General features: G+C 40.9%; 4 protein-coding genes across 6 annotated transcripts in view; all 4 read left to right on the forward strand.

The window, feature by feature from the left end:
* Window positions 1–1,152, forward strand: part of LOC126382834 (gamma-crystallin N-A) — a 2,494-nt gene extending 1,342 nt beyond the window's left edge. Inside the window, exon 4 of the mRNA XM_050032927.1 lies at window positions 888–1,152. Coding sequence (XP_049888884.1) covers window positions 888–1,023 — 136 coding nt within the window. The 3' untranslated portion in view covers window positions 1,024–1,152. The remainder of the gene's footprint in view (window positions 1–887) is intronic.
* A 3,784-nt stretch (window positions 1,153–4,936) lies between these two features.
* Window positions 4,937–23,166, forward strand: LOC126382830 (activin receptor type-2B-like). Its single transcript, XM_050032920.1, has 11 exons — window positions 4,937–5,404; window positions 7,438–7,645; window positions 11,513–11,628; window positions 12,134–12,285; window positions 12,550–12,693; window positions 14,463–14,606; window positions 15,384–15,532; window positions 15,744–15,858; window positions 18,052–18,190; window positions 18,431–18,561; window positions 18,853–23,166. The coding sequence occupies exons 1-11, from the start codon at window positions 5,353–5,355 to the stop codon at window positions 19,045–19,047; spliced, it is 1,545 nt and encodes a 514-aa protein (XP_049888877.1). The 5' UTR covers window positions 4,937–5,352; the 3' UTR covers window positions 19,048–23,166.
* Window positions 23,167–24,969: 1,803 nt separating this feature from the next.
* LOC126382827 (rho GTPase-activating protein 29-like) lies at window positions 24,970–60,604 on the forward strand. 3 transcript variants are annotated; one of them, XM_050032913.1, is made up of 22 exons: window positions 24,970–25,134; window positions 25,804–26,177; window positions 40,099–40,242; window positions 45,137–45,233; window positions 45,489–45,561; window positions 45,803–45,863; window positions 46,479–46,637; window positions 48,222–48,286; window positions 48,411–48,521; window positions 49,693–49,773; window positions 50,223–50,390; window positions 50,547–50,684; window positions 52,295–52,482; window positions 53,930–54,099; window positions 54,636–54,770; window positions 55,271–55,369; window positions 56,211–56,374; window positions 56,695–56,883; window positions 57,032–57,169; window positions 57,343–57,575; window positions 58,052–58,370; window positions 58,652–60,604. In XM_050032913.1, the coding sequence occupies exons 2-22, from the start codon at window positions 25,895–25,897 to the stop codon at window positions 59,828–59,830; spliced, it is 4,194 nt and encodes a 1,397-aa protein (XP_049888870.1). In that variant the 5' UTR covers window positions 24,970–25,134; window positions 25,804–25,894; the 3' UTR covers window positions 59,831–60,604. The 3 variants fall into 3 exon arrangements, with proteins under 3 accessions (XP_049888870.1, XP_049888871.1, XP_049888872.1); XM_050032914.1 differs by having other exon boundaries at window positions 58,052–58,352; XM_050032915.1 differs by lacking the exons at window positions 24,970–25,134; window positions 25,804–26,177; window positions 40,099–40,242 and adding an exon at window positions 43,912–44,226.
* Window positions 60,605–62,649: 2,045 nt separating this feature from the next.
* abca4b (ATP-binding cassette, sub-family A (ABC1), member 4b) lies at window positions 62,650–121,650 on the forward strand. Its single transcript, XM_050032929.1, has 50 exons — window positions 62,650–62,771; window positions 65,287–65,399; window positions 65,646–65,739; window positions 65,925–66,066; window positions 66,809–66,948; window positions 67,760–67,887; window positions 68,065–68,262; window positions 72,991–73,080; window positions 76,645–76,882; window positions 77,650–77,789; window positions 78,479–78,595; window positions 79,978–80,175; window positions 82,937–83,142; window positions 84,257–84,433; window positions 86,685–86,907; window positions 87,094–87,315; window positions 87,488–87,692; window positions 87,779–87,877; window positions 90,075–90,278; window positions 90,629–90,806; window positions 92,327–92,458; window positions 92,839–92,978; window positions 93,086–93,223; window positions 93,625–93,806; window positions 93,981–94,086; window positions 96,435–96,640; window positions 99,193–99,247; window positions 99,508–99,567; window positions 100,069–100,238; window positions 100,584–100,708; window positions 100,861–100,959; window positions 102,478–102,759; window positions 102,891–102,923; window positions 103,014–103,119; window positions 103,205–103,279; window positions 103,568–103,737; window positions 105,881–106,058; window positions 106,233–106,348; window positions 106,662–106,809; window positions 109,821–109,944; window positions 110,750–110,879; window positions 111,067–111,187; window positions 112,264–112,326; window positions 112,692–112,798; window positions 114,721–114,862; window positions 115,118–115,252; window positions 115,550–115,653; window positions 115,884–115,976; window positions 117,673–117,922; window positions 120,867–121,650. Exons 2-50 carry the CDS (start codon window positions 65,334–65,336, stop codon window positions 120,981–120,983), a joined length of 6,972 nt encoding a protein of 2,323 aa, XP_049888886.1. The 5' UTR covers window positions 62,650–62,771; window positions 65,287–65,333; the 3' UTR covers window positions 120,984–121,650.
* The last annotated feature ends 2,491 nt before the right edge of the window (window positions 121,651–124,141 follow it).

A 124,141-nucleotide genomic window follows, 5' to 3' on the forward strand; every position in this document is an offset into this window, starting at 1 on the left:
TGATTCTGTCTAATTTTTTAAAGACTCAGTTCACACAAAATTCTTTTTTGTTTTAGATTTATTTTATTAGGAATTTCAGCCTTTATTGTCAGGAGAGAAAAGGGGATGACGTAAAAAAAGAGGCATAATTTCTCACTTGCCTCTTCAACAGCATCTCCTTCTAGAAACAGTGTCCTTGTTACTGTGGCAGCGTCTATAAAGTGAATGTCATTTCTTGGTGCTTTTAGCACCACAAACGAAATTCCATTGACCTGCGTTATGTTTGGGTGACATAAGAAATTTTAGAGGTGGGTGCCCACTGGGGAAAAGATGTTTTTAAGGCATTGACCATGAACCAGGATGTCCCTGGAGCACCTATGACAATTTGTACGTCTTTCTCTCCCCTTATTTCCTGACATCTCTCCAGTCTCAACACTTTATGTCGAATATAAAATACGCCCTCCAAGGGAAAAAAAAAAAAAAAAAATGGAGCTAAAAAAATATATCAAATTTTTTGAAAAATTCGATCTTATTTTTAAAAAAAAAAAATCTTTTTTTTTTTTTTTTTTTTAAATCTTATTTAAAATAAAAATAAAAATGCATAAACTCCTCAAAAAAATCCTCAATAAAAAACAAACAAACAAACTAAAACTTAGAACCTGGGAAAATAAAGCCCAAATTATCTGCATTGCTAGATACCACAAGCGGTAAGAAAATGTGTTTTTTTTATTTTAAACCATAAACATTCATTTTAACAATATATAAGCCAGGTCAAATATTGTCCGAAATATGTCATAATCTTTACCTTCTATCCCCTGACTTCCACTACATATTGCACATTTAACATTTTAAATGTACAATCCTAATTTAAAATGTATTTCAGTGTTATTATTTATTTTCCCAAACAGCTGGGTGCTGTACGAGGAGCCTAACTACCGTGGCCGCATGTACATCGTGGAGAGAGGAAACTACTGCAGCCACACAGAGTGGCAGGCGGAGAACCCCAACATCCAGTCTATTCGCAGGGTGGCAAACTACTTCTAAAGCATCTCATCGTCACTGGCAACGTGACAGCTGCAGGGATGAGGTCATCCACTGAGGAAAAACACACCACTCCGTCAAGTAATTTGACTCTGTGGGGCTGTAACATAATAAAAGATGAAGAAAATGTTTGACATTGCTTGTTGTTTTATTTTTGTACTGAATTATTCAAAGGACGAATAAAGTAGTGATCCTACACTATCTTCAATCTTATTTCCATTTTTTTTTCTCCTTTTATGCCCACTCAGTGTGAAACTCTTAACCACCACATTTCATTGTCGAGATGGCTACAGCCTATGATTCAGGTAATTGCTCTCTCTTATAAGTACGAAACCTTTTCCTCATACTAATGGATCCATTACCAAGTTACATGAGATACTCTGGATACCACTAAACAGATCAATACATAGGCAGAGTTGCATTTGATACATCCAGGAAGAAAATTAAATGGTAAATGGTCACCCTGGATAGGTCACCAGACTATCTCGGGGCTGACACATAGAGACAGACAACTATTCATGCTTACATTCACACCTATGGGCAATTAAGAGTCACCTATTATAACCTAACCTGCATGTCTTTGGACTGTGGGAGGAAGCAGGAGTACTCGGAGAAAACCCACGCTGACACGGGGAGAACATGCAAACTCCACACAAAAGGGCTCCCCCCATCCCAAGGCCTTACCGCACCTGAATGAAAACAACCAATCAGAGCCCAGGAGTCTCTAATGCAGCTGCTCACTGCTCATGAACATGACTTTTTCACATAGTATCTGTCTCATGTTCTTTCAGGATATAGTGCGTTTCAGCAAATATAACACAAAGTTATTTCCATAAAATTTACCAACTGCAGCTTTCATGCTTAAAAAAAAGGATAAAAACAAAACAAAATGCTCATACTAAAACTCACAAAGACACAACAAAGCAGTCGCTGACCTTTTTAACAAAGTCAGTCCCTCATACCAGTGAGTGCTTGGCAGTCTGCAGTAAACAATAGAAACTATGTGTGCCCTCCCCTGCATATACAGTTTATAAATCAAGGGTGAAGAAGAGATATTGCACAGGTTGAAGTGGTATCTGCACCTGCCCCGGGGAGCTCTGCTACCACCTAGTGTCATTTATCTATTTTACTGTGAAGTCGTGACACTCACCTCAGGGTTTTCAAAGTGAACACAATAGGGATTTCAACAGCAGCGACAAAAACACATGGAAAAATCTGGATTTTTTCCCCCCCCTGAATTAAAAAAAGAAGAGGAAAAGAAGAGCAGAAACACTAATTCTGAACAATGTATTAATAAATGCCGTCCATTCCCCATTTATCCGCCTGAATTTAGTTTGTCCAGCAAGCTTATATCCAGCTTTTCATCATTTTGTGCACACAGCATGCATTTATGACACGTACAGTGCAGTATAAGTAACACCAGAGTGGCATAAGTTGAATTTAACAGCCTTTTTTAACAATATTACCTCATAGTTTCATGTTTCTTTATGCACCACTGCATCATTTCCCCCGTGCTCTCATTCTTTTAGGACTGTCACATGGTGGCTGTGGCCGGTGGACCTTTAATGAGCACTCATGTGCTTTCTCTTCCAACTGTCATGACAACAGAACACCTATCTTTACAAGGTTTCGCTCATGGCCTCTATCAAGTTACAGGGTCAATATAGGGTAGCTTAATGAGGAAATGCTTTGTCTTGAGTTACACTCAGCGGCACTAGTTTAAGGGTGATTACATATGGCTAACCTTATTCCTGGGCCATTTGCTGCATGAATTGTCTGGGTGTCACTAACATGCCATTAGTCTGGATGTCAAAGACGAGAGAGAGGGACCGGTGAGCGAGGCTTAATGGCATTTTTAACAATGTCACTGCTGATTCTCTCTCTGGATTTTTTATTTTATATAAAAGTGTGTCTTAAATACTACACAAAGCAAACTGTGTGCCATATTTCATCATTATAGACATTTTGTTTCATTAATAAGCCCTGAATATTTGCTCTAACGGAGGTACGCCTGTCTTCTTAAGTGGGGAGATTACGAAAGAGAAGCGTACCCAATTAGTCGGAGGAAAATGACTTGAACCTTAACCTTTATGAGGGAAATACTTCTAAAACTGATTGTCTGTTGGCTGGGAGACTGGGTGAGTGGGCAGGCTGACCAATCCATTGTCACCTTTTGTTTAAATGTCATGCCAGAGATTATTTAGCACTTATAAACAGAACATAGTGTTTTGAAATTGGGGATTTTTTTTTGTGGTCACACACTTCCTGTTTTGTGATAATAATACAAATAAAAATGCTTGGCAGCTCATTATGAGCAATGCTTTGGCTCTATTTTAGTTTTGCTGTGTGAGATGTATTTTATATTTAACTCTGTCTGGCGGTGAAATGAGTAATTAGAGGGAATACATTTTAAATAGCATTTATTGTATCCTGTTACTCCAAATTAGGTCAGCTATTTTTAGCACTGCTACTTATGCATAAAAGATCATTCAGATAGGAAAGATCACACTGTTTGTGAGATATTGAAACAGACAAAAATACAGCAGTATAATACATGCTATATTTTGTAGGATACATAATGTAGGAGTTGATTTTATATTTTGAATTTGTCAGTACAGGCTACTTGTGTTTGTATATTATACATTAAATATATAGAGAGTGTGTACTTATGCATAACAGATAATCCAGACAGGAATTTAACAGAAGTTATCACTATTTGTGAGATATTGAAACAGACAAAAATACAGCAGTATAATACATGCTATATTTTGTAGGATACATAATGTAGGAGTTGATTTTATATTTTGAATTTGTCAGTACAGGCTACTTGTGTTTGTATATTATACATTAAATATATAGAGAGTGTGTACTTGTGCATGAAAGATCATTCAGACAGGAATTTAACAGAATTTATCACACTATTTGTGAGATATTGAAACAGACAAAAATGGTAATATAATACGTGCTACATTTTGTAGGATAAATAATGTAGGAGTTGATAAATGTATATGTTGAATTTGACAGAAGTGGCTAATTGTTTATATATTGTACATTAAATATATAGAGAGTGTGTACTTATGATTAAAAGATCATTCAGATAGGGAAAAAAACAGAATTTATCACAATATTTGTGAGATAATACATACTATATTTTGTATGATACATAATGTAGGAGTTGATACATTTATATGTTGAATTTGACAGAGCTGGCTCACTGTTTTTGTATATTGTAAATTAAATACATAGAGAGTGTGTACTTATGCATAAAAGGGAAAAAAATGAATTTATCACACTATTTGTGAGATATTGAAACAGACAAAAATACAGCCATATAATACATTTTGTAGGATACATAATGTAGGAGTTGATACATTTATATTTTTGAATTTGTCTGTAACGGCTTATTGTGTTTGTATATTGTAAATTAAATATATATAGAGTGTGTAGCCTGCCTTAGTTTATCTGGAGATGTTGCTTTTCATATGCAGTTGAAATACTGCAACATAAATCACGTTATTTTTTAGAAGGGGGTAAAATTTGACATATATTCGACGCATAATCAGTAAAATCACCGGGTATTACCTTAAATTTTCATTTAAACCCGGTGCTAAATAGTAACAAGCGAAAAGTAGACTATAAAATACCAACTCTGACCACAGAAAGTGCAAGTGTTGTATCAGCTGGAAGCGGGACAAATACCAACGTGGAAAGCACACATCCTCCACCAACGCCTCCTTTTCCTTCCTGTGGGCTTTTTTATGATTAAAAAACGTGATAATTATCAACATGAGGCAAAAATAAAGTCATTTCAGGCGTCTATCTACGGTGTCGTGTTAAGGTCACACGGTGGCTGCCTGAATTCCCCTCTTTGTGTTTACACATCCGGGTTTCCCTGTTTGCAGCCCATTCCCCATTTAGAAGCCATTTTGGACACAGATCAGTAACATGCATGTAAACCCCGACCGACCTCCCGATGCAGCGGTGCTACTATTCAAGTGAATAACCTCAAAAAGAGCGCTGGGCTTTCGTCTCGGATGGTTTAGCGGCTTCCCAGTCGGTTTTTGGATCCACTTCCGACGCGAAATGCTGCACCTATGAGCGGGCTGAGCAGTCTGGCAGTCAGTTAATCGCTCCTATCTTTTCTTGCAACATTGTTGCGGCGTCGCGGCTATTGACACGCGCTGTGGTGGTGGTGGTGGTGGTGGTTAGGCTGCTGGAGGGACCGGAGGCCTGTGGTCGTTTTGATCCTTGGACTGATGTTTCGGACAAGCTGAGTTTTAATGTTCGCGACGGAAAGCCGGGGAAATATCTGTCCTGTATTTAAAACGGAACATGTCTTTTTCATGGCTGACTTGTTCACTTCTTCTGGGAACTTTGTGCGCAGGTAAGCGGCTATTGTTGGTTCCGAAATTTGCAACAGTTTTTTCCTCGTCCTCCCCCCTCCGAGCCCGAGCACATTTTTTTTTGTCTGTGTGTAATTGTGTGTTTCAAATTTCCACCCGCGAACCACTGTACGTGTGTTAGTTGTTTAAACTTTGTTGGCAGTGAACACGAAAGGGATTTTATTCTCTTCCCCATAATTCCCTTTCTCTGTTTGCACCCGTAAACGCATCTTTCACATACACAATTAGGCTACTCAAGCAATATCTGCCTTTTGATTTAAAATATATATAATTAAATATAGCCATTTTCTGCCGGAAAATTCCCCTAAAAATAACCCCAAATTTAAAACTGTTGCGTCCCAGTGGCAGGAATAGAAGGCAGCAGCTGCATCAACATCCTGAAACCTTATAGGCTACATCTCAGGTCTGCACTCTTGTTTGTGGTCACAGCCTCAACACTGAGGAGCCTTTGAACACACACACACACACTTTCTCTGAAACAGGATTTTTCCATAAATCAATGCACGTTTGATTTGATGAGACAGTGTCTGAAGGCAGGTCTTTACCCTGAATTGAGGTTACTGTTACACAGCCTGTGTCTTGCCACCACGTGAAATTGAGCATGAGGGTTGTTTGTCTTTTGTTTGGGTTTTTTTTTTTGCCTGCGTTTGCAACTCAAATGTGAGGCTGTGGTGTGTGTCCCAAACATGTTTACCTTTGTCTCCTATCTAGGTGCTCCCTGTGTGTACCCAGGACACAATGATGTCCACTTTTCCCCTTCATTTTTTTTCCAGTTTTCATGATCTACAATAAAATTTTTATTGAGGCACAGCTGTCTCATGTGTGCCAAATAGTGCTGTAGCTAATGCCTTTATGGTTTATAGATTAGGGGCTCAGAGTGTATAGTAAGCTGCTTCTTCAGAATTCATGTTGTTGTGGTGTAAGCCTCAGTAAGTGACAGAGGGAGGGGGGTTGGGGAATGATCTTGTAGTAAAAGTCCTCCCAGATCATGTGACCACAGATATCAGAAATGCCATCTCTGCTCAATGGAGCATTGAGCATCACTGCTGTGTGTGTATGTGTGTGTTTGTCCTTACTACCTTCCTTCCCTTCCTTCCTTAATAATGAGCGTGATGTTTGGTCATTGCATGCATCCCCTGTATGCTATAATGAAATCCATTGTATGCTGCTGGACAACTAAATGTATGTAAGTGGATGCGTGCCTGAGAGTGTGTGTGTGTGAGAGTGTGTGTGTGTGTAATGGGTTTGGTGGGGGTAACACTGGGGGGATGGGCAGCCTCCTATAGGCAGGGATTTAAAGAGACATGCACTATTTTTTCTGTGAACAAAGATTAGGCATGAACGTCCAAGCGACATTGTGGACGACATGCACAGCACCTTATCTGCTCCGGTGTTCATCAGAAACATGTCCTACATGTGCTACATGTGCTCCTCAAGCGTGTCCGACGTTAAATCCACAAAGGGGAAACAATAAAAACCTTTTCAATTAGGAATTGTGTAACAGAAGGAGACTGACAGCTATTGTTACATCTCAGCTTGGGTAGAGGGGAAGTATTTCCTGCTAAATGACAGTAAAAGCCCTTAAAGAAGAAGGTCTTATCTGTCTTTCCAGATGCGTCACACTACGGCAGGATACAAGAGTCCTTATCTATAGAAGTAGCATGCCGGTGTGTGGTGTGTTTCTATATCACAGCAGGGCATACCATTGTTTTTCTGAAGCTAATTAAATCCTGTCATTTTTCCTCCTTTCTAGTTGTTGCTCTCTGAAAAGATCTCGTAGTGAATGGGATTATGCTGAACTACTATTCAGCAACAATTTCTTAGCCCAGAGGAACTCCCTTTTTACTACAGAGAGCTCCCAAACTTGGCCGTGTGCCAGAGTGATGATAGAGACTCTGCTCAGAGATGCTTCTTCGTGGCATCGAGCGGATCCTGCGCCATATGTCTGTGCTTCCGCTGTTGGGTTTTCAATTCATTACGATGTGAGCTGACTGAGGCCTTCTGTCCATCTCAGGGTACAGTCTGGGCGAAGCAGAGACCCGGGAGTGTGTGTACTACAATGATAACTGGCGCACGGAGAGGACCAACCAGAGCGGCTTCGAGCGCTGCGAGGGGGAAAAGGACAAGCGACTGCACTGTTATGCCTCCTGGCTCAACTCCTCAGGGACCATCAAGCTGGTGAAGAAAGGCTGCTGGCTGGACGACTTCAACTGCTATGACAGGTAGGGTCACCGAGCGAGGTCGTCGCCGCCGTGCATTTACATTTATATTTTAGGTGTCTGGCTCGTGCCCAGAGTGACTGGCAGTGAGTACAACATAAATATCTGCCTCAGTGCCCACATGTAGGCACATACATGCATATTTGATGGTAAATAAGTAGATGCACGGCACACAAGAGAGCCTGAATCACTTCCTCTTTTAATCTTATCTTTGTATATTTCTTTGACCTGTGGCATTTGCACTCGTAGAAATCAAACATCTAACACTGAAACTATTTGTAAATTAGCCAATTCAACTGAGAAATTGTAAGCAGTTGCCGTTTCTGGCCTCAGACGTGAGGATCAACTGTTCGTTAATTCTGCTTTTTATATCACTGTGAATGCAACGTCTTTGGGTTGTGGCCTTGTGGTCGGACAAAGACAGCAATTTGTAAGATGTCATGTCAAGCTCTAGGAGCATTATGCAATAGATTTTCCTCTCTCTGCTCGACAGTTAACAGAGTAAATGATGGATCGAGAGATTTATCAGCGTATAAAATCATCAGTTGCAACCTTAAAAACATCCAAACATGACTTAAAAGAACAAGATGTAGGGTATACAAGTCACAACACGCATTACATACATTCACTTGCCAGTTTACTATACAGAGTGGTGTTTCTGTTCTTTATGCTACCCTCATTGTTGTAAATGGTTTGGAGTAAATAAGAGAAACACCTGTCAGTATAAAACAAAGCAGCTCAACAGCACAAACTGAAGCCTCCAAAATGATCATTCAGAATCAACACCTCTCCAAAACAAAATTGAACATCATAACCTTGATAAAGGGAGGATTTTTATTAGACTGTTTTAGGTGGTTGTACCTAATAAACTGGCAACTGAGCGTGTCTCAGCATACATTATACAAGTTGGCAACCAAACAGACACCACTACGGCTAGTGTATATGGATGTACTTGCAGGATACTTCTCACACACTGCACCTGAAATTAATTGCAGTTTTCCAGGGCCACACTTGTTCTGTCAAATCAATAACCCAAACACTACAGATACTTATTTTACAGTGATATAAAACAGATAAATCCAAAAATATACACATTTAAAAAGCTGATCGGAGCACATGTTGAGCAGTTTTGCTTGTAAAGTGACTCAAACACTTGATGGATTACAGAAAGGCTCTTGAGAAATCAATAGACAGCATGTGGCCCTCTGCATCCACACATACAAGCACCTAGACACATAAAATACACTCCACAGCATATCGAATGTCAATTACATTTATATATTTTGTATTTCACGATCCAAATTGTCAGGTCGGCAGAACAAGTTGACGTAGACTGAAGTAATTTGAAAAGTCAGATGTCCAATCTTGATATAGAACCAGACTCTATTAGATGGGGGGGAGGGGGGGGGGGGGGGGGATTGATTTCCACATGTTGGTGTTTGGTAAACGCTCTGCAACCAGCCGAGCTCACATTCACTCTTCCTGGGAGTAACCAGATAGTCTGCATCTGCATCGACGAGGGTGCAGAGTGCAACTCAGTGTCCACAGCCTGATTACGGCGGACAGATATGGTGGCACAGGGCCACTCAGGATTTTGTAAGTCAGGGGGAGAATTCTAAACTAGCTTTATCAGCAGACTGCGCAGAGCTGTGTGGCACGATCAAACTTTTTTGAGTCTTTAATATTCAAGCCGCAGCAGTCTGAACAAGCTGGAGACCTCTGGTGGCTCATGAAGGCAAGCTGGAGAAAACAGAGCTGTAATAATCTGCCCCTGATGACACATCTGTCTGTGTACGTAGTACGAATTAACCATTAGCCACCGTGGAACAGGTAGTTTTTATTCTTTCTGTTGCTTTCTGATCATTAAAAGTATAGTTCTGAGGTTGACCTGCAATTTTTGACACAGTGGCATGTTAATGTTGATCAGCGTGGACTACATTAAACCAAACACATATTTTCTAAAGCTTTGCCGGAATAGAATGTGCACAAATTGTAGGTTTAGACGCAGGTACAAATTTGTTGACAGTTTCAGGGGAAATGGCTTCCACCTGAAGCGCTGCGGCCTGTTATTATAACTATAGAGGGATAATTCTGTCCGATCAGTTTAATCTGAGTGAAAAGCTCAAAAAGTAGAGACGGAAAAATGGAAAGTGGAGAGGAGGTGGGCAATTGTGAGCAGGGTGAGAGACAATGGCGTCATGCAGCAACATTCTCTGGAACGTCCCTTATATTATCTCTTAATTTTGTGTCAAGAGGGGAAAGAAAATAACTATATAAGGGCAGGTGTTGTGTTGTGTTCAGATACTCTGGCACATGCCTGAAAGGCTGTAAGAGGAAGAAATTCAACAGCAGTGAAATAAACGCACTGTTAAGTAAACTCAAATAAAGTCAATAATAATAATGATAATAAATAATTTCATTTGTACAGCACAGTTCATACAGCAAGTGCAACTCAAAGTGCTTTACATAATAAAAGGAGAAAATATACATAAAAGACAGGATAAGATAAAGTAAAAAAGATTCAACCACACACTCGCACATATGCATGAAAAAAAAAACATGTTTGATACCAATTATTTAAATAAAAGCCACAAAAATGCAAGTCTGAAAAGATAGGATTTAGGTTTTAAATATGTGGTTTGCCAGAGTGTGAGTACTGATGTTACATGAAAATTAAAAACCAGCAATGGTAAAACATTTGTGATGTAAATACTCTGCCAGCAGCTGTGGTGGAGGAAGTATTCAGATCCTTTATTCAAATAAAAGTACTAATACCACACTGTACAAACAACTGTTACCTGTAAAAGTCCTTTGTTGAAAATGTTATTAAAGTATGTAAGTACAATCAGGTACTTAAGTACAAGTACTTAATGTAGAATTTTCTAAATCAATCAATCAATTTTATTTTATAAAGCCCAATATCACAAATCACAATTTGCCTCAGAGGGCTTTACAGCATACGACATCCCTCTGACCTTTGGACCCTCACAGCACAAGGAAAAACTCCCTTTAACAGGGGAAAAAATCAATTTACTTACTGATTTTCCTCATATTTGAGAAGCTTGAACCAAGAAATAATAATTTCAGCTGCACTTATATATTTTCATATTGTTTGTGTGCAAAAATCTGAATTTGTAAGGGGGGAAAAGTTAAATTATTGTAATGGAGTTAAAAGTAAAAAGTCCAGTATTGCCTTTGAAAGTGTAGTTAAAGTAAAAATTTATTCAGACTGTGTGAGTGAGGAATATGAGTGATTCCTTGTGTTGGACAGACGAGTTTTAGCATTGTGAAAACACTCATTTTTTTCCGATCTTGGTAAGAGTGCTCTCAACCACTCGAAACATTTTCTTTCATCTAAGAGAAGAGCAGAAATAAGAAAACACCGGGGAATCCTGGAAGTCAATCGCACTTACAAAAGAACAAATCGTCGATATGGGCAAAAATAAGAGGCCAGCTGTTACAAGATTAATTAGAGTTAAAGAGCAGCTCTGCAGTCTTGTGTATGAAGTGTTAAATTCCTAACAGATCCATAAGTGTTGCGTTGGTTGATCATTAATAAGGCCAACAAGACAATATATTCTCAATAAGAAATGTTCTTCTCATTAAAGTACCCGGTAGAATATAATCTCCGTGGGCATCAGTACCACTAACCTATGTGAGTGTGTGGGCTAAAGCCTCGTAGTCCTCGCAGTAAATAAGACAAGTATTACTTTGAGTGTTTATATACAGCAGAAACAAAGAGTCAGATCAGTTGATATTTTGGCACAATTGTTAATTATTAAAACTTAAAGCTTCAGATGTTTCTTGTTTCGACATTTGGTTATCGAATTAATAATGTAGGTGTGTCATCCACTTTTTTTTTTTTTTTAGGCAAGAGTGTGTCTCCATGGAGGAAAACCCTCAGGTCTTCTTCTGCTGCTGCGAGGGCAACTACTGCAATGAACGATTCACCCACCTTCCTGACATGATTGGCAGTGGCAACCGAGGTGAGCGGCAAATGCATCCCACATATAGTACAGGCGAAAAATAGGTCTTTGCTTTTCCCCTCCGATTAGTGGGAGTGAAGCTTAGCCTTGCATCCAGCAGTAAAAAAACATCATGTATATCACACACAGACTGTGATTTCTCCTTTTAAATGCTGCTAAATAATGCATGTGTAGTATGTGGGTGAAAGGGATTGTAAAATTCAGCTTCTTGACGTTTTAGTTTTCTTAAAGGAGCCTTTTCAAAACTATAATAACCTTTTATTGTCATTGATTTTTAGCTGACTAAGAGAGGAGAAAAGTAGATTTTAAACCCACCATCACCAGCCTGATTGTTGTATTTTTACAGACTGCGTAGTGACTCAGTCAGTGAGGATCAAGGCCGAACAATCTAGATAAAATGCTACCCGTCTCCTTTTAAATCAGGCCTCGAAGTCCGTGTGACGCTGCTTATAACCTACATGTCATAAAGCTGACACACTGTAATTATTCTGTTCCTCCTTGACAGTGAAAATCCGGCCTCCACCCCGAGTGCCGTCCCTGCTAAACGTGCTCGTGTACTCCCTGCTGCCTCTCTGTGTGCTGTCCCTGGCCCTCGTCCTGGCCTTGTGGATGTACCGCCACCGCAAACCTCCCTACGGCCATGTAGACCTGAGCGAGGTGAGAGAGGCTGTACCCCTTAGTCCGGCTCTCGTTTAATCTGTGACATCTGTGGTGCTTAGAGATCAGTCTCCCACTGCATGTTTGTGTCTGTACTGCCTGTGGCTGCTTTCGCTGCTGCTGCTTTTCCTAATTACCCAGTTCTTCTGTTACGTTCCTGTAAGATTTTGTGCTAAGGTCAAGAGAAGTGCCGACATCTTTTAAAGCGATTTAGCAGCAGAACATGTCCTAGAGAATAAAATATACTCCTGTTGTGTTATTTAGGATCCTGGACCAGCTCCTCCTTCCCCCTTGGTGGGTCTGAAACCACTGCAGCTGCTGGAAATCAAGGCCAGGGGGCGCTTTGGTTGTGTTTGGAAGGCCCAGTTGATGAGCGAATATGTTGCTGTTAAGATCTTCCCTGTTCAGGTAGGTCAACAGAGTCAGTTATAATTTTTCTTGACAGATACTGCGTTGTAGCTGCAGTTTGTGTATGAACATTATTCAAGTCACGACACCAAGCATCTGATTTTTTTGAAAAAGAAATAACCTTTGATGCTTCAAGTCCTCAAAGACTCTTTTAACCATCTGGATGAATAAATATCCCATCTGTTGCATCATACAAAAGTTTTAAATCCATTTTCTCATAATCCAGGTAGCAGCAGTAAAATACAAGCAAAATGTTAACATGCTGTTTTGATTTAACTTCTTTATCAGTATAATTTATGAAATTTGTCTTAGATCTCAACAACAAAACCATTCTACAAACGCTGCCCCCGACCAAGAATTTTCCTAGTCGACCAACAGTCATCATTTAGGACCATTAGTCGACTAGTCACCCACATGTTTACAATATTAACTTAATTATTAAACTATATATTTTGGGCGGGGCAACACAATGGTTTGAGTTGAAGGTGTGAGAAAGAATAGTATCAGTAACATTGTTAACACTGTGCTACATTACAGAGAAATACAAAACCGTACTAATGAACCTTCATTAATATAGGCCTATATTTTATCTACAAGTGCACGTCACACACTGAGCGAGCCGCCTGTTAATGACGCTGTGGGCTAATGGGCATGTAGCTACTTCCATGTTTCAGATGATACGTCATGTTTGTAGTCGACCAATGAAGATGAGTTTACATATCACCTTGGGTTCGTCCTTCACCTTCTCAAAATGATCCCACACTTTGGATTTCCTGCCCAACATGTTATTAACTAGTCATATACGTGCCGCATCTTTAACCGCCTGGAAAGGCGAGGTCGGGCTTTGGGAGCTACTCTTTTGTCTTTTTGGTTCCTAAGCAACCTTAACAAGGGGCATATAGCCTATTTACCTGGACAGACGTAAAGCTGTGGGTAGCCCTGCACTAACATGATCAACTTTTCCACATTTATTGGACTGAATATTTACAGAAGGGAAAGATATCTGTCGGCTGTGATTGGTTTGTAACATGACTCCTGTCTGACTGCTAAGTGTGGCCTCTTCCTGTGTCTGTCCTTTCAAATTAAATTCCCTAAATGGTCCAGTCACGTAGGTTTTGATTTATTTTGACAAGGTGCAGCTCCTAATAGAGTTTCATGTTTGTTTGTTTTTTTTACGACTAAGTGACCAATAAAATCTTGCAGACTAATGACCTGTGTGGTCAAATAACGTTTGGTCGACTATTAGGGGGCAGCCCTAGTTCCTCAACCTGTTCAATCTTCTCTCTTGGACTGTTAATCTTCTGTGTATTTTGTCTGAAATATAAAAGATTGGAAAGCAACATTAGTGCATACCAGTATACCTGCTATTTTTAATGTGTTTCACATATAAGTTAAGAAAGGATGTGGTTTCTGGTGTCTGGCTACTGTCTTTGTTTGAAAAAAGAGGTGCGACTAGAGGACGCATATTTAAAATGTGATGCAGTGGAAGGAATACACCCCATCATTTCATCCAGATGGTTAAAGGAGTCTTTGAGGTTGCTAGAAATACCATCATGACAACCGTACATACTGTTAAATGAACATCTGGGTTATTCAAGACTACTGGATGTGTAGTTTTTGGAAGATCGGATGCTTGGCGCTGTGAGTTTCATATAATGTTGAAGCTTTGTATGACATTAAATGAAAGACCCCATTATTTTTTAAAAGAAATGCTTGTACTAATCATTAACATCTTGATATAACTATCTCGTCTGTGTGTGTTGGTGTAGGACAAGCAGTCGTGGCAAAACGAACGGGACATATTCCTGACTCCGGGGATGCGACATGAGAACCTCCTGCGTTACATCGCTGCAGAGAAGCACGGCACCAACCTGGAGACTGAGCTGTGGCTCATCACAGAGTTTCATGAGAGGGTGAGTGCACACCTCCCCGTATATGCTCCCATATAGACCCACATATAGCAAATTCATGCTGGACATTTTCCAATATTGGCAGAGGCCTTTTATTTACCTCAACAATAGAGCATCACAGCTTTTATTAAAGCGGATTTTATTACTTATGGCAGGTCTGCAGTGCCCGGTACACCTTAAAGTGATAGAATTGTGTTGCTTAGATTTACACAGTGTATGTTTTTGTAAGCATGAGGTGTAAAAATAATGCAGCCAATTATGTTACATACTACTAGTGTCAAAAATGGCAGTAATAACGAGTGTGCGCCTGAAATAATACTGTATGATTAAACAACTGGAGGCGACCAGAATATCCCGTTCATTGGTTTCCTCAACAAAGGTATTAATACATCAAAACAGGATTAAACAATAATAAGCAGAACCACAAATTTAGCATTTACATTTGTGTAATGACTTTCACGGCTTGTCCTCGTAGCACCTTCTATCCGTGGCAGGGGCACAAACATATTTAGTTCCAGTAATTGTCTCAGTGCCATCTGTGCATGTGTCATCCGTTTGGTTTTAATGTTTCCATTTTTGTCAGTATTTTTAATGATAATTTAAGATATATTGAGTGAATTTAGATGCCTTTCCAGACTGCACTGTTCGGCTGGTGAATAAAATGTTTGGCTGACTCCTTGGACACTGACTAACCGCAGAATTTCTGAGACGGTTGAAAATTAGATTCTGCAGTTAGTAATCCTTGTTCCTGAAGCTTTTGTGTTTTGTGTGTGTGCGCAGGGCTCCTTGACAGACCACCTGAAGGGTAACACTGTGACCTGGACTGAGCTGTGTCACATAGCAGAGACCATGTCCCGCGGTTTGGCTTACCTCCATGAGGACATTCCCAGCTACAAGGGAGAGGGGCCCAAACCCACCATTGCACACAGGTAGAGAAAACACAAACCCAGCGTTCTGTTCCTGAACCTCACAGAAACTGACGATCAGACTACATTTCATTTTAGATGAAACCTTTAGTTCTGCCCTCTTCTGGTTGTGCTTGATTTAGTAATGTAGCCCCGGAAGTCCACGGATTAATGCCTGTGACTAAACGTCTCTATAATTACAGTGTTTTAATGAAGTTGTCCTGAAATTTCCCAGGGACTTCAAGAGCAAGAATGTGATGCTGCGAGACGATCTGACCGCAGTCGTCGGAGACTTTGGGCTCGCTGTGCGATTCGAACCAGGAAAACCTCCAGGAGATACTCACGGCCAGGTATGGAACCACTTCACTCATAGTTTTAACACCTAGTTGACAAAGTATTTGTAACATTTCAAGAGCTCTTTACGTGAGAATCAACAATTCGACTGCTTCACTTTGTCTGTAGATGTTATCTTTACATTATATGTGACAATTCAACTCCATATTCTCAGAATAATTGACTTGATCTTGAACTAATCACTTGACCTAAGCAGCTAAGCTTGAGTGAATACTTCAAGTTCCATGAAATTACTCTGAAAATATGTAGGCATGTTCATGAATTGTCATGTATTCTGTGTAGACAACCTGTTAAACATCTGCAGAATAAAGCCAAAGTGTTGAATTGTTCAATCTCCTTTTAATAAGCTGTGCAAATGTTACAAATACTCCATAAACTCTCTGTAGGCGGACTATTCAAACAGAACATTACCCTGGTTTTTGTTTCCACGTTGGCACTCTGATGCAAGACCTGACTTATCTGAAATATGCAGTGATACTGTGATGTGAATTTTTCTTAGTAAATATTGAATAGTTAACATTTATGGAGTCAGTTACTGTGCTTTAGATTTGCACTTCATTTGCAGAGGTTTTTCATTTTGATATTTTGAGTCCAAAAAGCTTCAGTAGCCAACTTTGATTACAAGTGACTAATTAAAAAGTCAGTGTTTCTACGGTAAGCAGAAGTTAAAAATAAAGCATATAGAGGCTGTTTCTTATTGTACGGTTTGACATTGAGAGATGGCGTTAATAATTCACCATGAAGAGATTGGAAAGTGTTTATCCTGGCTGCAGAATAACTTGATAAGTTTGGAGATTGCTGCTTTTAAAGTACAGCCAGTTTACCCAGCAGAGAAGCAGGATGTTGTCTGATAGTAACAATGTTTTTTGCCATTTTAACAGGCTCATGTTCAGGTGCATTAAAGGTCCAGTGTGTAGGATTTAAGGGAATATATAGTGGCAGAAATGGAATATAATAATTATGTTTTCTTTAGAGTGTAGTCACCTAAAAATAAAAACCGTTATGTTTTCATTACCTTAGAATGAGCTGCTTATATCCACATAGGGAGCAGGTCCTTGTTCTTGGAGTCTGCCATGTTTCTACAGTAGCCTAGAATGGACAAACCAAACACTAGCTTTAAGCCCAGTTCAGACCAAACATTCGTGATGAGACAAAACCGTTTTACAACGTTGCAGAGAAATTTTGCAGCGGTGTGAACTGGCCGGCTGATGGTGTCACGTGCAACTCAGCTACTCAAGTTGCCGGCAGCTGGTTTTAGAACATAAGCCACGTTGCCTGTATCTACAGCCAGTTGGCTTGTGGGGAATTCCACTGGTCAAGTCAAAATGGCGGCTGCGGCAGGCTCTCTGTCCCAGCCGAGCCCTCTGTTTCTGTCCTCATGGTGTGCCAGTGTTGGACGGTGGGTCGCTGCTGCTCGCTGTATGTGTTTATTGTTGTTTTATTTGTTTCTATTTTTCACCATATAAATGCAGCTGTAGCCAGTATCTCGCTATCACTATTCTCATTCATGTTTTAAGGAGCTACAAATTATATTCAGCCACAAAATGAGCCCGAAAAGCTGGACATCAGAATGGAAGCACAGGGAGTTGTTGCATAGGGATGATACACCATCTCATCTAGTTGCATTGGTGTGAACCGGCAGGTTATTAGAACGTTACAGAACGGTGCATTGCAAGTAGCAGAATGTTTCAGCTCGTCTCGTCACGAATCTTTGGTCTGAACTGGGCTTTAGATAGGGCCATTTGCTTTTTTGTGTGAGCCACTGTAGTTAGCAGCCCCTCTGGGAAAAGCAGTGTCCGAAAAACACTGATTTCTTAACGTGAAGCTGCTTTATTAAATGTATTTACCAGTTTAAATCACCTGGTCCATTTGTTTTCTAAAGGAGCAGACCTCTGTGGGTAATCCAGCTCCCGGTAAAAACCTCCTGAACAGTAAACACTGAACGAATCTTAACCAGGAGTTCACGCTCGGCACATGGGAGAAGTTGCAGCTGGTTGCAATCTGCAGTCCTCACTGTTTAATGCCACTAAATCCTACACACTGCTCCTTTAAATGTGCCTGTGTAGAAAGTTTCAAAATGAAGAAAAAAAGCTCTTGCATTTCTTGAGCTGTTAGCAGCCAGCATGAGTCCTCAGAAACATCATTCATGCACATACTGATATATATACTTAAATCCTTTTTCCTGTCAGGTGGGTACGAGGCGCTACATGGCTCCAGAAGTGCTGGAGGGAGCCATCAACTTCCAACGAGACTCCTTCCTGAGGATAGACATGTATGCTATGGGCTTGGTGCTGTGGGAGCTGGTGTCCCGCTGCACAGAGACAGACGGTGAGTCAAACAGTGCAGGAATGCTGCTTCGCCAACAGGTGAAAAGGTCACGGTGCTTCAGGCTGACCTAATAAACAAAGGATTAGTTTTCGTTTTGCCTGAGAAAGCCATCTGAGCTGGGTTAAAGGTGTAGTTTGGGCAGCAAGTTTCAGTTTTTCAAAATCCAAATGCTGCACTATTTCCTCAACCTGATCTCTGTGTAATGCTTTCCATCCTGTGCCCCTGCTGCCCCTCGTACAGGTACAGTTTGCGAGTACATGCTGCCGTTTGAGGATGAAATAGGCCAGCATCCCTCCCTGGAGGATCTGCAGGATGTGGTTGTGCACAAGAAGATGCGTCCAGCCATCAAGGACTGCTGGCTCAAACATCCTGTGAGTAACAGTGAAAGAATGGCTCCTGCAGTTTCTGCAGCAATGCCAGGATGTCATGCATCCTTTTTTCCAGTGAATACAGCTCGATCGTCTGAGGTCATAATTCTCTGGATCAGTTTTGTTTCTCTTGTTGTTATATTTATACCTTTAGGCCATAGAAAAAGTGAGGGATTTCTGCTCTGTCAATTTTTTTATTTAATTTTTGGGTTCAAAACTAAAGTGCCCTTTTAATAAAGTAAGAAAAAAGAGCTACAGGCTTGTTCTCCTAAAACTTCTGCTTTGTGGCCGCAGGGTCTGAGCCAGATGTGCGAGACCATCGAAGAATGCTGGGACCACGACGCAGAGGCGCGATTGTCCGCCGGCTGCGTCGAGGAGCGCATCGGCCAGATCTCCAGGACGATCAGCAGCACTACCTCAGACAGCCCCGTCTGCATTGTGACGTCTCTCACCAACGAGGACCTACCTCCCAAAGAGTCCAGCACCTGAACGGGTGACACCATCTTTCACCCTGAGCTCCTGACTTTTTATTTTTTGAAATCCAAACTCAGCAGATCTCCGTGAATATTTAAAAACGTAAAAAAAAAAAAACAACAACAACAACTAGCAACTTGAATGCAGCTGCTATTTTATCCCAATACTGGTATGTTTTTTTGTTTTTCTTTTCTTCAGTTTTTGGTGTTAAAAGTCGGATCTTACTAACACATCCATCTGCTGTAGTTTGAAGTGGTAATAAGTTATGCGATGGGCACATCTGATAACACCCATGTGTCAAATCTTAAATGTCGTCATTACCTCATGTATTTCTTTTGTGTTAGTCTATTTTTATTACCTCATGGGTTGTTATCTTTGTCGTTTTCCTGTCTTGGTCATGATCGTCTGCGGCCAAATGAAATGAACCTTTTGCTCCAAACCTCGGACGACGCGCTGCACACCTCGGAGGAACCGTTTTGAGACTGTTAGACAAAATATATTCATCTTCCTCAGGGGTCGAAGCTTCTCGATTTTTAAAACTCAAGTGTGCTCCCTTATTTTAAACCTGTGAATGCCTCAGAATGAAAGGAAAAAAAAAGAAGATCAAACCAAGTCGGAGCACAGCTGTTTTATCGCAAGGGAGGAGCTTAAAAAACGGGAGCTGAGCAGTTGTATTGGACATTTTGGACTTTTTGAAGATTTGGGACAAGCGTCTTGTCCCCGGGGAACTACCTCTCAGGTATCCAGTAGGCTTCTTTGGAACATTTTCTCTAATTTGAGAGCCAAGCTATCCAGCTAGCTATCATGGACATATTCCTGGATTTTATTTTGTTTTTTAATTGTAGAAATTCAGAGTTACTCCTTTGCCAGTGCCAGGGGCATTGACGGATGCTGTCTGGAGTTGCAATGTTACACATTCTTGATTTTAACTGTCTGCGTGAGTGAGCGAACGTGTGTGCGCGCGTGCGTGTGAGAGAATTTGAAGACTAAATGATGTGCGATGGATAGAGCGTGTTTTTAAAGTAAGAACCATGGACAGATAGTTGGGGTTTATCCTTGCGAGGGCCATACTTGAGTAAGCAACATGTCTGTTTTTAATTTTCATGGGTGTTTGTTCAATAGACTCAGTCGGACACCAGTCCCCAGATACCTCAGTCACTGTACATCATGCAAGGAGAGCTCAAATGGTTGCCTTTGTCTCAAATGCAATGCCATAGTTGTACCATAACATGAATACCATACATTGAATGTCCGTTATGCTGCTGTGACTATTCCAGGATACTCAAGGATTTGTAGATGTACATGTATTCTTTGTTAATATAACGCTAATGATATTATGTGAGGCTAATATTCTGTTTTTGTGTTTTTTGACTGGGTAAGCCCTCAGCTGCTTACTCCTCCAGACTGACCTCAGATATTCTGACAAGTACCTCAGGCTTTTTCTACATGTATATCAAGTTGTGTTTATGTATTTTATTGTGTTTTAGTAGTTGATATATTTTATTGTCGGTCGGGCCTCTTTGTCTGTGGAGATTTTTTTAAAAATAGAGCCTGACCAGTCGTCACGGTGTTAATGCTGTACAAACGGAAAAAGAAGAGAGGCAGATTCTTGTAAATAGACCTGTACACACAGTTGCCGAACACTGATCTGTTTTTTAAAAATACGAAAATCAGGGCATTATCGTTCTCATTTTCACAGAAACGGAAAGGGATTCCTGAGTTCCACTAAAACATATTTAAAGGTCGTTTTGACAACTAGCCCTGTGACTTTTTTTTTCTTTTTAAATATATATATATATACAGTATATATATGATTTTTTTTTCAAGAGTGGTGGTTGTGTTACTGATTTCTATGAATAACGGTATCAGTTCCTCTGAATCAGAAGCTGTGTAGGTAGCACTCGCATTAGAAAGCTTAGTGTGTGTATCATCGAAATACAGACAAAAAAAAAGAAAAACAAATGAAAAAAAAAAATCCCTGATGGTTTTGGTGCTGGCGGCTTCTGTGATTGGCCACTTGCTGGAGATGCCAGTTTGAACAGTATTACCTCAATATTAACCCGCTGATGTGATGTTCAGATCCGAGCCCTGTTCTTCGTACGTGGATGACTGAATTATCCAGGTTAGAGTGTTAATTTGAAGCAAGTCTGGATTTTTTTTGGTTCTTTAAAGGTGTTGTCATAGCAACAAGTCCTTAAGATAAGCTTCCTGACAGTTAGCTGGATCATAACCAAGACATTTTGGGACGAAACCCACATGTTTGAAATGATTTTCTTAGATTTATAATGACAGAGGGTCGATGAGAATGTGCAAGTTCTCGTAAAATTACTATAATCTGTTGGTGTAATTATCACAAGTGGATTTTTTTAATGAAGATTACCTGTACTTAAACATAATAAAATGTACAACACAAAGTTTGTACACTAAAAAAAGAGCCAAGCCAAATTTAGCTTGGGAAACTAATCAGAAAGAGAAACTTTAACATTCTGATTGTTAAAAGACCAGTGGAGTCCGAACATACGGCATTTAATTTGACATGAAAATGGACATTTATGCATTTGAAAACTAATTAAATGATTAATTGCAGAGCCCACTTTGTTGAAAATTGCTCATGCAATTAAAGCAGCTTTTTAGATTTACTTAGTAAAACGTCCTTTTCATGGCAGACTTGCAGACTCATGAATGTCAATTGGCGAGCACTTATGATGCACCAGCATCACTTGTAATCTCACTACATTTACTTGTAATATCTTAGTGTTTAAGAGTGATCAAAGTGTGGACAAGTACAGCAAGTACAAGGAAATCATATAAGATGAGACTTACGCAGCAGTGCATGCTGGTAGGGTTTCTAACACACCTACCTCGTGTAACCGTAATCCCATGATCGTGTGATCGCTGATCATGGTTTCAACTCATTTTGCCTTCATTTCAAAAGGTGCTCACACTGTTTTTTGAGAGAACTCAATCCAGGATCAACAAATCCACCTTCAAACTGCTTTCAAAGAACCAAAAAAAACTGTAAAGCCATGTTATTTAGCCTCGTGTTAGCCTGACTTACTTAAGCCATGTGTGAAGAACAGGGCTCTGTTTGGTGATAGTTAAACCACGTTGGACAACACACAGGCTCATCTGTTGTGCTTTGATTAGTGCTGTGGAAAGATGGTGATTTTAACAGTGGTCTTTAACGCTTGCTCCTGTGCAGTTTTGGTGAAGAACGTGTGGGAGAAAAAAAAAAGAAACATCAATCCATACAGAATAATGTTTTCAGTGTTTTGGGAAATCATCAATGTGTCTATAACTACATGATTGATAATGCAGCCCCATTGGGATTCATGTAAAACCGTGGCATGTGCGTGGTCCAAGAGTCCAGCAATATTTATTATACAGCAATAGTCACTTGAATATCATAGTTTAAGTAGTTAAACTCAGCTGTGACTTAGCAGGTTTCCTCTGCGGATCAATAAAGTACATCTCATCACACCTGGATCATGTTCTGATGAGGACACGTGTTCCAAAAAAAAAAAAAAACCCAGATAGAAGACAATGGTGTGGGTTGAATTTTTTTGTGTGTGAGCTGAACGTGACCCAGGTGCTTTCACGTATTGTGCCAGAAAAAACAACGCATTGCGAAGGCAAAATCTGCCGCGAGCGTTCGTTACCTCCAAAATGCTGTCTTACACCCAGCTCTTCTGAACAGAAAAACCAGTTACCTCATGCAGTACCTCGTTAGTAACACTAACATGGAGTCGGTCTCATCTTCAAGAAAAAAAAAAAAAAAAAAAAGGAAAAAAATATCAATTATCGTGTATATATTTACTTGACAAATGTAAAGGGTTTCTTCCTTTTCATGTGTGAATCCTGTGAAAGCAAAATCCTTTTTTCTTTTTGATTTACAGTCGACATATTGTTCATTTGTCATTGTCTTGAGTGGATGTTGGAACCGTGTGACCTTCCCTGTTTATGTGAACTGTGTGTGTGCGGTGTGCGTGTGCCTGTATGTTGGTTTGTTTCACTAAAACAGTACGAATGGTGACTTTATCTGTGAGTTGAAATGCTTAGAAATATAAACTAGATGAGAATACATCCATCTTTTTGTATATTGAAATAAAGACAAACACTGATTAACCATGTAAATAGAGTCCTTTGCTTTTTTTTCACATCAGTTTCACCATCATAATTAAAACACAAAAAGCTTTTTATGAGTCTAAATAATGCCATTAGCAAGACATGAATTATGCAAAGCTTTGTTCTGTATAGAAGTATGAATATATCCAACATGTCCAACACTGCTCAGCCACAGTCTGTCACTCACTCTAAGTGTTCTATGGTTACATGTGTACACTAGATGGCAGCATTAGTAACAGTAGTTTGGTTTAGGTCCTTTTATTTGTCAGGAACAATACCCATTGATCAAAACTGTGAATGAAGCTGACTAATGAGGCTGTGTAATCATTCCTTTTCCTGTCTAGACATGGAAACGGCACCTTTGTAGCTATTAAAATCTAGTCCAGCAGTATTTTTAATCCATATAACACACATTTAATCATTTGCGTAACCTTTCATAATAATATGTTCTCTTCTATTCCAGTCTCAACTAATTACTAGGGATATTTTTTTCTTGTTGTTGGGTGATATGTTGGCAAGACATATGTCTGTGATCCAAAATAGTCGCTATTTATTTATTTGCTGCTGAGCAGAAACAGAACAAGTGTACTCCATATATTAACGGTGTGCCTAATTTCAATATATAGAAATTATATAATGTCTAAAATACAGTGATGCTACTGCTACCTAATGATAGCAGTATGATTTAACAGAATTGAGAGAGGATCTAGTTTAGTTTAGTTTCGTTTATTTGCACGTATATGCATAGAAAAATACATAAAAAACAGGTTAAAACACTGTGCAGGAGAGGTTAGAAGCCAAAAATGGCTTATGAAGATACCTCCCCTATTAAATAACAACTATCCTACATAAAAATTAAAGGATAAAAACAAAAATTGCATATTTGAATAAAAGTTCCAGACTAAGATGTATTACGAAACTGAAAAAACATAAACAAATTACAAATAAATCAATCAAGTGTCAAAAGTCTTTGCAAATAAGAGTCATTTTCAGATGTTTTTTTGAGTAACAATAATGTATATTATTAATGTAGATATGGAAGAAGGTTGCTCTAAAGAGATGGTCCTCTGTATTTCAATCAAAATTACTTAAGAGACGTGCAACAATACGGAAAATAAAGGTCCTTAGAGAGTCTTTGGAACATGAATCAATGTCTGAGGAAGACTTAATCCAGCTAAGAAATAGTTCAGCAAAGAAATGAGGGATCCTGAGCATGCACTCTTTGTTTGTGTCAAGTAATTCAGCCATATAAACAAAAAGGATCTAGTGGAAAAAAACATCATAATTTAGCAATTTGGGCAACACTGTATTACAACACAATCTTTAGGTGTGGCACGTTTGTCACACAGTTGTTACAGAGGTGACTTGCTGATTTATTCACCAGTAATTCATCACTATTATGCCACTGCAAAAGTCAAAATGCTGTGATTATTATTATTATGACTATTATTATTAATATATTATTCTGGGGACTGTTTACTGTTTTTACGCGCATTCATAGGCCGTCGAACAATCCCATTTTAGTTGTTATAATATGAATATATGATAATGTTTTGTTCGAGGCAGAAAGTTACAATCACAGAGACGCTTTATTAGAAGTGTCCTCACAAATGTAACAAGTATTCAATAAAAAAGCATCACATTGTCTCCGCAAGTTAATGTAAAACTCCTCTAGTTCAATAGTTATCCAAACGTCCGCCTACACGTGAAAGCATCACAGCTTCGTTCCCTTGAGAGGATCTGGCCAATCAGAAGGCGTCTGCACCGCCACGTGACAACCCGACTAGTAAATTACGATTGACTTGAGAGTTGCTGATTGTAGGCTACTTTCCGATGTACAGTGACTCAAAGCGGACAACTTTACGCCGTTGTTGGAGTTAATTCTTCTAACGGAAATGCCCTCGTGTTTTCAAAGGCTCCGTTAAGTCAAGTTCTCTTCGGTTATCGGGGCCATTATGTCAGTAAAATGCAGAGCAGGTGAGTTTAAGTATCGTTTTATTTTTTTTGGCTGTGCCAGCAAAGCAGTTTATAACCCGGGTCGACACAGCATCACTTTTCATAGTAAACTGTCCGGAATAAGAAATGTTTAGGTCGCGCTGTCGTTGTTGAGATTGTACTTTATTTTTGCTCTTTTAACTCACATATGTTAACTTTTATTAGTGTTCTCCTTTTATGAAAATGTGTGGCAGCCGGTTTATGTATTGATAGATAACGTTATTTTACCAACAAGCTAGCTAACGTTAACAGCAGTTGCTCAACGTCACAGCCATTGCAGGTAATGTGAAAATACTTCAGTTAGGTAAATCCCATTGCTCCAGAAGGAAACATTTAGACTTTAAATGCCATAAATAACCATAAGAAGTGTTAAGCTGGCTGTAAAGTCTAAAAGTAGTGTGACAGACATAGTTAATATTTTAGAAAACACAGAAAAGACACACAAGTAGGTGGGAGTGGTGAAGATGGATTTTGTTAGTTTAATTTTTTGCATTTTGAGTGTATACTTTGGCTCCTCTGGTTTAAGTGGTTACTATGCATGTGTAACAGGTCTGTACCAAGTCACAGCAGATTAATAAGTGTGTGTAAAGGAGACCCTCATCCACCAAGACACACAAACACACCATCCTCACACACTATTCTGTCTTCCAGCCATCCAGGGACCAGGGCAGCGTGTTAAGTTCAGGGGCTAGCTGGCCTGCTGTAACCCCTGCAAAGGGTGGCATCTGGAGTGGCTGCTGGGATGCTACGAAAGAGCAGCAGCAGCAGTGGTGGCGGTGGGACTAAGCACACCCAGGGTCTGCCACGACATCTCCCCAAGACCCACACGGGATCTCTGTCTGCTGGATCCACCAAGACCTGGGACATAAACCGCAAGAACCCCAATCCTCTGAGCAGTATGGGGCTAACGTCCAACCTGATGGGGGCTCCAGGAGTGGACCCGGAGTATGTGATGCATCTTGTGAATGATGTACGGGGGTTCGCGGATGTGTTGCTCCATCTCAAGGAGGCCTTTCAGTGTAAAGGTGAGTTAAGGGGGGGTCAGGGGTGTGGAAGACCATTTCATGACATAGTTGAAGACAGAAAATCCACCTTCAGATACTTGTTACCTATAATCAATGTTGCATGCTCAGTGTGATTTGTGGGTTACACACTGATAACAGTGTAGAAACATTTTTTTGAGTGCGTCACTTTTACTTCAGTTGGGATATCTCACATATCTTAGATAGACTTGCAACAAACCCCAGATAGTGAAGGGAATGTGTTGCACTCAGGTGGTGGCCCAGAGAGCAAATCCACAGCATGATAAGAGCAAGAAAGTTAGACTTTTTCCGCTCAAGTAAGTCCTTTAGAGGAGAGAAGAACACAACTGTCTTGTCTGTAATGGATTTCTCTTTGTGTATTTGCTTACCATTTGTCTAGAAAGAAGCCAGCGATGCTATAGATAGCTAAAATAGTCTGCCAGCAAATTCCGTTGCAGTATTGACAAGATGTCATGTTGTCTTTGTTTGGCCAGTTGTCCACAGTTGCTAAACACGGCAACAGCTTTTTAAATAGTGTTACAGCGAAAACATTTTTCTTTGACGCACAGTTAGTATACCGCACAAACACAGCCCCTGTTTTTGCTTTGATGCCTTCTGTGCTTACACCCACAAAGTATAGGCCTAGTTGCACTCACACAGGATTTAACCTCCAGGAAGGATCTGTGTGTTTTTGTGATGTTGCAGATAGATAACCAAGTTTGTCACAGTGACGGATAGCCAGAACCACCTGTGGAGTCTCAGTTCATAGTGTGAATAACAGCCCCACCGCTAATGTGCTGGTGCGCGTGCAGTGTTGTTGTAGCGTTTTAACAACTACACAAACCCGACCACACACGGAAGACACCCGAGCAGCCATAGGTTAGCTACTTTCTCTCTGTTTTTCTCACTTGGTTTGGATGGCTTTGCTCTTGTTTGCAGACACACAGAAACACTCCACCCACACAAGTGCTCACAAAGTGTTCAAAAAGGCTTCACAGTAGTACACACACTGATAGTAACTTAGGGGTAGTGTTATTTTTCAATATCTGTTTATCTGTGCATTTATTTTCTTTATCATTATCAATCATATCACTGTGAGCAGACCTCTGATTTTAGAGTTTGCTGTCTCCTCATTGACAGAGGAATTTCTCCCTGTGGATTAAAATGCGAGACTTCCACTATCACAACTACTACTCCTGCTGCTCTGCTAAAAGAGACATAGGCCTACACACACATTCACACATGCTGAGGTCCATCTGCAGGTCTGGTAGTGGGAGTGAGTTGTTTAGCCATTCCTCTGGCTGGAGGAGTGAGGCCTCAGTGAGTAAGCCTTGGCTTGCGTCGTGCTGAGTGTTGCTCTGAGCCATCGCAGAAACATTTGGGATATTCACCTCCCCGTTAACAACAGCTCTTATTGAGCAGGTGGGGATGAAATCATACCATATGACCCTCTAATATCATTCAGCTATTTGTCATTTGGATTAGCAGTTTATTTTCATTTGCCTTTTCGCAGGGACACTGACACAAGCGGCTTGGCGGGACAGCTCATGCAAGATGCTGCCACCATAATGTGGTTTGCTGTCCAGTCAGAAGTAAACATTGAGTCGTTTTCGATACAAATCGCTAACAAAGACGGCTTGAGGATGGTCACAGTTTAAATACAGTCGAAGTCAGCAGTCCTCCCAGCTTTGAATACACACTGTGATCTGAGACAGTAAACCAAAAAATTAAACATCAACCATGTTCCTTAAAGCTATACCGGGGAAGCAAGACATGTATCATCTCTAAACTGGAATGTGATTTAGAGACTGACAGTTTTGAGCATGCCCCATTAACTGTATATGCTGAGAACTGTTAGTTATCATTCTGACTCCTGTTTACTGGCACAGGAGGAATTTTGGGTCGTCTCTTAAAGACAGACACTGATTACCAACGTTGAATATTTGTTTTCCTTTGGCAGTGAGGTTCTTGTGACCAGGCTCACATGACCTCAGTGTCCAAAGACACAGATCTGTATAGCCTTGTAGCACATGCGCGTTTCTGTCACCAAGCATTTACTTAATTTAAAGTTAAATAATGTCCATGGTCCCTTATGTGAGTTTACGTAACGGTGTCCAGTTGTGTGTACGTTGTGTGTACGTGTAAACATCCATAATTAGATTGTATTAATGTCTTGTTTTTCAGTCTAAGGGGTCAGGACAGGCTGGAAAAAGCAACAGCCAAATGTTTCTTTACTACTGAAAACAGGTTGTGTCTCTATTTTTGGTAAAAGCACATTAGATAAACAAGAATAAAACTCACCTGACTTGTGTGTTAGGAGTTTAAAACGATGTTAAATATAAGCTAATACTTAATGTATGATCCCCAACAGTCTATCGCATAGTCCGGTCGGATTGAACACACATCAACAATGCTTATGTGTGCTAACATTATATTTAATTAAAAATGTATGGCCATAACAATTAGCTATATAAGATTTTCTTTTTTAAAATTTTCATGAAAAAGCTGTATTTTTATATAACTGACCTTCAGCATGTTCACAATCTTCACAATATCATCAATAGGAATGTAAGGTATTTCCTAAAAGAAATATTGCTTTGCTATGTCTCTGCCCATAGTGTTATTGTGATGTGATTTTTCTGGCTGCACCAGGTCTCCATGTAGTTTCAGAAAGCTGCAGGAACAAGGGAGTGAGGGAAGTGGGGAAGAGGTTAGCGAGGCACATGCCAGCTCTCATGTTATTCTTTTCATATTTGGAAAGGTCTGTCACTGGAGTACTGTGTGAAACTGACACAATGCTTTTTTTTGCTCAAAGGCATGCGCCTGTTGGGATCTGGCAGGTTTGTATTCCCCTCCGTGTGTGCGTCATACAGAGAAAACTCAAAGAGTTTAGCTTGGAAGATGCTTATTTTTACTCTCAGGACACCCACCGGTTTTGAGCTGGAGGCACATGCACGCAGCGTGTTTGGTTGACGGAAACCCACAGGGGAACGCCGTCAGTGACCGTAAGCTTGAGTTAGCTAGACCCACCACGTTCGCACCCACAGCTTCACACTTATAGATTCCCCAGGGTCAGATTTGGGGTGTAGATTTACACTTTCTCCCATAACCGGGTCCTCGGTCACAGCGCTCGCAAGAGTTGTTGCCCAACAATGGTGGAGCTGTCAAAGAATGTAACCCGAGGAAAAAATGCGAGGCTGTATGAGTTTTGACTGAGGAGGTGACCCCTGTCCCCGTCTCAGTGCTGTCCCAAGATGATCTTTGTCCACTCGCACGTTCCAACACACGCCGTTGATCAGTGAACCTTAACCTCTCACTGATTTGCATCACACTCGGAATTTGATTTGATTGTTTAACCATTACATTTCAGATAAATTTACCCAAAATGGCAGCTGTGATTTGGCTGAGTTTACAGCTCGTACTCACAAATTAAAACATATTCCAGTTCCCCCCAAATGTCTACTGTCAAAAAGTGAAAGAAAACACAATCATATTGGTGCATCAAACCACTCAGTACATTCTTGTGGTATCAGTGTGTGATTAGCATTAACAGTGAGGCACTTTTTCTAATGTTGAAATAACCTCAGCGCATAGAGTGTGGCTCAAATTCCTCTGATGTCAACATTACAAGCATTTAATAGTAACAGCACTTGACTAGTAATAGTACAGCATTTCCAGGGCCAATATATCACGAGAGAAATGCAATAAAAATGTCAAGATATTTTCTCCTTTCTCATTCTGACATTTGCGTTTGACTCTGCATCGCTTCGCAGAAGACTGCTCGGTTAATGGTTTTAATCAGGATGAAAAAGGAGTCCTCCACACACAGCCGAGCCGCTGTCCCCCTCCCATCCCCCCACTCTCCTGCATACTCTGCATTCCTTTAGAACAAATGTTCACTTGTAGCTATAATGCCTTCAATAGACTAATGGTAGGTGTGAGGCAGATTGACTCTGAAAACTCTCCCTAAAAATAATTCAGCCTAGATTTGTGGACATAATCACGACTCACCAGGAGAAATAAAGTCAAGGTTGTGTCAAAAAACAAATTCCAGGTTCGGAAAAGTGGAAATTTGACCCCTGTTTTTTAAGGAATCTACGGGAAATATCTCAAGGGAGCAGTTGCAGTCCTTGTAATAGAGTAAACATGCCAGTATACTCCTGTGAGTATATATGTCAACTACGAGGAGTCCTTTTACAAAATGCTGCTGTTGCACAAGCTCCTGTTTCTTAATACTTTTACATCCTTGTTTTGCTTTTACTTTTTTTTTTACGTGACAACACAGGAACAGAACAAGTGTACGATTCTCTCAAATATGCAGGAACAAAACAAAATGTGGTCTTTATTATCAAGCCAAAAAAGTTGAGGAATGTGTGTTGAGAAATATGTGGTGGAAGTTATGGATAGTGTACAGGGCTGAGCAGGATGAGGTTTTAACTTTAACTGGCTTTTTGTACAGCAACAGATAGCCAGCAGGACGCTGTCTGAAATTCAACTTCCTTGAATGTGTCTTTGCTTATTTTAGCCTTTCAGCCTCAGGTGGAAAAGAGCAACAAGAGTGTTTCACGCTAGTTTACAGTTCTACTTCAGGGTTGAACAAACAACTCGGCATAGTTGCGGAACATGAGGTGGAGAGCTTATTTACCACGGATAAACAGAACATGTTTTGCATACAGCGCTGTGCTATGAGAGGAGAAGAGGTTTTAAATGTCTTAAAATGAGGAGGAACATGTCTAGCTGACTCACAAGTCCTTGTTTCACTATGAGAAGTGTGGCTTTCTTCGACTGTCGGTGTCATCATGACATGATAAGATCTGGCTGTCCTCCAGTTAAACTGCATTGTTCTGTGTTTCACAGTGCCAGTTTGTGTCTGTGTGGTTGTTGTCACAAGGGCAGGCTCTTTTTTTAGAACAGTATATGATAAAATGTTTAAGTGGTTGTATCTCAGAGGCACTTGTTTACCTTCCTACTGATTGTTAAGCAGTTGTTTATTCATGGACTTGTTTTTCGTCCTGCTCAAAAAATAGGATTGCAGTTGCATGATCACAGGAGCAATAGAAAATGATAAAATGCATGCCCTTAAGTAGGCTTACTGGAGTAAATGCTGGCATTATATTCAATCTATCCTGGTCTTGAAGAATGAGGCCAATTTCCCAAATTTAACCAATTTAAAAGTGTGTTTACTGCCTATAAAAGCCACCTCCACTCTCTAAAACACACATCCAGCAACAAATATCTCCTCTCCTCACACAAGTGCCCCTGTGCCAGCTAAAGTGGCCACTTGCGGGTGGTGCCTTCAATTGAGAGAAAAGCCAAATTCTAGCACATAATAGTTTAATGGCCTGCTGCTCTTAGGAGAAAAGAAAGAAGAGATTTGTTGGGCAGTAACTTTCCCCTGTGATGCTGAGGGATGTTTTTGTGCAAGCTTGTGGTTGGGGTGTGTTTCCTGGGGTGGGATTTATGGTTATGGGCCCTGGATGTTTATGTAGGAGATTGGTCATGGCCAGGGGTGGATTGGCCACTGGAGCTCCTGCTAGCAGGGGGACGTCACTGCTGGGGTTGGGGCAGCTACGTGCTGAACTTTACAGCTGGGGATCAGGCCTGAGCAGAGCGGGGGGCTGAGTCAGATTTGTTTTTTGTAGAATACCAGAAACAGCGAACATTATGCTTGCTCAGGTTTGAGCTGAGACACAACAAACACGTAATTATGCCTGCCCCAACGAATTCTTACATGCTTTGTGCCACATGTTTGAAACAATGACTAATTTCTGTTGCCCAATACAGTAGTCTCCAACACACATTCCCATACTGTTGTACAGTGGGTTTCAAACTGTAGGACAGTGGATTTCAAACAAGCTCAAAGGGCAAGCCAAAATCTCAAGGCAAACCTGTCCTTATATCTGTGCACAGTAGCTTCTATAATGCGTGCTATCACTCTTATCACAACATAGGACAATGAGGATAATAAAAAATAAGATAGGTAGCTTTCTGTCTACTGACAGTTTTTTATCTCTTTTCTTTCGGTGGTAGATGGTCTTCGCTGGTGCTTTGTTGTAATTTTCTCCGTACAATAAAGAGATCCATCGTCCCACCTACAGCTTTCTCCTTTTAAATGTCACCATCCCTCACACTGGCTGCCAATCAAGGCTTTTGAGGTGTCACACTTATAATTCCCACGTATAAACAGCGACAAAAAGGTTCCCCATGAAGGTTTTCTAAATTAAATTAAATTAGATTACATTTTTTAGCTAGTGTTTACCGCTTTGTTAGGAAAATAGGTGCACACAATATACTGATACAGTCAATTAAAAATTAATTCATAACTTTTATTGCAATAACAATGTGTGGTTATCACAAAATCCCATGGCACACCTGGATTGGCATCATTGCACACCATTTGAAAACCACTGCTGTTGTAAGTGACTTCACTCAGTCAGGAGTGAGAGACGAGGACATCAGTCAGTGCTCCCGAGACAAGTAGCTACTTGGTTTGCATGCTGGTTTTTCTGGCAAAAAAAAATTATATTTTGCCAAACAGTGAAGCTGATATTTCAAATTTGTTGTAGATTTGTGCTATGCCCGTTTTCTTGGGCATATCTGGCACTTTTTGGGGGTTGTCTTTGGAAAATTTGAAACTATTCCAGACGCTTGACGCTTTCGATATCTTGCTTGCATATCTGTAACCCCTTCATGTGTGGTCCAACTCCCGTAGTGTTGGACTGCTGGTGACTGAATTTGGTGAGAAAAAGCTGGAGTCACATATCTATCGTTAAGTTTAAGAATAACTAAAAATAATTAATGTCGATGCATAATAAATAATGTTAGATAATTGTTTTTTAGCTTACAGGGTATTTGGGATTTGGGGGTTCATGTATATTTATATACATATAAAAAGACAGAGCATTTAAATACTGATTTTGACGTCGATTACCATGGCAGCAATCGGACAAGACAAACAATTTAAATGTCGCCACGGCATTTTATAGACAAATTGATTAACTGTGATTAACAGTTGTTTAAACAGTAAAATGAGACTTTAAAGTAGATTAGTTACTTTGTTCATGGATTTGGACTAGAATCTTTAAGCAGTGGTTAATGTGCGCAGACTTTTATTTCTCTTCCTCCTTTTCTTGTTTGTCTCGCGTCCCTTTGTACCTGTTACCCTGTGATAGACTGTGTGTTGATTCAAGAATGCATTCTTGTCATGCACCTGCCGTAAAGTCCCCCAAACATGTAATGAAGTGTTAAAGAATTAGCCTGGCTGTGACGCCCAGACCTCACAGAGTGTAGTTCACTAATAGGCTGAGAGCAGGTAGCTGTTTATGGAGTGCCTGCTGTTTACTGTCTGTGTGATGTCTGGGGCCCGCTCTGTCTCCAAACAAGGCATGGGAAAGACAGAGCGGCACCCAGCAATGCTGCGTTTGTTTGGACAGAGGGGGGGAATTAGCATTTGGAGATGGTTTCCTGACCAAACAATTCCACCTGTCGCAGATCGGGTTGCAGGCAGCTCAACAATGCAAGCCGAATCTGTTACAGTGAGTGTTTAATGTTTTTTCGCCCTTGTGGTTTGTGATTGGTGAGACTTGTAGATAATCTGAGTATTAAGTCCGAGTGTCTCTGTGAGATAGACAAAAAGCGGCAATATCCGTCTGTAGGGGAGCATTTGGGGTGATGACTGAGTCACCACAGAGAGCAATGCGTCACCACCCTGGAATGAGTTGCGAAGGATACACATCTAAAAGAAAACCTGAAAATCCTCTGCTGAGGGTGTAAATCCGTCACCCTCTTTCCAGAGAGGAGGAGGAGGGATGCTGATGGAGAAATGTGGCCTCCTTGGTCTTTCAGTAAAGCCCTGCGGCTTTTTCCCAAGCAGCACTGTGTCACCAGAACTGCCGAGGCTTGTTTCATGTCGAGCAGATCGCGTGTCCAGACAGGCCAGTTGATTGCCTGTTGTTATCAGTGGGGGGAGCAGAGGCTGTAACCTCTGTCAGGCCACCTGAAGATTTGGATTAGATTGGTCATTCTCTGCACCAGGCTCACAATGAGCTTTGTTAGACACAATAGGACCCCCCCCCCCCACACACACACACACACAACAATATAAGGGGGAGACATTAATTTAAAAGGCAAATGTTTGAGGTGCTGGATTGTGTTAAAGTTGAGTCACCACCTAAACCTGCTTGAAAGTAATAGTTCAAACATATGTGTTATGAGTATTTAGCAGTATTCTACTGTTTGCACATCACTCAACATTTAAATCAACAGCAGAGACGTGGATTTTTCTGGATGAGTGGTTTGAGGAGTTTCTGTTGACATTTATATCCCTTTTTTCAGGTGAAACTGGTCACTAGTTGAGTCATTTGTAAACGACATGACTTGAAGCTTCAGACTTTTTACAGCCACCTTTCAAGTCTCCAGGGTGTATTTCCTTTGGTGAAACTAAGCCAAAATCATTGGGATTTTTTAAAAGAATATAATTAACATATTCAATGCTGCTGTTTATTTTAAGAGTAAGACTTAGAGTAAAACATGTGCAGACATGTAGATAAACGTCTTTTTTGTTTTGTTTGCAGATGATTGTATAATAGATTTTGATAAGTTTTTTTTTTTGTCATTGAAGCACCTCAGAGGCAGAGATGTCTCAAACCTAAAAATAAACTATGCAGAATTTTCCTTGAAATTAAAATGCATATGGTATATATATTCCACCAGCGCACCTAATGATCGGTCCAGCTCCAAAAATAGAAAATCCTAACATGGCAGCGGATGTTTTAATCATGGTGGGCTGCCACAAATGATTGAATGCGTGGTAAACCCTTGAGACGCTGCCCTCTTCCTGTATTTTCTCATTTTCTTCTTAATTTCTTTGCTTGGGACGCTTATAGGCATGTACCCCGATGGCACTTGTGTGAGGTCAGGGCTTCATAAAAAGGTAGCGAACAGGTGCCAGACTGTTGCCAAAAAGACGTAAATATAGTGAGTCAGAAAGCCAAATAAGAGTGAATTTAGGGTTGGCTTTGACTTTCATTTTTGCTGGCAAGTGTGTTTAGAAACTTACTGACAATCCCGCATAGTATACCTTTAGTGTTTTGGTCTTAGTATGCATGTTTCGTTGCAAACTAGACTAGAGATGTTAGAGATGTCTAGTGGTAAAGTCTTGGTGTCGTCACGCCATGGAAGACTGATGGAAATCTATATAAAAACCTTTAAGTTGCCAGATGGGTGCCTTTTTATTCCAAATTGAATTAACAAAATGTTCTGTACTGTTAGAGCTAAACCTACTTACCATAATTGTGTTTTCAACACTTAGCTGTCAGACGTTGTGTAACAGCAAAGGCTAGACTGGAAGCATGACTGGTATGACTGTCGGGTACATGTAATGGATCTGCTGCAGCATCCCGGTTACAAAACTAAAATAGAGCTGAATCAATCAGTTGTCAAAAGAAAAGAAATCATTAATTATTTAAATGTCTTTTCAAGCAAAAATGCCAAATATTTGGCGGTTCAATTGTCTCAATTCTGAGCATTTGCTGCTTTCCTGTCATACACTGTAGTTAACTGAATATCTTTGGGTTTTGGACTGTTGGCCAGTTTGCAGTATAATCTCAGGGTTAAGAGATAAATGTATACTTTTTCATCATTTCTTTAGTTGTAGTAGCAGTAGTAGTAGTTGTTAGTAGCGGTCTCAAATCTTCCTAATACTGCAACTATTTTTTACTGTAACTTTATTTTCCTAAAAGGGAGGGAGATCTTGATCTTGTGAAGAATAAATGAAGCAGACTGAGCGTGAAGCGTGGCTGGGACACCAGCTCATCCCACCACTGTAAAGAAAGACAAGGCAGCCTTGAGCTGCGTTGGCTTTGGCAGGGGGTCCTCCTTTAAACAATATGGCCCAGCTCTATGCCTCAGCGCTGTTATCTCTACCAAAACAATGGCATGGCCTCCACAATTGGCTGCAAATTTCCAGTGCGCTTTCTGATGCCATTGTTGTGACAAAAGCACTCACCACTGATTTTTACCAGCTTTCTCTCAGCTGTCTCACGCTGCAGTGAGCACGGATCCTCTCACACAATTCAATGGGCAACAATGGCGGCGATCAGTATGAGCTGTCACACAAAATTTGACCTTGTTTTGATAACTTTATTCCCATTTCTGATTGTTAAATACAATTCTTTTGTTTGATTTTTTTAATCTGCTTTTGTAGGGTGAAGAATTAACAATGATCTAAGTAGCCTAATTGCACACGAACTGTGGAGTTCCGCGATTAGCCCAAAACAGGCCCATGTTGGAGCCAGAAGTAGGAAAACATTTTGAATATGTTTACCCTGACTCACCGGATGTAGACTGTGGCTGTAAGCCGGCCATTGGTCGGTTATTTTAGCCAGCTTTCCCACTCCTCTTATCTATCTGCTTGTTATCATTTTGAAAATTGCCTTTGCTACAGGAAACAACCACTGAGCTAACAACCTACACGCTGAAAATGGAAAGTATTGGCAAGGATTTGGATTGTGCATTTAGGCATGCCTGCTTTGATTTTTCTGTGAAATGCTGTTAAGATCTACGAGGAATAAAACAACTTGTCAACACACCGCGGAAAAGCCTAGACTCCGTCTCGCAGGACTCTCATGCCCGAAGTTGATTCAGTTTCTGACACAGTTAGTCGCAGTTGATTTGCCACATCTTTTTACCCTGGCAGCGGCATGCACTAGTGAGATTAACTTCACCAATGTACCTATCCATTCCGCTTCCCACGAGCTTCTGCAATATCGCTGTAATAATGTTCTGCAAGGGCTGCATACAGCTAGCAAATCGTCTGTGGTTTCAGCAGGTCCACAGAGCTCCTCCAGAACTGAAATATAAATCAGACTTCACCTCTAGGGCACTGATTATCAAATTATGTTTTTCCTTTTTATCCTGGGCTTTGCTCTGCCCAAGATGATTGTGATTGGTTAAAAGAAATACAAACAAACCAGAGCTTTTTTCCCCTGATAATGAGTGCTTCCAGGCCTTTCTCTAGCGCTGACACTGCACGTTGGAGATAAGTCTTTACTATGTGAGACTTGAATATGTTTGACAGCTCTATATAAGAAACACAGTCTGAAGGGAATATGCACAGGAGCTGGATGTCTCTTCCCCAGTTGAGGGAAGTTGAAGTTTGAGTAGTTGTGGGTGATGCTGCTGGTGTCCACGCATGATAGGTAGTGGTTTTTTTAACCCCCAGAGTAGCTCTGCTCTCATTAGTATGGACATGGTCTTTGTTCACTGAGGCTGGCTGTCAGTGTGAATATCCTTAATTGAAATTGCTGGCTGCTATTTGTTTGTTTGTGCCACTCCATTACACCGTTTTGACTCCGCACAGTGGAGCATTTTTGACAGCTGGCAGCGGGTGACAGTAAACAAAAAAATACAGCCAATACAAATCCATGAAAGAAAAAAAAACGTGCTCTGATTGGCTTCAGTTCCAATCCAGCAGATTGGCTCAGGATATCCCTCCGCCTTTGTTACCACAACATCACAGCTATTGTTATTTCCTCACAATTTGTTTCCCCTTCTCCTCTCTGAAGAACAGATAAGCCTAATTAAATCCTGCTCTTGTCAGAGGACGGGGAAATGGGTGATCCTTACCAACATTACTGCTGTGAATCGAGAGCAGCACCTTTAGTCATGCCTCACGTTAGTCATGCTAACTGAAAACTCTCAGGTGTGGACCTCATTAGGATTGGCTGTCATATGCTAATGGTCAAACCACACATCTTTGATAAGGAATCTTCAAACGCCACTGAGCAAACCAAAAGTACCCTGATGAACACAACTGAGAGGGAAGGTAAAAGGAAGGCGAGGGTGCTTATTGAAGGCCCATTGTGATTTTCAGTAGGGAGGGGTACCTCAAAGTGTTTGTTGCAGGGCCAGGGACCTCTCGCCCTGGGGCAGGTGAGCAGGTGATCCCCCCCCCCTGCTCTACAGGACACTTTTTCTCTAATCCTTGGGAGGTTGGATTGGAGGTTAGTGCCAGGCTTCTAATCAGCCCTGGACCCTGGTGCTTTTCTCGTGTCCTTTAATTTTGTGTATATCTGGAGAGCGTCTTCAAGTCTTCTTTGTATTACAATCCCTAGTAATTCATAATCAGAATCTTTTCTTGCCTTGCCGTGTCTTCATTAATTTCTGTTTCTCCTTGTGTCTTGTGAAATAGTGTCACAGATGGGCTTATGTCTGGGTAGCTGATTATCTCTCTTCTACCATGTTCTACACAAGCCAATTAAATTAATATGAGCATGTTTTTGAATAAGAGAGGAGTCAAATAGGTAACACTTACACACACACACACACACACACACACACACACTCAGGCTCTCATTTTCTCACCTCTGTAATTCCTTTTAACGTTCCAATAAATTCAGTCTCTCATCTCATGCTACTGCCTGGTGGGGTGGCCTTGATGAAAAACAGATGACTTTTCTGTTTCCAGACGGTGTCCCTGCTTCTTCTAAAGCAGCGGGTTAGACATGAACTCACCTATTGTCTGGTGCCAACTTGCAGAGGTCCCGCTGATTAGCCTTGCATCAGAGTGGGAGATGGGCTGACTATCTTCCTCTCGTGTTGTTTGGACAAGATTCGTCTGTTACGGCTTTCCTTTTTGGCTCTTATTTTACCTAAAGAGCTTAACTGTATATAAAACATACCGTGATGCTTATTTTAAAAGTAAGGTAGGGTTGCTCTGAAATAATCAGCACAGAGAACTATAAAGTTGTGAAGAAGAGCATTTGTTGAAATACATAAATAAAGATCAGTGGTGTTCTACCCCCGACGTGGGGGGTTGCGTTGCTCTGCAGGAAAAGCGTGCCTATCATAGCAGGGTGTCTGATAGAATGTGATATGGTTGGCAAAATAAAGGGATGGATGAAATTTAATAGCATTTTGTACATTCTGTTCCTCCTCAAGTGTCATTATCTGAAACCTCATCAGTAACGGAGAGATATGCAAGATCCTCCTCAACTTTTTTTTTTTTGCTGCTCACGCAGTCTTCTGATTGCTGCATGAAAAAATGTGCTTGTATAATAGCTACCATGTGCACCACTTCAGTCACCTCGAAAATGTAATTACTGTATCCTTATTTGGTATGAGTGCCCTTTTATTGGATGGCATTTTACAAATTGTATCGTACATAAACTCAGACTCTGCGCCACAGTTGTATTTATTCAGTGCTTAAGCAGTAAAAAGTCAAATAAAAAATATGGCACTTAGCTGTCACTCTTAACTGACTGACACAGGTTAAATGTGTGGCTTTTATGATAACTGGGGCGTTTCTCTGAAGTCTAAGTCTGACTTTGCCTTACTTGCGATCACAAAAGCGCCAAAAGCATGTCATCTCTGTGTTCATCAAGTCTACCTGTGTGAGAATGTCAAACCGTGACTGACGCAGTATGACCTGTTTACATAGACAAATGCCTTTTCCGTTGTACGTGGTGTCTCTCTGCCTGGAGGAAGCAGAGAAGAAGTTTCATCACACCAGCTTTATGCTGCAACAACTGAGTTAGTCATTGTCTCTCAACCCCAGCCGTCTTCACACTTTTCATCTGAAGGCACAACCGTGAACACGGAAACATAATGGAACATGTACTGTATTACTTGCCCTGAAGGAATTGTCTGGATCAGACAAGGATGACAGCAGAGTTTCATAGTTTCAGAATTACAAGTATTTGTCAAGTAGCACATGTGGCTAAGAGCAAAGGAATGCTGAGAATTAATCTGACCTGTGACTCAAAATATAGTGTGATGGCGGTGACTTTGACTAATAGATGAAAATGTGTGATTGCAAGCTGTGCATGGCGGTTGAGTTTCTGATTTTATTAAGCTTTTGTTGGTCTTGTCAAGGTCTTGATACTTATATGACCTGGCTGACATACCTGTGCATTCTCTTCTCCAGAGAATCCAGAAGGTCTTCAGAAGGTGGTGCAGGAGCGTTTGACAGAGCTACTCCGCGTCCTCAAGGCCGTCATCGGCAAACATCAGACCCTCAACTCAGTGGACATCCTGGGAGCGGCTGGCACGGTCATTGCCAAGGTCAAAGGTCAGTAATTACTCACTAGCATGCATGGACGCACACAGACATGCAGGTAAAAACACCCAGGCGCCCACATGGTGCTCAAATATCTTGGCGTGGAATCTCATTGTTGCATTACTGGTTCAGGCTAAGGGTCCACGTCAGTCTTCGAGACCAGTGTGGGAAATACCCCGTGGTAATATTTTATTACTCTGTTCTAGGTTAGGGTTGGCGTGGAGATTTGTTTCTAAAAGGTCACAGCATGAGAAGTTATTACTGCTTCAGCAACAGATCTGTTTCCCTTCTTCGGAATGAATACAAACAAAAGGAATCTCAACTCACGAGTTCAGTCTGCTAGAAATGTGATCTGCTGCGAGGGTATTTCTTCACTTCACTTGCACACAAGAATCTCTACAGCAGAGACTACATGGCTGTAATTTGCATTCCATATTTCAGCGGCTGCGGAGGCCCCTTGGCAGGCTGCTTGTCGGTCAAGCACATCCACGTGTCCTCATTCTTTTCCTTGTTTTGTGACGTGTGCGGTTGTCTGTTGACAGCTCACCTGCCCTATCTTAATATCTGAGCTGTGACCTACTCCTTAAGAATGTTTAAGAATGCACGTCTGCATCTGTAGTCCTTTGAGTAGTGCCTCGACAATGCCTAGAATGCAAAAAGGAAACAAAAGAGATCCGGTGTTAGATCACCTAAAGGCATTATTGGTATTGTTGACTTGCTTTAATGACAGCACAGACAGTGGCCCCTCACCAATACCTGTTTATATGATTTAAACACATTTATAAAGCATGTTTTTTTCTAAAGCACTCAGAAATTCCCTACTGATAATACCAATAGTGTTGCAGCAATCCAGTACACAGGTATCAGCAGAGGTGTAGTGCTGTTGATTTTGGCCTATAGAAGTTATGTAACCAGTGTTCCCATGGCGGCATGTCAACATACATCAGTCAACTGTAACTAGAAAATGGAAGGATGTTTTGCTGCTGTTTCATCTTTGCTAGCTAACTGTTAGATAGCCATAGACTGAGAAGAATATTTAATTCACTGCTCTGCTCAAAGGCTACCGTTGGTAGCTACGGGCAGCTTTTAAGGAGGAATGGTTTCTTGCATGTTACTCAGTGCATAAGCTGGTGTCATGACTCAGTCAACATGGCTTAAATGTCAGTATGACGACTTTGGCTATTCCATTACTTTTTATTGGCTCTCTCTCATGACAAATGCTTCAGTGATGACTGGATCTTAAAGCCCTAAGAAATGTGTATGAATTTCAAACAGCATCATTCCAAATCCTGGGGAATCGGCACTCATGCTGACCTTAATAAGTGGATTGGGTGGCTGCCATAATGTGATCAGTCCATAGTAAATACAGTTGTCAATCTTATTAGAAAATTCATATTTTTCACTATCAGTGACGTTCGTTTGGTTATGGCAGGCATATTTTTGTGCCACAATAATTCCTGATCTCATGTGAGCTCACATAAGCCCCATTACTTCTGGACAAAAAACCCACTAACACCTGCTAACACCTGGCTTTTGTATTTAGTGGTTAAGGTAAGAATCAACATTCACTTCTGGGAAAAATGACTCTGCAATAGACATAGGTGTTTATCGGCTCCAGCTCTGATTGGCTCCAATCGGCAAAGATGGAAATGCGACACCCAGGTGGATGTGCTAATTTTGGTCCCTTTGCCGGCACGCAATGTTGGGCGACAGCAAATTACCGTCTGTCTCATTCCAAGCAGCCGTCAAACATTGTTCAAAATTTTGTCGACAATGAGTTTGTGAGAGAGACTGAACAAGTAAAGACATAAAGAGAGGTAACCACTGACCTCCATGCTGCTACGGTTAACTGACCTGTTTCCTGTGACACCTGTGACAGTAGGCCTAAAAAGTGATACACCAGGAAAACAAAACAAAACAAAAAAAACAGAAAGGCATATTTGTCTACTGCGGAGCCGTGTACACAGCTCTGGTCTACTAACAGTGAGAAAGGATTTAATCACCCGTTTATAACAATTTCCTGCATCTTAAAAACTTGCATACACACGCTAATTTTGGTGGAAAAAGGGTAATACAAAGGATTTTGCAGAGTTCTGTGAAGTGAGGTGCACAGGTTTTTAAATTTGGGGAAAAGAGCGCACTTATATACCCTGAGTTAAGATATTGAATCTTTAGCTAGAGAGAAAAAGTTTGATTGATTTATCCCTCAATACAAAAAACACATAACTCATTCAAGGTTTTACCAAAATTTGTGAGTATGGTGACTTAATCACTGTCAGGAAAGAGTATTACCCAGATATTTATTACACTGTATGCTTAAGTCTCATAAAAATGTGCATTAATATCCTAACAGCGAAGAGTGATGGCGTCCTCTGCACAGTAAGGCAGTGCAGTGTGCCAGTGTGCCTATTTATTAAGGAAAGCCCTGTCATTAAGTCCTGCAGTAAATATAGTGTTTACATATCAAGTTGACAAGTGGAACTTGGAGATTTGCCTGTCCACAAGGGGGTGCCTTACATCACTGCACACCCTGGCTGGACTGTCCCTAATGGCCAGTAGGTAACACAATATTGACACAGTCAGCGAGCCAGAGGAGGCCCGAAAAGGAGAGGCTGAAAGAGGAATGAATCTTTGAGACATCAGAGATGAGGACTCAAAGGTTTGGATGATAACAGGCCTCGTGCGTCTCGGTGTCTTCTGAGTGTGTCGTCTCCTCACTCATGTTGCTCTTTGATGCTCGTGACACCTGGGGCATTTGGAGAGCTGCCAGAATTTACTGGAAAGAAATCCTCCTCCATCCCTCCCTCTCCAAACACATGGTTGCCTAACCAGTTCTAAATGCCACTTACATGTAGATCTTATCCACTCAGACTGCTCTCTACTGTTGTTTTTTATCACCTGAAACTGTAGGCAAACTTTAATTAACCTGTAAATGTTGAGAACATATTCAGCTCCACTCAGCTGTATGATGCGAAGGGTTTCATGTCAGACAGAGACAGCTATTGTTGTATTACCCATACTTCTTCTGCGTTTGTGTGTGATCAAAGATATGATCTTCTCACAGACTCTTGTTCAAGCCAGACTCAGACAAGGTCTCTTTCCTGGTCACATTTTGAGAGAGTGCTCATTTTTTTCTCCTTCTGAAAACCTGCAGGGCACTGCAATAAAAGTGTCAACTTCCTCAACTTATTGAAATTCTTTCCCTGTCTCTGTCCCCCTACGTCTAGGGAAAATACTTGAAGCTGACGGAGTGTGTTTGTTTACTGCAATCAATCTTGAATGTCAAAGTCATTTTTCTGTCCCTGTGCTGATAAAGCTATTGTAGATTTATTTAATCTAAGAAAGGCATGTTGTGAACACTCTTGTATGCATTTTAATACAGTGTTTTCTTTAGCTAATTTACTAATAAATCTATTACATTTTAGTATTTTTTGAATGGCCTATCGAGTTATGTCAGGCTAGGATTGTCAGAAATTGATCAGACATGCTTTTAAGTCACTAAAGACATTTTTCAGGGGCTAATTGTCCCAGTTACAGCTCAGCCGTGAGAAAACAATGGTCCCTGTACTAGAATGATGCAGTTTCCATATTTCAATCATGACAAGGGGGGCAGAGCTCTGGAATCATTGTTGTGAGACCCACAGGATGTCCTGAGGAAGAAGTCAGCGCAGAGTTGTACGCTAGCATTCAGGGCCAGAGAGGTGCACGGCAGGGAGGCTTGCACCTCGTCGTCTCCCCTCGCCTGGTGTCCTCAAAAGCCTCCCTAGATTGTGGGGTTTCCTCCCCATCTCAGGATGCCATGACCCTTTTATGCTTCGTCATACGCTGGAAATTTACTATAACCCAGCCACCTCTGACATGGATCGAATTTGCTCTCATGAAGAGAAAATGGAAGCACAAAAGCTAGAAAGCAGACTGGAAACTGGAACTGATTAGAGCTTCTTTTTTTTCTGGTCCCAGTTACTACACAGCGATGTTAGGTGACAGAGAGAAAAGGTAAGTGTTGTCACAGTTTTGTGTAGTGTTACATGTCACAGAGCTCAAGCTGTGCGAGTGTTTCCTGTTGCGGGCAGACAGGAAGTACTCAGCTTAGTCGGATTTCACCGTGTTTTTGGTTCCTCTGATTGCTTTCTGCAAATGTCTTCTTGCTGAGTAAACTGTTTGCGGCCAAAGAAAGCTCCGTGCACACATCCTCGAAGATTTGTCAAGCTTACTGTTGTAAAATAGGCGGGCTTCTCGCTGACGGTAGATCCCAAAATAATGTGAACAATCGATTGCTTTTTCTGTGCATGTTCGACGTTGAAGATGGTCTATGGGATCATAACACTCTGGAAAAAAGGAGGGAAGATTTGGGATTGTTTCTGAATATTCCTTGAACATCCGTCCTTGAAGGTCCTTGAAGCTGTTTAGAAGAAGAAACTCTGATTTGGTGGGAAGACACTGACTTCACACGTCACTGTGTTTAGACTGCTTCTGCTCTAATGGTTGTGGTTTTAAGCTGTTTTCATAGCATTGTCTTTAAAACTTGACCCCATGTAACCGCACAGGGGTTTAACTGTTTGTCTGTCGTCGAGGATAATGTCAACACTTACTTGAAACAACTTCAGCCCTTGTAGAGGCAATTTTAACAGGTCACTCACAAAAGCCAGACAGTTAACTATGGCCTCTATTACTTAGGATTGCAAAAGGAAAACAAAAACAATGCACTGGGGCACACTGCTTTCATTTAATCTGCACATTCTTGTTGGTTTTGACTCTATTTTGTGCTATTGTCTCTGTGTTTATTATATCAGTAGGTAAGGCCTCATAGCCTCATAGCTGTGTTCATACATTTGTTGTATCATTGTGCTTACATAAGCTAATACAATTCAACTTTGGCTGAAGTGTATTTTATCTCTCCCCACAGGCATTAACTTCAAGGAAGTGAACCCAGAAAACTCAAAAACTATATTTGGCGAGATACACGCATCCATTGACACTTTGGCATTCACATTCGGCAATGTGTGAGTACAATGTTTGTGTACCTTTTCAACACCAGGTTTTACTACTTTTTGTGCAAGAAAAGCAGGGCGGGCTTCAGCCAATTTTAACCATAAATCTTTCTGTCCTATGTATATGTTGTGTTTTGAATTGTAGATCTGCTTTTTGTTTTTTAATCAGAGTGAGAAACCACACACTTGACAGTTTATTACTAAATAGATTTCAGTTTTGACCATATCAAACTCCACCTCTGACATACATCTACATCTGCCCCTCAGAGTTTCTGACTTCCTTATGGGAGATGTGGACAGCGGCTCAGGGTTGGGGATGCCCCAAAACAGGAGAACCAGGGTGAGACACCATATTTCTTTTCCCAGCTCTTAGGCCTTGCTATTTTTTTTGTTCTGAAACATGACAGTTCTCAAAAGGGTGCACTTAAAGCAGCAATTTTACTACGCCTCCATTTAAAAAAACCTCAGAGACTTTCCTTCTGTACTTAATTGGGGTGTTGAAAACCCCACTGCTTTTGATGTCTCACTTTGATTGTATGTCTGCTATGCCCTCCTTATAATCGGAACTGTCTTTTTCACAGTCTTTTGACAATCTCTCTGTGGATCCTGAGGGATATGTTTCAGAGAAAAGTGACCTTGTGGGTAAGTGTTATTCGCATTCTGTTATTTACCTCTGAGCAAAACTGTAGAATAAATGAGTCCTTAAATGCAATAGCTAGTAATGGCTGCTTAACAAAGCATTTAATGGTTGCATTGTAGCCCAGGGCAGCCTCGAGTAACAGCTTGTGAGTTAACCGAGTGATTTAGGTTGTGGACTCTTGAATGCCTGAGGTAGACCCGCCCGAAGCCTCTGCTTCCACCCCTGTTATTTCTGTTGCTTTTTTCATACTAGCTGCTCGTTTTCCCCTCTCCGTTCACATATCTGACATTCCTTGCCTGTTTAGGAGTAGTTCCGTGTGGGATGGGAAACACATGGGGTTTGTGTTAAATCAGATGGCGGGTGGCTGGGAGAGGTGCATCAGTGTAACCAGTCAAAAGAAAACAACGCCGTCGCAGTATTTGAAAATATTCCCAGCACTTTCATATCCTCCTACACTGACCACTTTAACCTGAATGTGTTCTTTTTTTTTTATTTACCTCCCACACACGTCTGTTGGGATAGTGGTACTGAGACACATCAATCCAACGCTCTGCAATTTTCTTGATACCATGTGTTTCGGTTAATTTTGTTTTGATATTCGTGTCTCCTCTCTGCAGACTCTACAGGCCCAGAGGTGCTGTTGTCACGGGAGGAAGAAGTCGACTTGACCCTGCTGAAGAATGACAGCGGGGTGGAGTCTGCTCTACTCTACGCCAAGGCCTGGTCCAAGTATATCAAAGACCTTCTGGCCTGGATGGAGAAACGACTGGCTATGGGTGAGACATTTAGACTGTTGACGGTGCACTGGGTTGCAAAACAGGGTTAGGGCTTCATTCTAAATATTATGGGAAAGGATCTGATGATTGCTAACTTCTGAATTGTGGTAAAAAATGCACTCCATCTTTTGTTGCAGTGCAGTGGAAACAAGTCAAAGAGAGTTATCTGTTAATTGTATTTGACCCAAGACTGAAGCAACATTTTTAAATCAGACCCCTGAGTCATTATAAGCCTTTAGACTGTTAATTAAGGTTAGAGTTTAGAAGCATTTCAACAGTTTGTAGGCACTTTATAGCCATTTAGTCTTGGCTTAACTTGGTCTTACAGAAGGCAATTCTGCTCAGTCAGTCAGGAATAAGGGCTTAGCTCCTTTATACCCAACGGCAAACTTGATTAAAATGCAGAGACGGTGTTTTCCTACACATCGTGAAGCTGTGATGATCGGGAATAATGAAGCAATTAATCACAGAACATTAACTGGTCACGGCAAGACAACTGGAATTTTAAAATCAGTCTAACCGTGGATATGCTGAACTTCTACTAAATATACATTATTCACAATATCATAGAGTCTAAAGCCACTTTTACAAAGCCAGGTCAAGGCGGAATGTTCCGTCATTACCTTGTAATGTCCTTGTGTCCTAGGACAGGATTGTTACACCTTTAAACCTGCAGCAGAGGTAGTAACAGAGTCAAAACCACGTCCGTGTAAAAAGGACAGCCAGCACTAGAGCACATACACGCGCACACTTGACACCAACACTGTTCTGTTATACATCACACCTCTTTTGCTTCCTGAATGCAGGCATGCTATCTAAAATTACACACTGGAGTAGCCTTATGCTGGTGTTGTTTGGTTCAGTGTAAAAAAACAGGAGTAATGTACAGTCTTGTTTTCAGCAGTGTTGCTGAAGCTCTGTGTAAAAGGGGCTCATGTATGCTTATGCTTCAATTGGCCATCGACAAGCCTTTGGAGGGCTACACCTTTATAGGGGTCCTAAAGCTCCTGCTGATATCTATTGAGAATAGGGCTGCCACGATTAGTCGACTAATCGATGACTAATCGACTATTAAAATAATCGGTGGCTATTTTAGTAGTCGACTAATCGGTCTGAGTCATTTCTCATAGAAAAGTACTATAAAAGTCCCCCAAAATACTCTTATTGCAGCTTTTTACATTCAAATATTGGCAGCTTTACACACTCTCCCGTGACAGTGAACTAAAACCCTTTGGCGTGAGTATGAAAGAAGACATTAGATGACGTAATTTTGGGGTTTGGGCGAGACAGACATTTTAACACATTTTTCGATTAAATGATTAGTCGACTAATCAAAGAAATAATCGACAGATTAGTCGACAGTGAAAATAATCGTTAGTGGCAGCCCTAATTGAGAATCTATATTCGTACTGCAGCCTGAGCAGAAACCATTTGCCTGTTTGCCTTACTGTTTGTTCCATTTATAGTGATACCTACTTAGTTCTCTTAATTGTGTTCACTGTAAGATATATGTGATATAGTGTAATGTAATAACCAGAATTAATTCCTGTATCACCTGAAGCTCATGAACTTTTTCTCTTTCAGATATTGAGTACGCCAAAAGCTATGCCAAAATGGCTGAGTCTGCAAAGACTCTGGCGAGTCAACAGGTAACTGAATATTTAGTTATAATGTGCAGCTAGTCTTAGTTATTACCTCATGTCACCATATCAGAATGTGTATTTATGTGAAATTGTTTTTTCGACGTTAATTTCTTCTTTTCATTTGCCCAAGGACTACATGCCATTCAGCGACATCTACGTTTCCACATTCAAGAACGACATTGAATACAAACAGCTGCTTATTCAAACCGCAGTGGCTCTTCAAACCAATAAATTCATGCAGGTAAGAGTGACAGGAAGTGTACTGGAGCCCACATAGAGCACTCGAGTCTGTTACCATATCCAGCTTCAAAACAGTTGGGCGTACCTCAGACCTTCTGTTGCTGGATTCATTTCAGCATTTCACAGGCAGTGGTTGTCTCATGAGGCAGAGGCATGATTTTTTTTTTCTCAGACAGCGAGGCACATAAAGAGAGCACAGAAATTAAAGACCTCTGGTCTCAAAAAAGATTGTGCCTCCTGTGCAAAATGTAGCGCTCTTAAAGGTATACCATGCAGGAATTGTGGGTTACTGCTTGTAAACGCAACATTTAAACTTGGCTGCTCCGCCCTACACTGCTTATATGTACACAGCAAGCTACTGTACAATTAACATTACATGGAAAAGCCAATGCTTTAGCTAGCTAACTAAGCTAACTGCTAGCACCTACCTATCCAAAGGAAAACAAGCCATCTCAGTGTTGCTCTTCATCCCCACCCGAAGGGGAGTATGGGGAAGTAAATGCCAACGCTAGATACAATCTCATTTTGGAATGAGCTTTGTTCGCCTGGTGTTTTCCCTTGCGATAGTGTCAATTTTTTGTAGCTTCCTCTTCGATGTGTGCCGCTACTACCTGTTCACTAATAGTTCTGACCTCACCTGCACACAGGTTTTGGCTGGGAGCTACATGTGCGTAAACCAGCAAAACAAGAAGAAAATTAGAAAATACAGGAGGAGGGCAGGGTCTCTGCAGATAAATACAACACCACACACTTTTAGTGGGTCATAAGTAATGATTGAGAGGGATTCTTTTCATATGAGTCTATAATTCTAAGGAAACTCCTGCATAGTATACCTTTAAAGTAATGGGCACAATTTTATGTCACTAAAAAGCCACATTCAAGTCAGTAGTTTGTTGATTTTGTTTATTTTTTTGTGTCTTTCTTGTTAACGCACTATTCCTGGGCCCTTTTGGGTCTTGTCATTTCCATAGCAGTTCAAATCAGAAAGCCTTTCTGTAATCCCTCAGTCGACAACAGTAATATTCTGTGACAGCACTCGCTGATCAGGAAGCAAGCGCCTCTGATAAAATTAACGTCCTTATCTTTAGTGTGAAGCTTTTGAGAATATTCAGAAAAACGCCTCTTGAAATTGTGCACCTCAGTGTAATTGTTGACCTTCCATCTCCTCTCAGCCTCTTCTGGCCCGTAAGAATGAACTTGACAAGTTGAGGAAAGACATCAAGGAGCAGTGGCAGAGGGAGCAAAAGAAAATGGTATGTAGTGAGTCCCTTTTTTCCACACACACTGTAAGTTACACACTATTAGCATGATAGCAGTGTGACCTGTGAAAGCAGCATTTTACATTAAATGCTACAATGTGGTCAGCCAGCCAGGAAATTGTCAGATGCGTAAATGTCAGTGTAGCTAAACTCATGGAAAACAATTCAGCAAAAGTACAAAATCAATTCTAAATTTGCATCATTAGTGATATGTAAGAATAGGCCTTTGGATGGTAATGAGAAATGAAAGTCTGTTTTGCTCTTTCAGCAGTGTTTGTTTCATAATTGTACTATTTCTCAATGCCTTGGCTCTTCACAAATTTTACTGTCACTTCACATGCAGAGTTAATCAACCTCAAAGATGTGCCTGGTTATAATATATGACAACTGTTGCACACCAGCATCACATGGGTTTACGTGGTTGGTTTGTGTGGTTTTGGCAGCAAGACGCAGATGCAACCTTGCGTAAGGCACGAGTGCTGAAGGCCCAGAGGAGAGAGGAGTACCAGAAAGCCCACTCATCTACCAACCGCTCCCACGAGGAGCAGTCTAATGCTGGTAACAAACAGCTGGAGAAGAAGAGGAAGCTAGAGGAGGAGGCTCTGCAGAAGGTATGAGAGGGAGAAGATAGGGGGAAATAATTAGCTGTCAAACTTGGTCTTTGCAGCCGTGCATTGCAGTTGAATTCCTGCACGCTCAGTGTACTTAGCAATTCAGCGTTTTCTCCACGTCCTCACACTGTTCTCTGTGTCCATTGTTGTGATCAGGCGGAGGAGGCACAGGACCAGTACCAGAGCTGTATGGCTGACGCAGGCGTCAGGCGGATGGATCTGGCCAACGCCAAGAGCACCATCCTCACACAAATCCGAGAGATGGTCTTCCAGTGTGACCTCACACTCAAAGCTGTGAGTGGACAGTACATGATATTAGTGTCAGCTAACAAGCCAATGAACAGAGAGAGGAGACTGGATTGTTCAGTAACATTTAGTTTGTTTATACAAATATCTTGTAGGTACAAATGCATGATAAATTGTAAATGCATTAATTTTACTTTTGGTATGGTACCAAAAAGTAACCCTTCAGACATGGTACCTAGACCCTAGGTTGGTTTAGCATTTCCACCGCAAACAGTACTCTTTCATGTGGGCGGGGTTGTTGTCACTCTGCTCCGTCCAGCAATCACTGTATTTCCTCCTTCATCAGTCTGCACCTCATTTATCATCCACAGAACAAGGTTGAACATTTTCAGAACAAAATAAAACAGGCTGCAGTGAGAGTCTCTCGTCATGGGATATTTAAAAATAGCAGGATTGTGCATTTAGTCCTTCCAAGTCAAGCTCAGGGGTTTAGTGTTGCTGGAGCCCACAGGAACTATACTCCCCAGTGCTTTTTTTTCTCTCTGAGTGAAGATTGGGATATATGCAGTTCACAAAATAATTGATATATATTTTTAAAAGCTTGAAGATCGACTCATTACTAAGAGTGCATGTGATCCAAGAGAGACAATAAAAACTAATGGAATGGTCAAAGTTGTCACAGTGAAATTTAAGGTGTGCTGATGGATTCAGCAAGTTAACGTTCCACCTTGAAAGCTGCCGGCAGTTGGCCCAGCAAATTCAGTTATTTTTTCTCTGACTCCAGCTGCTGCAAGAGGCAGCAAGATAACCTTTTATTTTATAGGTTTACTAATATATTTAAAACTTTCCATGGTATGAACAGTGGTTACATGAGCCTCAAAAAACCAGCCACAACTCAGCCCTGAGCAAGAGTGCTGTCCGCTATCAGCAGACTGCAGTGTTCACAGCTCCACCTTTTAGTACCAGATCTGTGTGCTAGGTACCCCAACAGAGGGGGGACCAGAAATGGGGATGGTACGTAACGGTTCCATTGGTACCATCCACAACTTTTCGCTGTTGAAATGGGTAAAAAAAAAAAGCGTACGGAACTGAACTGTACCTTACTGTACCTTACTATACTACTTGGTGGAAACAGGGCTTTAGTAGCCCCACAACCCAAAATTGAAACACAAGACTAAAACTTGAATTTCAGTTTCACTGAATGATATTTTAATACAAGGACTAACACTAACAACAACACTACATTCATGTTTTTAATGGTTTGTTAAAATTAGAATCAATTAAGAAGCACAAATGCTATTTTTTTGTCTTTGTAGCTCAAAGTCTCCTATATTGAATTTGAATTTACATAATAACTACCCTGTGTTGTGCTTCTTGTCTAAGCTCAATCTAATAAGGTCTATCAAACTGAGTGTTAAAAACGGATTTCAGAAATACTTTCAGAACTTGACAGATTGCTTACTGCATTACAGATTACTGTACCGGATGCTTGGTCAAGTTCTCAATCTTGTTTATTTCCCCAATGTTTGGATTTTCTGGTTTAAATGGTTATTTTGCACATATTGGAGGGGTAGAATAGAGATTACTCACTAACCTAATCTTTCATTCATTCTCTCAGTGAGTCAATCACTCACTTAACTTGTCATGTCATTCCTCAGGTGACAGTGAACTGGTTTCAGATGCAGCAGCAGCAGATAGTGTCCCTTCCTGCCCACTACCAGGCCCTGACTGAGAGCGCCAAGTTGTACGAACCGGGTGAATGTTACGCCGAGTTTGTCCGGAACCTGCCCAAAAATCTGCCCAGAGAGCGCGTGCACTTAGACTCCATCTCCTCTGACAATACCAGGTACCAAGAACTGTGGAAGCATACTAAAACTTTGAAAATGGCGATGGTGACAATGATGGTGATGAAACTGCTTGACTATAAATGACAGGGTTGGCTTTAGTATATTCTGCAAAAACAGGAAATCAGACTTAATCTCCTCGGCTTTTCAGCAGTTACCTCATGAATTCTGCTTACTCCTTCATTAAGGTTTATTGTAGTTTAAACGCAGTCATCACAAGGCACACTGTTGCACATGTGGCCATATCATGAGACATTGTTAAATGAGTCCAGCTGAGGTCATAGTTTCGCGATGAAAAGTTATTTTGGATCAAACTTCAGTTTTAGATTTGAGTATTTCAAAATCCCTCCAAGTGACTCCTGCTCATTTAGAAGTTGTTCATAGCCCAGTTCTCCTTTCAGCAGAGGTAACACTGAGTCAGAGTCAGAGGAAGCGGGAGAGAGAGAGAGAGAGAGAGAATCGAGGAGAGACAGAATGCGTGTTGAATTTGTTGCCCTTCCTCAGGAAATATCTGTGGCGCAGGCTGAATGCAGCAGGGGAGATTGTGAGCGTGAGAGTTTGGCTCTGGGTTAGAGCTGTCCCTAAGACTCTGCTTAAATTGTTAAAGCAGTGTCAGAACCAGCTTCCCACGCACACACACACTCATTACCGCTAACAAAATAAGCAATACTTCACTTTCTTAGTAGCGAGCAAACAGTTATATTAATGATGTTATTGTAGCTCTCTTAGGTAGAGTGGAGTGTAAATCAAAAGTGTTGACATTGACTGACACATGCCTTTGTGGCTTAAATGTAAATTTAAGTCAAGTTTGTACTTCCATTATTGTGAAGCCACTGATGTGTTGAATGACATTACATAGTCGCAGTGGTGTGTCGGCTGGGCTTATTTCAGTTTCTGTTCCTGATCTTCGCTTTCAGTCTGACTGCCTGCCTATAGTGCAGCTTCTAGGTCTGGAAGTTCTTTTAAGTTCTTTTATCAACATCTGTTAGCAACTACTGGATTATAAAAACCTCTAGGGGTCCACAGAACAGCTTTAGTTAGCCTGTAGTAGACAGAAACATATGTCCTTTGAAATGAATTGGCTAGCTAATACTGCAGGAATCCTACAGGTGTGTCGTGAAGAGGTAACATAATACACTGAAGCACTCTTGATAACAGCTGTCAGATACAAAGTTGACATATCAGATTGAAATGTGTCATGCTTGTTTGTTCATAACACAGGTGGTGGGTGTTGGCAAAACAGATTACATGCCAGAAAATGAAAGCCAAAAATCTCAGTGCCTGGAGAAGTTATAATTTAGTTACTGGTGTTGATCACCGATCTTGTCAAATCCCCACAGATACACACCGTGTAATATAATAACACTGAGCTTTTGGGACAATAGAAATCTTTCTCACTGCTAAGTTAATCACTCCTAACCTCAAATGCTGACTTGTTTATTTCCCCAGGTTTGTGTTCAACAAAAGGTCAGTGGGCAGCACTCATTCCTCCCATGGCAACCTGTCACAGGCATCCATCACCTCCTGCGACGTGCTGAGCGGAGACGAAGCGGACAATCTCCTACACCGGCCTGCAAAGATAGGCGAGCGGAGATCTAACAGCAGCACGGACATACAAGGTGCTCATTCAGTGATTAATGTGAACACAAGGGATGATCACAAGCCGCACAATGATGGGCTTTGTGTTTAGAGGCGCTATGACTGCCAGCAGACTTCAGAGAACATCACATGTGATACTTACTTTTCCAGTAGGAGCCACATTATGACACATTTAGGTGTAAAGTCTGTCAGTTATGGATGAAGCTAGCACATTTTAGAAACTGAGTGATCCCCAAGCCTAAAATAATTGTCGCTGCGTGATGGACAGCCGAAGCTGGGTCAGATCAAACCTGCAATCCCGCCTTTATTTTTACACATGATCCTTTCAGGGACTGGCCCCGCGTTCTGAGTCATGGAAATGTTCTCAGGACTAAAATCATAACAGTTGTGTGCTGCTTACTTGTCATAAGTCTAGAATATCTTAGTAACCACTTCCCTCTGAAAATAACTGAAACTGGCACTAAGAATATCGCTTAACGGGAAGCTGTCATTTCGCTGTATTTCCTTGTTGTTATTCTGTGTGTGTGTAACTGGTGGTTTGTGTGTTTTCTTGCAGCGCTCAGAGGCCAGGCCACGCTACGAGCCTGGGCTTCCAGTAGTCAGGGGAGCCAGGGCGGGATGTGCAGCGACTCGGAGAGTGCGGGAGGCAGCAGCGAGTCGAGGTCCATGGACTCCCCCACCGCCAGTCCAGGTGAGAGGAATTTACTTTGAAAGTTTTTGAATCTGTAAAAGAGCTTGGGGTATTTGCACATGGGTATGAGATAAGAGATAAGAGATAAGATCAAGACAGAAAACCACTCAAACCATCTCACTTAAAAGATAAAACATATTGTAAGTGAGACGATAAAGACGGCGAGAAGATAAAAATAGCTTGAGTTCTGTATCCACATCAAAACAAACCTAAAAGGAGAATGAAGCTGTCATGATGTTTGTTTTTATAATTACAATCTTTTCAGTTCCTCGTTGCACAGCAGACCCACGCACTACTCATCTCTGTTTGATGCACTTCCTTCTACAGCTGACACTGCTCGACACACTGTGCAAAGCTATGACATGTAACAGTAAATGAAGACATGCAGAGCGAATCTGTTCTCTGTGCTGCACTGGGATACTGAGCTTGTGCCAATGTATTGTAAAACTGTACTTTACAATCAGTCAGTGAACATTGTTGACTTTTATCTACATGTGCAGGTGACTTTAAACGACGGCTGCCGAGGACTCCCTCCACTGGGACCATGTCTTCTGCTGATGACCTGGATGAGAGAGAGCCACCATCGCCCTCAGACAATGGTAAGGCGCGCGCGTGTGTGTGTGTGTGTGTGTGTGTGTGTGTTTTCTGACTCATGTTTCATGCCTCCCCTTATCCCCAGGCAAATGCATGCTAATGTGCACACCAATTTTGGGCTTATATCTGCAGTGACACAGCCAATGTGTGTTCACTTACGTGACAGTGAGGGGAGGGAGAAGTAGTGAGAGGTGACTGCACAGCTCATATAGTGCTTTTTCATGGGCCTGACTGTGCGTGGGTTTCGCTTACATGAAATGTTTTTACACTCGACAGAGCCGCACAGATTGGGGTCATGTTAGTTTTGGCATATGGCCTCAGCTTACACTTCCTGTATGTATGCAGAGCTCTCCCCGTCAGCGTATGTGCTTATTTTCTCGTCGAGATTTGAAGCAGCAGACCGGCTCTTCTATTCAACCTAATCTTTTGAAAATATTCTCGTGAATTGACTTTTAATCGCGCGCATGATAAAGAAGCACAAGTATGCATAAAATATCAGCTCTGTGTATTTTTAAAGCAGAATATGGCTTCAGCTAATTTTGTATGCCCAGAGGTTTTCTGTTATTTCATCATTTGGTTAAGTGGCCGTGACGGTTCTGTTTATTTTGTCCTAAAATAATCACATCTCAATTTAATCTTTTCTGTTTTGACTTGTCCCACACTTGTGAATTTTCTGAATTGAGCCATATATTAAAGTGTTTATAACCAGAAAATAAAACTACTTCAAGCTACCATTTCTGTTGTGGTGTTTCATCAATAAGAGTTATTTTTCCAACTGCACTAACAGGAAGTCAGCATGAAGTCACCTGTCTACTAAGTTCCCTAATCAGCAGCTCTGATTTTCAGGTCTGGCTGAGATGGTGACAGAGACGGCCAGTTCTCCGGGTCCCTTCCGAAATGCTCAGATGTCCAAAGCTGCTCAAACGCATAAGCTGAGAAAACTACGAGCCCCGTCTAAGTGCAGAGAGTGTGATAGTCTGGTGGTTTTCCATGGAGCCGAGTGTGAGGAGGTACAGTACATACTCTTTCTTCTAGCTGTAGAAATGATAATCCATTAACGAGTTTAATTTTATAGCAGCTCATGTTTCTTATACATTGCAGCAATCACAAATAATCATTTAACGTAGTATGTATTAGCAATGGTTAATGTAGCAGATGTAGCCACTGTGTTGCCAATTGGCCGCTGACTTCTATTTTGAGATGAAAAATATTGTAAAGTAAAGACGTAAGGACGACAGTTGTTTTATTTGTAAAAACTGTATTAAGTACTAATGAATCAGCCACTTTATATTTCTTTATTTAAATGTCTCTGTCTCCTCTCCTCTGCCAGTGCTCTCTGGCCTGCCATAAGAAGTGTCTAGAGACGCTGGCTATCCAGTGTGGCCATAAAAAGCTACAAGGCAGACTGCACCTGTTTGGTATCGACTTTGCCCAAGCAGCAAAGAACAGCCCAGATGGTATCCCTTTTATCATCAAGAAGTGCACTTCTGAGATTGAGAGTCGAGCCCTCAATATCAAGGTACACTTAGTTCTCCTTGTACATAGCCGTGGTGTTTTGGATTGTGGTGCTTTTTCAAGCTTTGCACGTTGGAGATGTTTTATCATTTCACATGGATATGTCAGGATTGTCTGTTATAATATATAATATATCTGTTTATTCCTCACAGGGGATTTATCGTGTGAATGGTGCCAAATCACGTGTTGAGAAGCTCTGCCAGGCGTTTGAAAACGGGAAGGACTTGGTCGAACTATCTGACCTCTCACCTCACGACATCAGCAATGTCCTCAAACTCTACCTGAGACAGGTGCGTCTTAAAATCTCACTGAACTGTTAAAAGGGATCTCATTGTTGAGCTTTTAGCTTTGACTGTTTTATTTGTACTTATTTTAAATAACGTTCTCTTCAGTATACACTAGTACGCAACAGTTTCCACTGCTAAGAACACACAACACATCACCGCTTGCCTTCTGTGTACAGTTACCAGAGCCGTTAATCCTCTATCGATACTACAATGACATCATCGGCCTGGCCAAAGAGTGCCAGAGAGTGATTGTGGAGGAGGCTGACAAACCTCAGAGCCCCCCGACGGGAGAGAAAAGCGGGCCGAGCGTCCACCTCAACAGAGTCATTTTCAAGATCAGAGACCTTCTCCGCCAGCTGCCGACAGCCAACTACAGGACTCTGCGCTTCCTCATAGCACACCTCAACAGGTAAGGGCTCGAAACAAACACCCAGTGCTCATCTAGAGTCAGGATTTCTGTCTGTTGTTCTCTGAACAAATACTCAGATGCACAAACTTCCTCATAAGACTTAAAGGGAAACAGAGACTTCCCTATAGCACAGGGGAAGTATCACAACGTACATCAAACTCATGCTCTGTTCACAGTCTTGTTGTTAAATCTGACACCAGCACCAGTATTTTTAGGATAAATACTCTGTGCTTATGTCCTTTATATTTCAATGTGATCATTTCCTAGCATAGAAATAACAAACATTTGGTGTTCTTAATTGTATTTGAGTAATAGCAGAGACTTTTAGACGATTGCATTTCAGAAAAGTGCTTTGGATTGTTAGCAGCTTCTTCAATCTGTTATTCTGTTCCCTGCCACCCAGATAAAATATTTAAACAAATCCCGTCATATGTCTTTTTATAAATTAAACTCATCATCCCTCTTTACTTCCACAGAGTGACCGAGCAGGCAGAGGAGAACAAGATGACTGCGAGTAACCTGGGCATCATCTTTGGCCCCACGCTGGTCAAGCCACGACAGACGGACGCTGAGGTTTCCCTGTCCTCCCTGGTGGACTACCCGTACCAGGCCCTGATGGTGGAGCTGCTGGTGCGACACTTCCAAGCCGCCTTTGACGTACGACTTCTTTCTGGCTCCGACATCACCACGAGTGGCCAGGCGTCCCCCAAACTCACCCCTCAAGAGAAGATGCAGCGGCTCAGCAGACACTCCACCTCCCTGATGGACATCAAAGAGGTGAGGGGGGATTTAATGGTATGAGTAATGCAATTCAAATATCTAATTGTAGAGACCAAAAACATTTTTTGTACGAGGCTGTAGACATGTTATTTCTGCTGTAAAGTTGGGCACTTTGACATGAGGGTCTACGGGATAGACTGGCTTACAGAGCCAGCCTCAAGCAGGTGTTCAAAGAACTGCAGGGTGGAGGACCTTTATAATGACAATTACATTATTAAAGCAAAGTTAACTTAAGTGAATACAGATTAATATGTAATAGAGAGATTGTAATCTAATTGTGTATTATGTCCCTCCAGACTGCCAAAGTGTACAAAAGATACTCATCGGTAATCCCATCCTCACACATCATGGATGAGGTTCAGGAGGTCCAGCCAGGGATCGACAAAACCGAGGTGTCAGCCATGGACAGACTCAACGGTATCCAGACATCTAGTGAAGGAGACGTCCAGAGGTCAACCTTAGTGTTTGGCCGTCCCAGCACTACCGCTCCCTCCACCACTGCCGTGGCTCCAAAGGTCCAGCTACGCACCCAGCGCACCAGACACGTGTCTCGGCCGATCAGCATGCCGCTGGAACGCCTGCCCACCCCCGCCCAGATCAGCGAGAGGAATTACCGTAACACTGCTGCTAAAGTTGATGCAAGCTCTGCTGAGCGGGACCCCGTCTCTGAAACTATACAGGAGATACCAGAGCCAGAAAAGGCTCGCCAAAGTGGCTCATCGAGGGTTAGCACCTACTACATCACTCCTTTCATTGACACACAGACAATGCAGAGGAGAACATGGGACAGGAAGTACAAGCACTATGATGTCACACCCAGGACTGCTATGATTGTGGCCAACCTGCCGTCTGCCAACTCTGGAGTACAACCTGTTAAGGCAACGATGCCTGTCACTGTTAGCGCAGCAGTGACCACGACCTCTGTGGTCTCTACCACAAGTAGTGTGAGTACCATGTTCTCCAGCAGCCCCTACACTGTGTCAGTAAAGGCGGGCTGGACTTCTAAAAGGGAAAGTGACACAGATAACTCAGTCAGTGAGTCTAGCAGCTCGCCAAACCTTCCGCTAACGCTCAGGGCACCAAGAACTCTGCAGCCGCCTCCTGGAACTTTCTACAAGCCCCCTGTTTCCGTAAACAGCAGAGCAAGGACGCTTTCAAACTGGACTACAACTGTTACCACCACCACCGCCACCACCACCACTACTACTTCATCCCTCGCCCCCACCAACCCTACCCAGGTAGTCACCCCGTCCCCTGCCCTTACAAGCCCCCCACAGACACGGCTCCAGTCACAGGACTCCACTGACAGTGCCATTGACCCCGGGGTCTCGACCTCTGCTAGCCTCTCGCCCCCACAGTCCCCGCCCCCTAGCAGCCCCGATGACCTCAGCCCCAGTGAGACTAAACCCGTCTACCAAAGACTGCGACCTCGGCGGCTGCAGGAGCTTGAACACAGAGAGGCCCACTTTGTCTGACGCCAAAAAACATATTATATCTGTAAATATTAATGTATCTGTGCCATAGTGTATACTGGGGAAAACATTTTTTATCATACAAGCTAAGAGTGGGAGAAAACTAAGGCCTGTGAAAATAAACCATGAAAGTGTTATAAGTACTAATATATTGTATTTTACATGTCTCAGTCAGAATGTCGACAGTGGTTGGTCTCCCAAATATTCAAAACAAGCAAATACACTTAAGTGTGAAGCCAACATTGAATGTTTGGTGTCATGTTTTTAAATAACAAATACATTGTTTATTTTAATGTCAAAGAAAATTTGCCAACCACAAAGTGACATCTGTCTGTAAAGAATTTAAAGTCTATCATTTTCATTGTTTGAATTTAAGTTCATGTACAATGTTTGATTTGTTATGAAATTATATTTTATTGTAATCACACAATGCACTTAACACAGGTTCAAATTCTAGTGTTGCCTTTAATGTTAAAAGAAATGCTTAATTTTGTGTTTAATGCCACAAGAAAGGGATGGAAGTATTTTTAACTCAAGGTTTTCCATTTTAAAGAGTTCAACATTTTTACCTTTTAAATTTGTCCTTTGTCGCCTGTGATTGGTACATCTTTTCTCAGTATGTAAACCTTATGTATCTGTTAATGTTTTTTTATATTCAGTCATACATACTCCGTGTTTGTCAACAGTAAATTTGTCTCATCGCATTATTGTGACTATACAGAAGAAAAATGACATGCAACAGTACTTGCTGCAAATTAAAAATGTAGTTTAAACAGTTATTTCTCTTCCATTTTTTTCTTTTCACAGAACCAGGGTTATATTATATGTTTACTTATGTATGTTTTTCATTCTTCTGAACAAATCCCCTTGTCCGTTTTTAAATTGCAGCCTGTTTTGTATTTCAAACAGTTATGCAATCAGATTCTTGGCTGTGTTTTGCGATACTGGACAAAGTGGAGAAAGAGACAGTGGAGCTGTGGCAGATACAGGGCTGCCACTGCTGATTATTGTCATTATCTATGAATTTCTCAATCAACTGTCTGTTTTTTGGGTCTGTAAAATACCAGACAGTATTGGGACACTCCATTACATTTTCCTGGAGCCTAAAGAGACATCTTGAAATTACTTTTTTGTCTGAGCCCAACCCCCAAAATAATGAATTTGCAGAGCAAAACATTCTCACATGCAAGAATCTGCTTGCTTGAATAATGGATTATCAATTTATTATCTGTCCATTGACTTATCAACTGATCAGCTGAGCTCTGCTCCAGTGTTTGTTCAGTGCCTCAGAGAACCAGGGTTGTATCTGTAACCTTTCCCCCCCACAACTCTGTAAACATAAGTTTACTTTGTATGTTTTATTTATACTACCTGTGACATTGTATCCTATTGTCTATTACAACCATGGATCAAGTCTGATTCTTTGCTATAATTTGCTGTATGTGACAAATCAGAGAAAGACACATTGGAGTTCTGTGACATGGTATTGGCCAAAGTACCCAAGCCACCAGGTTTGTGTATAGTTAAAGGGAAAGTTCAGATTTTTAAAGTGTGGTTATTCATATTCAGTGTGTTACAGTAAATGGTGGTCAGCATGCCCCCAGTTTGGAGAAGCGGGCAGAAGTACCGCCACAGAAGCTAAGCAATGTATTGATGTGGATGGGGGCGACGCAAAACAAAGAGGCCACCTAAAAAAATCAATATCACTTTATGTATACACTATATTTAGAATATTTCCATCCCTTTACCTTGTTGTTTGCGACCGGGAACTGGAGCTGTTAAGCTCTCTTCAAAGCCACCAGACTCTGTTGGCCTACCGATGCCTCCATCAGCTAGTTTGTTTGTGTTGTTGTGTGACTGTGGTGAATCCCAACTAACCCTTTTAAGCACCAAAGTCACAGAATAAGGAAAACAATTCGAACGACTGAGGCAGCGGTAGACCAGCAGCTCTGGTTTTCTGCGGGGTAAAATTACTGTTTTTGTCAAAGGAGTCTGGTGGCTTTGAAGAGAGCAAAGCAGCTTCAGATCGCTGTAGGAAAGGGCTGTCTGATGGCAAGGTAAAGCCATCAAAACATGTTCTAAATAAAGTGCACATTTGAACCGATATTGATTATTTTAGGTGGCTAAAATCCATCTCCATCCGCAGGAGTGCATTTCCTAGCTTCAATGGCAGCACTCGTACCTGTTTCTCCAGACTCGGGTAGTGCTGACCAGCATCTACTGTACTGACTATTAATAAGTACCTCACACAACCCCACTTAAAAATCCACACGTATCCCTCTAAGCTTCAAATTCACCTCAGGACTGGGGTAAGCTGTGTCTGTTGTACACATAGTTCACAGCAGGTCCAAGCGGTTTTAGTGTCCCACTGTCGAGGCTTCAAATTGTCCAAACCTAATTACCCATGTCACCTGCTACACCTTGTCGAGCTGCTCAGAGGAGTGAGTCATTTCAGACGATTGTGCGTGACCCAAAAAATCTAATCTCTCAGTCTGGTGTGTCCTGAAGTATAAAAAAATTTTGATTAATTTTGCGGTTGTTTGGCTGAAAAACGTTCTTGAGTGACAATAACCGTGCAGGTAAATCTTGCTCGTGGACACTTTGTCGATCATTTCGTCTCGTCTTGTGATAAAACCTGTAACCTTTCTCCACCACAGGGTAGTCTTACTCCCCACCAGTATCCTTCCTCTCCTCCCGAGCAGATATCCCCATAATTCTGCCTCAAAATGGATGACTGTTGTCTTTTTTCTGCCTGCCCATGTTGAGCTGGGAGATTAGAGCAATCAGATTAAGAGTGCTGCTGACCTGCAGGCAGAGGAGAGAGAGTGGGCAGCTAGGAGTCACACAGAGCTCTTCTACCTTGCTTAATGTTTCTCACTACTTCAGCTGGTTTGTGAACCCGTTTCTCTCGATGTCGTACGACTTTTATATCTTTCCATAAGAGGTAAGGATCGACTGCTTTTTTCTTTTGTTGGCAAAATAGGATGTGGTGATGTGGTGTAAGGGCTGACAGGTATGTGGTTGCTAATTACTGTTTTTCTGTCGCCTATAGTCAAACATAAGGGTGTGAAAACAGAGATCCAGGTGGATGCTTTTAAAGATGTTTTTACCTTAATGGCTTTTTGTATCTTTACCTAATCAAGCTGTGGTTTTTTCATTTCAAAACATTTCCACACGTTTCTGTCAGTCTTGTGCAGGGAAGTCCTGTCGTGTAATTACTGCTTGAGTAATAAGGTGATTTCAGAGAAGTCAGACATAATAATAGGCTTTACTCTCCTGTTTTCGTCTCAGTCCAGGTCCCTTTGTTTTTCTAGACAAGTATTTATGTCCCTGCATCCTCAGCCTGCCAGTCTGTGCTAATCTATTGGACATGTCACTCTGAACAAATTACTCTTCATGTCCGACATTCTCTGAGCTCTCTGTACATAACGTGTGTATGTGATTGCCATTTGAGGTTTTTTTAGTACTCAGTTCCAAAATCAATTCGTCTTGTGGAACAAGTGTGTGTGATAGAGCAGGTACAAATTGGATTTTATCAATCTCAGCTCATGTTTATATGTAAATAATAACAGGAGTGGTCTGCATTTTTAATAATTTGATAATGTTATACATGCCTACACAAATAAGGTAGTGTTTTGCTGAGGAGCACTTCAGTTGAGTGTATGCTTTTCAACACATATAGTTTAAAGGTTGGTTTGTCCAAGGTTGTATTCAAGACCACCTGTAGCAAATCCAAGTTAATGCTAAGGCCAGGTACAGTCTGTTTGAGTCAGAACCAAAGCCAGAGCAATGTCTTTCCTGAGGGGAAAATAACAGGTGTGGACTCGAAACACATGCCTTGGACTTGAGTCAGAATCAAGTCACAAATTTAATGACTTTATAGTTGACAAAATCAAAAAAGACTTTTAACTCAATCAGTAAGTGTGCCACGAATCAATGAATTTCCCTTAATTTCCCGAATCAGTAAACATTAATTAATTCCCAGAAAATGAACTCAACTGTCCAGATCCCCTTTGTTTGAACAATCCAGCAGTATTCAATCAATTTGGAGGAACCTTGAAGAACTAACATTCTGATACAGAGCGCCAGTTGTACAAAGTGATACCAAAGATACATTTATTTGCGTACAAAAAACTATGTAGTGGTCATCGAAAAATGAAAATGAATCACAGAATGCAAAGCATGTGAGTCGAAATTATTAACAGGGATGCAACAACTTCCAAAACTTCCAACAAACTTGTTTAACAAATAAATATGATATGTATAATCTTTGCAAATTTAATATGTCAAAGCTCAGTCATTAAAATGGCATTCCATTTGATGAAGAGCACATTATTACTTGTTTAGGAATCAAAACTTAAAGTTTAGGACTTGGGACTTGCCTGTCTTGATTTGGGACTTCTCAGTCTTGCTTGGGACTTGGTACTTGAGTGTAAAGACTTGAGATGTACTTGTGATTTTCATAATTATGTCTTCTGCACAGTGTGGCCCGTAGAGCAGGCCCAATAGAGACTTCCGCCAGTCAAGCTGGCTTTAGTGCTGAATGGGGATAAATGAGTGAATCATGCAGCTCTCCTGGACTTTCCAAATGTTATCGTACCGAATGGATCAAATCCTGGTAGTGAGGCAAGTAATTTTTCGAGGTGGTCCGATGCTCAAAGATGAGTATGCACTGATTTACAGACATCTCTTTTACAATGTACGTTTTTTTGGGAAAAAGTCGTTTTAGGCCACAGGGCATCACGTGACGGACCCGGCAGCTGTAACTACACTGTTTGGCCACTACGAAAATTGGCTTCAAAGCCTGACGCACTTCCTGGGATTTGGTACTTGAGTGTAAAGACTTGAGACTTACTTGTTGTTTTCAAAACAATGACTTAGTCCCACCTCTGGGAAATAATAGTTGTCCATAGATCACTGTATCAATCTGTAGCAATAGTAGTAGGAAAACAAAACAATTGTTTTCACAGTAAAAAATATATATTAAAATGTTTTCAAAAATCATGCAAAAGTCAAGTCAAACACAAAAATCAAACTAAATTCAAGTGTTCCCGAGATCATAATAAAATAATAATAAAATCTATTTGATATAGCACCTTTCACAGAAATGAAATTCATAAAGTGCTTCACAAAATATTATCAAGCAATCAAACAATAAAACATGCAATCTATAAAGTCAAATGGCAATATAACAAATAGAGCAACAAAAGGAAAGTAAAACATAGAGCAAATGCAGGCTACCGAGGCCTCAAACAGAAACATACCAGGGAACAAGCACTAGACAGTTTATGGTGAGACAAAGGCCATTTTGAAAAGATGGATCTTCAGTTGTTTGTTAAAAATTTCTAAAGAGACCAGACCCAAGAACCATAATCCTGGGTCTGTCTGTGTCCGCCTCGTGTAGATTGTTGAATTTTGCCATGAGACGCTCCATCGCTGATAAAGTTGTGTATCTGCAGGTTTGTCACAGTCTGATGACCCCTTCCAGGGGTAAAGCTGCGGAGCAATGAAGACAGGCTCTCAAATCCGCCTGTTACTGTGGAAAAACTGGACCCTCCGCAAGAGACAGAAGGTGATATCATTTATGTGACCGGGGTCGGACGAAACCTTAGGAACACTACACAGCATAATGCAATCCAATATAGTAACACAGACTACAAGCTACAGCTTTGAACACCTTTCTGATAAAGTCCCAACATAAAATAACCATGATCAGCTTCAGACTGTAAGGATTCTTTCCACGGCTGTTGTACTGACGTAGATTGTACAGGTGTCCCAATTGTTCTTTGTGTATAACTCCTACTTTAATTCTGTCCAGGTCCGCTTCCTGGTTGAGATATGCTGGCCCATGTTGTTATTCATTGGTCTGGTTTGGCTGAGGAAGGCTAATCCACTGTACCAACAACATGAATGTAAGCGAAACCCTTCATTAACAACCAATTTTAGTCATCTCTTTTTAAAAATCAAGAGGCAATACTAATGTGAATGTGCTTTAGTTTTTGTCATTGAGAGAAAAGCACAATTAGCTTTAATCATCTCTTTTAAAATCACTTCACCACCCCTCACATGTCCTCAAATGTGTTGTCTGTCCCTTCAGGTCATTTCCCCAACAAGGCCATGCCTTCAGCAGGGATTCTGCCCTGGATCCAGGGCATCTTCTGCAATGTCAACAACCCCTGCTTCAGATATCCAACCAGAGGAGAGTCTCCGGGCGTTGTCTCCAACTATAACAACTCAGTGTAAGCCTGATCACAGCACTGTCTAACCTTGTAAACCCCCACAGTACCAGAACATTGCAGCTGATAGATCACATAATTCCTTTCTATGCAACCAATTGGCAAATCTCGTTCAGGGCGCCTTATGTAAACTGCTCTGGCCTGCCTACTGGTGCTGCTTCCTCTGCAAGCTGCTTTGCAACCCACCTCCAACCCAGCTCCTCCTTTTCATGCTGTGTCTGACTTATCGATGTCATTTCTGTTTGTGATTGATGCTGCTCTGTTCTGTTCTCGGGGGGTCTTTGCTGCTGCTCTCCCTGCCTTAGGCTTTCCATGTAGGTGCATGGAAGGGCAGGGAGGTTTGCTCTCAGCTTTAGGCTTTCCTCGTGTACACGTGGAAGGGCAGAGAGGTGTGCTCTCTCTGCCTTAAGGCTTTCTGCGTAGGCCCAAGGAAAGGCAGAGAGGCCCCAGAACAGAGCCATACCGCCGAATATAATACTGCAAATGGAAATAAAGTTTTCTTTGACTGAAGTGGTCTGACTGAAGTTTAACTTATTGAACTGTTCAACACTATTTACTTAGTTATGGAAATAATTTAATCAAAATCAGATCATGAAATCAAACATTCAAAATCATTTTTGCTCTAGTGCTGATGACAGATGATATGATAAGGCTGTATAAAATGGGGAACCCAATGTAACAGTCTATGTAGTCTAGAATAGTTAATACATTTGTCTAATTCAGTGTGTTTGTCGGCTTGTTCTAGATTGGCACGGTTCTATGTTGATGTCCAGGAGCTTCTGCTCAATGAGATGGAGGTCCAGCAGCTCGGCCGTCTTTGGCACGATGTATCGTCCTTCTCAAACTTCATGGAAACGTTACGCAACAACCCATCTGTGGTGTCAGGTAAGGCTCAAATGTACTGACTCAGACAGCAGCACTTTACTTGAGTGTAAAATGGTTAGTAAAAGTCTTTTTTCTCTCAATCAGAGGAGAAAAAACATGTTTCCTTTAAAAAGTTTGTTCCTTTTAAGTTTCTTACAAAGGCCTTACCTGACAGGAATCATTGGTGACACTCTGACCTTTATGTTTTTGTGCTTTTGTTTTCTGCACATCCTCTTTCTGGTTGTGTTTCATGTCTTGTGCTCGTCATAGCATCATCTCTCTTTCTCTTTCATTTTAAAAAATTCTTTGACTTTCAGTGCCTTATTTTTACGTACTTTTTTTCTATAATATTTTGTGTACTGTGGCAGTAATCTTTCACTTTCATTTCAGATGGTAGATGTTGCATTTCCAGCTGCTGGATGTAAACTTAATACATTTTTATTATGGTTTTGGTAGCCACTTATCCATATTCTAAAAGCATGTGACAGCTACACACAAATTACCTGGATGAACTTCTTTTTCCCTTTACTCTGTCAGAGCTCTTTTTCCTGGTATTATTCACATTATTGTCGTCATACATACGCACAGGCCTAAAGGCGCACATAAAAAGTTGATTCTTAGTATCACTTCAAACGAAATTAAGTGGACCTTTTGGCAGGGATATAAACACACATCCTCTTGCTCGCTGGACTTTCCCTGAAACATCCTGAATATCCCTGCCAATCTGTCGTGCTGTGAATCATTTCCTCTGTGTAGTCCAACGCACGTCGGGTCAATATTGTCTTTAGTGGTTCTAACCTTTCACTATCTCTGCTCTCAATGTTCCCTCCAGGCCGTGGGCTGAAGATAGATGATATTCTGAAGGATGACGAGGTTCTTACGGCCTTCCTTTTGCGAGATGCCGGCCTCTCGGAGTCCATAGTCTACCAGCTCGTCAATGCAGAGATAAGACTAGAACAGGTGCAGTTTGGAGGAATGAGGAATGGCTTCTTTCAGAACAATGTTGAAGAACCTACATGTTTTACTTGTGCTTTAAAATCCATATTAAGAGGTCATTGTAATGATATTTGATGATTCTTGGAGACATATACCCACAATAAACACATCATTCCACCTTCCCCTTTTCATATTCGCCAGTTTGCCTTTGGCATACCAGACCTGCAGCTGAAAGACATTGCTTGCAGCCAGGCCCTGCTGGAGCGCTTCATTATCTTCCCCAGTCGCATGGGTCTACACGGGGTCCGCAACGCCATGTGTGCCCTCAGTCAGCAGAGGCTGCAGAGGATAGAGGACGTCCTCTATGCCAATCTGGACTTCTTTAAAATCTTCAAAGTGGTGAGTAGTGCTTTGAACAAATATTTTGAATGTCAGTATGTCACTGCCAAATTAAAAAAAGCCAGCATTATGTCATTTATTCATTATATATTTCTATATTATCCTGTGTTTCTGATCACCTTCAGTGCTTCTGATGTAACATCCAACCGTTCCCCCCGTGTTTTAACTTTCTTTGTTGACATAGTAGTTATGATTTCCACTGAAAGATCCTGTGAAGGCTGTATTCGTTGAAAAAATTATGTCCCTCTCCCTGTCTCATCAGACGGACTAATATGTTCGTCTGTCTCTCAATACTTTCTGACTTCCCCGTCTGATGCACTCAGCTCCAAGGCCATTGGTTCATTACTGAAGAAGCCAATCTTTAAAAACACATAACAAATTTATAGTTTCAGTTTTTGAAAAGGCTCATTTTCTAAAACAGCTGGGCACTGTAGTGTTTAGCACACATGATACAGGTGTATAATAGTGCCATTTGTTGAGGATTATTTTCAGTTGCGAATTGAATCGTATTTGGTGCACTAGCTAGAATTTCTGACAGTAGGACAGTGTGTGTGGGGTTGAGTCAAAATACAACAGTGTGTGTGTACATGGTAATGAATGAAGACGTCACCCATTGCAACAGTAGCTCACTGATTCATTTTTAATCAATTTTTGGACAATTTAGCTCCATGGCACAGTGCAACAACACACAGTATGTCTGGCTTTGGATACAGAGATTATGGTCTTTTTAATGGGATGTGTTGACCACGGAAAAATATGAAATATCACCAGACTTATCCTTCAGGGGCACACATCCCTTCATATTTACGGTGATATATTTGCAGGGAGAATGAAGATGGATGGTTAGAAACAGTATGAATCCATGTATCAAAACAGGAGTTCTGTCCAGTGCAACCAGCCTGGTAATGAAGTGGCAACCTCCAGGGCTGAAAAATGATGCCAAAGCAGAAGTGCCAAGAAGCTTAGATCTTGGGTGACAGGCTTTCTTGCGAGGTGTTGTACTGTCAGATCTATCCTCACTGTGCCACAGTTCCATCCAAATATGGTCACTTTTGGCTCAAAATAACAAGATGGCGATGGCTGAAATGCCAAACTTAAGTCTTCGAACTGGCAGTCCAAAGCAATGGTTGATGTCAAGGTAGCTATGTCCAGTATTTTATTCCGTCTATGGCTTTGACCTTTTAATAGTCACAAAATTCAAAGGGAGAGGTTTTGGAGGGGAAGACATGCCCTGCTTACCTTCATAGAACTGTTTGTCCCCACAGTAACAAAATAGAAGCAAAGCAGTGTTGTATGGTTGATACAAGCATTCTGGATTGTGTACTTCCTTGTGATTGAAAATGTGCTGGTGCCGCTTTGTGCTCAGGATAGTTAATTTTTGTAGTGATTGGGGTGTGATGTCATGGCTCATTGTTCCGTGCAGAGCTGTCGGTGATGCCAGGACTGCATGTGAGGCCTAGTGGCTGATTCTAGCTTTCAGGCGACACTGCCAGATCTGTTCACTCAGTCACTGGCTTCATGTTGGGGCTTGGAAGTCTCTGATGGGTCCTGTTTCATACTGTTTACACATGTATGTACATGGAACAACGAGATGGCAGGATAGCTAGTCACCATCATTTTTTGTAATGAAAGGAAAAAGCCATTTTTATTTATTTGTTATATATAGCTGCTTTGAAAAGTATCTCAGTATATTTTACAGAACAATAAAGAAAATAAAAGAAACCTTAAATGAAAACAGACACAACAACACACTGTACTATATTTAAACTCTTTTCCCCCGACACCCTCCAGTTTCTTCTATAAATGTGTTCAGGTTCAGCCTGAGTGTGTCAGGTGACTGGCTCAGGGTGCTGGCATGGCATTATCCCTCTTGGCCTGTTTCTCTAATGGGCTTAGCTCAACCCCGCCTACAGCCTGTGAGGTACTCTGTAAGACGCGATGGTGCGTCGCCTCGTATAAATACATTACCAACATGTGCCGGTCTAAAGGCTTCAGCTGCCAGCACACCTGGTTGCTGCAACACTAAGAGCGTCTTGCATTACCACTTACAAAACAAAGACTAGGAATGTAAATATTAATACAACCATCCATTACACACATTAAGTTACAACATTGATAAATGTAATGGATGTTGGGTTAATGGCTAAAATTGAGCATGGGCAACCAACTCCACAGAGTGGTCATTTCATTAGCTCAACTGTACAGTTATTTAATCAATTTTCACTTTGTATTCTTATTTGTTTATTACTCATTTGTTTTTGGTAATATAGCATATTTAGTGCTTTTTTTGCATATGTGGTACGTGACCTCTAACAAAAAACCCTTGTCTGAGATTGTCATCTTTTCTATATTTAAATAAAACAAATATATATCCATCCATACGTAAATCCATACATCCGTTCATCAGGATTTGTGTGGTTTGATCAGATTGGACTGGTAGTTCAAATGTTGTTAACTCTGATTAGTACACAGAAATATGTGACATAACTTTTTTGCAAATGAGACCCACCCACTCTAAACTGTTCCAACCGTGGCAGAAAACTGCATGTTCATGTAGGATTATATCTGCCGAAGTCAGAGGCGGATTAAGGAAACAGGTTTTTACGTCCTTTAAAGAAAAACAGTTATAGTATTCAATATCTTTGGTGCATACAGTAGAAATAGTTTATTTACAATATATAGAGAAGGTGGACAAATGACCATAATATGATACAATCAGTGTTAATTGCGACAGCTATTTTAGGTTGAGTCTTAGTCCTAATCTTGAGACAAAGATGCTTATTAGTTTTAGTCACATTTTAGTCATTTTTATTCTTCATAGTTTGTGTAGTTTTAGTCGATGAAAATTCATGACATTTTAGTCAACAAAAATGTATGATATTTTAGTCATTACTTTTAGTCATTTTGTTTTCTATATGTTTTTTTCATCTTTAAACTGATCCAGTTAGACTAATTCATCTATCAGAAATTAGAATCAAGGTGACAGGTTGAATAAAAATTTCATTTAGACATTTTTTTTCTACAACTACCAATAATTTCTGCACATTTACAGACTTGGATTTCTCCAGCAGTTTTTGACAGGTTCAGGGGGTGATTTACGAGCACACTCTTACATCACTTGAAAAGCTCAACATCTCTATTTATGGTGTCAGAAACTTTGACACCACAAATAACTAAACTGAGACAACTAGGATTTGTGCCCAGGTTCATTGTAAACTCTGACTTATCGATCTCACTGTTAAGATGCAGAAAAATAACTTCTGCAACATGTTAGTCTGGAGGTTTGAACTCATGTCTCACAGAATTGGTGATTCAAACTAAACTTACATCTCTGTTAGAGAAACCTCTGCTGAGTTTAGACTGTTTACTTACAGCACAGCTACTCTCACAGACAACTGGGCCTCTTACCTGCCTGTCAAACAGCAATCAACCCATAAACCTTTCAGAGACAGTCTGGACTGAGTGGAGTTCTGCGACCAGTGACAAGCAAAACTAACTGCTAACAGCCACCTCTGTAACTAACAAACTCCACAAATCCATTCAACAGCTCCACCATCCACAGTTAGACACACGTGTCTGAATATTTACTGCTGAATTACAGCTCCCAACTCGCACCAACAGCTGACACTGCTCAGCTGTGAGTGTCTTTGCTGGCTAACGAAACATCCTGGCGCAGACTAGTTACTCAAGTTTAGCAGCCTGTCGCTCATGTGGCATTTGAAGACGTTTGCAAGTACGGCCGTTGTCTGCCTTAATGTGTGATAGTCCACACATTAAGGCCATTACCTTTTTTGTCACGTCTCGTCTCATCAATGAAAATTAAGCATAGATTTCATCTTTCATTTTTTATTATCAAGATCTATTTTTAGCTCTTTTCGTCTCGTTTTCGTCATGGAAAAAAGGTTGTTGACAAATCATTTCTATGTGAGCTACCTAACTCATATTCCAAGCATACATGTCCAGTACTCCTTCGTTTATACTACGTAGCATCTTAGAGGAGATCTGTGCGTTTAACTCATTAGCTTAAGTTTAAAGCCCATTGCCACACTGACCTCTGCCTTGTAACAACATGTTACGCTCCTGACTCCCTTCTCCCATCCACCTCTCAACACCCTCCCTTCCTATTCCCTCGCTTTCTCTCTTTTCCCCCCCTGCACCGCCTCCCTCCTTCCTTCATTCATTGAAATGCAAGTGCGAGGAATGCGGGAGGAAGGATATCACATGTGTGTGTTTGCCTTTGCATTCGGGGTTTCCGTAGTCCTCAGCACTTTGCCCTGACCAGGCCTTTTCTAACGCCTACTGCTAATGGTTTCTCAAGATGAAGTCATTGAGGGAGGGTTAGGGGAAGCATGTTTCCTTATTGAGAAATTTTAGTTTGACACTGGTTACTTTCCTCACTTAATACAGAGGAGACACAAATTGCATGACAAACAATAAAGACCGGTTGTATTTTCTGCGTAAAGAAAGTTTGCTAAACTCTGAGTATCAAACATTTCTTTTAGGTGTTTCCAGAACTTAAGAGTTGTTGTTTGGTTAGACATAAATCTCTTTATCTGTCTAAGGTCATCACGGGACATGACTTAAACAGAGCAGCGATGGTTTTGATACAAAAGAACAAAGAGCCAATTGTGTTTAATCTCTCATTGTATCTGTATTCATCTCGTTTTTTGAAACACTGCATGAATATTGTTCACTTGACCGATGCATCTTGTGACTTTGTCTCCCCAGATGCCTCAGGTTATGGACAGCAGCTCCCAGGGGATTGACCTGCAACTCTGGGGTCGGGTTCTTAAGGCGACGTCAGAAAAGATTCAACTTGTAAGTCCTCCATCGATCCCTTTTTCACTCCTGCTCCTCTCCTCTTCTCCTCGGTCCTGCAGGATCAGAGGCACCAGTATTTTTAGTCCTGCAGGAAACTCGCCTCTTCCGCTGCTCCCAGTTTGAGAATCGTTCAACAGAGGAGGCTGAGTGATGGGCTCAGCAATGTGGGGTGTACATGTGCGTGTGTGTGTGTGTTAACAACCTCCATGTGAACTGTACAAGTGCTAACATGTCATTGTTGGCTGACGTAATATGCATGTGTGAGGGTGTGTGTATGTGCATTCATATATATCCATGCATTGTTGTGTGTGTTCATGTGTGCATGAACGTACAGACTGGGTCTCACATGGTATTTACATATAGCTTTGCTTGTGTCTTTATCACTTTATTTATTAAATACACATGAAATACAAATGAAATAGAACAGAAATGGAACATAATGGAAGATAATACAGTAGACGTGGTAGAGAAATAGAATAAAATAGACACTGTAGAAATAAAGAATACAATAGAATAGATATTGTAGAGGATTAATATAGAACAGAAAACAATAGTAACATACCAGTTCAGGCGTGCACACATACAAAGAGACAGAAACGACCAGAATGACTCGGATGTGCTGTGAGTTTCAGCACGTTCACTGTATGTCCCAGGGGAGGTGTATTCCATCGTCACCTTAGGCAGGGTGTGGGAGAGAGGGGGGTGGGGGTGAGGATGGGGGGACAAGGGAGAGGGAAGCATTCCTTTGAGGTGACACATCCTGTAGGTGGGACCTTCGTATCACCGTGGTGACAGAAAGGCGAGCCAAATGCTCCCATTACCCACCTCTCCTTCTGTTTAATTTAGTCTGCGTGTATGAAATGATAAATAAGAACAGGGAGGAAAAGGGAGTGAGGGTGAAATAAATCAGGGGTGGTGCATGTGTGTGTGTGTGTGTGTGTACTTGTTTATGCAATATAGTGAGGACCAAAACCATATTTTAGCAACAGTGGGAGGACATTTGGCGAAGTGAGGACATTTTGGCCAGTCCTCACTTTTTCAAAGGCCTGTTTGAGGGTTAAGACTTGGTTTTAGGGTTCAGGTAAGAATTAGGTTTAGGTTAGGCTTAAGGTTAGGGTAAGGGGCTAGGGGAATGCATTATGTCAATGAGGGTCCTTACAAAGATAGAAGTACAAGAATGTGTGTGTATGTGTGTAAACGTTTGCTTTGAGTGTTGAAAAGCAGTGAGTCATTCTAATTGCCGACGTCTGAAACCAGTTTGATTATCAGTGTTGTAATAAAGTCTACATTTAAAACTGTTGAGGAGACTGTAAAGATAAGCTAAATATGATGAGCAAATATTCCCAGAACAACTCAACTCCACCTAAAATCTGATACCTTAAGAGATCATCTAAAGTTATTTCCCAGATTTGAGGACATTTTACGTTGATTTCATTATTTTCTGATTACATATTTCAGAAGAACTGAAATTATTGGCAGCCTCCATGCTATGTCTTTAGAAAGGAAATGATAGACACGGGTGAGAAATGCACTTGGATGAAGCTATTTTTGTTCTATCAATAGGAGGATATTTAGTCCAGCCGCAGGCTATCCTCATCATTTAAGGAGAGGCGTCCCTCAAACATGTGTGCTTATCTTTCAAACTATTGTTTTCTAGTGATGGTTTATGTTACGCTGTTCACACAATATGAATGAATGCGATGGACATAAATATCCCTACAATGTAGATAATTATCTGACAAAAGGTCAAATAGCTCAAGGCTAATTATTTACACTTTATAGTAATATTCAACATTCATTCATCCTGTTGAAGATGGGAGGATATTTAGCCCACATTGATGACTAGACATGAGTCAAATAATATGAATGTTAAGGCGATAACTATACGATACCTGTGAGGGGGGCAAGTAACCTAGCTAGTGTGTGTGTACTTTTTTTAGGCTGGGGTCAAATCATTTTTGGACATAAATGAGTTGTAATTTACAATTTGGTAGCATCCAGTGTTTTTGGTGTTACCACATTAAGACAGTCAATAAAAGAGGGATTTTTACATCACAGGATATAGTAAGTTTTTATCCAAGATCATTTAAATAAGATGCCATTTCAAATACTGTAGTGAACACCAGCAACTATTTATTTTTAGTCTAAATCTCATGATGATGCCTGGCTTTTAGAGGACATTTATCATGGTTTATTTGTGAACTACAGTACACCAAGCCTTTGGGATGTTGGCCCCCAGGTCAACATGCTACTTAAAATACGAGAGCACAGACAGCAAAATCATCTTTACACTTTGCATTAAAATGAATCTCATATCCAGACTATATCTGGATATGATTTAACATGATTACATTTTCAAAAAATTATAATTACATAGAGTGCACATCATGATACTGTATGCATTTTCAGAGACAATATTGGCATAAAACTGGACCAGAGTTTTGTTATTCTTCAGAGCCAGTCAGGAAGATGTAGAATGCAACAGCGAGGTAGACAAGGATGAAACAGACCTAATCAATTGTAAACACAGCGATGGCCAGGAAGAATTCATTACAGATGAGGGAAACATTGCAATATTGTTAGGATCACCTCAGAGAGAGACCATCATGTACCCTGTAGCTTTAGCGTCAGGTGAGGGAGAGCTGCTGCTGCCTTGCTGGGTTCGGAAGAGTCATGGTGATTAGATATTTCCGCCCACATAGTTGTTGTATGTGGACTGAAAACACAGTTGCATTTACACATATTCAGTGTGGTCACATTGCATCCCTGACCACCTGCGGAGGTTGTTTGGCCGATTGGATCACAGTCCATTCTCAGTGTGTTTTGGGTGCATTTACACCTGTACTTTCGTGTGGTCAGGCATTATTTAATTGCAATCTGATCACTCAAAATGTATTTTACGGCAAGGTTTGAATAAGACCTTTGATTCTCTGTTAAATCAATTGTAATTGTACAATAATATTTTTCAAGTTGTTTTGGACTTACTTGGATATGTAATGATTTTTAAGAATCATGCTTTTTAAATGGTTATTTTTAGCCATGCTAGCAGCTTGGCTTTATAGATGGCAGTGTCAGTCTGTCTGTTGATCCACCACTTTGGTCCAGACTGAAACTTCTCAGCAACTATTGGCATGAAATTTGCTAAATACATTCAGAGTCCACAGAGGGTGAATCCATCTTGCAAAACTTTATAAAACAATATTCCCATTAGCCAAAAATGCAAATTTTAGCATGCTAGCACACCAAATTAAGATGGTGAATATGGTAAACATTTTATGTACTAAACATCTACAGTAACATTGTAATTGTGAGCATGTTAGCATGCTGATATTAGCATTTAGCTCAAGGGGCTGTACACTCTCTGACCTGTTAATGAACTAGTAATATGGACTGTGGCTCTTTTATAGCTTTGTACCCTCACTGTGAGAAGGAAGTAGAACGTAGGCAAACCTGAACAGAAACACTTTAAGTCATCATGGACAACGGATGACTGTGAAGTTAAGAGGTACATTGACCACTGAGAGAATCTCTTTCAACTGACCCTCTGTATGACTTTTACAGCTGATGGAGCGGGAGAGCTCTCAGGAGCTCCTGAAGGAGGTTACCTCTTTGTTTCAAGCCGGGGGTCCGTCCTCGTTCACCCAGCTGATGTCCAGTGTGTCCAGCCTCTTCTGTGGATACCCAGAGGGTGGCGGCTCCAGGGTTCTGTCCTTCAACTGGTATGAGGACAACAACTACAAGGTGTTTCTGGGGGTCAATGGCACCAAGAACTACAACTATGTCTATGATGACTCTACCAGTAAGTGAAGAGGTGTTCAACTGTAATAAATTCTGTAGCATATGTTCATACTATATATAAATACAGTACAGAGTGTATAGTCTACCATAGATAGAGTGTAGTAAATAGTATGCTGTTTTTGCAGTTTTTATACAGGGCGTTAATGTACTTCAGTTTGTACCATTTTTATAAATATATCTCATGTTAGTTCTCATTATTTATCTATTTTGTCTCAGTATTATGATAATGTGTTTCATTATAATTTCATTGTTTTCTGCGCATCTAATTTTAGTTTAGTCATTTTTTATTTTTTTATCTTTTATTACTTTTATATCTTTTTATTGTTTGTTTGTTTCTGGAAGGATCCAAATTAATTTCTAATTCTTTCCGGCAGCTCCTCCATCTCTATTGTGAACAATAATCCCCCAAAACAGCACAATCATCACTGAAATTTGCATACTGTCCATCCTGGGATATTTAAATTTTTCATGTTTTCAGCACTTCATATTGAAAACCTGTTTAGAATTGATAAGTGGTGTTTAATTGGTACACAGCTTTTCCTTTTTTATCTGTTGTTTTAGTCCACGGAAGTGCTGGACGTCTAGAAATCTTTACCATAAAGCTGTTGGATAGGCACTGGGTGACTAAACATATGTGACGGTTGTCAGTGACTTAATTAACAGGATTTGAATGTCATCTCAGTCTGGAGGATATAAGAAAGTTCAATATAATGATTCATCTCTTTTGATTTGTCCTTTTGTGTATTTTTGTGATTCTTCTCCCATTAGCTCCCTCCTGCAACGCCCTGATGCAGACCCTGGAGTCCAACCCTGTCACAAAAATTGTGTGGAATTCAGTCAAGCCCCTGCTGATGGGAAAGATCCTGTACACCCCCGACTCCCCTGCCGTCCACAAGATATTAAAGAGTGTAAGAGAGACCACCTCCAGCCCGACCCCTCACCTCTCTCTCTCTGCCTCACTTTTTCTCTCCTTCTCCGTTTCTTTCACAACTCCGCGTATCTGTTTTTAATGCGTCCAAACCCCCACCCTTCTTAGGAATGAGCTGACTGCCGAAGTAGAGGAGGGTGGAGGGATAGGGGCGCAGTGTGAGGGAAGTGGAGAGGAGGGGAGAATTAAACAATAAATTGAATGTGAGGGTGCAGCACTGAAAGGAAAAACAGAATGTTTTTCAGTCTGTCACATCTCATTCAGCGGCCCTGATGCAAAACAGATCTCAATTTCAAGAGGAGTTTGGTTAATGAGAATTTAGAGATCTGCTCTGGGAAAGAAAATGACCTAATGTGACTGTCCACTTGTTTATTGCCTGTGGTGTTTGAAAAAAAGGATTGGGCTTTAGATCAGGTTTTGTGGACTCCATTTTTATACAATAGAAAGATTTTTAAATAAGATCATCACTTTCATAAGCAGTACAAGAGAATCAGAATCAGTTGACATTGGTGTTATTAGCACATGCCAGCAGAGTTATACATTGAGTGTGTTTCTTTGCTGCTGGTCTGATACAGTTAAAAAAACATCCGTGAACTTTATATCACTGTGCAGTGAGTTAATATAGTGTATATTTGTGTTAATGTGTGTGTTTATGTGTGTGTGTTGCAGGCCAATACAACATTCGAACAGTTAGAGAGGCTGCAGAACATGGCCAAGGCCTGGGAGGAGGTGGGACCTCAGCTCTGGGCTTTCTTCCACAACAGTGTGCAGATGAACATGATGAGGGTACGATTACTGCACATACACACAGATGCAGAAATACCAAGCAGCAGCCTCTGGGGCTGAAAATGAAGCCAATACGGAAGTGCGAAAAACTGCAGTTCCTTGAATGCTCCAGAAGTCAGTCAGTCCTCATAGACCTCCATGTCAAAATGCTCAACTTTACAGCAGAAATAAACATGTTAACAGCCTGGTGCAAAGAACAGTTTTGGTCTCTACAGCAAATTTTCCCTCTTCATGACAACTGTACCAGGGGTAAAGTTTTTGATAACTCAACCACTTGCATTTTATTAAGGCTTTAAGTTACGCATAATTAAGGTCAGGCCTCTTTGGGTGACAGGTTGTCGGCTGATAGTGTCCTTGGTTTCTCAGTCAGATCCACCCCTCGCTCCTCCACAGTGCCACCCTCTCACCCAAATATGGTCACTTCTGACTCCATAAAACCAAGATGGCAATTATAATTGTATAATAAGCCTTCATTTCAACATAACCCATGTTAGAAGTGTCATGGTTGACTCAAAAACTGTGACAAATAACAGGAGGCTACACGAGGAGCTACTGCAAAGAAACTATTAAAGAAACTATTTTAAAGGTCCAGTGTGAAGGATTTAGGGGCAGCTACTGACAGAAATTGAATATAATATTCATAGCCATCATTTCAGTAGTTTACAATCACTTAAAACTAAGAATCGTTGTGTCTTTATTATCTTAGAATGAGCCATTTATATCTACATACGGAGCAGGTTCTCGTCCACAGAGTCTGCCATGTTGTTTCTACAGTAGCCCAGAACGGACAAACAAAACACTGGCCTTAGATCAGGCCATTCTTGTTTTCACACCAGCCACTGTAGTTCTCCTTCATGCTTGGCACATTGGAGAAGTTTCAGTTCTGTAGCCTTACCACTAGATGCCACTGAAGCCTACTCACTGGACCTTTAAATGAACACAAGCAGCTAGAAATGTCAAAAAACGGTATGAGGTGGAAATCAGTAATTTCAAGGTGTTAGCATGTATGAGAATAATGAGTGGGGTGTTGTAGGGTAGAAAGGAAAAACAAAAATAAGGATGGGGGCTGAGGAACGTCAGAGCGAAGTGGGGATGTGCTATTACACGATTAGGAAAACTGGGCCCAGGTGTTCCCAATATGTGATGACCCAACCACACCTACTGGCAGCTGTAACACAAACTATAAACTAAAGGCCGAGACACACCAACCCGACGTTAGAGAACTAGCAGAGACAAGAGCCCCCTGTTATGTCGCCTCTCATCGCCGTGTCTCAGCCAAAAAGTTGCTCATGAACACACTCTCCTTACTATACTATCAGCTAACTCAATAGCATTTGTTTTTCCATATGTTATATACTTTCCTTCTGGCTCAATCACTGCAGGACACCCTGAGAAACCCGACAGTGACGCACTTCATGGACAACAGTCTGCAAGACACTGACATTAACACCAAACACATTCTTAACTTCCTTCACAATGGTCCAGAGGAGCAGAGGGAGGCGGGCATGCCCAACTTTGATTGGAGGAACATTTTTAACATCGCCGACCAGATCATACGCACGTTCAAAAAGTATGGAGAGGTAAGAAACACAAGGTGGTCCATCTGATCTGTCACTGTGTTTTCATCTTTGCCTTGGTCACTATTTGCCAAACGTAGCACATTCCCAGGACTAAGTATTCAGTCGTTTTGTAAGACTGACTCTCAGCTCTCCAGACAGGTGCATCAGTCTTCCAGGTCTTCTCCCAGGAGATTGCAGCCAGGCCTCTTAGAAACAAAACAGGCCACTTAGCACAGCCATTGAGCCGCTCTCCCGTCCTGTAGGCTGAAAGGTGGGGAGAACAAGCCTGCTGTCACCCCCTGCTTTGCTCTCATTGTGGAGCCAGTGATAAAGTGGAGAGTAGGTGGGAGTGAGTCAACCCCCCCTATGAGCTCAATGCTGTTTTAGTGTATGGCCCCGCATTGAAACAGACCCCTGCGCCTGCGAAATAAAAGAGGGCAAATCACTCTATCCATCCTTCACGCCTTCCCTCTCTCCTCTCTCGACTGATTTAAAGGGGGCAGGGGTTGCGGTGTTGGAGAGAGCCCTATCAGTGCGGGCATCTCAATCTGTCCTTTGTCTCCAGGTTCAGCATCGAGACCCTTCAGAGCCCCACAAACAAGCCCAGGCGGTTTAGCCAATTAGATATAGCTGTCAGCTAGCATTGGGCCATAGGATAGCTGCTGCAGTTAGCATTAGGTACTCTCACTCCGTCAGGGGTATGTTTCTCACACTGAAATCCCACTGGAACATGTGTATCACTGAGGGTCTTTCTTCTCAGCCCATCTCTGAGTGAACATTATTGTGCTGTGAATGTATGGTCTCGTAAAGATGAATGGGAAGTGGTCTCTCCTCTCTCTTTGAGCACTCTCAGGGTATTGTACAGTAATGTGAATGGAGACATTAGACACGGTGTACACAGGGGTGTGGAGGGTTAGAGAGCAGCGTGTGTGTGTGTTTCTGTGTGTGTATGTGTGTGTAGGATGAGAGTTTCACATGGTAATTACACGTGTATCATAAAGAGACAGAGCGTGTGTGTGTGTGCATGTGAGAAAGTGAGTCTAGTTGTTTGTGTGTCGGTGCATGGAGTTGTGTTCATGTGTGTTTAGATACACGAGTGCATGTCTTTTCTTTCCTGAATGTGTGTGTGTGTGTGTGTGTTTTTGTGTGTGTCGCTGCAGAATGAATGTAGTAGCTCAGATTTTCCCATGTCACCAGATCGCCTCAGTGAAAGATGGTTCTGTTAAAGGGACTTAGCTGATTTTCTACCAGCTTTGTGTCATAACAGTGTGGGTAGTATGTGTCTATGGACTGTGGTAAATGTCCCTCCACCTTACCAGTGCTCAGATCTCCCTGCTCGTCTCTAAGCTCGAAATGCGTCATTTGGTGGATTTTTGCTTGCTCTGGGTCTGTTGCTGAAACTACAGATTACAGCTGGCCGCCATATTGTTTCCTGTGTCAAAACGGACAGGCTCACATAATGCCGTATCCCCTCGGCAAAACGGCAAAAACGTCCTTCCTGGAAGCAAAGGCTTCTAGGGCAGTCTTCTGTTCCTCTGTCAAGGAAAAAGATAAGTGTAGTTGGCTTAGCGTTTCTTCCAAAGCTAAATTGAATGGACGTGGTCCTTCGGCAGCTGCCATCTTGGCTGTTTACTTTTTGACTTCATCATGTTACGCCCGCCCAGAGCCCGCCTCTGTCAGATAGACTGATCCGATTGGTCCGATGGTGATTCAGCAGGCTCTGCTCGTCGGGGCCAGATCCCCGTGCAGAGCAAATTCGAATTTACTGAGGGGCGGGGCATCTGGATTTCCAGGTTATCACCCTCCAGCAATAGCGTTTATTGGGTCGGTGCGGCACAGTGCATTCTGGTAGTTGTAGGTTTTCTACCTCGAGCAAAAGCAAATGCCACAGCTCTTTTTCTCTGTTTTGTCTGGTCACATAGCACCAATGTCAAAAGCATTTGCGTCCTGCTACTGCACAGACAGCTTAGTTTTATGAAAAGACCATCTTTCCAGCAGTGAAATACTTCTTTAGGAGCAAATGGGAATTCACATACTGTAACTACGCACAATATTATCATTATGGCAGGGTATTGTCAGAAACCTTTCAATACAATACAATACCTGAGTAAAGGTACAGACCCCAAATTCTGCTTTTTTTGTTACCCTACTGCCCTAGTTTGAGGAATATAAACACATTTTTAATACCAAAACCTGTCTTTCATTTAGCTAACTTTATCACTTATAAATGCATGGGTGTTACGGCAACACAAGCAGATAGTGTGGTCTTGTTTGTTGTTGGGTATTGATTACTGTGCCAGTATTGCCCCCAGTTTGCAGAACATAAACATAGTGTGTGTAAAATGTAAAGATGAATTAAATATGTATTAGGTCTTTAGTATTATAAATCTAAATATAAATTGATATTATATGGATAGTGTAATATGAGACTAGATATCGTCTTTAATTTTGGATATCATTATTATCATCAAGTGTTGTCTTTTCCTGGTTTTAAAGGCTGTATTACAGTAAAGTGATGTAATTTTATGTATTTATCAGACGGTTCTATTATTTGCCTCTACCCACTTTGTCATTATGTCCACATTACAATTGATAGATAAAAATATAAGTAGATGAGACTAGAAATCTGACCAAGCATTCAGTACCATCTTTTGGTACTTGACACCTGTCAGTACTCAACACTGGGGATGCACTTTGCTCCGGACCTATGTGTACATGCAGTCTCACAGCTGTAGCACACAACATCTTCCCAACATCACACACTCTTCTCCTCTGCTCACAGTGCATCAAGCTGGATAAATTTGTGGCTTACACCGACGAGTCCCAGATGAACCATCAGGCCTTGTACCTGCTGGAGGAGAACAAGTTTTGGGCCGGCGTGGTTTTTATGGACATGTATCCCTGGACCAACAGTGTACCCCCGCATGTCAAGTACAAGATCCGCATGGACATCGATGCAGTGGAGCGCACCAACAAGATCAAAGACAGGTCAGTAGCAACTGCGTGGAGTGTGGAGTTTTGTTGCCTGATCTTTTTTACTCGTGACCCCTCAAGATAAAGCTAAGTGTCTGCTTTGACTCCTTATCATGTATATGTCATTTTTGAGCATTGAGGGTTTCTTTCTAACCTCACATTGCTTTTTTTTGAGGAAGATTTTAAGACATGAAATGGTGAAATAGTCATGTTTTTCATGAGACAAAAATAAAGAGAAGTCAGAAAAATTTGTATATTTGTGTAGCAGGACATGTTTTTGCTTTTTCGTATCCACTTAATCATGCTGTGACCATAGATTCAGATCCTTAGCTCTATCAGGGCCATGGATTCCAAACCATTGAGAGTCGCTAATTCATCGCACAACAAGTTTGGGGTATAAACATTTTATTAGAAAGGAGAAAAAAGAGAACAGCAAAATCAAATTCCAATCCATTTCACTGCAGCTGACTGGTACGCACACACAAAGTCGAATCCAACCATTAACGTTTAGACTACCAAATCACCCTGACAACCTACCGTTGCCTCATTTTTTCACGTTGTTGCTGCCGTATTAATGAGGCAATTTATATGGATTTGTCACATTCCTCAAAGGAGGAAAAGAGAACCCTCTCCAGCTGGCCTCAATGTGTTTTCCAGAGTCTCTCGGTGGTTCCATATTAACTCAATACCTGCCCTTTCATCCTCCCATGTGAGCCCCTCACATGCATTTTCCTCTCCCTTTGATCTCCCATTCATAAACAGGCTGTGTGTCAATAGCCCCTGGGGTGAACAAAATGTTTTCACTGTTTACAGCACACCAACTGGCTGTAATGGACCCAGTGGGAGTTCTGCCTCTATACAATTGAATAATCAGATTGTAAGAGGGCTTTGCCTTGGACTTATCCGCTTAAGTAAAAGCAGTGTACATGTGGTGTACGTGGCTTAGAGACTTTGGCTTCGGGATGTTTTAATATGACAGTGTTTTGAATGGAGGCTGTGATTGGGATTATTTTGTACAACAAATAAAGCTTAAGTCAATTGTTTGTGTGATGAATGATCTTGTGGCTACATTTAACCCATTAGATCCTCCAGCTACCTCTGTCATTCACTCTCTGTATCCTCCTCTCAGGTACTGGGACCCCGGCCCCAGAGCAGACCCTATGGAGGACCAGAGGTACATCTGGGGCGGCTTTGCCTACCTGCAGGACATGATTGAACATGGAATCATCAAGATTCACACAGGCAAAGACTGGCCACTCGGGGTCTACGTGCAGCAGATGCCATATCCGTGCTATGTGGATGACCTGTGAGTGAATTTCATGTAACACAAGATCATTCACAAGATGGATATCTCATACCAGGGCTGCCCCCGACTAAGAATTTTCCTAGTCGACCAATAGTCGTCATTTAGGACCATCAGTCGAGTAGTCACCTGCATGTTTACGATATTAATTTGATTATTAAATTATATGTTTTGGGCGGGGCAACACAATGGTTTGAGTTCAAGGTGTGAGAAAGAATAGTGTCAGTAACATTGTTAACACTGTGCTACATTACAGAGAAATACAAAACCGTACTTACGTTTACGTTTACGCACGTCACACACTGAGCGAGCCGCCTGTTAATGACGCTGTTGGCAAAGCAGTAATGATTGTGCTGAGTGGCTAATGGGCATGTAGCTACTTCCATGTTTCAGATATGGCGTCATGTTTGTAGTCGACCAATGAGGATGAGTTTACATATCACCTTGGGTTCGTCCTTCACCTTCTCAAAATGATCCCACACTTTGGATTTCCTGCCCGACATGTTATTAACTAGCCTGTGAAATAACCGCAGGTATCAGACCTGGAAATTAGGGGCCGTACACATGCCGCGTCTTTAACCGCCAGGAAAACATGGGGTAGGGTGCTGGGCACTACTCTTGTGTCTTTTCTGTGCTAGCTTTCAAGAGCATGGCGGCAGGTTGTGTCTGAGGTTGCTTAACAAGCACTGTATAGCCTATTTACCTGAAGTCCTGAGTGCAGAGCTGATATTCCAGCAGCTGTTTGTAAGTGTGTAGGCCTATCGTCCGTGGGACAGATGTAAAGCTGTGGGTAGCCCTGCACTAACATGATCAACTTTTCCGTATTTATCAGACTGATATTTACAGAAGAAGGGAAAGATGTCTGTCGGCTGTGATTGGTTTGTATCGTGACTCCTGTCTGACTGCTGAGCATGGCCACTTCCTGTGTCTGTCCTTTTAAATTAAATTGCCACATGGTCCAGTCATATAGGTTTTGATTTATTTTGACAAGACGCAGCTCCTAATAGATTCATGTTTGTTTTATTTTATTTAATTTTTTTTCTGTGACTAAGTGACCAATGAAATCTTGCAGACTAATGACCTTTCTGGCTGACTAACGTTTGGTCGATTATTAAGGGGCAGCCCTACTTTATACCCCCCAAAAACGCTTCCATGAAGCTTTTAGCACTGATGACCCTAAATGAAATTAGAAATTAGAACTAATTTACATGCATGAATTAGTGTGAAACCTCTTGGTTCATTTTTGATTCCCACTGCGTTTTCAATGGGCAAAATCCAAAATGCCTCTGGGTGCAATTGGATAGACTAACAACATTTCAGAGCAATGAAGCTTGCAATGAAACTGACGTAGCGCTGAGCGACACATGCAAGTTGGAGCGGTGCTTGGTCTGTTTTCAAGCAAGAAATATATGGTGGTCTGGTCAAAAAACATTCTCAAATCACACCTAAACAGTTCACTAAAATGTCTTTCTGGAAACATTTTAGGCAAGAAATAGGTAACGCAGTAACAGAATCTTAACTCATATCTGATCTGACTCTTGTGAGCCTAGTGTGTTGCGCTGGACGGAGCAGAGATCAGTGATGCTGCTCTTTTAATCATGGTATCATACCCGCCCCATATTAGATAAACAGTTGTGATTGGCCTGCCCAGGATCTGGCTGGGTGGAAATCTGTTTGAACGGGACGGGGACCAGACACATCTGCCAGAGCAAATGAAACATGAGCTCGCAGATTCGTCTGGTTCCCAGGCTGATATTTTCATCAAATAACAAAACAAAACAAAACAAAAAAAACACATGAAAGTGTGACAGCAGCACTGGAGAACTGCAAAACCCAAATAACAGTCAGAAAGTCCTGCAAACTGTTTTTTAACAGGTGGTTTATTTAGCCTATGAATCTTAGTGTCAACAGGCCAGATTTCTGGGGGATGTGGGGTGCATAAGTTGTCTGTCAGAGTGTTATTTTTGGTATAACCACTGGGTGGCACCAAATCTGATATTTTAAAATCTTACACTTGGCTTTAATCTTGCTCTCTTAAACTCTCATTCTGTGAAATCTCTGTCCCGCAATCGTCTTATTATTAAAAGAGGACATCAGTTAAATAGTTTAAAAGTCATTAATAGTATTGGTGTGTTGAGAACAACAGCAGGTGATCAAAAACAAGATTATCCATGGGTTACATGAGGTTTCTTAATCCAGTTCTGTGGTCACATCCTCACCTCCTCTCCTTCTTTGCTCCACTCTCCTCCTCCAGCTTCATGATCACACTGAACCGCTGCTTCCCCATGTTCATGGTGCTGGCCTGGATCTACTCTGTGTCCATGACTGTGAAGAGCATCGTGCTGGAGAAGGAGCTGCGCCTCAAGGAGACTCTCAAAGCCATGGGGGTCGACAACGGAGTCATTTGGTACACGTGCTTCATCGACAGCTTCGTCATGATGACTGCAAGCACAGCGCTGCTCACCTCCATCATCATGGTGAGGAAACAGGGCAGAGGAGGTGAAAGAGGGAGGCCATGTTTACAGAGAAACTAGGGTCAAGTTTTGATTGTTTGGAGGGTAAATGTTTTGTAGCATGCAATGGTGCCCTCTTGTGGATGATTTTAAAAAGCTCGATATATGGAGAGAAATGTTCTAATGTTGCCCTGCATCTTTTTCTCTCAGGGTGGAAAGGTGCTGAATTACAGCGACCCCATCCTCGTCTTCTTTTTCCTGCTGACTTTCACCGTCGCCACCATCATGCAGTGTTTCCTCATGAGTGTGTTCTTCAACAAGGCCAACCTGGCAGCCGCCTGCAGTGGCATCATCTACTTCACCCTCTATCTGCCACATATCCTCTGCTTTGCCTGGCAGGACCGCATCACCAAGAACATCAAGTTGGCTGCTGTATGTCTGTTTTTTTTTCTTGTGTGTATGTGTGTGTGACATATTTTACCAGTACATGAACACATGTAGATACTGTTAAAGCACAAGCACTTGCAAGTGTAGAGAGTATTTAATCCGACATTGAATCAGTGAATCAAGTATATATAATGTATGCGTCCCTCTGTTTCTCTAGAGCTTGTTGTCTCCAGTGGCCTTTGGCTTCGGGACAGAGTACCTGTCACGGTATGAGGAGCAGGGTCTGGGTCTGCAGTGGGACAACATCATGACCAGCCCGTTAGAGAAAGACACCTACTCCTTCCTCATGTCCATCCTCATGATGGTGTTTGACGCTGTCCTGTATGCTGTCCTGGCCTGGTATCTGGATAATGTCTTCCCAGGTTAGGCTGCCAATATACTGTATGATTTACTTTAGGGTAGTACAAGCTTATTACACTGAAAATTGTATCTCATTTCTCCTTTGCAGGACAGTATGGCATTGGTAGACCATTCTACTTCCCGTTCCAGCCCTCATACTGGCAAACACCTGCACATTCACACTCACTCACAGAAATGCCAGATCAAGGTTAGTGTTGCTGACTCTAAAGTCTCTTGCATGCTTTATAATAAGAGAGCAGAGTGGAGCTTTGTGGCTTTATTGAGTTTTGCAAGTAAAACCTGAGTGGGTGAAGTGAATGTCTGCCCTTATTTCTTTACTAAAAAATAATTGCTCCTCAGAAAAGCGTATAAATCCTGCCGGAAGATTGTGGTTGTATTGAAAAGGTCAGTGTAAGGTATATAATGAGTTGATATGCCCATGAGAAAGATTTCCTCCCTTGCCCCCCTCCAGCACTCCTGGAGCAGGAAATGAGCCATCATCTTGGTAGGAGACACTCTTACAGGCACAGGTTCTGAAAGTGAGTCATCCTGGCCAACGTAATGGCTGAATGAAGAAAAGAGCAAGTTTAAAAAGAACAAAATCAACCTGTAACTGCTGCTCTAGACTTTAGATCCAGCTTATAAGCAAATAAATAAAGATATGTGAGCAGGATGCACGTTTCCATGTAGTTCCCATACAAGTCACGTAACTGCAGGTTGAGTGCGCACATTGTTTTACAGGATAGCTTCCATATTTTTCAACCTGGACGACAAAACAGGCTGCAGCGTAACCACTTGGGGCAATATGTACCATCAGTTTCCGTCCACTTTTACATTTTATTATGTACCATCAGTTTCCGTCCACTTTTACATTTTATTAAGCTTAAAGTTATGCATTATTAAAAGAGGGCTGCTTTGAGTGACAGGCTGTCTGCCAATAGTGTCCTCAGCTTCTCAGTCAGAGCCACCTCTCATTCCTCCAAAGCACCAGCCTCTCCCCTTGTTATGACCCGACTCAAAAGGCAACAACAGAAATGGAGACACACCATGGCAAAGTTAACTGAAAGATATATATTTAATCAAATTAAATCAAATTAGACCACATTAAAGATTAACATAATATTTACAGTGTGGAGAATGGAGGTCAGTGGTGTCAGTAGTGTGTGTGGTGCATGAGTGGAAAATGTGTGCAGGTGCTGTAAAGGTGCATAAAAGCAAAACAAAGACGTAAGGCACCATTACCAAACCAAACCAAAGAGGAGCAGGAAGAAGGAGCAGCACAGCCAAGGTTCAGCCAGAGAGTGAGCTACCAGCTGCACACAGGCTTAAATAACCTGAAACACTCTCAGGTGTTTCCAGTTGCCCTAACAATCCCCTAGGGGTCATCACGCGTCCACGTATGGTGACTCCAAAAAACAAGATGGCGACTGCTAAAATGCCAAACTTGAGGCTTTATAACAGGAGCCTACGATCCAATGGATGAAGTCCAGTAGCTATGTCCATTATTTTTATACCCTGTGTTTTATACACTAGTGTTTTTTTGAGCCCAAGGCACACCAAAGGACAAGCCAAAATCTAAATGCACACCTGTATTTATATCTGTGCACAATGTGGTGGTTATCACTCTTATCACAAGATACATTTTTGTTTTTAATTTACTGATATCAAATAACAATTGACAACCAACTATTTCTCATGAAATATTTAACAAAATGATTCAAGAATTCTTTATATATATTTTTTTTTTAAATTACATCAAAGCAACCATAACACATCCATTTTATTGGGGAATGGATTATCCTGTGAAGGTTTTATTCAGTTGATTCAAATGAAATCAAATTAAATTACAATTTTTAGTCAGAGTTTGCCTCTTCATTAGGAAATGGGTGCGCACAACATACTGACACAGTCATTTAAAAATTCATTCATAACTTTTTGTATAGGCCCATTTGAATATTGGAATAATAATGTGTGGTTATCACAAAATCCCATGGCACACCTGGATTTGCATCACGGCACACCCTTTAAGAGAACCACTGCTATACACAATAAAATTGCTGTTTATTTAAATGTAGTCTGGTGGGTTTGGCGAACGATGTCAGGACTGTTTTTGGTTGAACAAAAAAGATCTTACTCCTTAACAAAAGGTCGACCTCTTCAGGGATCCTTTCCATAATGCTGTCAGACACTTATAAAAACAATCTGTGCCTGACAGCAGCAAAAACAAGCTAAACAACACTAAACACTAAACTACACTTAACACTAAAGAAGCACTGTTACCATCACAAGCAACACACATGTTTATGCAACATTGTAGTCGACTCTGAGAGGAGAACTTTTCACATGATAGAGAAAACTGCACCAAACATATCCTAACTAAGGAATGGCTATGCGGTCTTTTTCAGCTCCTGAGAAACCTGAACCAGACAACATGGAGAAGGACATTGAGAGCAGGGGCTCACCAGAGACATACATCTGTAACGGCTCAGCCAGCAGGAAAACCTGTAAGCACCAACGTAAGAGGGATCAGCTGGAGAGAGAGAGGGAGCTGCTGAGACGACAAGAGGAAACTCCAAACCAGGAGGAGTGTCATGACTCAGGGGAAAATGGTAAGGACACAAATACAGAACTGAAGCCTAAGAGCAAGCAGTAACCAAAAGAAAGACTGAGTGGAGATAGGAAAGTGCCATCAAACTGCATGTGGGGAAAACATGGAGGACATCTGGTGGGCAGGCAGGGTAACACGCCACACCTTTAATCTGCAGGACCGGGAGGGAGCAGCACAGATAGGAGAGCAGGGAAAAAATAAATAAATATCGTGTTATATTGCTATCAGGGAGGCTGTAAATTTGATGATGCATTTAAAAATATTTTAAATCATAAACCAAAATAGGAGTTTCTAGATTACTGGATTAAATTCATTTTTACTGTTGAAGTGTTGACTCTTTCTCTCATGCAGGTCAGTTGTTCTTCGAGCCTGACCCAGTGGGCCTGGTGATGGGGGTGCAGATCCAGGACCTGGTGAAAGTGTTTGATGAAAGATCTCGTCCAGCTGTCAACTGTCTCAGCATCAATTTCTATGAAAGCCAGATCACATCCTTCCTGGGGCACAATGGGGCTGGAAAAACCACCACTATGTAAGCTGAAACCAGATTTAAAGGTCCAGTGTGTTGGATTTAGTGGCATCTAGTGGTGAGGTTGCAGAATTCAAACATCTCCCGTTTGCCAAATTTGTAGAACTGCAGTGGCTGATATGAAAATGCAAATGTCCCTATCTAGAGCCAGGGTTTGGTTTGTCCGTTCTGGGCTACTGTAGAAATAACATGGCGGACTCCGTGGAAGAGGACCCGCTCCATATACAGAGATAAATGACTTATTCTATGACGATGAAAACACAATGAATCTTATTTTCAAGTGATTTTAAACAAATGAAAACATACTTATAAATATTATATACCATGTCTGCCAATAGATGGCCCTAAATACTACAAACTTTCTTTTCTTTCTTTAAAAAGTTGCTAATCTATTAAATTACAAAGTAGAGTAAAGCAGGATTTATATTTGTGCGTCAGCTTTATGCAGAGCCTACAACAAAGCCTACGCATGTGGTCTACGCCGCTGTGAGCATTTATACTTGTGCGGTGGTGTGTCTGTGTCACACTGCAGTTACACCTCCAAAACACTAGTCGGCGGCGGAGGATTCTGTGAAGTGCTGTTAAGTTTAGTTGATTCAAAACACACTCAAAACACACATTAAACACACATTAAACATGGCTTAATAAAGACAATTTCAAACCCAAGCACACAAATCAGCCTCACTACAACTCGTATGATTCACAGACAAAGCATTTATCTTTTGCTGGATACACTTTCCCCACAAATACAACATGCTAAAGTTTTTAGCACAAGCCTATGGCATTTTACATTGTATAAATTAGCCTAGCGGCTAGAAGACTTTTCCTCTACTGATATGAAACCAGGGAGAGCAACCACATTTAACAAAGGTAACATTACAAAATTCAGTTCCAATACAACTGACAAGGTTCACCGACAAAACAACTGTCTTATACTAAACACGTTTTCCAAACAAATGCAACATGCTAACATTCTTAGCAAAAGCCTATAGCATTTTGCGTAGTATAAATTAGCCTAGCAACTAGTGGAGCTTTCCTCTACTCGTATGAAGCCAGGATAAATCACACACAAGACTTAAAATGCTATTTAGTGTAAAATTAAAGTAAATAGAATCTTTGTTTCTGTAAAATGAAAGCAAATAAAAGCTTTGTTTCCACTGAGGGAAATGGTTTCAGCTTACAAAAATAGGCAGGAGGTCTGCGTCACAGCGACGTTACATTTCAGGTGATGTGCACGTTAGGCTACGGCGTAGGTACGGCATTGATTTGACACATAGATATAAATCCTGCTCAAAGGTTTAGTCTGAAACTATGTAAACTTGGATAATTTAATAAGACTATAATTGAATAGGCTGTTTAAACACATAAAGAGGATTTGTCATGCAGGCTCAGAGGCTGGCTGATTCTCATATCTATTTAACATGTATATTGTGTGCAAGGTGATGATCTCCTGAAAATCCTACCCCAAACTGTCAACCTCTGTGTCATGGTATTGTTGTTGTATGTACTTCTGCTCTGCCCAGGTCCATCCTGACTGGCCTGTACCCTCCTACATCTGGCACAGCCTACATTAACGGAAAAGATATCAGGACTGACATAGACACCATCCGCTCCTCCCTGGGGATGTGCCCTCAGTACAACATCCTCTTCAAACAGTGAGTTACACTGCAGAAACTGCTGACAAGACGGGAGTCACTTCAGTGCAAATATGCATGAAAGTAAAGGAAGAACTACTTACACTATGTTGAATAACAAACTAAAATGACTTGTCAGTTGCATTTCTTGGTTTAAAGCTTCTAAGTTAAGAGGTGTTTTCAGTTTCAGTAAAATGAGGACCAGACTCTGTTAAAATCAATGCACCTTCTTCAAATACTGGCTTTGACAGCAGGTGCTGAGAGCCAGAGTTACTGACTCACCTCCTCATTCAGACTTCCACAGCTTTAAAGCATTCGCAGTCAAAAAACTGTCAAAACAACAATTTTACACTCTTCCTCCATAAAAAAATCTTTATTGCCATTGCCCTGTTTTTTTCCAGCCTCACAGTGGAGGAGCACATCCTATTCTACTCACTGCTGAAGGGTCGCACTCAGGAGGAGGCGGAGATGGAGGTTGAGGACATGCTGCTGGACCTCGGGCTGCCTCACAAGAGAGACGAGGAGGCTCAGAACCTCTCAGGTGGACCACTTGTTTCTCTGTGTTTGTCAAAGAGCGACAGAGAGGATTTCATTCATTCCTTCATCGCTGTTTCTGCTCTGAACCGTTGCCTCTCACACACTCTACAGGTGGTATGCAGAGGAAACTGTCAGTCGCCATGGCGTTTGTTGGAGGGTCAAAGGTCGTGATTCTGGACGAACCCACCTCGGGAGTGGACCCTTATTCTAGGCGATCCATTTGGGACCTCCTACTGAAATACAGAACTGGTAAAAAATCTCATTGCTGCAAAGTCTCATTAAACCCATTAAGGTCCACATAGTAGTCCTCCAGGTCAACATTAGATCCACAGTTTACCTCCACCGCCATACATCTCACCCCCAATGTCCACTTTTCACTGCTACACTGAAGATACTGAAGAATGAAGCAAATCCTGTGCAGCTCTACAGCTCTCCTGAGGCACTTGAATTAAGTAGTGAACTGATCAAACGGAAAAATTCAGCTCCACTGCTACAACAAAAGCAAAAATTGCCGTCATAAAATCAATAATCTGTCGGCAAAGGCACTTTAAAGTTTGGTAACTTGTACTTTTTTGCTTATCTGGAATGGGCCTCTTTTGATTCAAATGACATGTCAATAAGAAGTATGAAAAGTCTGACTCTGTGTGCAGGCCGGACGGTGATCCTGTCCACTCATCACATGGACGAGGCCGACCTGCTGAGTGACCGCATCGCCATCATTTCCAAAGGACAACTCCACTGTTGCGGATCCCCCCTCTTCCTCAAGAACTGCTTTGGAGTCGGCTTCTATTTAACGCTTGTTCGCCGGATGAAGGATCTCAAGAAGAGGGAGGTGAGAGCCATCTTCAATGTGCAGTGTCTCTGCAATGTCTGTTTATTTTTCATAATCGCTTTCAAAAGCAGACACTCGAGGGAGCACACCTGCTTTTCTGCTGTTAAAGTTTCAGTTTCCTGGCAGGATTTCTGAGTTTGTAAAGGTGTTCTTGTCTTTGGTGTTTTCCATCAGAATGATTGCGACTGTGCCTCAGACTGCTCCTGTTCCTGCTCCATCTGTACTAGATACAAAGATCAGTCTCAGAACCAGTTCCAGCATCTAGACAGAGTTCTGGATGGTAAGTGTGCACTGCATGTCTCTCTCACTGTAGCTGCATACTCATGAGCTGCTCCCCCTCTGTTTGTGTGTCTGGGTTCTCTTGTACTTTTATCTAACAACTTGAGATTCAGACCCTGTGAATGAGGACATTTGTGGAAAGCGTGGACATTCTGACCAGTTCTTACTTCTTCAAAGAGCTGTTTAGGGCACTTAAGACTTAATTTTCCAGTTGTGATCACATTCAAATTTAGGTTAAAATGAGGATAAGGGGTGGGGTTAGGCATGTAGTTGTGATGATTAAAGTTATGCTGCGTTCACATGGAATCAGGCAGACGTTAGCCAGATTAGCTGCAGGAGACGGACAACTCGGGCAAACAACAAGACTGTAAAATGTAAGACAATATGTTGCACTTGTGATGCTGTACTGTTTACAAAAAATGGTATATAATATATTAAATAACACAATTGAGTGTTTTAACATATTTTTAATATATATTAATATTAAATATAATATTTTCATATATTTGGTATATTAAAAAAGGTAGATATTTTAAATATATTTTATGTAGTTTAATTTTTAATTGTCCAGATAACCCATGTTTCCTTTTTGTGTGTAGGAGCTACATATTATGCGGTTGTAAATCCTTTTTGTAGAGGATGGCAAAAAGCTAGTATCCTCTGCCAGCCTCACCAAATTTTAGTGTCCTGCTCTCGACCACTAAAGTTATATCCAGCTCGCCGCCCACCGTCTGCCAGATTCAATATGAACGCAGCATTAGGGACAGGGACCAGGGAATTAGGGATAGGCTGGGTTGCACATATTCAGTATTTCTATATATTTAATTCATGATTATGATAAAATCAGCAACAGTCAAAGTTAAAATTCCCTTCTGGAACGTTCTGAAGTACATTAAATTACTCTGCTATGATTAATATTTTGTTTAAAGTGCTTTAAAAGGGCTGGAAGCAGACTGACTTCTTCTCCCACATACTACAGAGCAGTGTGTATCAAGATGGCTAACATTAGCATTAGAGGAAACATCAGAGAGATTCAGCCATAAATGTTTGCCTCAGTCAGACAAACACTGATGAGTCTGCTGTGCACCAAAATGAGCGACTACCAGTTGTATCAGAATAAGTGTAGTTAGCATCTTTTATTTGTTTATGTGGTTTGTTAGCTTGTTAGCTTTTAACTGGCTGTGGCTGACCACAGCATTGGTGGTTATAAAACATACAGTGATATCGGATACAGTGTTACCGTGTTTTCACATTGTGACATTAAACACCCGAGGTCTAATCAAAGTTTGCAGAGAGATATATTCCACCTGGCTGAAATTTTTACATTACGTGTAATAAGTTCGCTCTGCCCTACAGTAGAGGGATGTGAAAACACCTCTCTAGTGACAAACTTTGCATAGATACGAGACCCTATTTTGTCAAGATCAGACATTTTAGGAGACACAAACATAAGAAAAATGCATTTTTAAGTGTAGGGGATCTTTAAATATCTTAAAAAAACATCCTTAGTTATTATTTCTGGTCCAAAACTCATCTAATCTGTTTAATTAGGACTGTGTGAGTGTGGTTTTATCTAACTTTGTGTGCTGCCAAAACAAGCAAACACAGCTGTTGTAATGCTTCGGTTCAGTGATTCCTGAATCTGCATTTGTGAATGTAAGATCAGCTTTTTCGGACAAAGTCTCGTCCATCTTAAACCAGCATGAAGATCAAAGATGAAAACGCAAACACAGAAATCTCCAATGTGAAATAACCCAAACTGTTTGAACTGTGGTAGAAAAGTCAATGCTCATGTAAGGTACAAAAAGCATAGTAGTCAGGCACATCCAAAAACAATTTAAGGCAGGTGCTGTACAAATAAAAGATAGCAACAAACAACATGTTGTTTTACACTCATGTAACGCCCCACTGCTTGTAGTGAGGTGTTGACTGATAAAATAGGTTTTCAGGGTCTTTAAGTCAGTGAGGGTCCTCACAAGTGTAGCAGCACAACCCTGTGTGTGATTGTCAGTTTGCACTGCCTGATATTATCATGACTGGCCCACTTATCCAAGTTGTAAAACAGATACAGAAACAGAGCACACAGTTTTCTCACATTTATAATTTAGTGGTGATATTGACCCGTGTGCCTTTTCCTCCCAACTCTGCCCGAGGACTTTAGATTCAATGATTCAAGCACAAATTTACTCATGCATTTTAGTGCTCGAATAATAGTGTTTGTTTTTTTGTTTTTTGGCTTAATAAGCAGTTTCCCCTTTCTTTGTCCTTTCCTTGGTGTCTGCTATTTTTGGGGACTCTTAACTCTTAAGTGCCCTCTCCATAAATGATGAGTTTATGTCTCCTTCCTAGGCGATATAGAGAGCATCACTAGCCTCATCCACCACCATGTCCCTGAAGCCAAGCTGATCGAGACGATAGGCCAGGAGCTGACCTACCTACTCCCCAATAAGGGCTTCAAACATCGAGCATATGCCAGCCTGTTCAGGGAGCTGGAGGAGATGCTTACTGACATTGGCCTCAGTAGCTTTGGCATCTCTGATACATCACTGGAGGAGGTAGGAACATTTCCTGTCTTCATCTGTTGTGGATGTTTTGATGCTGCACGTACACTGCATAAAAAATATGGCAAATAAAAGCTTCCAGAATAAAACATCAGGTTAACAAAGCCTGATTTATCAGCTTTATTAATTCTGATATCATCAACCAGAAAATACCCACAGCCAAATGACTGATTTTCATTTTTGATAATAACTTTTCCAATTCCATAGCAGGACCACACTGAATATCTTTTCAGGCACGACAAAACTGTCCTTCTTAACAAATAATTTTTGGCTGTTACTGCGTCCTTTAAGTCTTGTTTTCTTAAAAAAGAAAAAAAAAATCAATTTCCATAGCTACACTGAAACACAACTTCCTGGTTTGAATCTGGCTGGAGACCATTGTTGCATCTCTGTCTCCCTCATTTGCTGTTATCTCTCTCTAATATCACTGTCTAATAAAGACATAAAATGCCAAATTAACAAATACATTTCCTATAAATGAGTGTCAGTATCTTGAAACAACACATAGTAAGGCGGGTTACTGCACTATAAGCAATAAAAATTAGTGAATAGTGAATACAATTCTAGAAACAAATTTGTATTGCAAATAGTTTCAAGTTATTTTCCAAAACTGTCAGATTTTTCATTTGTTCAAAGGAGCTGTATGTAACATTCAGAGCATTGCATTAATACAGCAGCAAACCACTATTTGGCTATGTTTAGATATAGTGGAGTAATGGTGTCCTGTCTACAGAATGAAGTCACGCTACCTCTCTGTGTGTTGTAATCTGAGCTTCTCTGTGTTTTGTTGCTGTAATTGTCACTGTTTTGTGTTGTGCTTATACAGTGGTTACTGCTGATGTCAGGAAAGTGTTTTCACGGTAGCGTAGCACCCACCCATCCAGTTCCGCTATTCAGTTATTTAAAGCTCTTCATTCGCATACCCCAGCAAAATAAATATGGGCAACCATTGTATTCAAAGGGCTCCTCCATATTCACGAAATGAGCTAAATAATCCTCCATGACATTGAAAATCTTTTAGATAACAATAAACTACATATTCTGTACTCCAAGACAACAAAGTATTCCTGCTACTGCTCAGTTTACCTCCAACTCCAACACACATTTTCACGGCTGTCTTCCGACAACACACTAGATCTTGCGAGATTTCGAAGTGCAGCCAAATGGGACGGTAACAAAAGGACCAATCGGTGCCGATCTGCGGTAAAAATAACCACTTTTGATTGACATACAGTGACGGCGTTCAGTTGCCCCATGTGCTTCCATTGTGGCCGGTGCGCAGCTGCCCAGCTAATGCTGTCTATCTCAATACTCCACCAATGTCAGAAAATATTGTTTACATCACTCTCCTATGCATATTCACATGAGAAAATAGGGTCTAAGTTGAAAAATGCCAAGGTTATCCTTTAACACCATTAGCTCTGTCAGCACTGTTGCTGTTGTTAGCACCGGTTGCACTGTTAGCAGCTCAGCCACCTCCGTATTGAGAACTGTGTACAGACTATCCCACACCAGGCTCTCGATCACAGGTATTCTCTGAATGTCACTTACAGCTCCTTTAAAGAAAATCAGACTTTAAAACAGAAAAAAAGAACAAAATATGTTAGCAAAATGAGCACTGTAGCTGTGTAAATTAAGTATGAAATTATATTTTTTTATGTCCACATCTATTATGTTTTTTTTTGCTTCCATGCCAGCAACAGCCATGGCTGGATTCAGTATGTTTTCGGTACATCCATCTTTCCCATTCTTGATTACACAACATCTCAAGAAGGCCTTGAGGGAATTCAGATTTGGCACAGATGACAAGTTGTACTCAATGATGAACTGATTCAATTTTGGTGGTCAAAGGTTAAAGGTCAAGGTCACTGTGTCTATATCTGTCTCATTCTCATGAACATGATATCTCAAGAACACCTTGAGGAAATATTTTCAAATTTGGCAGAAATATTCTCTTGGACTCAATAATGAAGTGATTCGATTTTGGTAGTCAGAGGTCAACATCACTGTGACCTTGCATCCGTCTTATTCTTATGAATGCAGTGTCTCAAGATGGCCTTGAGGGAGTTTACTCAAATTTGGTGCAAATGTCCACTTGATATCAGGAATGAACTAACTAGAATTTGGTGGTTGACGGTCAAAGGTCAAGGTCAAGGTCACCGTGAACTCACAAAACATGTTTTTGGCCATAACTCATTCATTCTTAAGACAAATTTCACACAAATGTCTAACAAGATATAATAGTGAAGTGATGACATTTTATATCCAAAAAGTCAACTTCACTGTGACATCATAATGTTCTGCAAAGACACTTTTCTGGCCATGTGTGTGAAGCATTCATGTTTATACAGAGATGGATGTAAACTGTAGGTCCAACTTGACAGGTTTGTGGAGGCATACAACCGTGAAGCAATAATTCCAGATGAATCTTCAAGTGTAATTAAGGAAATTGAAAACCTGTATCAAACGACTTCTGAATTTAAACTTATATTTTACGCGTGAAAAGTTTTTAAAGTATAAGGAAGTTCTTCTTTTTTTCTTTCCAGATCTTCATAAAGGTCACTGCAGATGGAGAAGCTGCGAATAATGCCACCACTCCTGGTAAATACCACCACTGATATTCCACATGGCCTTTTCCTGGAATTGAATCTCCGACTCCTCGCCCTTTCTCTCTAACGTGCCGTTAATCCTTTTGTCTCACACCTGTTTTTTATTGCTGCTGTTATTGTTGTGAATTCCCTAACTATACCACTAGCCTCTTGTCTTGTATTTGCATGTGTTGTAGCGCATCATGTGTCAGTTTTAAACCTGTAGTTTGTGTGTGTGTGTTTTGTGTCTCACCTGTGCACTCCCATCTCTAGAGCAGTGGATGTTACAGCGGAGAAAAAACAACAGCAAAAGTGGTATAGAGGGAGATGAAGGTCAGAGACTTGAGAGACGACAGAATTATGGCAATTTAAGCTTTTTTTCAATCAGTATGTGCAAGAATTGTTTGTTATTTAAATTTAAAGTTTGTTATTTAAATTTTTTTGAACAGTTATGTGCAGGTCTGCTTTTCTGTGACCAGTTTAATGGCATTAATAATAATAAACCTCACACATCTGGTCCTCCAAGCAGTTTAAGTGATCCAGATCTGGAGCCTAGAGCAGATGTACAGTTAAAAACAAAGCGTGTATTTTTAGTCTTTATTCATAAAGGTTCTTCTGCTTGCTTGCTCTTTTCTAGCACAGCACTGCTTTTAATTTGAATCCATAGATTTACTCACATTTATGATTTTTCAGCCACAAAGAAAAGAATTAGAGACTATAGATGTGTGTAGGTGCCTTGCTTAGTGGAATATGCCTCTGCCTCTTCAGCAAATGCTTTGTCCTGTGTAGATGTTTAATGCATGGACTTACTGTATGTCTTCTTGTCAATCACAGAACATAATGGGATGCAGTCTAACGGCATTACCCATGGTGCATCTGATAGCAGTGCAGGAAAGGGCTCCAGGCAGGTGAAAGGGGCCACTCTGATCCTGAAGCAGTTCCATGCACTGCTAGTGAAGAGGTTCCACCACGCCATAAGAAGCCAGAAAGACTTCCTGGCACAGGTACAGAGACATGGCGATGGTTGGGTTGATGGATTAGCGCTGACATGACATGTTGACAGTTGGATTATGTGGTTCATGGACTGATTGCAGACTGAGAGTTGTGTATTATAACTACAGAGTCAACATATTAAAGTATCAGAACATAGAATCTGGAAGTCCAAGCAGGGCAAACCTTGGCAACTAAAAAGTATTGTTTCCCTAATGCTTCTATTTTTATGAAATCTACTATTGAATCTAATGGAAAACAAAATGTATAGGCAAATGTACAAGTAAACCTGTGTGTATTTTTGGTAATGGCTTAAACTGTTTACTTGCTATTGCTCACTTGTTTTTTGGGTCTTTCAGATCGTCCTTCCTGCCAGTTTTGTCCTAATAGCTCTGATCTTCACTATGATCGTCCCTCCGTTCGGAGAGTATCCAAGTCTGACTCTGACCCCCTGGATGTACGGACAACAGTTCACCTTCTTCAGGTCAGACGTCATGACAAACCAGAACCCCTGCTAATGGACTTTACTGCTAGAAACAATCTCTCTACAGGCAGCTCTACAAGACACCAACTTTAGAGAAACCATCAGTAATATTAACTTGATTTTCTTCTTTACATTTTCTCGCCCCTGTTTAGTAACGAGCAACCGTTTGACCCCAAAATGAAACGCTTCACAGAGCGCTTGCTGAACAGACCAGGCCTGGGAACACGCTGCATGGAAGGAGAACCGCTAGGGTGAGTATCAGGACTATCGATAGGACAGGACCATTACATGTCATTTACAGAATTGACTGACTGGTAAGTAACAACCCAGGATTCTTACCTGCTAACGTAACTCATCTAAAAAGGATACTGACATTTGGACCTCCACTGTACTATCACATTATCATTAAGGGGGAACTTCGGTATTCAGCCAAGACCCTATTTTCCCACGTTTTTGTGTTAAAGTAAGTGACCAATGATAACAACATTTTTGAAATTGGTCAGTTTTTAGAGAAACTGCTGCCAATGCTGCAGCTACAGCAGTGAGACAGGCTGCAATATTCTTTCAAAATACACTTCTGTTTTCACAGGAAATATGACATTTACATACAGTCTATTTCAAAATAAATGCACTATGTCAGTACAACAATCCAAATTGACGTTTTTTCCTCCCAACAACAAATGCACATGGTTGGGTTTAGGAAAAAAGAACAGGGTTTGGCTTTATAATCTTACGGGACACGAGCACCGCTCTCCTGGGTGACCCATCCACCACCCCTCCCACCTGCTTTACACGGACTCTCGCTGCCTTAACTTTCATTCTTGTCCCGCTGCATTTCCCACTGACACCGCCAACTGCTGTTAAACTATAATGGTGATTGGTCGCGTGTCATGCTGACATGAAAGAACAGCTTTTTTGGTCAGTGTCTGACACTGCAAGTCACTGCCCAAGCGCCGGATTTCGACGACTTTGGAGTGAGATCGGGTTGATTGTGCACTGTTAATTTCTGTCCATTAAAAATGTTTGTTTGTTTGTTTGTTGTTTTTTCGTGTTTGCCACTGACAGACTCAGATTGTTTTAAGTGTCGGATAACATTACAGAAAATACTCTACAGAGTACTCTACAAGTGACATGTTTTTCCCAACTTTTCACTTATCTGTTTTTTGTTTTTTTTTACCAAGTCTCGCTTAAGGAGAAGTCTTGTTTTGACATCTCGTGGACTTTTCCACTATGTCAAAATCAATTAAATATCAAGCCATGACATTGACATTTTTTTTAGATACCACTAAGCTATGCTTTAACACGACAAACTCTTCCCAGCACTCCTCTCAACTCTCACTGACGTTTCTACTGTGTTTTTTCCTAAAACAAATCACCTCGCGCAAGATTTCAGAATGAGACTTATCCTTGAGCAACAGATCAACAGAAAATAAGGAAAAATGTGTCATTTCTCAGCAGGGTCTTTTCCAAAATGTTATTAGACACTCTTAATAATAACCTGAACCTGTAGGTAGCTAAAGCACTTTTAATGGATGTAAATTGAAGGCACACAGTTGCCCATAGGGTTTACATTGCAGCCTGTTTCCCTGCTGCGTCTGAAGCGCACTCTCCATACTGGACCAATTTCCAAAACGGTTTTCTCCATTTGTCACTTAGACACAATAACATGCTAAAATAGGGTCCAGGTTGAAAAATACTGCAGTTTCCCTTTGAGGCATCACATAACAGATGACACACCTTTTAGCATTTCTCCACTTATCTCCCCACAGAATGCCCTGCAGTAACACCACAGCAGAGTGGGAGCTTCCTGACGTCTCTCCCGTGGCCAGCAACATCTTACAGAGTCCAGAGTGGAACCCAAGAAACCCGTCTCCTTCCTGCCAGTGCAGCACCAGTAAGAAGCTCACCATGATGCCCATCTGTCCCATTGGAGCGGGAGGCCTACCCCCTCGCCAACGACTCGAGGCAACGGGAGACACGATGCTGGACTTGACGGACAGGAACATCTCTGACTACCTGGTTAAAACCTACCCCAGTCTAATCAGAACCAGGTAGGTTAAAATGTCGTCAGAACTCTGCAGATGATGAAGCTGCAAACACATACACAGATTTAAAATATGACCACTTTTTTAACCCATAAATTACCTCTCTGTTTAATTAAATTCTGTATTTCATTTCACAGTTTGAAGAGCAAATATTGGGTGAATGAGCAAAGGTAACAATTTGCATTTTATAATTGTCAGTCTCCATCTCCCTCTTGTTTAGTCGACATGGGATACTTAATGCAAATGTTCTCTGTCCTCAGATATGGAGGTCTGTCAGTCGGAGGACAGCTTCCCATCCTGGACGTTAACCCCAGAGACATCCAGAATGTTTTCCATCAGCTGGGACGCATGCTCAACATCACAGCGGTACTTACTCTTTTCTTTTTGTTTGTTTGTATTTTTCATGGCAGTGTCCATCAAGTCAGTTTTTAATGAGCATTTTCTTTCACAGGGTTACTACTCTGGACTTGCACTGAGGGAGATTGGTCCTTTCTTACGATACATGGAAAGTGAATTCAATATAAAGGTACGTGTGGGAGGATACAGGGGCAAGATATTCTGCAAAAAGCAAACCAGCAAGTGGAAGAAATTGGTCAACCTCTGGCGCTTTGCTTTTATATGACAAACTTCAGCTTATAAAAACACATCACAAGGACGACTGATCGGCTGTAAACACTTGCTTTTAAAGCTTTGCAATTAAAGTAAAGACGGTTTTATACAAGGACGGTCAGCTTGCAAGTCCCCACATTGAAGATGAGGACTGTAAATAGAAGGTTGTTAGATGTGTTTAGTTAACGCTGCTCTCCTCCGTCAGGTATGGTATAATAACAAAGGCTGGCACGCCATGGTGGCCTTCATGAACGTGGCCAATAACGCTATCCTACGGGCCTTCCTACCTCCATCTGCCAAACCTGTTGAGTTTGGCATGACCGCCATCAACCACCCTCTGAACCTCACCAAAGAGCAGCTTTCCGAAGTCACAGTGTGAGTGTTACTTTTATATCTATTCCTTATATTTTAAAAGTGTATTTATTTATTTGTTGGCAGATTTAAGAAAACAATTGTTATAAAAAGATACACACATTGAGACATTCACATAAACACAAACACAATTTTATACATTTAAAGTAAACAAAAGCTTGTGCAGAAGAGGTAGAAAACTCAAGGCTTGATAAACAGAATTACATTAAAGGAGCTGTACGCAATAGTCAGAGCATATCAGTGGTTCAGAGTCAGATTCAGGTATCTGCACATGGCTCTCAACATGGAGGTGGCCGAGCAGGTGGCTAACATCTAACAGCGCTAACAACGGCAACAGTGCTGACAGAGCTAATGGTGTTAACTTGGGGGAAACTGCAGAATAGGCGCTATGTGGCAGCAATTATAGCCAGTGGGATACAGATGTGTACTAACATACATGCGTGGGCGGACCAGCTACCACAACACAAAACAGAGAAGCTCTGATTACAACACACACAGAAGTTACGTGACTTTATTCTCTGTTCAGGGCACCAGTACGCCAATATATCTTTACAGAGCAAATGTCATTGGCGGCTATATTAATGTTATGAATGTGGTATACCTTTCGCCAAAAATGAATTAAGGCATAAAAAAGTAGCCTGAGTGTCAGACTGAAGCTCCCAGAACCTTCAGTCTGACCTTCAGTCTGACATGATTTACAAGGGGGAGGGAATTTGATTTTTTCCCTAACCAATCAGTAGAGATCAACGACTCACCCAGAATCTGACGTCATTAGTATCCATGCACCGGGGGTGCCGAAAACAAGCGAGCATTGCCCGTTTAAAATGTCTCCGTCGTCGTGCAGGCCCAGCTGCATCGCCGTTAAATCCAGTTTAGCAGCTTCCTTAATTTGGTCCTCCATTAACGCGAGTAGTGGCGAAATACCTCGATAGCATTGTTAATGTGTTCTGTAGGATCTGTAGCGGTCGCCATTGTTGCTATCCTCACCAGTTACCCAAGGGCGCACAGCTTAACATCAGCGTGGCGCTGATTGGCCAATTGCTAGACCCGCCCCCACCCCCAGCGTTCATTGGTCCGTCCATTGCTTGGACGAGATAAATCGCAAATTCATTGCAGTATGCCAGACCAGAGATGCAAGCCTACTCAGTTGAGTGGGCGGGGTCTATGGTCTGGAACCAGGCTAATAAAAAAGGCTACTAGAAAATAAAGAAAAAAATACAAAGACCAGCAGTTGTCTCACAGTCAGCACTGTATACTCCAACAGGACACATTTTATACTCACTAGAGTCTAGTATATTGTTAGTGTTGTCTGGGTTTTTCATTTTAACACCAGTTTCCCTTTGTTTGTTTTTTTAAATATACTGATATAGATAATTATAGATTATCATTACAAACAAGTTTACGTGTCCTTATCTTTATACATATAATTTAATGTTTACACAATACTGTTTTAATCCTTAAAACCCTGACCCAAAAAATGATTATACGTTGGAAAAAAAAGAGAAAATTAAAAACAAGAAAATTAGTAAAAGAAAAAAGAGGGAGAGAGACAAAAAGAAAGTTAAAAACAAACAAGCAAATGACCTGCAAAGATTGATCAAAAATTCTAATAATTATGTAACATAATTTAAAAATGTACCAATAATAATTGAAAATATAATTTTCCCTACCTTTTTTCTTTTCCCCCTATTTTTAAAAATAATTTTCTAAATATTTTTTTCTACATTTTTAATCTATTTTTTCTTTAAATTTATTTATTTTGCAATTTTTGGGACACTTCTTACAGAGTTGTTCATTACCTTTTTTCCCAATGTTTTTGGAAAAAATCGCACCAGTTTGCTCAGGGTTTTAAGGTACAAATACTTGCGAAAGGCGTCTGTAAGCAGCACAGGAAAAGTGATGTCGCTCCAAGTTTCAGAGGGTTATTTCCCTTTGGAAGAAAGTTGTACATGATTAGTACATGTGCAAATCACTGTCTCTCTTTATTTTCCTTAGTGAAGTGTTCTTTGGCTTTAGCTTTAACCATTTATATATGGATTAGTGTTTTTTCTGTAATGGCACCATCTCCTTTAAAATGCAAATGCTATAGGCCTATAGTGAAATACATAATTTAATGTAGACCGACTTTATCTGCTTCTTCCTTCAGGTTAACCACCTCAGTCGACGCTGTAGTCGCGATCTGTGTTATTTTCGCCATGTCCTTCATCCCCGCCAGCTTTGTCCTCTACCTCATCCAAGAGCGTGTGACCAAGGCCAAGCACCTGCAGTTTGTCAGTGGGGTCAGCCCTTTGGTTTACTGGGTGGCCAACTTCTTCTGGGACATGGTAAGTCAAGCAGGGTTGGAGTTTTTTTTACATGTCATATTGGCTAAAATTAAACCCAAATTCAAACAGATAGATGTTGTGGATTGTTCCTTTAAGTGAATTTGTATCTCATAGTTACGTTTGCATAATAATAGATTCTCTTATTATAATGTGAATGTTTTATTTCTCCCTCAGGTTAACTACTCCATCAGCACTGCAATGGTGGTTGGCATTTTTATGGCTTTTGACAAGAAGTGTTACACATCACCATCCAACCTGCCGGCACTAATAGCTCTGCTCCTGCTGTACGGGTAAGACTTCACTTAGTTTCATTTGCTTCAGTTTTGCTTTTCACTTAAAGAATAAAAGCAATAAAACACAAAGAGGATATGAAAAGGATTTTGCGCAGGTGAGTTAGTGTTATAGCGTGAGAGCGCCCAGAGGGCCTTATTAGGATATCTCACCTCTAAACAAAAACACAAAGAGGAGCTGAATAACAACCCAACTCAACAACAGTGAAACCCACAGAGAGAGAACAAGATGCATAAATGACTTGAAAAGGAGGTGAAAAAACAACAGATCTGATGACTGGAAATGTTTTTGGAATTTTTCTTTGTCTTATAGGTGGTCAGTGACGCCCATGATGTACCCCATGTCCTACGTATTCAGCATCCCAAGCACTGCGTATGTGTCGCTGTCCTGCATCAACCTGTTCATAGGCATCAACACCAGCGCCGTCACCTTCATCCTGGAGCTGTTCGAAAACAATAGGGTAAGGGCATATAGTACAGTGGTTCCCAACTGGTGGGTCGTGGTCCAAAAGTGGGTCACGGTTCCATTCCATATGGACCGCAAATGATGCGCGAATGTGTCAAGTTTGTAAAAAATCACACTTTAATGTTGAAGTACAGTGCATTTCCAGCACAAGCTTTTATTTTCAAGTCCCATTTCCTGCTGTAGAACAAGTAAATAACGGACAGTTACAAGACAGAGACAGCAAACTAGCTCAGCAACATGACCAAACGCAAGTATGACACTGAATATATTAAACTGTGTGGACCTTGAACTAATGAGTAAGGAGCAATCTGGACCCTGAGGCTGGTCCAGTTGGGAACTACTGATATAGATTATAAATTAATGCAAGAAAAAAATTGCCTTTCATCTCAGTTAAGACAATTAGTTGTTCCAAAAGATGCATTTTTAAATTATTCATTAATGCTCACATTAAAGAGTAACTAAACCCAAAAACCATTTTTTTCAGCTGATAATCATTGTTTCTGGTCGTATAGTAGTGTTACTGACTGATCCTGCTTAAAATCTTGACAGTTTAGTGCAAACTGTTGAAAATCTACATTTTATTTTAAAAATGTGGTGTGGAGTGCCCTCTACAGCTTGAAACCTGGTTACTACATTTGAATTTACATTACATTACATTGGGGGCGAATGACTCTTTTTCGGGGCGAATGACGTCACTAACCGTCCACGCTAAAGCCTTCACTCCTCCCTTTACTCCTCCCCTTACTATAAAACCATTCTGTCCGCAGTTATCATCAAACTGATAGCGAGTAGGTTGGATCAGAGCAGAGAGAGTAGTAAAGCAGAGAGAGTAGCTAGTAATTTGTCGAATTGTATTGTTAGCATAGTGTATTTTAGTGTAGGTTTACAGTTAGTAGTGTGTTTATAGTATTTAGGTTAGTTNGCCGACCTCCGGGGAAGCCCTCTCCTCTCTCCCCGCAGCGAAGGACAATCTTCACTCCGCCCCCTTCCTCAGCTGCTCGCCTGTTAAGTCTTGTATTTGGATAATCCCACTTAAACTCAACAGTTGCAACTTCTTCATTAAAGGCAGATTACTTACATGTTACAGTTATGCTTCCTATTTTTTATATTACTTTTGGGTGTCTTATTTCCATTTTGATTTGTTTTGTTGTGATTGTCTGCAGTCTTGAAATGTTTTTGTTCCTGTTTAAACAACAAAAAGCATTTTGTAATTTCGTTAAATGTTATTTTACAACAACAACAACATATTATTATTATTATTATTATTATTATTACACAGTGCAGCAGTGTCATAGAGCTGCAGCAAGCTTACTGGTACACTGCTTCATCATGCTAAATGCATCGATTAATAAATGTACAAATGAAAGCAGCATTAAATTTTTGTTGGCCTCTTGGGGGAAGCAAAACAAGCAGTAAACACAAGATTGACATATTATCACCTCGTAAAGTTGATATAGCGCGTGTGTTAGCAAGATTATTTACATAGCCAGCAGACACAGTGCAAATTAGCATCCATTTGAAATCATGTTTGTGGCCAGCTGACAAATGCAAGTCTGAGATTCAGTCTTGTTTTAGCTGTGCTTTACTCTACCATAGACACAGGTGGATACGCTGCACATATAAAGTCCTGTAGATAAACTGAGGGGATAGAAACACTCAAAATGAATCATGATCATCTCTCAAGTGACATCTTCAAAGTGAATGTTGAGGCTGTTCCCTCCGATTTTCCTTTGGGCTGTATGTTATTGACATGATGACTAACTCCTTTGATGAAATGCAAAGTTAATAACAGCGACTTCACACCGAGGCTCAGGTGTAGGGGCCCCCTCAGCCCTTGGGCCCAGTAGGCCCACTGGGTAATACACCCATGACCATAGACTGCTCAACTCAAACACATCCTGAGGAAAATATTTAGCTCTTTAGTGGCTAAATGCTCCACTATGATGTACGAATAGAGCCTATCTGACAAGCTATACAGCAACTATACACACAAACAGACTAATAATGCGATGCAGCCGGGGAAGCAGAAGGGCTGAGGACGAGTCACAGAAGAGCAGAGCAGGGTAACAGGGCTGAACATGTAACACAGCAATGACAACTGCCAACAGTCGATCTATGAAGTGTGCAAACACATCTGGTTACTGTGCGGCGTCTGAGTCTTTCAGACAAAAAATAAAAGAAGTAGATGGCAACAGAATTAGGCGGGAAAAAGGCACAGATGTTGCTGTCAAGGTGACAGGTGACTTCCTGCTCTGTCAAAAAAATGGAGATGGTTCTTTTTGCCAGATGGTTGTCTCCACTGCACACCTGTACTCCTCTTCTCCAGTGAGTCATGAGAGCACCACTGAAGGTGGCACCACCCATATGTTTATTATGTTGATATTTCCAAAAGTCTAACCTCAGAGCTTCTTCTTCACCAACAATAAATCACAACTGTGGTTATTTGTGTTGGCATTTATAAACAATTCAGCGTCTTTTATGTTTCAGTGAATATTTGGAACACTTGGTTTTGGTGCTGTATTGTCCATGTGTACAAAACAGAGTTAAACAGTGATTTCTGATCTAATAGAGGAATTATTTCAGTTAAAAGAAAGGTTTAAGTCAATCTTTGCTAACAGCCTGATCATGTATCAAATTGAAATAGCATATACCCCAGTTTTATATGACATTGATGAGCAGGAGGTGCAGCTGACATGATTTCAACCTGACTGGATGGCAGTTTTGTACTTTGCCACACCTCTGATGACCTGAGCTGAATTCCAAATCCATGCAAATACATGTTCTGCTTTGAGTGAAGTTCATGTTTTTTACATTGAATAATAAGTAAAAACTTTCAAATGTTGTATGAGAACACAATGCTGAGGAGAATACTGAGCTTCAGTCAGGTTTGATTTTGTTATATTACGACCAAGTTTAGCTGAATATTTGTATATACTGCAGACTGTGGGATGTAGTGCTGAATCAATCCAGTGTATTAAATGAGTGTGTGTTTGTGTGTGTTGCCAGCCTTTGCTGATGTTCAACGAGTGGCTAAAGAAAGGGTTGCTGGTGCTCCCTCACTTCTGCCTGGGGCGAGGACTGATAGACATGGCCATGAACCAGGCTGTTACTGATGTCTATGCCAGATTTGGTAAGTGCTACGTGAGCTTCACATTATTATTTCATGTTATGAAGTATAATTTCCATCACCAAAAATACTTCAAACAATATAATCAGAAATCAGCTTCAGAAAATCCTGCTGTTTAAAATGACACATGGACATGCATACATTTTCCTGTTAGGGGTCACAGGTTTGCTGGAGCCTATCCCAGCTGACATTGGGTGAGAGGCGGGGTGCACTCTGGACAGATCGGCAAACCATGGCAGGGCTGACACATAGAGACAGACAACCATTCACACTCACATTCACACCTACGGACAATTTAGAGTCACCAATTAATCTGCATGTGTTTGGACTGTGGGAGGAAGCCGGAGTACCCAGAGAAAACCCACGCTGACACGGGGAGAACATGCAAACTCCACACAAGTTTTTTCCCCGGCTTTTCAAAATCCCGGGTAAATCATAAAAGTTCCTGCAGTGGAAAAGGGGCTAATGCTCAAAGTCAGCTCATATATATATATATTTAATCAGAACTATGTTACTTTAGAAACATTGACGTGATACAGATGCAACACACAAATGCAACTGGTTTGCAGAGACATACTTCTCCTGACATCTGGGCTGGGTAGATCAGGTGGTGACCAACCACTCCTTAGTCAGATGTCAGATTTGTGAGTGACAAAAAACTCTGCATCAAAACTTTCTTGCGAACTCCCACAGTAGAAGACGCTGCCCTGGCTGTCTGGAAAATGATGTTTGTACACCTTGAAACGTATAAAAAGTTCTGACTTTGTACCGAACAAAGGTTTCATTTTCAGTATATGTCTGCTTTCAGGTGAAGAGTACACACAGGACCCTTTCCGCTGGGACTTTGTGGGGAAAAATATCGCTTTCATGGCAGTAGAAGGCTTTGTCTACTTTATTCTCAATCTTCTGATCCAGTACCGCTTCTTCTTAGACCACTGGTAGGTTACTGTCTAAACACAGACCATACAAGTTTACATACACAGCATCTCAACCATTATACCGGCACCTTGACCTTCTCATACAAACGTATCCAAGTCTCTCACGGAGTCCCTCATGCCCACCTGTGAACAGATAAAAGTGTTGCACCAGATGCTTCTCCACAGATGATTTTCTCGCACCCTTCAGGTTATCAGACTACAAGCAGACTTCAATACGAGACGAGGACGACGATGTGGCAGCAGAGAGGCAGAGAATTTATGACGGAGGGAGCAAGACAGACATCCTGCAGATCAGAGACCTTTCTAAGGTGAAAATCAATTCAAGTTCAGCTTTGTTTCCATTCATTCTTTCTTCTATAGTCATGTAAGTGTAAGGTTGAATGAAATGTGGAAGAAGAAGGAATACATTTAGTGCTCATGGGCATATTCACAAAACCTCAGTGGGATAGGTGCTGGATACAAAACACTGAGTACCTGTACATCAAAACTACAGCTGCCTTTCATTTTTAGCAACATTTCAACCATGTACATGTCTTAAAGAAATAAAAAAAAAGGCAAACATAGACACAACAGTACACATAACAACTATGCAAACAACATTATTATTTTTATTCGTTTATTTTTGCCTTTTTTACTAGACAGGTGAGGTAATAGTACAGAAATGGAGGGGAGAGACAGAGAGGGAATATGACATGCAACAAAGGCCCCCTGGCTGGACTCAAATCCCGACTGTATCCACTCGGCTACCAAGGCGCTCCCTATGAAAAGTTACTTATGAAAAATATAGACTGTAGCATTATGTCTGAAATAAGGGCTCAGAAACCAGGGAGGGTTATGCATTTTTTATATCTGTTCAAGTGAGAGTAGTCCATATTTGATGGAAGTGGAGGGGAAGGTGTTTCAACTTTTTCAATGCCAGAATCATATTTTATATCAATTGTTCTGGGGCGAGAATATAGTGGTCCATCAGCACCAATAACGGATCTTTATTCAAAAGCAAAAAGTGGCTATTTGATATCTTTGCCATAATTTATTTTTAGATATTGGGTGGAATATATTGCAGTTCTTTTCGAAGTCAGAAAGAGGGGGAAAAAAAATCAATAAAATTACAAAATGAAATATTAGATTTAACCCCCTTCCCACCAAAGTAATTTTCATATAATCAAAAATCAAACATTAATTCATTCATTTGTTTTTATTTTTGTGGCATGCCAAATGAAACAAATTTGTTATGGAGACCAAATAATTACATGCTGAGGACAAGATATGTATGCAGATTAAAATGCTGCTCAAAAAAAGCATATCGTTTATTTTGTTGCATTTACCTCAAAATTGGAGGTAAATGACGAGTTGTCGTCATTGTTTCCCTGCCTTCTCTGCACAGACGTATGTGGGCAGGAAGAGGGCAGCTGTGGACCGGATTTGTGTGGGTGTCCCTGCAGGAGAGGTAAAGTCACTGAGTTCATTTGTATTGAGAGTTGCCATCGTTACAACTGTTTTATTTATATTAGTAAACCTCAAGTAAACCTAAATACTGATTAAGCTGCCACTCAGTGATTCAGATTATATGCAGCAGTTGTTATTTTCCATAAGCAGCCACCATAGTGAAGTCTATTTACTGTATATGTGGTCCTATTCTTTCTGGATGCTGCATGTAAAAGGACATTTCTAGTCATTATATGAAAGAGAATATGAGAGTTACAAAAGGACATCAATGGTCTTTAACAGTGAGTGCCTTTTAGCGCTTTATTGTCAGTGTTTCAGCCGAATGTGTCCTCGCATCAGGAGCCTGATTGTCTTTCGTCCTCTTAGTGCTTTGGTCTTTTGGGAGTTAATGGAGCCGGAAAGACGACGACCTTCAAAATGCTGACTGGTGACACTGATGTCAGCTCCGGGGAGGCCACTGTGGCCGGTTACAGGTACATAAAGATCAGTCAAAAACGTCCCCGGTCGATATATCACAAACTGTGTTCACAAAACTTTCAGCTTTCAGTTTATCCTGCACGCAGTTTCAGATGGGAAACGACCAGAAACAGTCCAATGAGTTAGAAAGTTTAAACACGGGAAGGTCAATGTGACATAATTCTGTTTGATGACACTATCTGACTATAAAACCAACCCGTGTGGTACTCTAAACAGGAAAAAAAGCTGGAACTAGGGCTTGATCGACCGATAGTTTTTGAAGTCACAAATCAATTTTTGTAGTACAGCGACTGCATAGTGATTCTGGTGCTAATATTCTATTTGTCAGTCCAATTTTCCTGCCAACTTGTTGAACATACCTCTCAGAATTCTTATGAGGGTGAATAAGCCCCTCAAACTGCATTTGCAACATCACTGATCACTAAAACATCATTAAAGACCCAGAGCCTAAAAAGGTGTATCAAAAGTATCAAAAGTATCAAGTATTTCACAAGAAATTAATTCCACAGATTTATCTATGTTTACTCCAGGTTGAAAATCACAATTAAATAGCAGTAATTTATTACAAATTATTTTTGCACTGTTTTTTAAAATGTTTTGTTCAGAGGAATCAGCTTCCACTCACATCTGGATGACATGTACTCCAGGTTGGGAATCACGATTGGATAGCAGTAATTTATAATCAAAAAAAAAAAAAAAATTAATTTAACTATTAAATGAATGAATTCAATTGACAGGCAATTCAAATTATTTTTTGCACTTTTTTAGATAATTTTTTCAGAGGAATCTGCTTGGACTCACATCTGGATGACATGTATTCCAGGTTGGAAATCACGATTAAATAGCAGTAATTTTTAATAATAATAATAATAAAATAATTAACCACTCAATGAATAAATTCAATTGACAAGTAAATACATTTTTTTTGCACTTTTTCTGAGTGATTTTTTCAGAGGCATCATCTCCCACTCACATCTGGGTGACATGTTCTCCAGGTTGGAAATCATGATTAAATAGCAGTAATTTTATGACCAAAAAAAAAAAAAAATCTAACCATGAATTCAATTGACAAGCAAATCAAATTAGTTTTTTGCAGTGTTTTTAATAATTTTTTTTATAGGAATCAGCTTCCACTCACATCTGGATGACATGTTCTCCAGGTTGGGAATCACGATTGGATAGCAGTGATTTATTACAAAAAAATAAAAATTTAACTATTAAATGAATTAATTCAATAGACAAGCAAATCAAATTATTTTTTTGCACTTTTTTAGATATTTTTTTTTCAGAGGAATCTGCTTGGACTCACACCTGAATGACATGTATTCCAGGTTGGAAATCACGATTAAATAGCAGTAATTTATAATAATGATTTAAAAAAAAAGCAATTAACCATTCAATGAATAAATTCAATTGACAAGTAAATCAATTTTTTTTTTGCACTTTTTCTGAGTGATTTTTTTCAGAGGCATCAGCTCCCACTCACATCTGGATGACATGATCTCCAGGTTGGAAATCATGATTTAAAAGCAGTCATTTTATGACAAAAAAAAACAAACATTAAATGAATAAATTCAATTGACAAGCAAATCAAATTAGTTTTTTGCAGTGTTTTTAATAATTTTTTTATAGGAATCAGCTTCCACTCACTTCTGGATGACATGTTCTCCAGGTTGGGAATCACGATTTGATAGCAGAAATTTATTACAAAAAAAAATAAAAATTTAACTATTACATGAATGAATTCAATTGACAAGCAAATCAAATTATTTTTTGCACTTTTTTTAGATATTTTTTTCAGAGGAATCAGCTTCCACTCACATCTGGATGACACGTTTTCAAATCAGTCTGCAGTTTTTCATGTTGTTCGCTCTACTGGCTCACTGCATCAAGCAGCACCTTGTGTCTTGTTTTGTAGCATCCTGACAGAGATCCTGGACGTGCACCAGAACATGGGCTACTGTCCTCAGTTTGACGCCATCGATGAGCTCCTAACCGGCAGGGAGCATCTGTACCTCTACGCTCGTCTCAGAGGGGTACCTGAGTCGGAGATCCCCAGAGTGAGTTGGACTCCAGCTGCTTCACATTGTCAAATGTCTAAAGATGTTTCATTCTGCTTTAGAGAGCTTTACATCTGTCTGGTAAATTTCAGTTTGTTCACTGTTTACTTTTGCTTGCTAATGTTTGATTTGTCCTTTTAATTTCGCCGTAACATTGTTATGTAGGGTTCAGTTAACAGTAGGGGGTTGCCTATTCTGAAAATGTAATGTGCATGGATGTGTCTACAAAATGCGTATTTCTCCTTCACCCCATAGGTGGCCGAGTGGGGCATCCAGAAGCTGGGTCTGGCAGAGTACGCCGGCCGCTGTGCAGGGACCTACAGTGGAGGCAACAAGCGCAAACTCTCCACAGCTATCGCAATGATTGGCTGCCCGGCACTGGTGCTGCTGGTGAGTTAGCCAATGACTGGGAGCTCATGAGCCCATTGTTTGGGTTTTTGGGCTTTGTGCAGGGATTTATCAATGAAATGGTCGATGGATCCAGATGGGAAGCCATATGGGTTCAGTCAAGCCTGGCCTCGAATGTTTTATACATTGGCAGGCAACTGCGCAGTTCAATTCAAACTGGCATAAATCTGAGATCTTTGCCATATGCTGATAGAGATAAGGATTTGGTCTCTGTTCATATGGAATTATGTGCTCAGAGAGTCAAGTTGTTTGTTTGTCTGTGGCTGTGTGTGTGTTTAGGACGAGCCCACGACAGGGATGGACCCGCACTCTCGACGCTTCCTGTGGAATGCCATTATGAGTGTCATCCAGGACGGCAGGGCCGTGGTGCTAACATCACACAGGTTCAACATCTAATAATGAAATTAATCCGCTGCACACACACCTGCTGCTGCAGCTGACCAAACACACTTAACTCTCCTGCCAACAACTGTTGATGAAATCATGACTAGAATTGAGCAGATTAGCATTTGCTGGATTTTACCACAGAGATCTGTGAAATTATGATTCATTTCTTATAGCCATGAAATAACAGCACTAAAAATAAAGATGGATTATGGTTATTTCCCAACAGTATGGAGGAGTGTGAGGCCCTCTGCACTCGACTAGCCATCATGGTCAATGGGACCTTCAAGTGTCTGGGTACCATCCAGCATCTCAAATACAAGTAAGAGGTTTTCTGTATTTTAGCAGGCTTATAGGGTGTGGGAGGTTTTTAAATACCATGATTCCAAACCTTTAAAACATGATAGATAAAGGCTTCTCTGCATCGTGAGACAGAAAATTTATAAGCATCAAAATGTATGTACCAGGAAAAATGTGTGGGTATTTTGTGGGTAGCCTTAAAGGGACAGTTCACCCCCAAATCAAAGATACATATTTTTCCTCTTATCTGTAGTGGTATATAAAAGTCTAGATTTTTTTGGTTTGAGTTGCCAAGTGTTAGAGATATCGGCTGTAGAGATGTCTGCCTTCTCTCCAATATAATGGAACTAGATGGCACTCAGCTTGTGGTGCACAAAATGCCAAAAAAAATACATTTGAAAAACTCAACAGCAATGTCTCTTTCCAGAAATTATGACCCGGTTACTCAAGATAATCCAGACCTTGTTGTGAGCAGTTTTATGTTGGAACTGTTTTCTTTCTACCAAACTACACCCTCCGACTGTATCACCACTGAGCTAACTAACGTTACAGCTCAGTTAGGAAGACACCATTAATGTTTACATCTCTTAAGCACAAGCCTCTTGTTCATGAGTAGATGCACTCTTCCTTCTGTGCAGTGATACAGTTTGTGGGTGTACACTCAGCAACTCCCAACAAGATAATCTAGACTGGTGAATAGCACTATAAGTGGAAAAATATGTATTTCTGACATTGGGGTGAACTGTTCCTTTCATAAATAAAGAAAGATAGAATCAGGGTGCTGTCACACCTGCCCTGTTTGGTTCAGTTCAATTGAACTCAAGTTCGTTTGCCCCGGTAAGTTTGGGCAGGTGTGAACACAGCAATCGCACTCGGGTGCGCACCAAAGCAACCAGACTTAGACCTTTTTGAAAAGGTGGTCTTGGTCCAGTTACAAACAAACTCTGGTGCGGTTCATTTCTGGTGACAACGTATTCCGACATCGATCCGAACCAGCTGTAGTCACATGACACATTGTTTGGGTTAAACATGAGCATGTTACAGTCCTGGAGGATTATTAATGTGCTCCACCTCCTGTACTGCCTTAATATGCACATTCAGCACATCCAGTGCATCAAAACATTGTTTTCTAGTTGGAGCCGCGCCTCGTTTTCAAACTGTATGGTTTGACTAAAATGAACAATGACAGCAATATAGTCCACGATGACCAGCGCTAAAATCAACCTGCGTAGTTGTCCCTCCATTGTGACATTAAAGTGTCACATTTATCTTGTGTACTCCTCTCCAACGTTTTGTTTACTTCCTGGATTTTTCCTACATGGAAATTCTGACCAATCAAGTAAGACATTTTATCTGGTCCACTTGTAAATGCTGCCATGAGAACACGAACCAACTCTAGGCAGTTATGCAACTTTGTAACATAATTAGTCCCTGATTCAGACCAAAGCATGCGAATCCAAGGTCTGAAAGCAGCCTCAGACTTTAAAAATATTAATAATATGAAGTTGTACAACAACTGTGGGGAATAAAAACACAAAGCACAAGTTATGGATATTGATATAAAGCATTATAGAGGTAGAATAACCAACAATCACATTCAGCACAAAGATAAAAACAGAGAAGTCAAGTAGATGTTACCTCAGTCAGTATAAGGTATAAAATTATTGAAATGTATCCTGACAAATGTTTAACATTTATACACTGTGCCCTTGATCCAGATTTGGTGAAGGCTACATAGTGACCATGAAAATCAAGGCAGCTAAAGCGGGCTTGTCCCCGGATCTTGAGCCTGTCGTGAGCTTCATAGAGAGCAGCTTCCCTGGCTGCGTTCAGAGGGAGAAGCACTACAACACGCTGCAGTACGAGATCGCCTCCTCCTCCCTGGCCAGGATATTTCAGCTGGTGGTGGCAAATAAAGAAAGGCTCAGCATTGAAGACTACTCTGTTTCCCAGACAACACTGGACCAGGTACGTATAATCAAAGACAGTGAGAGTCTAAACCTCTCATGAATTTAACACATGGGAGGGAATTTATTCTGAGGACATCAGTGAATCACATCACTTAGTAAAGTATTACTATATAAAAGGATTTTCAGAACTAAAAAGTAGAATCCAATCTTATATAATATGATTGGATTTTGATATTTATTCATGATTGAATAGTCAATTTAACTGCATAGAGCAATTTTATTGTCTGTTAAGCATTACCACAAACAGTCATGCCAACTTGGACTCCACCAGAATAAGACATCAAAACACACATTCCTGCTTCATTTACACATATAAACAAAACTTTTCAACATTTTTCAACAACTTTTTCAACATTTTCAACTCATACAGCTCAGGTACATATAAAAAAATATATAAATATACAATGATAAGTCATTACTTTTGAAACAGTTAAAAACCAAAGTAGATTTATGCTGACTGGGAAGATGTGGGCTGAAGCCTTCGCTTATTGCACCTACCCTTTTTACATGAATTCGTTTGTACAGTTCACTTCAGATCTATAAACTGGACATGAAAGGTAGAAACAAAACAAAATACATTTACATTATTCATACTCAAAAGTCCCGAACAAAAATTCATGTGCAGACTAGTGTTCATGCTTCAGTTTTATATTTGTTAATCATCTTATTTTGAAATAAATACCTATATATTTAATTGATTTAAAGTGCTGTATGTAACTGTAGAAAGACATTTAATTGCTGAGTCTCATTCTTTCATCATCAACAGCCAGGGGTCAGTATTGGGACCAAAATTGTTTCTATTATATATTAAAGACTTATGCAGAGTTACAAAAACATTAAAATTGTTATAGAAATAAAAACAATTTTATACTCCGGATAGGATTTACAGCTGCTTCTCACTGATATCACAGCAGAAATTGATAAACTGTAAAGACAGTTTGACGACAACAAACTGTCGTTAAAGTTGACAAAGACCAAAATGATGTTGCTTGGAAATCGAGAAACTGGTACGCGATTGCAAATTAAGATAGATAATGTTTATATGGAAAAAGTGTGGGGAAACAAATTTCTGGGAATGATACTGGATCACAAAATAAGCTGAAAACCTCGAATAAGTTACATTCAGTCAAAGCTAGCGAGGAGCGTTGCAGTTATGGGAAAATTAAGACTCATACTGGAGCATAAATGACTACATATCATCTACTGCTCACTTATTGTACCACATCTTAATTACTGTGTGGAGGTCTGGGGTAACACCTATAAAAGCAATTTATATACATTACACATATTAACAAAAAAGCCATTAGGATTGTACATAATGTTGGATATAGGGAGCACACCAACACGCTGTTTTTAAAGTCACATGCACTGAAATTCGGGGACTTGGTAAAATTTATAACAGCACAAATAATGTAGAAAGCAAGGGAGGGGGATATAATTTAAGAGGGAAATTGTGTTCGTGTGTGTTTCAGTGTGTGGGGTGGATTTATGGGATGGTTTAGATCAGGAGTTAAGGAGAAGCACAACTATAGAGCACTTTAAAAAGATGTACAGACACAGTATATTTAAGAGGCATGCAGACGAAGAGGGGTGATACTGATGGGTTGGTTTACTCATTTATCTGGGCTTGGTTGAGATGGGATTTGTATATTTAATATCTAAGACTGCTGTTTATTTACATTGAGCATAGCGTTAGTTCAGGCAGGACACGATGTCAAGCTCAGCTCACATCCCAGCTGATCTCAAACAGCCAATCAACTGATGGAGCAGCTGATTGATGGAAGGGAGTCACCTGATAGATCACATGATTCCTTTTTAAGCAACCAATTGGGAGTTCTCATTCAGGGCACCCCATTTGAACTGCTCTGGCCTGCCTACTGTTGCTGCTTCCTCTGCAAGCTGCTTTGCAACCTGCCTCCACCCCAGCTCCTCCTTTTCATGTTGTGTCTTACTCAATATCATTTCTGCTCTGTTCTGTCCCGGGGGTCCTGTTTTTTTTTTGCTGCTGCTCTCCCTGCCTTAGGCTTTCCATAGAAGGGGCAGGGAGGTTTGCCCTCTCTGCCTCAGGCTTTCCTCATTTGCACATGGAAGGGCAGGGAGGTTTGCTCTCTCCGCCTTAGGCTTTCCACGTAGGCGCATGGAAGAGGTTTTCTGTGTAGGCTCGAGGAAAGGCAGAGGGGCCCCAGAACAGAGCCATACCGCCAAATATAATACAGGAAATAGGAATAAAGTTTTCTTTGACTTAAGTGTTCCTGACTGAACTATATTAATGGTTTTAAATAAATTTGGGATAGTTGTTGAGGATTTCCTTTACAAATGAGACATGAATACTGAGTAGGGCGTAGGATAATACAAGTATACACCTCTTCCTATTCTTTTTTGAGCATGGCTGTTGATGGAGGTTTTTTTGCTCAAAATGAAGTCATTCATTCATCAAATACTGACACTTTGGGTTGATGGTTTGATCTGACATTCAACCCAAAGCGTCAGTATCTGATGACCTGGGAATGAGACTCACCCATGAACTGGCTTTCTACAGAGTTACATACAGCGCATTTAAGTTTATTACACATTTGCATTTCTTTTTCAAAATTATTCCACCTATGAACTGTTTTGACTGACTTCATTTTGCATTTGTTCTAGTCTTTGTTTTTGTAAGCATGCAAATTCCTCTTATTTTGTGCTGTATACATTAATTGTGCAGTTTTAAATTCCACAAAGTCTATAATATAATAACATTAGATTCATTATTTATTATATGTTTCTTCTCTTTAACACAGCTGTTTAATTTCTGCCTATAAGCTCAACATTTATAATATACTGCAGCTAAATCTAGAGATTTCTGACTTGCAATCCTGAGCAGATACTTGGTGGTACTTCAGTGCCTCGGGGCAGTTGAAAAAGTTTTTATTTTGTACTGAATCAGTTTTTCTGTGGCGCAGGTGTTTGTCAACTTTGCCAAGCAACAGACAGGAGAGGACGAGGAAGTTACGTTTCACAGACGAACAGCAGGTGGAAGAAAAGACATCAAGATCTCGCCAGCACAGAGGAAGACATGAAAACTTGGCCTGTGAATGTACAGAAACAAAGATGTAAAGATGTCCCTCTGCAGGGCGGTGATGTAACTTTCCACACTCTACAAGTCAAAAGCCACTTTTATTTCTTTACTAGCCAAATTGCTTTTTAGCGTAGAGACGAGCGCGGCCAGTTAACCTGCCAAAGTGAGTGGTAGAAGAGTTTATTTTTCTAGCAGATAACCTTCATGATATCATCAGAAACCAAGAATGTCTGATGCATTCTTCATCTAAAATGTGAGAAAAGAGAGACTGGCTTGTATACATTTGTACATAATCCACTTGTGATGAATACTTAAGCACCTTAGAAGCAGTATTTTTTTTAATGTTTACATTAACGCACACACCTCAATTTCATGTGACGTGTTGACAAATGTCATTTAATGTTGGCTGTTTATGTTTTCCAAAACATATTTACTATTGCTTCCTTTCTTTGCGGTCATACACTGTTTTCTTTGCTGTGTTTCATACATCGCCATGTTACGTCATTCTCCAGTGTCAGAACAAAATATTCCTCTTTAAGTATTGAATGAGAGAAAAAAAAAAGTAATAAGATAAATATAGCTGTAGATAAAGAGGAAATATTTTGTGTCTGACCAAACAAGATTTGAACATGCTTTATACTTTATGCTCTCGACAAGCTGATTTGTACTGCATCATCATCAGTCCCAAATAAAACAGTCCGAAGTTTCATAATGTTTTTGTGGAGTGCAGTTTTTCCTAAGATATATTTCTCAAACATTTCAGCCCTTCCTTGCTCTTTTCTGCCAGACAGTGCTGTGGGTTATTCAGTGAGCAGAAAAGTTGAAAGGCGTTTTACTCCTCTGACCTGCAATAACTCCTCTGACCTACGCTGAAAAGCGAAGAAAGCTGCTGCTGGTCAGTGGAGTGGCTGAGAGATAGCTTTGTATCGAGGCCAAGGCGACACTGTGCTGAGTGGCTTGTCACAACCTGGATTTATCTGACACACGGCCCAATTACTGTTCCACTGCCGCAAGTGATGGTGTCATTGCCTCCGGCCGCCCACCAGCCTGAATTTCATTGGCTAGCTCAAAGAAACACAGGGATGATGGCACAGTGCAATTCAGGGCTGCTAATGAATCCTCTTGTGTGGATCTCATGCTCCTCTCCTGCCCGTACGGTCATCTGGATAAGGCTGATGAGCATGAATAGTGGCCCTGTGGGAGAGCGAATGAGTCACACTGGAACAGGCTGTGAGATGTGACTGTACTGTTTACTGCTGAACACTGAAAAGGGCTAACTTAGAGCACAAAGTGTTATCCATGGTATCAGAAGTGTTTTAAATGGGCACAGATATTGACACCATTGTGGCTGGATAAGATTAAAACACGTCATTCCAAACATATTTGTAATTTGTGCATGACAAAATCTGAAAAAAACGGCAGGTAAGCAGATCCCTAATTACTTGAACGCAGCAAATCTTAAGGCAGCTGGACTTGCTTGATGTTTCTTAAAGAAATTTCAGTTCTCATCCAAAAGGCTTCTTTAGTTCAAAGTAAAAGTAGAGCTCAATGATTAAGTCAGAGCTCGATAACATCAGTTGCACAGCAGTATCAATCATCAGCTATTAGCCACCATACGCTACTGGTCAGACAAGACCAGGGAAAGGCAACCTGTTGTCATGATCCTGGGTAGTTTTCTGTTTGTGTCTCTTGTTTCCTGTCATTCTTTCATGTTAAATCTGCTTCCTGGTTTATTTTATAGATTCTCTCTTCATGCGTCATGTCTGGTTTTACTTCCTGTCTGCCTGTTTTCTGTCACACCTGTCTCGTTAGTCCTTCCCTGTTCCCAGAGTCCTCCCTTCACACCTGTTCTGTATTGTTTGCTCCACCCTAGTGTTCCCTTCCACACCCTTGTTGTTAGCCAATCCCCATTTTCCTCCTTTTACCCGTGTCCTTCTGCTCCAGCTGTGTCTTGTTCTTGTGATTAGTTTCATAGTGTATACATACCTGTGTGACTTCCTTTGTTGCTTGTCAGTTCATCCCTGCATTCATCCTGTGCTCATCCCTGTGTTCTTGGTGTCATTCTCTGCTCCGTTTCCTGCCTGGTGTTCTGTTTGGATTTTAGATTTGAATTCATCGTATTATCCTGGTTGGTTTTCAGTTTAGTTTTGGTTCTGCTTTCATTTGGACGTTTAGTTACCTGCCTGTACCGGATGTTTTCTATCAGCTGCACTAAAGCTGACTTTTTGTTACAAATTCAACCTGCTGTTGGTCTGCATTTGGGTCCTCCTTGAGCTGATACATGACACCTGTGGCTCCTTCGCCCCTCTGCAATGGCTCCCTGTGGCTTTGACAAATGAATTATATGGAAATTACCAACGTTTTTTTTTTCTTTTTAACATTTTAATTTTCATTTAAAAATATTCTTACATTCTCCAACTGTAAAAGTATGAAGCCTATATACTGAATAAAAAAAAGTTTTCACATTTCCATAACTAAAACCTGCATAATACATCTACAGCCTGGTACCTGTTCCTCGAAATTTCGCTGAACCTCAATAGCAGAAGCTGGGGCCTGTATCACGAAGCAGGATTAATGTCTTAGCAAGGTAACTTCAGGGTTAACCCTGGGTTTTCGGTCTCAGGAAGCCGGTTCAGTTCTTATCGGGGTAGATCACCATGGTAACTTACTCTGAACGGCTATCCTGCTCCGGAGCAGGGTAAGTTCAGGGTTGAATCTGATCCTATAAAAAGCACCACCCACTGGCCAATCAGCTGTTTGGAAAAAAATGACTCTGCTGACAGAAATTCAGCCCAGTCATGACGGGAAGTTTAATTCATTTGATTGATTTTGATCAACAACAACAGACAATGAAAAGATTGTTCAAAAAGGAGTGGAAAGAAGTGGAACTTTCATCCCACCCCTTCATAAGAAAGAAACTGATCATTTGCGGACACTTAATAGCACCATTAATTAGTGCCAACATTTTGTTTTGTTGGAGGAAATGATCCCTGTTAAAGATAATGGGCCTAACTGACAGCTTCACTGCTGGAAATGTGGAAAGTAGCCTATCATGTCTACACTTCATGGTGTTTGAGGGATTTTCCTTTTTGTTTTTTAAAGAGGGACACTAGGTATATTGTTGCGCAGCTGTTAATTTCTAACACAGCTCAATATCAG

The sequence above is a fragment of the Epinephelus moara genome, chromosome 21, assembly GCF_006386435.1.
Source record: "Epinephelus moara isolate mb chromosome 21, YSFRI_EMoa_1.0, whole genome shotgun sequence".
NCBI lineage: Eukaryota > Metazoa > Chordata > Actinopteri > Perciformes > Serranidae > Epinephelus > Epinephelus moara.

Bases quoted from the DNA above. Each gene is read 5' to 3' on its own strand.
- LOC126382830 (XM_050032920.1), top strand. From the start codon at position 5,353: ATGTCTTTTTCATGGCTGACTTGTTCACTTCTTCTGGGAACTTTGTGC. The intron at 18,191-18,430 runs GTGAGTCAAACA...CCCCTCGTACAG, and splicing joins CCGCTGCACAGAGACAGACG to GTACAGTTTGCGAGTACATG. The intron at 18,562-18,852 runs GTGAGTAACAGT...TTGTGGCCGCAG, and splicing joins ACTGCTGGCTCAAACATCCT to GGTCTGAGCCAGATGTGCGA.
- LOC126382827 (XM_050032913.1), top strand. From the start codon at position 25,895: ATGCTACGAAAGAGCAGCAGCAGCAGTGGTGGCGGTGGGACTAAGCAC. The intron at 50,391-50,546 runs GTATGAGAGGGA...TGTTGTGATCAG, and splicing joins AGGAGGAGGCTCTGCAGAAG to GCGGAGGAGGCACAGGACCA. The intron at 54,100-54,635 runs GTGCTCATTCAG...GTTTTCTTGCAG, and splicing joins CAGCAGCACGGACATACAAG to CGCTCAGAGGCCAGGCCACG.
- abca4b (XM_050032929.1), top strand. From the start codon at position 65,334: ATGAAGACAGGCTCTCAAATCCGCCTGTTACTGTGGAAAAACTGGACC. The intron at 90,279-90,628 runs GTAAGGACACAA...TCTCTCATGCAG, and splicing joins TCATGACTCAGGGGAAAATG to GTCAGTTGTTCTTCGAGCCT. The intron at 90,807-92,326 runs GTAAGCTGAAAC...TGCTCTGCCCAG, and splicing joins GCTGGAAAAACCACCACTAT to GTCCATCCTGACTGGCCTGT.